General features: G+C 42.9%; 5 protein-coding genes and 2 pseudogenes across 17 annotated transcripts; 4 read left to right on the forward strand and 3 right to left on the reverse strand.

Annotated features, from left to right (window-relative positions):
- The first annotated feature begins 231 nt into the window (after positions 1–231).
- LOC118357466 (APOBEC1 complementation factor-like) lies at positions 232–9,813 on the forward strand. 4 transcript variants are annotated; one of them, XR_008078585.1, is made up of 13 exons: positions 232–390; positions 2,965–3,108; positions 3,625–3,759; positions 3,851–3,981; positions 4,200–4,438; positions 4,677–4,841; positions 4,955–5,052; positions 5,328–5,607; positions 6,335–6,552; positions 6,752–6,888; positions 7,805–7,941; positions 8,033–8,165; positions 8,489–8,635. XR_008078585.1 is itself a non-coding variant. In XM_035734593.2 (12 exons), the coding sequence occupies exons 2-12, from the start codon at positions 3,010–3,012 to the stop codon at positions 8,638–8,640; spliced, it is 1,791 nt and encodes a 596-aa protein (XP_035590486.1). In that variant the 5' UTR covers positions 232–390; positions 2,965–3,009; the 3' UTR covers positions 8,641–9,813. The 4 variants fall into 4 exon arrangements, 3 of the variants coding, with proteins under 3 accessions (XP_035590486.1, XP_035590487.1, XP_035590485.1); XM_035734593.2 differs by lacking the exon at positions 8,033–8,165 and having other exon boundaries at positions 8,489–9,813; XM_035734594.2 differs by lacking the exon at positions 8,033–8,165 and having other exon boundaries at positions 6,359–6,552; positions 8,489–9,813.
- Positions 9,814–10,137: 324 nt separating this feature from the next.
- Positions 10,138–27,569, reverse strand: asah2 (N-acylsphingosine amidohydrolase 2). Its single transcript, XM_035734591.1, has 21 exons — positions 27,416–27,569; positions 26,780–26,921; positions 26,440–26,546; positions 25,973–26,116; positions 25,495–25,671; positions 25,161–25,288; positions 24,941–25,018; positions 24,641–24,761; positions 22,135–22,260; positions 21,859–21,948; positions 21,402–21,506; positions 20,732–20,813; positions 20,121–20,236; positions 19,838–19,932; positions 19,502–19,541; positions 12,287–12,385; positions 12,105–12,200; positions 11,856–12,008; positions 11,678–11,734; positions 11,482–11,570; positions 10,138–10,505 (listed from the first exon to the last, which is right to left on the reverse strand). Exons 2-21 carry the CDS (start codon positions 26,910–26,912, stop codon positions 10,307–10,309), a joined length of 2,235 nt encoding a protein of 744 aa, XP_035590484.1. The 5' UTR covers positions 26,913–26,921; positions 27,416–27,569; the 3' UTR covers positions 10,138–10,306.
- A 205-nt stretch (positions 27,570–27,774) lies between these two features.
- LOC118357467 (phosphatidylcholine:ceramide cholinephosphotransferase 1-like) lies at positions 27,775–34,659 on the reverse strand (annotated as a pseudogene).
- A 19,697-nt stretch (positions 34,660–54,356) lies between these two features.
- Positions 54,357–60,467, forward strand: LOC118357468 (multiple inositol polyphosphate phosphatase 1-like). Its single transcript, XM_035734598.2, has 5 exons — positions 54,357–55,654; positions 58,033–58,227; positions 58,634–58,731; positions 58,853–58,983; positions 59,362–60,467. Exons 1-5 carry the CDS (start codon positions 55,063–55,065, stop codon positions 59,735–59,737), a joined length of 1,392 nt encoding a protein of 463 aa, XP_035590491.1. The 5' UTR covers positions 54,357–55,062; the 3' UTR covers positions 59,738–60,467.
- Positions 60,468–60,609: 142 nt separating this feature from the next.
- LOC118402656 (bifunctional 3'-phosphoadenosine 5'-phosphosulfate synthase 2-like) lies at positions 60,610–71,504 on the forward strand (annotated as a pseudogene).
- A 148-nt stretch (positions 71,505–71,652) lies between these two features.
- LOC118357470 (outer mitochondrial transmembrane helix translocase) lies at positions 71,653–81,847 on the reverse strand. 5 transcript variants are annotated; one of them, XM_035734605.2, is made up of 10 exons: positions 81,729–81,847; positions 77,069–77,254; positions 76,839–76,937; positions 76,144–76,264; positions 75,820–76,020; positions 75,592–75,698; positions 73,884–73,973; positions 73,700–73,750; positions 73,478–73,614; positions 71,653–73,309 (listed from the first exon to the last, which is right to left on the reverse strand). In XM_035734605.2, exons 2-10 carry the CDS (start codon positions 77,240–77,242, stop codon positions 73,189–73,191), a joined length of 1,101 nt encoding a protein of 366 aa, XP_035590498.1. In that variant the 5' UTR covers positions 77,243–77,254; positions 81,729–81,847; the 3' UTR covers positions 71,653–73,188. The 5 variants fall into 5 exon arrangements, with proteins under 5 accessions (XP_035590498.1, XP_035590499.1, XP_052334221.1 ...); XM_035734606.2 differs by lacking the exon at positions 81,729–81,847 and adding an exon at positions 81,697–81,720; XM_052478261.1 differs by lacking the exon at positions 81,729–81,847 and adding an exon at positions 79,257–79,428 and having other exon boundaries at positions 76,839–76,904.
- LOC118357469 (phosphatidylinositol 3,4,5-trisphosphate 3-phosphatase and dual-specificity protein phosphatase PTEN) lies at positions 81,068–99,457 on the forward strand. 6 transcript variants are annotated; one of them, XM_052478258.1, is made up of 10 exons: positions 81,068–81,368; positions 86,409–86,493; positions 89,734–89,778; positions 91,149–91,192; positions 91,323–91,561; positions 91,927–92,068; positions 93,518–93,586; positions 93,993–94,159; positions 94,393–94,617; positions 94,831–99,457. In XM_052478258.1, exons 2-10 carry the CDS (start codon positions 86,432–86,434, stop codon positions 95,014–95,016), a joined length of 1,179 nt encoding a protein of 392 aa, XP_052334218.1. In that variant the 5' UTR covers positions 81,068–81,368; positions 86,409–86,431; the 3' UTR covers positions 95,017–99,457. The 6 variants fall into 6 exon arrangements, with proteins under 6 accessions (XP_052334218.1, XP_035590495.1, XP_035590493.1 ...); XM_035734600.2 differs by lacking the exon at positions 81,068–81,368 and adding an exon at positions 82,890–83,629; XM_035734601.2 differs by lacking the exon at positions 81,068–81,368 and adding an exon at positions 82,893–83,629 and having other exon boundaries at positions 94,393–94,608.
- The last annotated feature ends 44,722 nt before the right edge of the window (positions 99,458–144,179 follow it).

Here is a 144,179-nt window from a genome sequence, read left to right on the forward strand (position 1 = left end):
AAATAAAATAAAACCTTTGAATGAGTAGGCGTGTCCAAACTTTTGACTGCTACTGCATTCTTGAGTCAAAAGTTATGGTTAATACCGTGATTTAATATGACTAAAAATAGTCATGTTGAATTGAGAGTATATAATGTGGTGTTTTAGTTAAGTGAGCAGTGAGTCTGTGTCTGTCCCTGGTCAAAGGGCTCCTCTCTCTGCAGGCAGAGAGGCAGAGAGAGAGATAGGGCTGGTTAAAGTTTAACCCTGCAGGCTCATAAAGCAGCTGGGGGACAGTGAACCTTTGGAGTTTGATATGATGTGATGACAGAATCACCCCAGTGACACGTTGCTAAATTCCCCAGAATGAAGGACTGAGTCTTCCGGGTGTTGATCTCTGGAATTGCTCAGGTAAGCTTAGCTCCCTAACTCTTCCTGATTGTGTGTCTGCTGCTTTGGAGTCTTGTAAAAAAAGAAAAAGCTCCCCTTGGAGATCTGCTCTCTGCACTGAGGATATTGTTCATGTGACAGATCTAACTGATCAACTGTGGTCAAATGTTGTGTTGGGTGACTCGTATGGTTCTGAGGACACGGTCGAGGTAAGAAAGCAGGAGGCAGGCATGGTTAGATGGTTTCATGTAGATGTTTGGAAACAACTTTGATTCAACCAGTGGGGTGTCATTTTCTGTTAATCTTGTTGATGTTGAAGGTGTCACATGTGTGACATGCCTGGCGGGGGAAAGCCACGTTTGAAATAGTCATTTTAATTCAGTCATTTATACTTTTGTAGCCGGTCTACCATTTTTATTTGTCAATTGATTCCAGGACAGTAAGGGCATAGTATACACAGTAGGGCACTTACAGTTTCAGATAAGACAAACAGATTAACAGTAGCTCTTTCAACTGAAATGTAATCCTATTAAATACACCTACCACTTCCTACCACATACATACCGTAAGGTATGGTATGTAGGCCAGATTCCAATGAACATATGGGACCTTAGTCATAGCTCCATTTTAAATTTGACGTCCAGTAGAAACAACACATTAAACAACACATCAACCCAGTAAACATTAAAGGAGACTAATCTCAAAAGGAAAGATAATTCATAAAACGTGTGACTAATGACTCCAAAAGGGAAATGAGTCTGAACTATTTGATATCATTTCTATTATAAATCTTTTTGGACTCATTTCTCCAGCAGCAACAGCGGCCAACCCAGTGGCCTTCAGCCCTGTGTGTATTTAGTCTCAGTCAACAAAGCTACTAAAAGCAGGTACTGATCACTGCCAGATAAGCCTCCGTCTAGTTATCTTGTTTACGCAAACGGTAACCAGGCTATCGTGAAGAGAGCCCCAGACAGAGTGAGAATAAGAGAGAGAGAGAGAGATTGTAATGGAGTTCTGTGGTATTATGTCCACTCAGGCCTTACCCTCATAACAACGCCTTCTCTCCAAGCCACCCAGAACAGAAATAGAACCTAAAGACCGTTTTCCTCCCCAGGTGTTTACCTAGGCTTAAAGTGGCACCCGCGTAACCCAATACCTCATATTTGACAGTAGAGATTCATTGAAGGTGTTTCTTGGTCAGGGAATAGAAGAGTGATGTTGCCATGGCTGGCTGCCTACGCTAATGTTGTGCTAGTGAATGATTAGGCAATAACTCATCTCTCTAGACACCGGCCTGGAGAGTATCATAATGGCAGCTAATACTGAATTCACAGATTCAAATAAATGACCTGGGTCCCAGTATTGTTACTGATGGCAGTGTGAACAAACAATCTGAAATCTGAAATGAGAGAGTGAAACCATATCACCTCTGGCTTGACTGTCGTGAATGACGGTGCTCGACTCAAGAGCAGGTCTACTCCAGTATTTCATATTTTGCCTGGTGTCTTGACATTTACAACAAAGCCTTCCAGACAGCCATTGAGGAGAGTGATGAGGAGTGAACTGTGAAAACAAAGACATCTGTGGGCTTGTGTGTGTTGGCAGAATTCACTTTCTTAAAGGAGAGATTGGCTTGACTGTATTTGGAAACATTTCAAGGTGAAAAAGACAGTGTGTGCATGATATCATAATTTCCATCACGATTGGCACTTGAGAACGTTTGAAGATTGTTTGAGTGGCCGTCACCCCTCACGTACCCTTTGACCCCTTCTGAGTGGAGCCTTGTCGTCACTAGCAGGCCTCTCTTTGATCCATACGTGTAGAAAGAAACAGAGACAATCAGGATGGAAATGATTGCAACACTCAGAGTTGCCTTTTTACTGTATCTTCCTGATGAGTTAATCAACCTCTTACCAACAAAAGGGGATTATCTTGAAGTAGCCTATAGTATGCTAGTGTTGGGCGTCTTGTGTCTTGTGATTGGCCATTGAAAATCAAAAGGCTTGATGAAGGGACCCTTATTCAAAGCTGTTGCATAAATACTTCATGTATGTCTTATGTGTCAGTACATGAGTGTGAGAGAGTGGGGTGGAATAGATTGAGACAAAAGGGGGCTCAGTGGGGGTCTGCTGTTCCTGTGTTTGGCTGAGTTTCGTTAATAATTACATAGCTGTCCTTGACAGGGAACTGAATGAAATAGGCTTCTCTTTACATGTCGTCATGACATGAAGCAATGCCATTAGTGCACAACAGCTGAGTACATGTTGGAGGTGCTATTCGGCCAAAATCAGACTTGATCATTCTGTAAAGGCAATCATTCTGTAAGTGCAATCATTCTGTAAAGGCTAAAGTGTACTTATGAGCAAATGTATCTCACAATACAGAGCACAATTGTCTTGCTATATGTGGAATACATTACCGAAGGTCTGAACCAGTTCAAGAGTTTATGCCTAAAAAGTGAAAATAGTAACAAAAGAAGGCTCAGGCATGGTAACAGTGTGATTTGGTGACCTACTGAGCTCCAGTTCAGTCGGGTAACTGTATGGGTTGTTCAGCGATGTCACTGATGTGTTCTGCATTGTGATTTAATTTCAGTGAGCACCCCTAATTTTGCTGATTTATCGCTGACAATCGCTCTCAATGGAATCTAATCAAAAATCCGGGGATGGACTGACGGGCATGCAGAAAGAGGTGCCGCTGCGTGCACTCATTCAGCGCACGGGATACCAGTTATTGCAGGTAGGAACCAGACCCCAATCATTTAGGGCTTTCACCCAGTATATGACCAATGCACAGTGTTGGATACTATCATATGGCCCCCGCACAAAAGTCATCCTTCTTTATGGAGTTTGTGTGTAATGTGAGGAAGTGGGGCTCTGATCAAATCCGTCGCCTATCCATCAGCTTCAAACCTATTTTCGCTAGGCCTCGGTCATGACAAGTGATAATGGGGCACCACCCTGTGGTGGAAGAGACAAACGACTGGATCCCTTTGGCCGTTATTGCTGCAGTCTGGCCCCTGGCAATTGAATTTGATTGGTGCTTCTACAGCTCATACTTTATTGCTATGTGGATTGTCTGGGCAATTTGTGCACAACTACAAGATCATACCAAATGAAGATATCAGGGAGATTTCTATATGAATGCTCAAATCTCTCATTTGGAATGAAACCTGGTTTACAAAAGGGCTTTGAAGTGGTAGGAAATCCTCACAAACCCTGTGCTATTGGTTACTCATTCCAGTTGTGTCCACAGGAGAATGGTCAGAGGAGGTACGGCGGGCCCCCTCCAGGCTGGGAAGGCCCTCCCCCAGAGAGGGGCAGTGAGATCTTTGTGGGGAAGCTACCCAGGGACCTCTTCGAGGATGAGCTGGTCCCCCTGTGTGAGAAAGTAAGAGATGTTTGCCCACTTAAAACAGTTGCCAAAGTGTAACCTGTTGTATGTCCTTGTTTTAAAAAATAAATCCCCTTTCTATTCACAGTTTGGGAAGATCTATGAGGTTCGGATGATGATGGACTTCAACGGCAATAATAGGGGATATGCATTTGTTACCTTCACCACCAAAAATGAAGCTAAGACCGCCATGAAACAGCTCAATAACTATGAAATCAGGTAAGCAATCACATGACACAAGGAAATTAAATGGAGAAAAAGCCCTGTGTCGCCTAATGGTCAGCTACCAGAAACATATGCCTGAGTCATGGAAAACTCATTGCAGGACTACGAACACTCTCTTCATCAGCATACAGCAACGATATCGGATTTCATTGTGTACATCGTTGACAAACTAAATCAATCTTCACATTTAATTCAATCTGTTTACTCTACAGGAACGGAAGACTCCTAGGAGTGTGTGCCAGTGTGGACAACTGTCGTCTGTTTGTGGGGGGTATCCCCAAATCCAAGAAGAGAGAGGAGATCCTGATGGAGATGAAGAAAGTGACAGATGGGGTGTTGGAGGTGATTGTTTACCCCAGTGCTGCGGACAAGACCAAGAACAGGGGCTTCGCCTTTGTGGAGTATGACAGTCACCGCGCTGCAGCCATGGCCAGAAGAAAACTATTACCAGGTACTGGACCCTTATTTCATACAATTAACAGTCATAGTACTGAGAATCAGTCAGTCAGTCTAATCGGTCAGTCAGTCTAAAAACAGCATCATTGTCACATAATCCTATGGAAGGATATAGTGTATCATATTGGATCATGATAACTTGGAGACTTTTGACTGTGAAAACCAATTTGGGTCTTATGACTCTGGGTGGTCTGATTGGCTGAAATGTTGAACTTCCTGATCTTCTTCCCCAGGGAGGATCCAGCTGTGGGGACACGCCATTGCCGTGGACTGGGCGGAGCCTGAAGTGGAAGTGGACGAGGACACCATGGCAACGGTGAAGATTCTCTATGTGAGGAACTTGATGCTGGCTACTACAGAAGAGACCATTGAGAAGGAGTTCAACAGTATCAAACCAGGCAGGTTCAGTTACAGTACAGCCGGAGAGTGTGTCACGTTCAACAACGAGTTTCTGTATGTGACTGTGTGTTGTAATGGGGTTGATAAGCGGATGCATGTTAACGATCCACAGGTGCTGTAGAGAGAGTGAAGAAGATCAGAGACTACGCCTTTGTCCATTTCACCCAGAGAGAGGACGCGATAAGCGCCATGGACGCAGTGAACGGAAAGGTATAATCTCTCGCACTTTCTCTCTTGCGGGCCTCTCTCTCTCGCACTGGTCCATCCCAGGACATGTAATGTTATAACAACACGTGCTTTTATCTAAAGTGACTCCCAGTTAACCATACGCGCAATATCAATACATGCAACACATGTGGGAATCAAACTCACATCAGAATCAGGCTGCAACCACCAGAACCAAGCAGTATCACACAACAATGCACGATCCAGCCACCAACCATCCTCTACACTGAACAGTTCCTAAATGTCAACTCCTCCTCTAGCTGGTGGATGGCTCACCCGTGGAGGTGACCCTGGCCAAGCCGGTGGATAAGGACAACTACGTGCGCTACACCCGGGGTACAGGTGGCCGCGGTGGGACCCTGCTCCAGGGGGAGTACACCTACACACTTGGCCAGGTGTATGATCCCTCAGCAGCCTACCTGGGTGCCCCAGTGTTCTACGCCCCACAGGCATATGCTGCTATTCCTAATCAGTTCCGCTTCCCCAGTGCCAAGGGGCATGTGGGTGGCCGTGGCCTGGTGCGCACACCCTCGGTTAGAGGTGGGTACCCTCTCTCTGCTTCTTCTCCACAATCAGTGAGACACAAATATATGTGGCAATTTATCTACCAATCTTTGTCTTTGAGTACCTGACTTGATCAATGCTATCTGCTATAATCACTTGAGAGATCCAAATCCAACCAGCCTCGATGGGTAGATTCCAACATCAGCACTTCACTGAAAGATTCAACTGAAATGACTTTGGTCTAAATTGCAATGAATGGTTTTAATCAACAGCATGTTCTAAAATACTTCAGTCAAATGTTAAACAAGGCTGGAGCCAAATACACATTTTGCAATGATACAGTATATTTTCTTTCATTTATGTCTATGTTTGATCTCCTAATAGAGATAAGTTACCCATTTTCATGCATTTAGCACTTTGCTGTACTGCTTTATTTATAGTAGTAAGAGATTTGGGATGTCTGACTGTCATTCAAAATGTGCTCTCCATGGCTGCATATTACAGTCTAGTATGACAAGTGCGATCATTCAATTAAGTTGGATTTGGGGGGAATTGAACATGTTGAAAATGGAATCATTGAAATGAATGACGACCAACCAAAAAAAAAAAATCAAAATAACGCCACAGCTTTAAGCGGTGAAAATGAGAATCGCTGTACTGTGCCGGCCTGGATGACACCATAATCAGTGTTTACATCGTCTTGATGGCCCCCAGGTGATTTCTGGTGATTTTGATTGGATTTAATGCCTTCTTGCATTCCTAGAAATTTACATGAATGTACCTGTAGGGGCAGCAGGGGTGCGCGGAATGGGTGGTCGCGGATACCTTGCCTACGCAGGTGTAGGCCGAGGCTGTGCCACCTACCAACTAAAGACAGACAAGCACCCCGACGACAAGCTCTTTGACCTGCTGCCGGGCATGGAGCTCACGCCCATGAACCCTGTGTCTATGAAGCCTCCCGGTATCAAACATGCGCCACAGGTACACACCTCCCGGACGAGGCAATGAACTGCATGATGAGGAACAACAACAAACACACACAGGCACCCACACACTTACTTATTAGCCCTAAATAAGGTATTCAGAATTCTGCTCACTCAATAATTGAATGTTGCAGAAAAACAATGTCATATCATTGATTGATCTATGGATATGTGTTGATTCGTATACCATCTTCCAGATCTTGGAGGATGTGTGTCAGAAGAACAACTGGGGGCAGCCAGTTTATCAGCTTCACTCTGCCATTGGACTTGATCAAAGGCAACTGTTCCTCTACAAAGTCACCATTCCGGCTCTGGCCACCCAATACCCTAATGTGTAAGAAACACAGCCATACTTTGGAGTCTACTGTACACATCAGTTATGTTTTCAGTAGTGGCTTCCTATATCGAAGGACCCCTTTGGATAACATAACCTTATAAAGAAGTTTAAAAAAAAAACATTTACCAAATCTGTGTTTTGGATGTAAATGGCATGTTACAGAAGTGCCCAAACACTTTCTTTGCGATACCACTTGGTTTTGAGAAACGTAATCCAACAGCAATAAAACTCTTCGTGCTCGTTAAGAAGTTGCAAGGGCACAGATAAAACATGAGCAAAGACTCCAAAAAAAAAAAACGTTGTCATTTTAGAAACGGCAACGCTCTCAGTATAGCGATGCAGGTCTTTAGATGTCGTACACATGAAATTGTGTCATTCCCAACTTTATCCGCAACGGTATATTCCATGTCAGGCATGTGGCGCGTGCGACTCGAGCGATACTTCTTCCGTGTAGCTCGCGCATGAGCACACAGAAAGGTAGGCTCTAGCTCCTGGGAGGGCAACTCCAGTCCTCCAGGGCCTGATTGGTGTCACACTTTTTCTCCATCCCTAGCAAACACAGCTGATTAATCAGATTGCATTCTAAACTGAAGATCATGATTAGGTGATTATTGGAGTCAGGTGTGTTAGCTGGAGCTGGGGTAAAACTGTGACACCATATCAGGCCCTCGAATGACTGGAATTGCCCACCCCTGCTATAGCTCGAGACACACGACATGTAATATAACGTTGAAGATAAAGATTGTAATGACACATCCGCTGAATAAGCATGAGGAAGTCTATTGCTAGTGGGGTCAATTTCTAAAGCCAAGTGAAATCGTAAAAAGAGCAAGTGTCTGGGCTCTTCTATTACATACCATTTACATACATACAACATCAACTTCTTTAACCGTCTCTCCCTTCTTTCATCCAGGCATCCGTTCACCCCAGCCAAGCTGTGTATTGCTGTGGATGAGGCCAAGGTTCATGCTGCGGAGCATGCCCTGCAGACCCTGGGGCTGCAGACAGAGGGCGCTGAGGCCTCATCTGCAGCAGTAGCTGCATTCCCAGGTATGTTGTAATTTAAATGTTTATTTTTGTACCTTTTATTTAACAAGCCAAGTCAGTTAAGAACAAATTCTTATTTACAATGACGGCCTAGGAACAGTGGGATAATTGCCTTGTTCAGGGGCAGAAGGACCAATTTTTACCTTGTCAGCTCGGGGATTCCATCTAGAAACCTTTCGGTTACAGGCCCAACACTCTAACCACTAGGCTACCTGCCTCCCCCAAAGGTCAGTAAGACTAACCATCATCCAACCCTCTCTCTAGAGTAGGTCGCTAGCCTAGAACCACATAATGGTATACACTACAATACATGGTATACACTACAAATACTAACCAAACCAAAAGGCTCTCTGGCCTTCACTGTGGCAACCCGTGGAGACGGTTATGGAGTGTTCTAAGTTCTAGTGCCATCCTGGAACCTCATTAATGGCATATTCTGGCAAGTGCTAGTTTGTGATAGGTTCTAGAAAAAAACGTATCATACAGACACAATAACAGTAAGATATGAGATTAAACCATTTAAATGTACGTCATTTCTCCTGATCTGCAGGTTACACAATAGCGAACACCTCAGCCTCAGTAGCTGCCTCCCAGCTCAAACAGGCTGTCTCCTTGGGCCAGGACCTGACAGCATACGCTACCTACGAGGGCTATCCGGCCTTCGCCGTGGCAACCCGTGGAGATGGTTATGGAGTGTTCTAAATTCTAGGTATATACATTCTCAGTCTGTGTAAAACTTATGTAGTATCCATTATGTCAATTTCATTTGATTGTGTTGATCTATTTAGTGGTAGAGGACCAGAATTAGATGTTGTAGAGTTAGCAAATTGTCAGAAGTAGATTGTTTATGATACATTTGATCATTATTTTGACAGCCAATTATTTTTTTCCCTAATCACCTTTTCTATGACACAGTTGCTGGTTCATAGTGACGGACTAGTGACTTCCTTTGACCCAATAGAGGTTGTAGTGTCCCTTTCAAGTTTGTTCAATTGTCCCTAAAAGTCTTTATAGTTCCTCATAAATTCATTGATAGAAGTAGAGTTTGCAAATGTCAGGAATACCATTTCTGCCATGGTTTCAATGGTGACCTTTACTTTCTACCTAAATCTCCTGCGGGTGCCTTTTGATGTTGTTGCACAGTTGTACATTGTTAGACTGAAAAAACTGGTTCAGCCACTTTTGATGGTGAGATGTGTGAACAAGGGTTTTTTTCTTTCCTGCTATTTGTGTCTCAGTATTTCCAAATGCATACACAGCATGTGTTTCCCTCTCTTTTCCGATGTTATAGTGTGCAGAAAGCGAAAACCATCCACAAGCTGTGAAGCTGAACTGCCTATTTTAATTTTTGAAGGTTGTTGTCTGTGGAAGTCTGTGCAAACGTGTCTGTTTTATCCATGGGATATTTATTGTCAAAATGTCTGATTTTACATTGGAGTGTTAGCTATGGACGATCATCTTGAACAGAGATGGACGTCATTCTGTTTGGCTTATTTCCCTTATTACCTTACACCCGACCTAGGTTTGTGAACATGGACGTTGGGAGTGTTAACACACTTATCAGGGAACGAAACGACACTGATAAATATGATAATGCCGAAGCAGTGACAGTATTAAAGTGTGTATAGCACTTAGAATGTATTTTTATACCAGAAATCCAACACTATTTGTATAGTTATATTGTTTTTGGATATTTCAAAATTCTCTGTGCCTCAATAATTTATCTGAAATCCCATAAAAGCAAATGATAAAGGGTTGAAATGCAAATCTGAAATTTAAGGAGAAATTTTGCGAAACTACATGTGGTACTGCTTGGGTAATTAGAAAGTGTCATGAACTGCAATTGCCCATGATGAATAAACCAACTGCATTTTGCGAACTGCTTTCTTCACTTTACTACAACCTTTTCTCTCTACATATGACTAAGAAATGTGTCACAATACTTCAAATCCTTTCATTCTATTAAAGAATCAGGACTGCACATAATGACATACTAAAAACATGTGAATAAACGGATCATAGACAAATTATTTTAAACTTCCATGGGAGATGAAATATAGACGAGCACTGAAGCTGCTCTCATTCAAAACCACACGTATTTTCCCCTCACACCTTGTAGAGTGTAGTCCCCGTTTGGCACATGGGCTATTTGCACGTCAACCCAAAGGCCGGTTTTGTTTTTGAAGCATGGGTCTCGTGTAATGCTTTAGCATGGGTCTCGTTTAATTAAAGCTTTAGTACTGTACATGCATTGTGTTACATTGAAATAGAGAACATACAATATTTATCATATCAGGGCCACTGGAAGTGTACACTATCGTCTGCCTTATTTCCACTGCTGGTCTAGTCGTATTCAAATGATCAGTGGTTAGTAATTCGACTTTATTTTGGAGACTCTGAAGACATCCGACACACCCTCATAGGCCATGATCACAGTCTCTAGGAATCCCTTCCGCTGTTTGTAGTGTCCAAAGTGTCGAATCCTGTAGGAGCCAGCCTGGGCTGACAGAGGGATGTGCCACTCAATGGTAGCATTGCTCTCCGCTCCATTCTTCACCCAGTGAAACCTATTGGGAAAGGAGACGAGACAATACAAGAACACGGGGGACATGAGTGGTCAGTGTCACCCTCCATTCACACCCTCCATTCGAACCCCCCCCACCCCCCACCTCCACCCCTGATGTCGTCCGGATTATGTTGTCTGAGCTGCTCAAAGAGACTGACCTCGTTACTGTCACACAGATATATATCAGGCTTTAGACTCATGACCACACCATGGAGGTCAGTGGAGCAATGCAGACCCAATTAAACTAGGGTTGAATCTAACCCTAATTGGGCTATACCACCTCTAAAGACCACCCCCAAGCAATCATCCTGCCCAACCTACCAATGCTCCTCTCAAAATACCTGTTATGATTGCAATTAACGTCGCAGCCGAACTCTGCCAACGAACGACCAACTCGGCCATCAACAATCAAAATACACTACATCCTTATGACTTCTTTAGACACATCTTGTGCGTCATTGTGAACCTGGATTTGAGCCTGTGTTTAACGGGATACTGTGAGATTACCCAGAGTCAGATGAACTCTCTGAGTGCAGTATGGAGGAAGATAGTGGTAGTTTTGCGAGACAACTAAGCCAACGCTAACTAGCATTAGCACAATGACTGGAAGTCTACAGGTACAGTAGCAATGCCAGCGTACTAGTAGACTTCCAGTCGTTGCGCTAACACTAGTTCGCATTGGCTCGGAAACTACCGCCAACTTCCTTCATACTGCTCAAGTTCATCTGACTGGGTAAGTAGAATAGCCTGTGTGTTAAGCTGTGGTGATAATCAGATACAAGGTGCTGACTCAGCACACCATTATCAACGAGTGGTCCTTGAAAGATAAGGCCCGATGTGAATAATGCCCAAGACAAAATAATCAAATCGAACAGATAGTTTTCCAGGTGCCGTTAATTATTACAGAGGCCATTAAAAATGGATTGGGTCTGATAGAGTGTTTATGAAATAAGGAATTTTAATGAACAGTGCTCTACCTTGTCTCCCAAGAGGCATCTGTGTGAACGACGTCCCAGTGTGCTGTGCTGTTATGATACTTTTCCACGGTAACAAAAGTCTTATCCCTCTGAAATTACATGGTATCAGTGATGTGCTACATACTATACAACCAAGGTATCTAAAGAAGCATAATGCCATCAATGATACTAGTTAAGTGTAAGATTGCGGCCTCACAATGTCTTCTGAGTGTCTTGGATTCCCTGCAACAAATGTGACAGAAGCAACATCCCCCTACAGGAATACATTAACATCACTTGAACTGGATTCATATGCTGAGGAGATTCAGTATTGATGTTGTAAACACATTTTTTTTAAACATCAGCTCATAGCATTTTGACCAAGTCAGACTTACAACCGTGTACTCTGGGTCCACTCGCTCTAAAACCTCTCCAAACGTGGTGTTGATTGGCTTTTTGTCTACAGCCGCAGCAGGAAGCAAGCTGAACAGCTGACTGTCCTTGAAGAAAGGGGGCTCGGGACCCTTGGGCAGCTCCTGCTCTTTACCCTGTGAGCATAGGAGAAGTTGAAATACAGTAGGCTGGAATAGGACATTCACTGTGACAGGAGCCGGTACATGTATTGTACAGTATGTGGTCCTCACCTCTGCAATGGCCTTGGCCAGGCCCCTAAACTTCTGAATGTATGCAGAAAGTGTATGAGGCCCGTAGATGGTGGAAGCTCCTTCATAACGCTGGATCTGTAGAAAAAAATACTCCTCAGTGTCTATGGGCCCTTTTGTGATCAGTGATTTGATACCGCTCAAAATCGCTTGTTCTCTCGTACCTGGTACTCCTCATAGGTGGTGATGTAATGAGTGTAGATGTTGCACAGGCCAGCGACGACCACCTCAGCGTTACTGAATGTTCCCTGGGCCTCCAATTCCTGATCAACAGACACATACACAAGGATCATGTAGTTCACAACGATGGGGCTGAAGTGGAGTAGGTTGAGAGCTTCAAGTTCCTCGGTGTCCACATCACTAAGGATTTAACATGGTCCAAACACACCAACACAATTGTGACGAGGGTACGACAACGCCTCTCCCCCTCGGGAGGCTGAAAAGATTTGTCAAGGGCCCTCCGATCTTTAGGACCTCTATACCAGGCGGTGTCAGAGTATGGCCCTAAAAATTGTCAAAGACTCCAGCCATCCAAGTCATAGAATGTTCTGTCTGCTATCACATGGCAAGCAGTACCAACAGGACCCTGAACAGCTTCTACCCCCAAGCCATAAGACTGTTAAATAGTCAGTTAAATAGTTAACCAAATAGATACTTGGACTATCTGCATTGATCCTTTTTGCACCAACTTTTTGGACTCATCAGTGTCACATACACTGCTGCTAATGTTTACCAGTGGAGGCTCCTCAGAGGAGCAAGGGGAGGACCATCCTCCTCTGTGATTTTAATACAAATTAAAATGATTAAAAACATTAAAAAAGTGATCATTTTTAGATAAAACTATAGTAAATACATTCATGTCACCAAATAATTTATTAAAACACACTGTTTTGCAATGGCATACAGTAGCCTCAACAGCCCTCTGTAGCGTAGCACCATGGTGTAGCCAGAAGACATCTAGCTTCCGTCCTCCTCTGGCTACATTGGCTTCAATACGAAACCTAGGAGACACATTGTTCTCACCCCATTCCATAGACTTACACAGTAATTTACATTTACATTTTACATTTAAGTCATTTAGCAGACGCTCTTATCCAGAGCGACTTACAAATTGATGCATTCACCTTATGACATCCAGTAGAATAGTCACTTTACAATGGTGCATCTAAATCTTAAAGGGGGGTGAGAAGGATTACTTATCCTATCCTAGGTATGACACGGGTGACATCGGACAGCTAACACGCTCCTCAGGGCGAATGCCTCCACTGGTAATTATGACAACTTCCAGAGGACGTCCTCCAACCTATCAGAGCTCTTGCAGCATGAACTGACATGTTGTCCACCCAATCAAAGTATAAGAAAATTAATCTCGTACAGAAAGAATAAGCTACAGCCAGTAGCTGTAGCTAAAAGCTTATATAAATCATTCTCTCTACTATTATTCTGACATTTGAAGTCGGAAGTTTACATACACCTTAGCCAAGTACATTTAAACTTTTCACAATTCCTGACATTTAATCAGAGTAAAAATTCCCTGTAATAGGTTAGTTAGGATCACCACTTTATTTAAAGAATGTTCAATTTCAGAATAATAGTAGAGAATGATTTATTCAAGCTTTTATTTCTTTCATCACATTCCCAGTGGGTCAGAAGTATACATACATTCAATTAGTATTTGGTAGCATTGCCTTTAAATTGTTTAACTTGGGTCAAACATTGCGGGTAGCCTTCCAAAAGCTTCCCACAATGAGTTGGGTAAATTTTGGCCCATTCCTCCTGACATAGCCGGTGTAACTGAGTCAGGTTGTAGGCCTCCTTGCGCGCACATGCTTTTTCAGTTCTGCCCACACATTTTCTATAGGGTTGAGGTCAGGGCTTTGTGATGGCCACTCCAATACCTTGACTTTGTTGTCCTTAAGCCATTTTGCCACAACTTTGAAAGCTTGCTTGGGGTCATTGTCCATTTGGAAGACCCATTTGTGACCAAGCTTTAACTTCCTGACTGATGTCTTGAGATGTGCTTCAATAATATAATAATAATAATATATGCCATTTAGCAGACGCTTTTATCCAAAGCGACTTACAGTCATGTGTGCATACATTCTACGTATGGGTGGTCCCGGGAAACGAACCCACTACCCTGGCGTTACAAGCGCCATGCTCTACCAACTGAGCTACATCATATATTATTATTATTATTATTATTATTATATCCATATAATTTACTTCCTCATGGAGCCATCTTTGTGAAGTGCACCAGTATCTCCTGCAGCAAAGCAGCCCCACAACATGATGCTGCCAACCCCGTGTGTCACGTTCTGTACATCGTTCTTATGTGTTTTCCTTGTTTTAGTGTTGGTCAGGACGTGAGCTGGGTGGGCATTCTATGTTGTGTGTCTGGTTTGTCTATGTCTATGTTTGGCCTGATATGGTTCTCAATCAGAGGCAGGTGTTAGTCATTGTCTCTGATTGGGAACCATATTTAGGTAGCCTGTTTTGTGTTGGGTTTTGTGGGTGATTGTTCCTGTCTCTGTGTTTTGCACCAGATAGGGCTGTTTTTGGTTTTCCACGTTCACTGTTTTGTAGTGTTCATGTTTATCCGTTTTTGATTAAACATGAGTCAATATAACCACGCTGCGTTTTGGTCCTCCTCTACTTCACCACAGGAAAACCCTTACAGAATCACCCACCACAACAGGACCAAGCGGCGTGGTAACGGGCAACAGCAAAAACAGCAGCAGGAGAAGGAACAGAGGCAGCAGCAGCAGGAACAACAACAGCGAGGTCAGGATTTCGGGACATGGGAGCAGAATCTGGACTACACAACTTGGGAGGAGATAGACAGGTGGGCGGTCGACCCAGGGAGAGTGCCGGAGCCCGCCTGGGATTCGATGGAGCAGTGTGCGGAAGGTTACAGGAGAATGAGGTTGGCGAAGCAAGCACGGCGGCGCGGACGGAAGCCCGAGAGTCAGCCCCAAAAATTTATTGGGAGGGGGCACAGGGAGAGTGTGGCAGAGTCAGGAGTCAGACCTGAGCCAACTCCCCCTGTTTACCGTAAGGAGCCATGGATGGAATTGGAGCTATCGGCGAAGCTGAGTGCTGAGTCTGAGAGTGTTGAGGATGTATTGGACAGAGTAGAGAGAAAGCTGTTGGTTTGGCATAGTATGCACGGCATTCGCCCTGAGGAGCGTGTTAGCTGTCCGATGTCACCCGTGTCAGTTCCTTGTACTCAGCCTGAAACGTGTGTTGGAGTACACCTTCACAACCCAGTGTGTCCTGTTCCTTGCACTCACCCGGAGGTACGTGGCCCGGTACCACCAGTGCCGGCTCCCCGCACCAGGCGGTTTCTCCGTTCCATCAACACAGGTGCTCCCGCCTGTCCGGCGCTGCCAGAGTCTCCCGCCTGTCCGGCGCTGCCAGATCTCCCGCTCCTCAGTCCAGAGGCACCAGCGCTCCTCAGTCCAGAGGCGCCAGAGCTTCTCTGTCCAGCGCGGCCAGAGCCTTCCTCCTCTCCAGCGCAGCCGGAGTCTCCCGTCTGTCCGGCGCTGCCAGAGCTCCCGCCCCTCATTCCAGAGGCGCCAGAGTTCCTCAGTCCAGCACTGCCAGAGCCTTCCTCTCCAGCGCCGCCAGTGCCGCCAGTCTGCCGAGCGCCGCCAGTGCCGCCAGTCTGCCCCGCGCCACCAGTGCCGCCAGTCTGCCCAGCGCCGACAGTCTGCCCAGCGCCGCCAGTCTGCCCAGCGCCGCCAGTCTGTCAGGATCAGTTAGATCCGCCAGTCAGCCAGGATCCACCAGTCAGCCAGGATCCGCCAGTCTGTCAGGATCGGTTAGATCCGCCAGTCAGCCAGGATCCGCCAGTCAGCCAGGATCTGCCAGTCAGCCAGGATTCGCCAGTCTGCCAGGATCAGTTAGATCCGCCATTCAGCCAGGATCCGCCAGTGTGCCAGGATCCGCCAGTGTGCCAGGATCCGCCAGTGTGCCAGGATCCGCCAGTGTGCCAGGACCCGCCAGTCTGCCAGGATCCACCAGTCAGCCAGGGTCCGCCAGCCTGCCAGGATCCGCCAGTCAGCCAGGATCTGCCAGAACTACCAGTCAACCTGGATCCGCCAGAACGGCCAGTCAGCCAGGATCCGCCAGTCAGCCAGGATCCGCCAGATCTGCCAGTCGGCCAGGATCTGCCAGGATCTGCCAGTCGGCCAGGATCTGCCAGTCGGCCAGGATCTGCCAGTCAGCCAGGATCAGTTAGATCCACCATTCAGCCAGGATCCGCCAGAAGTGCCAGTCAGCCAGGATCTGCCAGTCGGCCAGGATCTGCCAGTCGGCCAGGATCTGCCAGTCGGCCAGGATCTGCCAGTCGGCCAGGATCCGCCAGTCGGCCAGGATCCGCCAGTCGGCCAGGATCCGCCAGTCGGCCAGGATCCGCCAGTCGGCCAGGATCTGCCAGTCAGCCAGGATCCGCCAGTCTGCCAGGATCAGTTAGATCCGCCATTCAGCCAGGATCCGCCAGTGTGCCAGGATCCACCAGTCTGCCAGGATCCGCCAGTCTGCCAGGATCCGCCAGTCAGCCAGGATCTGCCAGTCTGCCAGGATCAGTTAGATCCGCCATTCAGCCAGGATCCGCCAGTGTGCCAGGATCCGCCAGTCTGCCAGGATCCGCCAGTCTGCCAGGATCCGCCAGTCTGCCAGGATCTGCCAGTCTGCCAGGATCCACCAGTCAGCCAGGATCCGCCAGAAGTGCCAGTCAGCCAGGATCTGCCGGAACCACCAGCCAGCCAGGATCTGGTAGATCCATCAACCTGCATGAGCTTCCTCTCACTCCTGAGCTTCCTCTCACTCCTGAGCTTCCTCTCACTCCTGAGCTTCCTCTCACTCCTGAGCTTCCCCTCGGTCCCGAGCTTCCCCTCGGTCCCGAGCTTCCCCTCGGTCCCGAGCTACCTCAGTCCAGTGGGGCCCATTGTTAGGTTTCCTAGGCCAAGGTTAGCGGCGAGGGTCGCCACTCAAGGGACACTAAGGAGGTGGACTAAGACAATTATGGAGTGGGGTCCACGTCCAGCGCCAGAGCCGCCACCGCGGAGAGATGCCCACCCAGACCCTCCCCTATAGGTTTAGGTTGTGCGTTCGGAGTCCACACCTTGGGGGGGGTTCTGTCCATCGTTCGTATGTGTTTTCCTTGATTTAGTGTTGGTAAGGACGTGAGCTGGGTGGGCATTCTATGTTGTGTGTCTGGTTTGTCTATTTCTATGTTTGGCCTGATATGGTTCTCAATCAGAGGCAGGTGTTAGTCATTGTCTCTGATTGGGAACCATATTTAGGTAGCCTGTTTTGTGTTGGGTTTTGTGGGTGATTGTTCCTGTCTCTGTGTTTTGCACCAGATAGGGCTGTTTTTGGTTTTCCACGTTCATTGTTTTGTAGTGTTCATGTTTATCCGTTTTTGATTAAACATGAGTCAATATAACCACGCTGCGTTTTGGTCCTCCTCTACTTCACCACAGGAAAACCCTTACACCGTGCTTCACGGTTGGGATGGTGTTCTTCGGCTTGCAAGCCTCCCCCTTTTTCCTCCAAACATAACAATGGTCATTATGACCAAACTGTTCTATTTTTGTTTCATGAGACAGAGGACATTTTCCAAAAAGTACGACCTTTGTCCCCATGTGCAGTTAGTTGCAAACCATAGTCTGGCTTTTTTATGGCGGCTTCTTCCTTGCTGAGAGGCCTTTCAGGTTATGTTGATATAGGACTCGTTTTACTGTGGATATAGATACTTTTGTACCTGTTTCCTCCATCATCTTCACAAGGTCCTTTGCTGTTGTTCTGGGATAAATTTGCACTTTTCGCACAAAAGTACGTTCATCTCTAGGAGACAGAAATACATATCACCTCCAATTGACATGTCAATTAGCCTATCAGAAGCTTCTACAGCCATGACATCATTTTCTGGAATTTTCCAAGCTGTTTAAAGGCACAATCAACTTGGTGTATGTAAACTTCTGACCCATTTTCTTTATTTATTTTACCTTTATTTAACCAGGCAAGTCAGTTAATTACAAATTCTTATTTTCAATGACGGCCTAGGAACAGCGGGTTAACTGCCTGTTCAGGGGCAGAACGACAGATTTGTACCTTGTCAGCTCGGGGGTTTGAACTTGCAACCTTCCGGTTACTAGTCCATCGCTCTAACCACTAGGCTACCCTGCCGCCCCACTGGAATTGTGATACAGTGAATTATAAGTGAAATAATATTTCTGTAAACAATTGTTGGAAAAAGGATGAACAAAGTAGATGTCCTAACCGACTTGCCAAAAGCATAGTTTGTTAACAAGAAATTTGTGGAGTGGTTGAAAAACGAGTTTTAATGACTAAGTGTTTGTAAACTTCCGACTTCAACTGTATGTTGCAAACTTTCATTCATATGCTAGGTTGTAGAAATCTCATGATGGGTATCGGGAACATTAGAGTATCATGTAGTAGCCGAAACCTATCGATGTTACATTGAGCTGGTGAATGGAATATGAATGACAGTCATCCAATATGCTGTAATATAATTTAAAAAATATTGGCCTCCCTAATCTTGAACGGCCCCGTCCACCCATGCTGTTTACCATCCTAGTTATAGTGCATTCTGAAAGTACTTAGACCCCTTGACTTCTTCCACATTCTTACTTATTCTAAAATTGATTAGATTTCCCAACCCCTCATCAATCTACACAAAATACCCCATAATGGCAAAGCAAAAAAATGAAATATAATATTTACATAAGTATTCAGACCCTTTACTCAGTACTTTATTGAAGCACCTTTGGAAGCAATTACAGCCTCGAGTCTTTTCGGGATGATGCTACAAGCTTGGCACACTTGTATTTGGAGAGTTTCTCCCATGCTTTTCTCCAGATCTTCTCAAGCTCTGTCAGGTTGGATGGAGAGTGCCACTGCACAGCTATTTCCAGTGATGTTCAATCGGGTTCAAAAAGTCAAGGGGTCTGAATAATTTCCGAATGCACTGTATATGTACACATCCACCTCAATAACCCCGTACCCCTTCACATGGACCCGGTACTGGTACCCCTTGTATAGCCAAGTTATTGTCACTCAGTGTGTATCTATTATTACATGTTTTACTTTTCTATTATTTCTCTATTTTGTTTCTCTCTGCATTGTTGGGGAGGGCCTTAAGTAAGCAATTCACTGTCAGTCCAAACCTGTTGTATACAAAGCATTTGATTTGATAAAATGTGATTTGTGTGACATACATTCATATTTAAAACATAAAGAATGCTAACAGAATATTTGCCTTAATGAGTGAGTGTGCATGCATGTGGTGTGTGTGCGTGTGCATGTGTGTGTGTGCCTACATTTGTATGTGTGTGATATTTGATTCTCACCTGCTTGACTGCCTCTCTTATCCTCCTTCCTGACATCGTGCTGCAACACAACGGGTCAACAGAATTCAATCAATGTCTTTTAACACGTCAGCTAAACAAACACTGTCTGTTTTGTGTTGTGTGTTCTCTCTAAAGGTTGACTTGCATTGTTCTTTCAATGTGCGCCTGAATGCGTGACCAGCAACCACAGAGTCACAACCTGTTCCATCTCAAGTCCAACTCTAACTCATTGTTGCTTAATCACATTTTCCATGGAAGCATTGTGAGGAGAATCTAATTTGGGTCTATTAGGGTAATAAACATTTTTAAAAACTACAGACTGTAGTGCAAACTCACGTCATTTCTCCAGGGATAGCCACAATGGCCACAGGTCCTATGGTGATGATCTGAACGTCCACAATGCTTGGGTGCCAGGGGAGGGGCCAGGTCATCTAAGGCAGAGAACGACACGGTTACTGTCACATCTCACCGATGGTGACATCATGTACCGTACATTGACACACGGCTCTGGCTATGGAAACCCAATTTCCCTACTGTACCGCCACAGTTCAAGCCCATGGAAAGTCTTTGGCCGCACTTGGACCGCAATGGAAAAAGGCAGAAAGAGAACAGTGCCCACCTCTCCAGTGCTAAAGAGAATAGGTTTGGGTTGGTGGCAGTCCTGCGTCTCATTGGAGGGAGCTCCAAGCAGTGCATCTCTAATTCCGTCCCAAAATGGGTCACCCTCAACAGCCCCTGGATACATACATTTCAGAACAATTCAGTACATTGAGGGGTGAGTATCTCAGTGACAATTATCTTAATATAGTACAATAATATACATTGAGTGTTCAAAACATTAGGAACACCTTCCAAATATTGAGTTGCACCTCAATAACGTGGGGGCATTCCACAGGGATGCTGGCCCATGATGACTCCAATGCCACAGTCGTGTCAAGTTGGCTGGATGTCCTTTGGGTGGTGGACCATTCTTGATACACACGGGAAACTGTTGAGCGTGAAAAACCCAGGAGCGTTGCAGTTCTTGACACTCAAACTACACTTAAATACCAATACCAAATGCCAATACCAAATAGCAATCTACACTGATTGAAATGGATTTAACAAGTGACATCATAGCTTTCACCTGGATTTACCTGGTCAGTCTATTTCATGGGAGGCGCATGTATTACTAATGTTTTGTACACTCAGTGTATAATGGACAATAAAAAGCAGAGAAGGGTTTCTAACCTTGTGTGAAATTGAGGTCGCCTCCTCCGTCTGTAGTCCCTGCGGCGAAGCTGTGGCCCAGGGCTGGTTTACAGGTTCTGCCCTGATTGTGAGAGACAAGCGTGGTCAGAATCACAAAATTCAATACATATTGTATCAAAATGAACTGGGTCAAACTTCTGTAGTTATAATAATTAGAATAATAATAATACGGGTGCTTATATTTATCCTATTTCATACATGTACAAGAGTGTATTAATACGCGTGTGTGAATTGAAAATGTGTTTTTTTGCACATCCCAACTCTTCCTGAGACACCCTTAGAGAGTGGGATCACGTCCAGTGTCTGCCATAATCGACGGCGACCCTGGAGCAATTAGGATTAAGTGTCTTGCTCAAGGGCACATTGGCAGATCTTTCAGTTATATCACACTGCAGTCGACATCAGGGAATTATATTATCCTTGAAAGTACTTCCAGCATTATCTCTGATGTTGATAAAACAAGGCACCATAAAAGTCAATACCTAGAACATCCTCTTAGTGTTTCAAGATAAAGAGTGAGGCAGAGGTGAGAAGTTGAATCGAGGGCATTCTTTGTTACTTGCGACACTCTTTTTGGTTTGGCTCCCTGTGTGCTCTTACAGGTTTAGAGGTTAGGTTTAGAGTTAAGGTTAGGGTTAGGGTTTCTCACTGTGTGTGTAGAGTTTAGCTGGACGGTCACGTCAGTCATATTCACCCACTGATGGGCTGCATGGAGGGGCCCACGAACCTCCTGTCTGGCCTTACCATACAGATCCTTTAGGGGGCAGACAACAATATAACAGGCATTTACAGTTTAGTCATTTAGCAGACACTCTTATCCAGAGCTAATTAATGCTAACTTAATTAGCATTAAGTGCCTTGCTGAAGGGCTGATCGACATGTTTCGCCTAGTCTGCTCGGGGATTCGAACCAGCAACCTTTCGGGTTACTGGCCAACGTTCTTGACCCTTAGATTACCTAGATATGAATCACCAACTCAACTAATCCCTTGATGGAGAAGATAAACATCTATCCATGTAATTGGTTTCTCAGCAAGGCAAAGTTGTTTCACAGATCCTGGATTTAAAATGGGCATATCACTCATAGTGACCTGTAAGATGTCTTACCTTTGCCCTTTTGAAAATGTTCTCTCCTATGATCTTGGTGTTGTTGAACATGTCAGATCCTGCCGGACCCAGTGCAACACACATTTTTAGCTGGGAAAAAATCACACAAGAGGTGGTGTACACAGGTTGGAGCGGTAGTGTTTTTTTTTGCTATGGATTCTATGCGAACATAAACTCTGAATTTGCACTGAACGTAAACATGCTGATGCTGTTCAGTAAACGTCTGATGCAGTATTCCATGGAGTACTCCTATTGTTTTGTGTCTGCCGTACACACCCCTCCGATGGGACAGGAGCTGTTGAGGTAATCACAGGGGAGTCCAGTGTTGGCACAGAATGGCCCTCTGATGTTTGGGCTGGCGTCTCCCAGGTTAGAAGAGGCAAAGGCTGCCACAAACGGCCCCTGGAACAAGACACAGTGTCACACATACAAATGGAGTAAGGCGTCCTTCATATACAGTACCAATCAAAAGTTTGGACACACCTACTCATTCAAGGTTTTTAAATTTGAAAAAAACTATTTTCGACATTGTAGAATATTAGTGAAGACATCAAAACTATGAAATAATCACATATGGAATCCTGTAGTAACCAGAAAAGTGTTAAACAAATCCAAATATATTTTTGATTTTTCAAAGTAGCCACCCTTTGTCTTGATGACAGCTTTGCACACTTTTGACATTCTCTAAATCAGCTTCACCTGAAATGTTTTTCCAACAGTCTTGAAGGAGTTCCCACATACAGTGGGGCAAAAAGGTATTTAGTCAGCCACCAATTGTGCAAGTTCTCCCACTTAAAAATATGAGAGAGGCCTGTAATTATCGTCATAGGTACACTTCAACTATGACAGACAAAATGAGAAGAAAAAAAATCCAGAAAATCACATTGTAGGATTTTTAATGAATTTATTTGCAAATTATGGTGGAAAATAAGTATTTGGTCAATAACTAAAGTTTATCTCAATACTTTGTTATATACCCTTTGTTGGCAATGACAGAGGTCAAATGTTTTCTGTAAGTCTTCACAAGGTTTTCACACACTGTTGCTGGTATCTTGGCCCATTCCTCCATGCAGATCTCCTCTAGAGCAGTGATGTTTTGGGGCTGTTGCTGGGCAACACGGACTTTCAACTCCCTCCAAAGATTTTCTATGGGGTTGAGATCTGGAGACTGGCTAGGCCACTCCAGGACCTTGAAATGCTTCTTACGAAGCCACTCCTTCGTTGACCGGGTGGTGTGTTTGGGATCATTGTCATGCTGAAAGACCCAGCCACGTTTCATCTTCAATGCCCTTGCTGATGGAAGGAGGTTTTCTCATTCATTCTTTCCTTTACATGGATCAGTCGTCCTGGTCCCTTTGCAGAAAAACAGCCCCAAAGCATAATATTTCCACCCCCATGCTTCACAGTAGGTATGGTGTTCTTTGGATGCAACTCAGCATTCTTTGTCCTCCAAACACGACGAGTTGAGTTTTTACCAAAAAGTTATATTTTGGTTTCATCTGACGATATAACATTCTCCCAATCTTCTTCTGGATCATCCAAATGCTCTCTAGCAAACATCAGAGGGGCCTGGACATGTAATGGCTTAAGCAGGGGGACACGTCTGGCACTGCAGGATTTGAGTCCCTGGCGGCGTAGTGTGTTACTAATGGTAGGCTTTGTTACTTTGGTCCCAGCTCTCTGCAGGTCATTCACTAGGTCCCCCCGTGTGGTTCTGAGATTTTTGCTCACCGTTCTTGTGATCATTTTGACCCCACGGGGTGAGATCTTGCGTGGAGCACCAGATCGAGGGAGATTATCAGTGGTCTTGTATGTCTTCCATTTCCTAATAATTGCTCCCACAGTTGATTTCTTCAAACCAAGCTGCTTACCTACTCATTATCTGTATTAATGGCACCTGTTTGAACTTGTTATCAGTGTAAAAGACACCTGTCCACAACCTCAAACAGTCACACTCCAAACTCCACTATGGCCTATCTTGAAGATTCAGTCTTCCCAGCCTGGTGCAGGTCTACAATTTGGTTTCTGGTGTCCTTTGACAGCTCTTTGGTCTTGGTCATAGTGGAGTTTGGAGTGTGACTGTTTGAGGTTGTGGACAGGTGTCTTTTATACTGATAACAAGTTCAAACAGGTGCCATTAATACAGATAACGAATGGAGGACAGAGGAGCCTCTTAAATAAGAAGTTACAGGTCTGTGAGAGCCAGAAATCTTGCTTGTTTGAAGGTGATCAAATACTTATTTTCCACCATAATTAGCAAATACATTCATAAAAAAATCTTACAATGTGATTTTCTGGATTTTTTTCTCTCACTTTGTCTGTCATAGTTGAAGTGTACCTGTGATGAACATTACAGGCCGCTTTCATCTTTTTAAGTGGGAGAACTTGCACAATTGGTGGCTGACTAAATACTTTTTTGCCCCACTGTATGTAAACAGTCTGAAAGTTTTGATTTTGTTAAAGTAAGAAAGAAATCAAAGCTCAGCTCTCGAATGATTGTGGAGAGCTAGGTTTAGTCAACTTGCTTAACGGAGAACTGCATTAACATGATTTAATTACAGAAGTTAAGTTTATTACACATTCAGCCCAAAAGTGCAGAAAAATAACATTTAGATTGTCTCTGTTTATTTGTTCCACACAGGCTCTCAACAGACTCGAGTCACTCTCCCAACACACACATTCAATCATTCTGTAGTTACAATGGGGAAACGGCCAACAGCCACCACGTCTCTATTATACTAAATATGAAAATGTTGACTGGACAAGGATAATGAAACCTCACCTCTCCAGGCAAGAAGCCAATGTTCTTTTCCTGCTCCAGTAGGTAAGAGGCATAGCCCATGTTATCACTGCTGACCATCTGATTGGTGTAGTTCATACTGACGGCATGGACAGCGAACCAGCTGAAAGTGACAGTGCCATATGTCAATGGGTCTGATAAATGTGAACCAGCGGGTCAGAGGGCCTCAAAGACATCTCACTGACATTCTCATAAGTCGTTATAGCCAGATTTTGACCACAACAGGCCACAGGTTGGGTTTGTATGATGCACATAAGAGGTGGAAACATGTTTCTTTTTTACCTGAGCATGCCCATACCATCTCCATCCAGGTCTGTGAACTTCAGAAGTGTGACCTGCTTGTCTGTGTTGGATTTATACCTGTAAAAGGTTGTATGATTGAGAGTCTACAATACAAATCCATTTCTGAAACATTCATTAATATGAACAAGCCTGGTCTACAAGCTATATCCTGTATTTATACTTTGTGAGCTACTGTATGAAAAAAATGGTACAAACATACTTGTTCCTCTCCTCTGCAGGGTTGTTGAGGTAGGAGTGAGGACTTCTGTTTAGGTTGCTCTCCTCAAGCTCTCCTTTGCTCATGTAGATTCTCCCAGGTTTTATACTCCTGTGTGCTATATCAATGCTCTAAGTGGACACAAGGTTTTATTGTCAAACTGCAAACTCCAACAGCATTTTCACTAGTTCATCCATTTTATTGTATTAGATACCGTATATAGTGAAGTAATGCAACTCAAGCACTGTAATGCATAAAACATGATCAATAGTCAACTTGAGGCAGTAAGATAAATGGATTTATATATTGCAGTCAGGAGTGACATAGGGACAGGCACCTTGACAATTCCATTGACGATGGCTTTGATGGAGGGTTTGATGTAACCTTTACTAGTGATCATGAAGAGGGTGTATTGGAAGTACCCACCCAGACCAGAGTGTGTGTGGGTGCCGCTCAGAATCACGTTGTCCTGTCTGTACAGGATACCATATTTCACCTCAAGTTCCTTCAGCACCTAAAACGCATTGCATTGGATGAGACAACACTGACTACTAATTCAAACGTATGCATTTTTTGAGTGTGTTTTATAGTGCATTTGCATTCTCCATTTCCGTCAGCCTCCTCCTTGATTCTGAAAGTTGATAGAGCTTAACGTGTGTGTGTGTGTGTGTGTGTGTGTGTGTGTGTGTGTGTGTGTGTGTGTGTGTGTGTGTGTGTGTGTGTGTGTGTGTGTGTGTGTGTGTGTGTGTGTGTGTGTGTGTGTGTGTGTGTGTGTGTGTGTGTGTGTGTGTGTGGTTCGGTATACTGTAGCTCACCTCCAGCCGTAGCCTCTGAGAGACCATGCCGATGTCAGCTGTCACAAACACCACCCTCTTGCTCCCATTATCCACAATAAAGGCCCTGCTGAAGAGGCGTGTGTGGATACCCGCAGCAGTCTGCTCCAAGTTCGCATAGCCCATCTGGAATGAAGATATACCATTAACTTCCCTGGTTTATGGCATTGTAAGTGCAAACTGTAAACAAATAAAAAATGAGGACTTCTTATCACAGATCTTATCTCGTTTTCTAGTCATAAATGCTATCACAGATTCTTATCAGGTACTTCTCAATGTGGGTGGGTCAATCTCGGGCCACATCTCCATGATTAAAGATTTGTCGCCATACAAGAGACGCCACTAGTGTAATGCAAGAAGCATGCGTGACGTTTTGTGAAATAGTCAAGAAAATACCCAAATAAATAAAACTTCAGTTTCGGAGTCCTGAAAGGACCGCTGCCACTCACCAGGGGGACATCCCCAGGGGGTCCTGTGCAGTCTGCTCTGCCCACCCCTATGAGGTATGGGTTCTCATGTGGTCCTGCAGTAGGATTTACTGTAGGCTCTGGTTCCTCTGTAGTCAAAAAACATTACACATCAGTTTTTCATACCATCAAAAATAAACACGTTTCTGAATTAGACTTTTAGAAATAAAAGGAATTAAGATTTCAATTTTTGACAGTCATGTGGTCAAGGAACGTTTACTCGTATTCGTAAATAAACAACATGATACACCCCTGCTATCTCGCACTGAAATAACAAACTGCCCACATGAGCAAAAGCAGGCAAGCGGACATGAACTCTTACGCAATCGGTCTTCCCAGTGGACGGCCATGACTGAGATGAGCCCCACAGACACTGCGGTCATGACCACAAACAGGACCATGAGGGTGACTTCGAGGGTGCTCAGGCCACAGCACACTGTTTTCCCCCGAGCCATGGCCCAACGCTAAGCATAACAGACATGGTGGTAAGAATGTTAATAGAGGCACTTCTTAAAAATGTGAGAAGTGTTTCATGAAAGAAAGTCATTCAGCTTAAATCTTGATATAAGCACACTAATGATACGAAATGTATTAGAAAATTATTGCAAATAGAAGAACGAAACGGTTATTGAAAAACTGTTTATGCTGCATCGTTTCATTCCGTTTTTTGCATGGATTTATTTTGCAACTGGACAGAAAAGTGTAACCTGTCTAAATTGACTATATTCCACAAGCACTCACAACTGTTGAAGCTCCAATTCTTTCTAATATTGAATGACATTCCAAGATAACAACGGTCAATAGCAGAATAATTTCTAGTTCATTGCAGAACGACACGTCATAGCACACCACGAGAGCATAACGGGTGTTTGTCATGGAGTAGAAAATGCCGTTACCCATACATAAGAATTCCATTTCAACGTAGCAAAGCAACAAGGTAAAAGCATGTCATACTCACGTATTGTTTACACGCTCCTTGAGCGATGGATCAATATCTTCAGGAGAAAAAGACAACACGGATGGAATTGTGTCTAATAGACCGAGAAGGTTATAGTGTACAGTCCTGAAACAGAGGTAATATATGTTTTTTTTTACAGCCTGTATTGAAAACAACCCAACAGTACAATAAAATAAATCTCCGCCTTGTCCAAAGGTGGCTTTTGTTACATAACTATTAGATTTCACATAGTATGTTCACTCCAAAAGGTCATAGATGTGTATGGTTGATTACAGAATGATATAATATTATACACGTGACCAAACTGAGCAGAGAAAGATCACTTCTTCCGTACATAAATACAACAATCACAGATTAAGTCTGCTAAATATGATTTATTTCCTATCGATACATTTTTCCCATGGTTACACCACAATCAGCTCTTCCCATTGGGTGGTTAACAGGACAGTTCTGAGGTCTACATTTCATTTGAGGAGAGGGGCATTTGGATCAGCCTTCATCAGTAAGCAGAGACATTGTCATGACCCCTCAATAAAACCTCACTGTGTTAACCTCTCTCTCCATCATACTGACCGACAATTTGGTCAAGGGACAGCCCACATAATGCAGCTATTTGGCATAATAGGCAAGAAATGACATGACATAGAGTCTAATATTCCCATAACAGAGAAAAACAAGAGCAATAATCAATGTAATAAATAAATCAATAGAAAATAAGAAGTGAGTCAGGATTTATTTTTTCAAACCATGACTGCCTTGGAAAGACACTGACAGGATTCAAATAATTACATGATTCTTTACATTCAGAAACAAGGAGAAAATGTAATGGAGTCATAATTGTAATGGAGTCACCAACTGTCAAAGCAGCTCACAGATTACTGCACCTGAACATAGCCCACCTATAATTTAGCCCAAACAACTACCTCTTTCCCTACTGTATTTAATTAATTTATTTTGCTCCTTTGCACCCCATTATTTTTATTTCTACTTTGCACATTCTTCCACTGCAAATCTAGCATTCCAGTGTTTTACTTGCTATATTTTATTTACTTCGCCACCATGGCCTTTTTTTTGCCTTTACCTCCCTTATCTCACCTCATTTGCTCACATCGTATTTAGACTTGTTTATACTGTATTATTGACTGTATGTTTGTTTTACTCCATGTGTAACTCTGTGTCGTTGTATGTGTCGAACTGCTTTGCTTTATCTTGGCCAGGTCGCAATTGTAAATGAGAACTTGTTCTCAACTTGCCTACCTGGTTAAATAAAGGTGAAATAAAATAAAAAATAAATAATTGTTCAAGTGTGTGTGTGCTATATCGGCGATCAGCGTCAGGATCACTCAAGCATCGTCCTATCTGTTCCAGTCTAAATACTGATGTATAACTTTAAAACGGTCATTCAATTCAACATGAATACATTAGTGAGGACACTGCTACACTTACTATACAATCATAACAAGAAAGGCACTGAGGAACATTGTTACTAATTCTTATCTCATTTTCACTCTCTTGTCTCCCAAATGTAGCAATCTAAAGCATTAATTTGAAAAATAAATCTGTTATATTAGACTAGTCTCATTGGCTAGACGTAACATAGTAAATGTAAATCTGGGACACTGAAATTAGTGGTTGCTGAACATCTAGCATTACGTGTTTTATTTAGTCTCATCACGGACAACTTTAGCATTCTATTTAATTAGCGACTTTGCAAGTACTTACTACTTTTTAGCTACTTTGCATGTTAGCTAACCTTTCCCCTAACCCTTTAACCTAACTCTTAACCCTATCCCAAACCGTAACCTCTAGCTTAGCTAACGTTAGCCAGCTAGCTAACTGTAGCGTTAGCAACCTGGCCACCTAGCTAACGTTATCCACAACTAATTGGAATTCGTAACATATCATATATTTAGCAAATTCGTAACATATTATACGAATTTAAATTCGTAAGATATTGTACGAATTGCAATTTGTAACATATCATACAAATTGTAATTCATAACATAATACGAAATGGATGATGAACATTCACAAAAGAATGCATACCATATGAAATGTAAAATAGCATACGAAATGGAGTGTCTTGGATTTACATACAGAATAATACGAAATGCTCTGAGACCACGTTGTTCATATACTTAGAAAATGATTTGCACTACAAAAAGCGCCTCTTGCTTCATGACCGGTCAGTTCTCAACGCAACAGCGCGTCTTTGAACCAAAACATGAAAGACTAAAAATTTGGGTCAGCCCAAATGCCGTGACAAACATGCTTGTTTCGTTCAATTTCAGCAACAGAGTATCTGTAACAATTACAGAGAGATATATTGGCGTTGACCAACATAGTTACATGTCCTATTGTTAACTGAACTAGATCTGGACCTGCCAGTGAAAATGCTTGCGATCCATTCACTGGAAACCCTTGTGAAATGTTTTGGTGGAAACAATGGTTTGGGGGGGGGGGGGGCAGTTCCTCCTGTCATGGGCACGCAGTGTCGATGCGGCTGTACTTCACTTGACTCCACTGGGCCGGTCGCCATGACAGCGGCATCTGGTAGTTCCGAGGGACGATGCCTGTGACATTCTGTTCAAGGTACTGGAAAAATCGGTACCACCACACCCTTGAGAAAAAGTTGCTCTGCGATGACTCCTTTAGCTTCTGTGAAACAAATAAAAATGTTCATGAATAACACCATTCCATAATTGTTGAACATACAAGTAACATTAGTCCATTATAGGGTAATCACATTGGTTATTCCACTAGTCAGTGTGACCAAATATAGACTTACTTACTTGCTGGTTGGCCATGGTGTGGTACCACCAGAATAGGCCGTGTGGTGATGAAGTAAGCCACCGCCACGTCTATAGAGTAGTGGTCATGAGCCAGGAGAATGCAGAAGAGTCCCACAGCACAGAGCAGCCAGCAGATCCAGTGGTACCACCATAACTTTTTGGGGGAATCTGTGAGAAACAGAAAATACCTTTTATTTCATGCGACCAATCAAACATGTGTTTTTTCAACAGTCAGATATCAGATTGAATCGTTCTTACAATATACCACCAGGTGTCTCTGTTGCTCCAAAATAAACATTATAGACAGGTTTTTACTAAGAGAGGCTATGCAGTAGTTTTGTGTAGCCTACTTACACTCTTTAATGAAGAGATAGATGAGTGTCAGCATGACTGTGTGGCCACTGTAAAGGTAGTCCCCACACATGTGGTGGGAGCCAGTGATGGTCAGGCCTCCTCCTGCAATCATCTTCATCACTCGGCTCATTTGAGATGCCCAGTCACCAAACAGCTACAACAGGAAGGAAACATCACAAAAGTGTGTGAAGTTAGTGTGCTCCAGAAAAGCACAAGCACATAAACTTAGACTTACTCAACAACAATACAGTAACATTTGTATCTGTGTAAGGGGCCAAAGGGGAAGTGTTAGCCTACTATTTAGGAGTGTGAACTGAACTAATTATGTTAAACCTGTTCTGACGATTAGAAGCTGATCATATATGATGAGACTAAGTTAAAAGAAGGCCTCCAGTCAGTGACGCTGGCCCCTAGCCAAACGGTTTCAACAGTATCGCTAATTATAGTTAGATTCACAGGAAATTATAGTTAGACTCACCCCTACGATGTTCACTAGGTTTATACACTATGACTCACACTAACTTTAGGGGGGGAACTCTCACGAGGAACACACTGATTCACCACTGCTTCGTGATATCACTGAACAAACGTGCTAACGGTCAGGAGCATTGAGGTTAGCCACAGTAGGCGAAGTCATCATGTGCAGTCCCCCCAAAAAATTCCAGCCGTTGAGTCTCGAAACCGTTCCAAATATATTGACGTCTTAATGGGAGGGCATACAGTAGATCAGCTTTTACTACAGCATGGCTGAGGCGAAACTGCTGAAGAAATGGGTCTACAGTCATATCGACAAATGCCGTCTACTATCCATTAAAATGTGACCAACGTTGCCAAACAAACAAAAATAAACCCTCCAAAGAGGCATACATAACCTGTTTTTGTTTAATGTGAGAACATATCCAGTTCTTTTTTAACCGACACTAGCTACGTTTCCATTAACTTGTCCAGTGAATTTGTTGTCGTGCCATTTAACTAGCTTTTGTCGATATAAATGGCTAGATGTAACAAAAGAAACAAACAAACGAACCTACAGTGTCTAATACAAAATAAGTGGTTGAAGTGTTTCCATTACCCATTTAGGCAAATTGCGCATTAGGCCTAATAAAAGGGCGACAGCCTCTGAAGCATAATGCCATCCCACCTATCTGGTTCATGTCTCAGATAGCATGTGAAAGCCAGCATGGATAGAATGCAATAATTGACTAATATTTGCCATATTCTAATAATTATCATGTGTCAACATATCGCTACAGTCGTGCCATGGTGAAACTTGCTCTCCTATTGATCTAAAATAATTGGATGGTGAAACTTGACAGCCAATCAGGAAAGCAAGGTGAAGCCATTAAGGCATTATTGAAAGTCAGGACAATCCTTGTCCTACAAAAAAACACACTTTTTTTATAGTTGGAAAAAAACAACATATTTTCCAAGCAGTAGTCACTTAGAATGATTCTATGGTATATTGGCATTCGCACAATTTAGTGTGCCTCCCGCCACCTACTGTGTGGGATGTACAAACCAAAAAATAAATAAATAAACCAAACAACTGTTCCGTTAAAAATCTAAATAGATCTGATCCCTACACAGGCTCAAGAAGAGCCTGGGAGGGCAGGCCATCTTCCGGCGCCAGTACCGCTTGCAAGTCTTCAGATGCAAAATCCTTGAGTCCCCCCAAAAAATTCTGCTGGAGCCACAATAATGTCCAGTTTCTTTGACTTCTTTGAGACGTAAAGTCCACCCTTTTAACACAGAGTATCTTTTGACTGGCAGCAAACATTTACTACAGGCTGTGGTGAATCCACTACTATATCTTAACTAGCATCACTTGTTTTCTCAACTCCTTTAAATCACCTCTGCGGAGGTGATTTGAATGACCAATAACTTTGCTCTAAACTTGTTTCTGATCAATTCACCATGCAGCCAACATGACCGAGTGGCGCAGATTACTGTTCAATTTGAGAAGGGCCGTCCTCCCTCACCTCTTTTTCCACCATTCACGTCACGGCAGAGGTGGAAAAGGTACCCAACTGTCATACTTGAGAAAAAGTAAAGATACCTTAATAGAAAATGACTCAAGTAAAAGTCAACCAGTAAAATTCTACTTAAATTAAAGTCTAAAAGTATTTGGTTTAAAATATACTTAAGTATCAAAAGTATAAATATTGTCTAATTCCTTATATTAAGCAGCATTTTTTTTTTTTTACATTTACGGGAAAGCCAGGGACACACTCCAACACTCAGACATCATTTACAAACAAAGCATTTGAGGTTAGTGAGTCAGCCATATCAGAGGCAGTAGGGATGACCAAGGATGTTCGGTTGATAAGTGCGTGTTTTTGGCTATTTTCCTGTCCTGCTAAGCATTCAAAATGTAACAGGTACTTTTGGGCGTCGAGGAAAATGTATGGAGTAAAAAGTACAATATTTTCTTAAGGAATGGAGTGAAGTAAAAGTAGTCAAAAATATAAATAACAAAGTGAAGTACAGAGACTGAAAAAAAACTACTTGAGTAGTACTTTAAAGTATTTTTTACTTACAGTTGAAGTCGGAAGTTTACATAGACCTTAGCCAAAAATATTTTTCACCATTGCTGACATTTAATCCTAGGAAAAATTCCCTGTCTTAGGTCGGTTAGGATCACCACTTTATTTTAAGAATGTGAAATGTCAGAATAATAGTAGAGAGAATGATTTATTTCAGCTTTTATTTCTTTCAGAAGTTTACATACACTCAGTTAGTATTTGGTAGCATTACCTTTAAATTTTTAACTTGGGTCAAACATTTAGGGGAGCCTTCCAAAAGCATCCCACAATAAGTTGGGTGGATTTTGGCCCATTCCTCCTGACAGAGCTGGTGTAACCGAGTCAGGTTTGTAGGCCTCCTTGCTCGCACACGTTTTTTCAGTTCTGCCCACACATTTTCTATAGGATCCAGGTCAGGGCTTGGTGATTGCCACTCCAATACCTTGACATTGTTGTCCTTAAGCCATTTTGCCACAACTTTGGAAGTATGCTTGGGGTCATTGTCCATTTGGAAGACTCAGTTGTGACCAAGCTTTAACTTCCTGACTGATTTTGATATGTTGCTTCAATATATCCACACAATTTTCCTCCCTCATGATTCCATCTATTTTGTGAAGTACTTCCTCCTGCAGCAAAGCACCCCCACAACATGATGCTGCCACCCCCATGCTTCACATTTGGGATGGTGTTCTTCGGCTTGCAAGCGTCCCCCTTTTCCCTCCAAACATAACGATGGTCATTATATCCAAAGAGTTCTATTTTTGTTTCATCAGACCAGAGGACATTTCTCCAAAAAGTACGATCTTTGTCCCCATGTGCAGTTGCAAACCGTAGTGTGTCTTTTTTTATGGCAGTTTTGGAGCAGTGGCTTCCTCCTTGCAGAGCGGCCTTTCAGGTTATGTCGATAAAGGACTCGTTTTACTGTGGATAGAGATACTTTTGTACCTGTTTCCTCCAGCATCTTCACAAGCTCCTTTGCTGTTGTTCTGGGATTGATTTGCACTTTTCGCACCAAAGTACGTTCATCTCTAGGAGACAGAACGCGTGGTATGACGGCTGCGTGGTCCCATGGTGTTTATACTTGCGTGGTATTGTTTGTAGAGATGAACGTGGTACCTTTAGGCACTTGGGAATTGCTCCCAAGGATGAACCAGACTTGTGGAGGTCTACACAATTTTTTTCTGAGGTCTTGGCTGATTTATTTAGATTTTCCCATGATGTCAAGCAAAGAGGCATTGAGTTTGAAGGGAGACCTTGAAATACATCCACAGGTACACCTCCAATTGACTCAAATGATATCAATTAGTCTATCAGAAGCTTCTAAAGCCATGACAATTTTCTGGAATTTTCCAAGCTATTTAAAGGCACAGTCAACTTAGTGTATGTAAACTTCTGACCCACTGGAATTGTGACACAGTGAATTATAAGTGAAATAATCTGTCTGTAAACATTTTTGGAAAAATGACTTGTGTCATGCACAAAGTAGATGTCCTAACCGACTTGCCAAAACTATAGTTTTTGTGGAGCAGTTGAAAAACGGTATAGTTTGTGTGGAGCGGTTGAAAAACGAGTTTTAATGACTCCAACCTAAGTGTATGTAAATTTCTGACTTCAACCGTAAGTACTTTATGCCACTACATCATGGGCCATAGAACGGTCCCAGCATGATCGAATCCGCCCTCTGAATGGGGCTCCGGTGTATAACGACCAGTGGTGGTGAGTATAACCAGATATTGGAATATAATTACTTAGGTTTTAGAATTAGGTTTCTCCCTACAAAAGGGCTTTATTACAGACAGAAATACTCCTGAGCACCCCAGTCCAACTAGGGCAAAATGAAATAATGGCTGCAGGTATGGTAGTAGCCAACAAATATCTGAGTATGACTAATACAGTGAACTAGAATCAAGAACTGTAATGGCATTGCCAGCCTGAATCTAATCCAATCTGGAGCTACAGTCAGTCTAATGCATCTGTAAAGCATAAAATTAGGGTTTCCATTAGTTACCACAGTTAAAAAGTCAAAAATGTATTTAAACAAAAATGTGCTTTTTGGTCTTAATTTAAGGTTAGGCATAAGATTAGCGGTGTGGTTAGGGTTTATCACATTTTAAGAAGAAACATTTTAGAAATAGGGGGCCTGTATGACTTTGTAGCTTGACCCGAGTTACTTCCTTGATGACACAGACAGCTTCATCAAAGGTAATGAGAGTTCTGTGAAAAGTTTTAAATTAATTTCCCAGCCAAGCAGATACATGTAGTAATCATTTTGGATGTGAATTGGATTATCAAAGAGCTTTGTCCTTTCTTATAACAAAATGCAATTTACCTCATAAGATGAGGAAGTACATTGTTTGTAAGGATTGCCTGCTGTAATTGTTTCGGAGATATCCAGTTTGCAGCCTAACATGCAACATAGAGAAGACCAGCAAGAGGACCCTCAGCATCACGCAGACATGCCCTCTCTGTGAGCATTCCTATAAATGGAACAGGGAGGACACTTGAATCAGGTTGGTGACATTTGACCTCGTCAAAGTTCAAAACAGTTTTGAGTTTTGTCCCAATTCACCTTCATAACGTAGCCTGGTGGAACCAGCCTGATCGACATTCTATTTCACTTCACATATCATGATATCTGAAGTGAAATAAAAAGGTGAATTCAGCGATCAGGTTGGTTCCACCATGCTAATCATAACCACCATTGATAACGTACTCAATGCTGTGTGTGTGTGTGTGACCAACCAGTGTCTTTGATGAGGGGCCAGGAGCTGACCTACGCTGTCATGAGCCTGGAGCTGATCTATACTGTCATGGGCTAGGAGCTGATCTACGCTGTCATGCCCATTAATGGGGCGCCAGAATTAGGTAGGTTTAGTCTGACCTGTTCAAACATAGTATATGTTTGTTTGTCAGATATCACCTATCCTAACTGCCATTGGTTATAGAACAGTGACTATGTGTGTATGTGTTCACAGATGCATCTATGGAGCGGGCACATGGAGACTTGCAAGATGATGTGATCAAGTCCAGACTGACAGAATGGCTTGATACGGATGTCTCTGAATGGAGAGCCCTGGTACTCAGCATACCATTTTACTAGACAACTTTCACTTGTATTGTCTTTTTAATTATTGAATTGATGATATCAGCCAAGATGGGGAAGGAAAAACCTTGAGTATTCTGTACCAGGATCAGGGAACTCCTGTTGTATACGGGACACCACACAGAAAGGTATGACCACTCTGACATGTTTGCCAAGGTAGCTCCATTACCACCAGACAAAATGCCAATAGGCACAGTATCTGTATCAGCTGGGAATGACAATGAAAGGCGCACATTGATATATTATAAAAACACTGCTTCTACGGTATTACTACATTTGAAAGTTATCAAAACACTTAGTTTAGAACATCTACATAAATTCAGCAAGTCACCATACATCTATCTACCTGTAGTTATTGAACTCAAACTGCAGGAGATTAGTTTGTTGTGATTGAGTGGGGGAAAATGGATACGGGCAAGGTTCTGACATATGGGTGTGTCTTGGTGGTGGTAAGCATGTTAGGTTTCCAAACTGCCTCCTCTAATTCACCTTTTTAATCATAACAGCACAATTAATAGGCCTATGCTACAAATTAAACACATTTTTTTTATACATCTGGTTCGTAGGATATATAAATTCAGTTCAATGTCAATAACATAGCCTAATATTTTAAATCTGATTACATTGAAAAAATCCCCAATGCCCTGGACGTTCTGCCTCCCTAGGTGAGACAAAAATAATTACATCTTAGACATCCTTATGAATCTAAGCATGGCACTTTCAAAGGTTACCTTTCCACCCAGACAGAGGCTCTACTGACACAGAAAACTGTAAGCTTCAACTGCTTACTCCGTTGTATAACCCAACAACAGAAGTGCTTCCCTTTATTTAATCTCCTCGAATATTATAGGCTGCAGTTTAGCTTCAGTTTGACATAGAGAGGAATCAATATATCCCCATATGCATCGGAGTCACGTCTTTCGCGGGCATTTTAAAGCTTCTACCATAAGGCATCACTGAGTTGAGCATTGTTATAGAATGCTTGATATAATCTGGATACCTTTTAAATATTTGTAAAAAAAAAAATGTTTTAAAAGGCAAACAATAGATTTCCTTTTCTTTAACTTCTACAGGATCGGTGGGTCCCCTGCAGGACGTTGAGCTAACATATGCTAATCGCATTAGCCTGAGGTTGTAAGTAACAAGAACATTTCCCAGGACATAGACATATCTGATATTGGCAGAAAGCTTAAATTCTTGTTAATCTAACAGCACTGTCCAATTTACAGTAGCTATTACAGTGAAATAATACCATGCTATTGTTGAGGTGAGTGTACAGTTTTGAACATGAAAAGTTATTAATAAACAAATTAGGCACATTTTGGGAGTCTTGATACAACCATTTGAACAGAAATGCAATGGTTCATTGGATCAGTCTAAAACTTTGCACATACACTAAATCTAAATGGACCTGGGCTGGAATAATACATTATGGCATTTCTCTTGCATTTCAAAGATGGTATATAAAAAAAAGTTGGTTTGTTCTTTGTACTATCTTTTATCAGATCTAATGTGTTATATTATCCTACATTCCTTTCACATTTCCACAAACGTCAAAGTGTTTCCTTTGATGGTACCAAGAATATGCAAATCCTTGCTTCAGGGCCTGAGCTATAGGCAGTTAGATTTGGGTATGTCATTTTAGGCGAAAATTTAAAAAAGGGGAGTATCCATAATTTCTGCACTCTGATACATTTCACCAGTGAATTTCTTTGGTTTAGAGATTGTGCCTCTTTTCTCATTGTTTAAAAAAAAATATTTGCTTCCTGATTGTTTCAAATCTAAGAGACAAAAACTATTTGCTACCATGTCTCTATAGATCACTTTTAGTTAAAATGATATCCACTAGTAGTAGCTGGCTAACTTTAACAGGCTAGGTTAGGCTACTGCCTTAATCACTAATCGTTTTCGTCACAAACATTTGTTTTAATCCCATATAATAATAATAATAATCCCATATAAAACACACACATCACCATAGCTACAAATGATAGTGGGAGTGAATTTGGGGAGAAGCGGGAATGGGGTGGGGGCGGGAACTGCAGCAACGCCTTGAGCTGTGGCTGGGGTACCACGGGCGGTATAGTAGCCAATCAGGGGCACCAGCCAATTGTCAAAATGCCGCCCCAAATTCAAGTGCCGCGGCCAAATCTTGCCTAATGGTAGGGCCGACCCTGCTCATGACGGAAGCCTGGAGGTTTTTATTGTAGGCGTGAATATAGTGTATTTCAACGTCATATCTAGATGATAATAGGCTACACTGATAGCTCGTGCTTGGCTGCCAAATGTATAGGTCTCCCCATAATATTTAAATTGATGAAGTGTAAACCTAATCATTATTTTAGCGATCCATCCATGATAGACGTCCTTCCTAATAACAATGCCCCACATCCTGCTGATTTGAGCTGCTTAACCGTATTTGCACTTGACTGTGTTTATGGATGAGAAAGTGAACTTGCCATTTCCAAAACGTTTAGCGGGGATGGTGCTTTGCAATGTATTGTCTAGGACAGGGCTCTCCCTGATTTAGCGCATCTGATTCCATAATTAGCTGGTTGATAAACTGAAACAGGTTAGTTACAACTGGGGTTGGAGTGAAACCCTACTGGAAGGTAGCTCTCTGGGAACAAGGTTGGAGAGCCCTGACCTAGGACATCAACAGCCAGCCAGGGTTTCATTAAATAAGCTATAGACAATATTTTTTTTATTGCACATTTAGTCCTAATTAATCTGATGCATTTGGCAATGTTCAAAGTTAATTCACTGGCACTATGAAGAATAGCTTAGCCATACTCATTGATAGCCTAATATATACTGTCACAAGCCTTTTTATGTCTCTATTTTGGTTTGGTCAGGGTGTGATTTGGGTGGGCATTCTATGTTTTGTTTTCTATGTTTCTTTATTTCTATGTTTTGGCCGGGTATGGTTCTCAATCAGGGACAGCTGTCTATCGTTGTCTCTGATTGGGAATCATACTTATGTAGCCCTTTTCCCTCCTTCAGGGTGAGTAGTTAACTTTGTTAGAGGCATTCATAGCCCTGTTAAGAGTCACGGTCATTTTGTATTGTTTGGTGGTTTTGTTGGCGACATTTCTAATAAAGAGGAATATGTACGCTCACCACGCTGCACCATGGTCCGTTTCTTACGACGCCCGTGACATATACTTTATTATAAACTGGGTGGTTCGAGCCCTAAATGCTGATTGGCTGACAGCTGTGGTATATCAGACTGTATGACAAAACATTTCTTGCATGTAGGACCTGCCTTGTTGATAGTGTTGTTAAGAAGGCAGAGCAGAGCTTTATTATGGACATACTTCTCCCCATCTTAGCTACTGTTGTTTCAATATGTTTTGCCATGACAGTTTACAATCCAGGGCTACTCCAAGCAGTTTAATCATTTCAACTTGCTCAATTTCCACATTATTTATTAGATGATTTGGTTGAGGTTTAGGGTTTAGTGAATGATTTGTCCCAAATACAATGCTTATAGTTTTAGAAATATTTAGGGCTAACTTATTCCTTGCCACCCAACTTGAACCTATCTGCAACTCTTTGTTAAGTGTTGCAGTCATTGCAGTCGCTGTACATCATGTATAGTGTCGAGTCATCCGCATACATAGACACTCTGGCTTTACTCAAAGCCAGTGGCATGTCGTTAGTAAAGATTGAAAAAAGCAAGTGGCCTAAACAGCTACCCTGGGGAATTCCTGATTCTACCTGGATTATGTTTGAGAGGCTTCCATTAAAGAACACCCTCTGTGTTCTGTTACACAAGTAACTCTTTATCCACATTATAGCAGGGTGTGTAAAGCCATAACACATAAGTTTTTCCAGCAGCAGACTATGATCAATAATGTCAAAAGCTGCACTGAAGTCTAACAAGATAGCCCCTACAATCATTTTATCTTCAATTTCTCTCAGCCAATCATTTGTGTAAGGGCTGTCCTTGTTGAGTGTCCTTCCCTATAAGTGTGCTGAAAGTCTGTTTGAAAGTCAATTTGTTTACTGTGAAATAGCATTGTATCTGGTCAAACACAATTTATTCAAGAAGTTTACTAAGGGTTGGTACAGGCTGATTGGTCGGCTATTTGAGCCAGTAAAGGGGACATTACTATGGTTAGGTAGCGGAATTACTTTTGCTTCCCTCCACGCCTAAGGGCACACACTTTCTAGTAGGCTTATATTAAAGATGTGGCAAATAGGAGTAGCAATATCATCTGCTATTATCCTCAGTCATTTTCCATCCAGATTGTCATTGTTGATAGACAACACAATTATTTTGATCTCTTTCACACTAAGTTTTTGGAATTCCAAATTCCAATACTTGTCTTTCATAATTTGGTCTGATATACTTGGATGTGTAGTGTCAGTGTTTGTTGCTTGAATGTCATCCCTAAGTTTGCTCATCTTGCCAATGAAAAAGTCATTGAACTAATTGGCAATATCAGTGGGCTTTGTGATGAATGAGCCATCTGATTCAATGATTGATGGAGCCGAGTTGGACTTTTCCCCCAAAATGTAGTTTAAGTTGTCCCAAAGCTTTTTACTATCATTCATCTTTGTTTCACAGTATAGCTGCTTTTTATTTTTATCTAGTTTAGTTACGATTTCTTAATTTGCAGTACGTTTGCCAATCAGTTGGGCTGCCAGACTTACTTGCCATACCTTTTGTCTCATTCCTCTCAACCATACCGTTTTTCAATTCCTCATCAATCCACAGGGATTTCACAGTTTTTACAGTAATTTCATTAATGGGTGCATGCATATTAATAACTGGAATAAGCAATTTCATAAATGTACCAAGTGCAGCGTATGGTTGCTCCTCATTACACACCAGCAAATATTCTTTACATCAACATATGAATCACTACAAAAAGTATTGTATGACCTCTTATATACTATATTAGGTCAAGTCTTTGGAACTTTGGTTTTCCTAGATATGGCTATTATATTGTGATCACTACATCCTATAGATTTGGATACGGCTTTAAAGCAAATTTCTGCAGCATTGGTAAAGATGTAATCAATACATGTTGATTATTTCATTCCTGTGCTGTTTGTAACTACCCTGGTAGGTTGACTGACAACCTGAACCAGGTTGCAGGCATTGGTTACAGTTTGAAGTTTTTTATTGAGTGGGCAGCTTGATGAGGGCCAGTTAATATTTAAATCGCCCAGAAAAGATACCTCTATTGATATCACATACATTATCAAGCATTTCACACATATTATCCAGATCCTGACACATGGTGGTCTATAGCAGCTTCCCACAAGAATGGGCTTTAGGTGAGGCAGATAAACCTGGAGCCATATTACTTCAACAGTATTTAACATTAGATCATCTCTAAGCTTTACAGGAATATGGTTCTGAATATAGACCGCAATACCGCCCCCGTTGGAATTTCTGTATTTTCGGAAGATGTTATAACCATCTATTGCTACCACTGTATCATCAAAGGTATTATCTAAGTGAGTTTCAGAGATAGTCAGAATATGAATGTCATCTGTTACAAGCAAGTTATTGACTTCATGGACTTTGTTTCTCAGGCTGCATATGTTAATATGAGCTATTTTTTAGCACTTGTATGGGTTGCTTGATTGTTTTTAATGCTTTACTGGGAAGCTTATCAGAAGTAGACTTGCTCATGTGAGTGAGCTGCACAAAGTGTTCTTCCTACTAGGTCACACCGCCTCAGTGCTAACAGTGTAACTCTGTAGGATAAACAGATCTATTCGGTGCAATTAGGGGTACATAAATTAAGTTACTTACATTGTGTTTGCCAATGCCCCTAGGATCATGTACATTTGATGTAGTATTATGACGACTCATTGTCACAATGGTAGGGATTAACTGAGCTGTTCTTGAATCATTGAAAAGTAATTGTTTCAACGTAGCATTGAAATGCGTGGACAAAGTCCAGCAGAGCTAAAGTAATCTTTTAGCCAGATGTGTAATTTCAGCAGTCTTCTGAATCTTTCACACCCACGGCCCAACGATGGTACTGAACCTGAAACAATTGGTGTAACGTCGTTCTTCGTTTGTTGAAAGAGAGTCGGACCGAAACGCAGCTTGGTGGTTACTCATGACTTTAATGAAAAAAGCGACACATGAAATAACAATACAAATACAAAAACAATAAACGGAACGTGAAATCTAATTACAGCCTATCTGGTGAAACTACACAGAGACAGGAACAATCACCCACGAAATACACAGTGAAACCCAGGCGACCTAAATACGGTTCCCCATCAGAGACAACAAGAATCACCTGACTCTGATTGAGAACCGCCTCAGACAGCCAAGCCTATACTAGACACACCCCTAATCAACCACAATCCCAATGCCTACAAAAACCCCAATACGACAATACAATAAACCCCATGTCACACCCTGGCCTGAACAAATAATTAAAGAAAACACAAAATACTTAGACCAAGGCGTGACAATTGGCTGTATTTTTTTGTCTTTTAATGCTAAAATCAGTTCTTTAAAATCCATTTCCAAATGTTCTGAGCTAGCCGTCGTGATGTCATTTGACCCCACAGAGTCAGCTCCCGGCATCTGTCGTAGAACAGTCAGAAGCAGCCTTGTGATGTCATGTACTCGTGCTCCTGGGTAGCACAGGGTTTTTGACTTGAGAATCAAGGTTTTTGCCTTGATGACAGCTGGTGATGTTGAATGGGCCGGTCTCTCAGGCAGCCTTCCGGTCTGATGAGGGTGGGAGCTCCAAGAATTTGAACCCGAGGTAGAATCCACCAGAGAGGACGAAGACGCAGGTACCTCAGGATCCGGAGCTGATCTTGAATGGGAAGCCCTCAAGGAAGAATGCGGCAGAACCTCTGGATCTAGGACGGCAAAGCTGTTTCTGGTCTGTGTCAAATCCGGGCTCAACATCTCCATGGAGACCCCCGTTGCCAGAGGACGCTTTCTTCGACTTAATTCGGCGAGTGACGTGGCTGGTTAGTTGGGTCGAGAACAGCTCTGTTCTCCAGGGAAGGGGAGACCCCTTCAGGGATGGAACCCTGTTGAGCACCGGCCAGTCGGCTGTGGAGAGCTGGCATGCCAGCAAATCTTCCACCAGACCAGAGAGGCGTCCGGCTACTGGGGTGGAAGAAAAAGAAAAAGTAGGCTGGCGTGGATTCCCCAGTAGCTTGTGTTTGCTACTTGCTTGCTAAGAGTAGCTACTTCGCTCCTGTAGCAAGCCATTACTACATTGAAAGTCAGCGCGGTCCACATTGTCCTGGAACAAAGCAAAGTCAACATAGCTCCTGCAGCACTGGAAACGTTCAATAGCGATCTCCATTTGAGACCGCCGAGCCAATAATTTCACAAATGAAAAATTTACATTTACTGTATACACTGTTATAACTGGCTTTATCACAGTTGCAGCCAAAAGCATTTGACAGTTACGACGTGTTTCTGGCGGCCTTCTTCCATTACATATTGGTGTTTGGAGCATGCTAGATAGCTAATTAGCACAGGTGGGTGCCTCGGTTTTCCATCTAACTTTCGTAAACACGCGCTGTAATGAAAGATACCTTACTTATGTTTCCAAAGCCGTACCACAAGCAATGAGTGTTCACGTTCAGACCGACCATCAGAGCTCTTAAAGTTCCCCGGGAAGAAGAGTAGCCAAGAGCATGAATGAAAAAAATGAGTCTAATTTAGAACGTCATTATAAAGCAGAATATAAATTGTGGGCCTATTGTGACCATGACGTGGCCTATTCAAAATTGTACGTGGCACAACGTAGAAGTGCTCTCAAATCAGTGTGAATGACAGAGCCACAGAGAGGAACCGTGGGAAAGAAACCTGAATGCCAAGAGTCCGACTTAGCGATCATTGAAATTAGTAATAACATATAGGCCTACAACAGGGAAAGTAGTTATCTTTTTAAACATTAGGGGTGTCCCAAGTGTCCTGTCATCCATTGACATATTTGAAGTCTTCAACCCTGTAGGTCTCATAGGCCAGTGCATTGGACCGTACAACAAATGAGGATATCAAAGAACGAAGTCACACCCCTTGTTGAATAGTTATGTGAGGCAAGAGTGATTGATTTGGGATATCTAGGAGGCTAATTCTTGCAATTTAGTGATTACAGTATCAGTCTGAGCCACAGTCTATATTGAACATCTAAAGGATTTAACACGGTCAAGCAGTTTCACAACATCATTCAAGATAACAGTCAAAAATCACATGATGAGCACTGATTGTGTCATATGATGAATCAGTCGTTACAGGAAGCCTAAGCCTAATGGTACAGACACACTGAGGAATTTGACTGCCGATAGGTACTTAGCACAGTAAGAAGCCGTTCCTTCTCTTGCTAGCACAAAATACGTCCCTGCTGTGAACCGACCTGGCACCGACAAACCTGCAGTGTCTATTGTAGAATCGCAATGCTCATCAGTGGCCGAGAACTTGACTTTGAGACAATCAGAGTTAGGTTCAGTTTGCTTGCTAGCTATCGTTAGCAAAACGGTTAGCGTCGCCATTTAGGACAACATAGCTACCCACTGGGCACAGATGTCAAGTCAACATCAATTGCACGTTGGTTCAACGTCATTTCATTAAAAACAACATTGATTCAACCAGTGTGTGCCTAGTGGGTAGCTAGCTAATCCACGACTCTTGATAGGTAACATGCAGCTGCTTCGTTCAAAAACAAATCCATTGTGATGTAATTATGTTGCTAGCTACGCTAGTTATCTAGTTGTGGCCATCTGGTTATTATCTAGCTAGCAACAACATTAGCACATCTTCCTAGTTAGCTTACATTAGCTACAGTAGGCACAAGCCAAAAAAATCTACTGCCACCTTGTGGCCTGGAGTATTTAAATGAATCAGATTCTTTGTGAACAACAAAACGTTAACTGCCGACACTGTGCAGAGGTGCAAAGTAGTCCACCTATCGGCAGTCAGATTTCTCAGTGCGTCTGACCCATAAAACTAAAAACTAGCCTCAGAACAAAGTTAAAGTACTACCCCCTACAAACGTCAGTTTATTTCCTACTCAGGTCTCTTCAAACCATAATAGAAACACTGAACGTGTATTGCATACAGAGTATTCTCAGTAACCTCACATGGCCAGACAACTATTGATGAGAGAGTGGAAAATCAGTGAGGAATCCATCCTTCGTACTAAAACAGGTGTGTGTGTGTAATAAAAACACTACTTGTGATATCCAGGGTTTGCTCTCCCTGCCATGGTCTTTGATACCCGTGTAAATCTCACTAGGTTAAGGTAACGTTTGTCAAAATATTTTCAGAAATCCACTCTACAAAAAAATGCCTTTCACTTATATTTAGCCAATATTGATCAGAGTTACCTTGTCCTATGGATATCTACACAGTTATACAATTGGCAAGGTGGTGTAAGCCTACACGAAACACAGACCTTATTTTAAGTGAATCTAAAAATATCCTATGGAATAAATTAATGAAGGAACCGCTTTTCAGATTTTGCTAGGTGTCATGGGAATTATGACTCACACTTTGGTAGTCAATTCTTACCATGTCCATTATTAAAATAGGATTTCCTGCATATAGAAATTACAGTTTTTGTTTTCAACATTCATCACAGGTAACTTAAACTCTATTTTTATTCAAACAGTTGAGAGTATTTGTCTCCTAAGAAGACTCTTCGGTATCATTATCACTTCAGAGCTGTGTGTGTGTTTTACAGATGGCAGAGAAAAGCAGAGCACCAGTGTGGGACTATTACATGGAATTGGCACCAGGGAAAGCAAGGTGTCTTATTTGTGATAAAGATGTAAGCATGGGGTCAGCAACAGCTAAATCACAAAATACCACCAACCTGTGGAATCACCTTAAGAACACCCATCCAAAAGCCCATAATATGTATTATATTAAGTTAAACTAAAAGTGTTCATTCAGTATTGTTGCAATTGTCATTGGCTTTTGGATGGGTGTTCTTAAGGTGATTCCATAGGTTGGTGGTATTTTTATATATATATACACACACACATTTTACAAATCGGCCGATCGGCATTGAAAAATCATAATCGGTCGACCTCTAATTTCAACCCTCCTCTCTATTCACATTCAATGGAAATAGGCCTATGTGCATTCAAAGCATTTGCCTCCAGCCACCTAACAGGTGACATTTACTCACTTGGACCAAATCATTTTTGGAGGAAAATGTCAGACTACAGAGTCCACAGAGAGACAGCACGTCATTTTCTCCTCAAAATGTGATGCGAAGTTTCCACTGTGGTGTCTATTGGAGCAGCACATTCTATTTCACGGCAGCTTCTGGTGATTCAACTCAATCTAGCTATTCTAAAATCATTGAGGCAGGAGCGTTAGACCATTTTGTGCCAATTCAAAAACTCAGCTTTTCATCAAGAAACTGCCCTCTTCAACTACCCTACTGGTGACCTCTTTTACTCACGAAAGACAACGTGGGCCAATCCTCTAAATTTGGCCACGGCATCACCTCATTGCTGTCAGACAGCCACACGATTCGGCTTTAGTAAAGCCACGTCAAAGGAGAAGCGGCGGGAGAGGATTAGAACAGGGGACATGGGGTTGTACGGTCTAGGTCTGGTGACCAGCTGGCATCATTTATCGCTTGATGATAACTTCCTTCCCCACTGATCTGATAACACCACCGCAACCAAGCTGGAGCGAGTAGAACCGTAGCTCAGGCCAAAAGGTTGTTGACTGGTTTGGACCATTCAGCAGTGGCGCTGGTGCACAAAAACACGGGCTTTAAAAAACTTGAATATGAGACATCCCCTTAAAAGTATGAGACATATGTAGAGGATCTACACCTCTACATACTTCGGAACAGATCGGCTAATACCTAGAAATAATTATTGACAACGTTCTTCGCAGAGAAGATATTTTTGCGGGAGCAGCCGTAAAAATCATTATGCAACTTCACAAGGTCTACAAATGATCTGCTCTCTATGATACAGTACATTACTAACGTTGGGATTGGGAATGAAGTATGCTGTGAGATAAAAAGTTGCCCATCTCTGCAGTGGCCTTGCCAGTTGAACGGTGGAGGACCATTGCACACTTTTCAGACAGTATGGAAAGCTGCCCGTGCACTTCACACGGGTATTTATTTGTAAGCGAACAACTGAACGTTTGACTTCAGGACACACTTTTTTTTTTTTACCACATTTTTGTTTGTTTTGTTATTTTTTTTGTTGGGAGGGGGGGATTATCCATTTCAAATGATACGTTTATAAAAAATGTACCAGTAGGCTGCCACTCAAAATAAATTAAAAACAGTTAGAAACAGTTTAATTGGTAGTAAATTCAATATATAAAAAAAAGAAATGGGCCTCAACCTCCCATCCCATTCCCCCAACCCCACCCAGCCAAAATGTATTTTCTCCAGAAAACCTCCCTGGTCTTTGTGGTTGAATCTATGTTTGAAATTCACTGCTCGACTGAGGGACCTGAGAGATAATTGTATGCGTGGGGTACAGAGATGAGATAGTCTTTCAAATATCACGTTAAACACTATTATTGCACACAGAGTGAGTCCATGCAACTTATTATATGACTTGTTAAGCACATTTTTACTCCTGAAGTTATTTTGCCTTGCCATAAGAAAGGGGTTGAATACTTATTGACTCAAGACACTTCAGCTTTTAATTTTTTAATTAATGTCTAAAAATGTCAAAAAACATAATTCCACTGACATTATGGGGTATTGTGTGTAGGCCAGTGACACAAATCTAAACTTCATCCATTTTAAATTCAGTCGGTAACACAATAAAAAGTGGGAAAAGGGGTGTGAATACTTTCTGAAGGCACTGTGAAGTACATATACTGTATATTGTTTATTTGTATGTGTTGGGCTTAACTGATATGCTTTACGGAGTTAAGTATATTTGTCAAATTGTTGGAAAACTCTAATGTTAAAACATTTAATAGTAACTGTATCCACTGGCGAATTGGGAGAGTGAGATGATTGCTATCTAAGAGACATCACTTTTTTTGCTGCAGTGCTGCCTGCCAGTAATAGTCTGATTCAGAGAGTCAAGGATTCTAGAGCTACAGTGGGGCAAAAAAGTATTTAGTCAGCCACCAATTGTGCAAGTTCTCCCACTTATAAAGATGAGAGAGGCCTGTAATTTTCATCATAGGTACACTTCAACTATGACAGACAAAATGAGGGAAAGAAAATCCAGAAAATCACATTGTAGGATTTTTAATTCATTTATTTGGTTTCAGGCCACAAATAAGTCATGACATTATTGCAATACAAATTGGTGAATTAAACCTTTTCTTACATTTCTTCAACAAACCGTGGTGGTTTAGGCACTACTGTTGCACAGATGGAAATGAAAACAATGACTCAACTGGACCAAGATCAACTTATTTCCATCCACTTTACAAATATATTTGTTTCGTGTGTCAAACAGGACAGATCCTGCTAGTGTGATTCATAGGGATAACTACCAACAGACACGAACTGTGTGTTTCAGGAATTCTCTCAGTCCATTCCCCCTATTTGCACTAACCAGTGCTTCATCAGCAACAAAAGCAGTTAAATATCAGCTAGATGAGCCAGGACAAAACTTAACGATTGGAGACATTGTAAGAGCCTGAAAAGTGCAAAATCTAAAGCCCAAAAGTGCGACCTCTATTTTAAAACAGCCAAGCTAATTTATCAGTGCTCATTTGGTCATGAAAAAAACATCTTGATGCCTACAACACAGCAGTGTGTGCTTTGGCCTTTGACGGACTGTGAAAAACCACATCCATCTGAAAGGCAAACCAGCCTGTGGTGGATGAGAAAGTTGAGGAAATTAAACATTATATCAAGCTTGTTTGGTTAAATTTACAGTAGGCTAAATTGTGAAAAAGATCGGGCCATTTTCAGCCAATGGAAGGTATTAAGACCATATTACTGATACCAGGGAAAGCCACGCACAGCTACAATCAAATCCAACCCTCATCACTGTGTATACATTTCAAAGCATATTAGCCTACCTACCAAACAAAGACATTGCCTTTCAGCCAGTCTCTTAGTAGGCATTATCATTGAGAAAAACTAATTGCAGAACAGCCACAGGTAATGAGAAACTCCTTCGCCCATGAGTGCAGTCTACTCAACCCAACACAGGGATAAATTACCACAATTTATAACCGCTCTCTCGCTCTCAAAAGTGGCACTGAGGTTTTCCTAACGAGGCCCCCGAATAATTCAGGAACACAACGGGAACTTCTGCCAGACAGACACCACCTCTATTTACAGATAGTCTGTATCCAACCAGGAACATCGAGTTCAACCTTCACTGTCATGCAGGTCTTGTGTTTATCCATCAGTCAAGCCTAAGAGACCCAATGGTACGTGTTATTGGCACAATAGAAATACAATAGGCCGTTTACGTATGCAGGTATCATTTACCCATTCAAACTGGGATTAACCACCAAGAGAAAGAAAAAAATATATATATGGTTAGGCCTAAACCTACCAAGTACCTACCAATTGTGTAGTCTAGAGCGATTTTCTAGGTTAGCTAGCCAGCTATTGTCGTTCTTTTAACGCAACGTAACGTAAACAACACTGCTAGCTAGCCAGCTAGCCCCCGAATAGCAGCACTGCAGAAACTATTACACTCAACGGAACGACTTGATTAGTGTAGTGTCAACAACGCAGCCACTGCCAGCTAGCCTACTTCAGCAGTACTGTATCATTTTAATCATTTTAGTCAATAAGATTCTTGCTACGTAAGCTTAACTTTCTGAACATTCGAGACGTGTAGTCCACTTGTCATTCAATCTCCTTTGCATTAGCGTAGCCTCTTCTGTAGCCTGTCAACTATGTGTCTGTCTATCCCTGTTCTCTCCTCTCTGCACAGACCATACAAATGCTCCACACCGCGTGGCCGCGGCCACCTAATCTGGTGGTCCCAGCGCGCACGACCCACGTGGAGTTCCAGGTCTCCGGTAGCCTCTGGAACTGCCGATCTGCGGCCAACAAGGCAGAGTTCATCTCAGCCTATGCCTCCCTCCAGTCCCTCGACTTCTTGGCACTGACGGAAACATGGATCACCACAGACAACACTGCTACTCCTACTGCTCTCTCTTCGTCCGCCCACGTGTTCTCGCACACCCCGAGAGCTTCTGGTCAGCGGGGATGGTGGCACCGGGATCCTCATCTCTCCTAAGTGGTCATTCTCTCTTTCTCCCCTTACCCATCTGTCTATCGCCTCCTTTGAATTCCATGCTGTCACAGTTACCAGCCCTTTCAAGCTTAACATCCTTATCATTTATCGCCCTCCAGGTTCCCTCGGAGAGTTCATCAATGAGCTTGATACCTTGATAAGCTCCTTTCCTGAGGACGGCTCACCTCTCACAGTGCTGGGCGACTTTAACCTCCCCACGTCTACCTTTGACTCATTCCTCTCTGCCTCCTTCTTTCCACTCCTCTCCTCTTTTGACCTCACCCTCTCACCTTCCCCCCCTACTCACAAGGCAGGCAATACGCTCGACCTCATCTTTACTAGATGCTGTTCTTCCACTAACCTCATTGCAACTCCCCTCCAAGTCTCCGACCACTACCTTGTATCCTTTTCCCTCTCCCTCTCGCTCTCATCCAACACCTCCCACACTGCCCCTACTCGGATGGTATCGCACCGTCCCAACCTTCGCTCTCTCTCCCCCGCTACTCTCTCCTCTTCCATCCTATCATCTCTTCCCTCTGCTCAAACCTTCTCCAACCTATCTCCTGATTCTGCCTCCTCAACCCTCCTCTCCTCCCTTTCTGCATCCTTTGACTCTCTATGTCCCCTATCCTCCAGGCCGGCTCGGTCCTCCCCTCCCGCCCCGTGGCTCGACGACTCATTGCGAGCTCACAGAACAGGGCTCCGGGCAGCTGAGCGGAAATGGAGGAAAACTCGCCTCCCTGCGGACCTGGCATCCTTTCACTCCCTCCTCTCTACATTTTCCTCCTCTGTCTCTGCTGCTAAAGCCATTTTCTACCACTCTAAATTCCAAGCATCTGCCTCTAACCCTAGGAAGCTCTTTGCCACCTTCTCCTCCCTCCTGAATCCTCCTCCCCCTCCCCCCTCCTCCCTCTCTGCAGATGACTTCGTCAACCATTTTGAAAAGAAGGTCGACGACATCCGATCCTCGTTTGCTAAGTCAAACGGCACCGCTGGTTCTGCTCACACTGCCCTACCCTGTGCTCTGACCTCTTTCTCCCCTCTCTCTCCAGATGAAATCTCGCGTCTTGTGACGGCCGGCCGCCCAACAACCTGCCCGCTTGACCCTATCCCCTCCTCTCTTCTCCAGACCATTTCCGGAGACCTTCTCCCTTACCTCACCTCGCTCATCAACTCATCCCTGACCGCTGGCTACGATCCTTCCGTCTTCAAGAGAGCGAGTGTTGCACCCCTTCTGAAAAAACCTACACTCGATCCCTCCGATGTCAACAACTACAGACCAGTATCCCTTCTTTCGTTTCTCTCCAAAACTCTTGAACGTGCCGTCCTTGGCCAGCTCTCCCGCTATCTCTCTCTGAATGACCTTCTTGATCCAAATCAGTCAGGTTTCAAGACTAGTCATTCAACTGAGACTGCTCTTCTCTGTATCACGGAGGCGCTCCGCACTGCTAAAGCTAACTCTCTCTCCTCTGCTCTCATCCTTCTAGACCTATCGGCTGCCTTCGATACTGTGAACCATCAGATCCTCCTCTCCACCCTCTCCGAGTTGGGCATCTCCGGCGCGGCCCACGCTTGGATTGCGTCCTACCTGACAGGTCGCTCCTACCAGGTGGTGTGGCGAGAATCTGTCTCCTCACCACGCGCTCTCACCACTGGTGTCCCCCAGGGCTCTGTTCTAGGCCCTCTCCTATTCTCGCTATACACCAAGTCACTTGGCTCTGTCATAACCTCACATGGTCTCTCCTATCATTGCTATGCAGACGACACACAATTAATCTTCTCCTTTCCCCCTTCTGATGACCAGGTGGCGAATCGCATCTCTGCATGTCTGGCAGACATATCAGTGTGGATGACGGATCACCACCTCAAGCTGAACCTCGGCAAGACGGAGCTGCTCTTCCTCCCGGGGAAGGACTGCCTGTTCCATGATCTCGCCATCACGGTTGACAACTCCATTGTGTCCTCCTCCCAGAGCGCTAAGAACCTTGGCGTGATCCTGGACAACACCCTGTCGTTCTCAACTAACATCAAGGCGGTGGCCCGTTCCTGTAGGTTCATGCTCTACAACATCCGCAGAGTACGATCCTGCCTCACACAGGAAGCGGCGCAGGTCCTAATCCAGGCACTTGTCATCTCCCGTCTGGATTACTGCAACTCGCTGTTGGCTGGGCTCCCTGCCTGTGCCATTAAACCCCTACAACTCATCCAGAACGCCGCAGCCAGTCTGGTGTTCAACCTTCCCAAGTTCTCTCACGTCACCCCGCTCCTCCGCTCTCTCCACTGGCTTCCAGTTGAAGCTCGCATCCGCTACAAGACCATGGTGCTTGCCTACGGAGCTGTGAGGGGAACGGCACCTCAGTACCTCCAGGCTCTGATCAGGCCCTACACCCAAACAAGGGCACTGCGTTCATCCACCTCTGGCCTGCTCGCCTCCCTACCACTGAGGAAGTACAGTTCCCGCTCAGCCCAGTCAAAACTGTTCGCTGCTCTGGCCCCCCAATGGTGGAACAAACTCCCTCACGACGCCAGGACAGCGGAGTCAATCACCACCTTCCGGAGACACCTGAAACCCCACCTCTTTAAGGAATACCTAGGATAGGATAAGTAATCCTTCTCACCCCCCCCCTTTAAGATTTAGATGCACTATTGTAAAGTGACTGTTCTATATATAATAATAATAATATATGCCATTTAGCAGACGCTTTTATCCAAAGCGACTTACAGTCATGTGTGCATACATTCTACGTATGGGTGGTCCCGGGAATCGAACCCACTACCCAGGCGTTACAAGCGCAATGCTCTACCGACTGAGCTACAGAAGGACCGGATGTCAGTGTGGATGACGGATCACCACCTCAAGCTGAACCTCGGCAAGACGGAGCTGCTCTTCCTCCCGGGGAAGGACTGCCTGTTCCATGATCTCGCCATCACGGTTGACAACTCCATTGTGTCCTCCTCCCAGAGCGCTAAGAACCTTGGCGTGATCCTGGACAACACCCTGTCGTTCTCAACTAACATCAAGGCGGTGGCCCGTTCCTGTAGGTTCATGCTCTACAACATCCGCAGAGTACGATCCTGCCTCACACAGGAAGCGGCGCAGGTCCTAATCCAGGCACTTGTCATCTCCCGTCTGGATTACTGCAACTCGCTGTTGGCTGGGCTCCCTGCCTGTGCCATTAAACCCCTACAACTCATCCAGAACGCCGCAGCCCGTCTGGTGTTCAACCTTCCCAAGTTCTCTCACGTCACCCCGCTCCTCCGCTCTCTCCACTGGCTTCCAGTTGAAGCTCGCATCCGCGAGCTTATGACTGGATGTCATAAGGTGAATGCACCAATTTGTAAGTCGCTCTGGATAAGAGCGTCTGCTAAATGACTTAAATGTAAATGTAAAACAGCCTTCCTGGCCTACCGAAGCGGTGTCCTTTTGAACAACGTCCAAGGTCAAATTTTCCATCCAAGATGTCAAACTCTGGTGGCTTGTCATTGTTGACAGACAACAAAAAATGTTTCACGTCTTCCACACTAACTTTAAGATGTAAAATTACATAAAAAGGACTTAAATCATGGACATTAATTGTTCACCAATTCCCATACGCCATAGATTAGGCCATAAATAGCTTTTTCTTAAAAACAAGTTTTGAATTGTAAAGAATTTGAAAGGTAATGCAAGTAATGTATATCTAGGGTTACACTATACACCTTTACTATTAAATCATATATATATAACGTGATATGCATATCATTGCATGATTCATTCTTTATAAAACAAGAACAATATAGAAGTGCAAGCTTCCATTAGAATTTTTCACTGCACCTGTGCCATTTATCTCTGGAGATGGACACAGCTGCACCAGGATTTTTTTTGCCTAAAAAAATGAAGGTAAGGAGTGGTTGATGAAAGGTGTCCCTATTAAGTACACCTGGGAGATTTCTAATGAGCTATGGATAGCCACAGGCTCCTGCATAATGATAGCGTATTCAAACAGACAGTAAATGTACTTAAACATTACACCATCTATTAACGAAGCCGTCTGCACGCAACACAGATTTGGAATTTAGCTTGCACTGAGCAGTCAAACAGACCAAGAAATCGCGTGTGTGGCGTCCGATAGGGAAGTCTTTGCCTCCGAAAGATGGAATGTGCACGGCACCTGAAATTCTTTCAGCAATTTCACTAATGCAAAGTCCATTTCTCATTTTCTTACTGCTCTGCTGATGAATAGCTACGGAACTATTACAATCCTGGCATTTCGCAAATCTCGGGAAATAAGAGAAAATATGTGTCTCGTGCTCAGGCACATAAACAGCACTGTGATAAACCTTTTATTGTATAGCAGTCGCCCTCTGGTGGGAAGAAGTGGTATTTTTCTGATAGAAACCAAATGATGTTGAATCCACTGGGTCGAGCTGCGTTTGGGATATTTGATTGATTTTGATATCCCACAGTCCTGAACACTGTTTGTTTTATTATCTTGATTTATGTCCAATTTCTACACCGATTATAACTAAGTCATGCAGTTTAGTGTGGGTCCCTTGCCACACGAAAACGCAGGGATTTAATACGGTTGGCCGGCTTGTGGAGCTCCATTTTTTTGTTGTTGCCAAGTTCAAAGTTCGCAGCGAAACAACAACAAAGCAGACAGCAATGTACTAGCTAACTTAGTTTAGTAGTTTGTAAGTATCAATTGCTTCTACCTCAACTAATTTGACGAAATGACATCAGCGTTATCTAAACACACGTTGTTGTTCACGACATTTAGTCTAGCTTTGACCCGGGTTTCATACTGCTCAGTTGCAAATGCTAACGTTAATTCAAGCATACCTGCGATTGCAAATTATTTCGGAACGAAAGGCAGATATGAGGAAGTAAACCCCTATCTCATTAATGACATCCTCTCGGTAAACAAATCCCATTTAAAACCGGGATGTACCGATTGCACTGCTGTTCATGTGACCGCCATAATTCGGCACGGAACACGATATCCAACGATCAAAAATATCAAAAGGATGCAACGGCTTTACGACCTTGTTCTAAACGACGCAATGAACACCGATAAATGGCTGACTGACATAAAAACCAAGTGGGAAATGTGGTACACTGAAGACATGGATGGCAAGCTTGTGGAAAAGGGGCGAGATGACCATAGGCATCTGGCTGTCAGGTTGGCAACATTCTTTCCATCTTTGATGTCAGAGGAAAACCTCAGGAGCCATCGTATCCGTTTCATCACTAGTTCCAAACACAGATGCGTGGACAGCATTGTCGCTTTCCAAGAAGGCCTACTCAACCTTTGGAACGTAACAGGTGAGTTTGTAGAGTAGTATTTTTCCTATTATCTGAATTATAAATAGGCCTGGGGGTATCACACTCAGTCACAAACACGGATCACCAGTGATTATTTTCCCTCCCGCTCCCAGAAAGACGTTAATGTAAAAGCGCGGTGATCCTTCAGCGTATTTATCCTATCCTGCCACACTGATTGTAAATCAAATTTTATTGGTCACGTACACATATTTAGCAGACGTAATTTCGCATGCTTGTGATAAATAATCCACACAAAAAAACAAATACTTAAAATGTTGCTTATGAGCTAGAAGCAGGGCTGCCATGTCTGTCGGCGCCATAAACCTGAGCTGTGTTCGAAAACGACCATTTGTGATGTACATTTAGTATGTAGCATGCTTATTGGTCATTTAAGTAATAATGCCCGAGAAGCTGGTGTTTGGTGGATATATTGGCAAAGGTGTTGTTAGGCCCCTGTAAATGTTAGTCTAAAAGAAATGTGAGAATGTCTAGATGTTTTTTATTGTTACGTTTATAAATTGCCTGGCTGGGCAGATGGAACAGAGTAAATAGGCATTTTTGTCATAGCAGGTGGTAACTTGTGGAATAGACACTGTCTGGAATGCAGTTTTAACCAATCAGCATTCAGGATTATACCCAGCCATTGTATAAAGTTAGTATGCCAAAAGCTCCAGGATGTCTTACTACAGTCGCCAAAACTCGAAGTATACAACAGTGGACACTTTCTGTGCTTTTAGGGCCCATAATGCAATTCTTCAGAAATTAGCGTGGCTTCACAACATTTTCAGATTTTAAGAAAATGGTGGAAAATATGCAGCCGAAGTCTGACGAGAGCAGATACAAATGTAAGTACAAAAAGTTCATAAATTAAATTAGTTAACTATAATTATGATAAATGTTGAGCAATGTAATACATTTTTTAAATAACTTTTCAAATAAGTTACCTTACAATTGTTGGCTGACAATTTGTTTTGCTACGCTAGCCTTACGAACCGCATAGCATATCATTACAGCAGTTGCTTGTATGTACCGGTATGTTAGCTAGCTACCTAATGTTACTTGGCTACTAATAAATCAACAGTTTATTGACGGTTTATTAATTATATGCTATCTAACTAACTACCCAACGTTTATTGAAGTGATTATTCACGTCATGCTTAGCTAAGTGGTATCGTCGTCGTTGTTCGTTCTTAATGGACATTGTTAATGAAGTCGTAAGATGTCTAGCTAGTAATTTGTTATGCTAACATGGTGGCAGGAAGTTGCATAGCAACAGCATCAACTTCCGGTAGACAGGCGGAGCATAAGTACACTTAACTGAAAGGATGCCGTAAGTTTACAGTATACTAAAATTAACTTATATACTACAAACTATGTTAGTATGGGTATTCAAACACAGCTCTGCTCTCTTATTTGTACATAGGTTATGGGGAGGGCCGGTAGGGTAAGTAACTGATCTTGACACAGATCTTGGTAGTGGTTGTCAGCTAGTGAAGAGTTCCCTACGTAATTACATCACATAGCCAAGGCTAGTCATCTCCCTACTGAATTTGAAACGTGGGAAAGGCAAAGCATTTTTTTTAAAATGGATAAGTAAAGTCAAATCGAGTTTGAGGACATTTTTCAAGTCCAGAAATCTAGAGAAAGATGGTGAATGGAACCCAGAACCAGCCAGAGGACTATCAGTGTCAGAGGAGAGGAGTGAGGGGCAAACTGTTCTCGATGGCGATGCCTTAGCTAGCAGCACTGCTAATCCTGCAGTGCATCCACTGACAAAGTGCTCGGAGCAGGTGCAATTTGGAGTTCAAGAACACGCAAACGTATAACCTGCTGTAGCCTACATTGATTTATTTTATTTGAAGTTATATTCCGATATTTGATCTACTGCTACATTGATGTCTTGAAAATTGTATGAAATTGGGGTCTTGCAAGCCCCACAGCTGAGTATGTGTGCTCATGCATATGGCAGGTGTTCTACAGTGACGTCAAAAATGTTGCTGTACATTGTCTACAAAATTAGGCTATAAGAAATTCGGACTTGTAGAAACCCGCAGCTTTACTCAAGTATGTGGCCATAAAATGCGTTGAATTAATCAGCACCTTGGAGAGTGCTGTCCATTTCACCACCATGTAACAGTAGCCTGCTATATGTTTGATCTGTCTGCTGCGCTGCTACATTGTGTTTGAAACTTTTTCTCTCAATGTAATCCGGTACCTCAGAGCCCCCCACATAACTCCCCCTCTCTCACACTCCGGGACCTATCGATTTACAAATGAAGCACTGCTGATCACCATTAGTACAGTCTGGTGGGGCTGAGATCAGCAACAATAATACACAACGTTTGGACTTATTGTATTCTCTTTTTGTCTTGTTACAGAAGTTGGACCCAGCCACGAAATCAATGATGAGTTGATGAGATTCTTTGACCAGTGCAAAAAATTTGTTGACGATGTGGAGAACAACAAAACTGCCCTCGAAGAGGTCCACCTCTTCAAGGCCTCAGCAGAGATGAAAATAGTGCAGATGAAGATGGCTGCCCAACTGCAAGTTCCATACAGTCACATCACACCAGGTTTTTATTTTTTATTTTACCTTTATTTCACCAGGTAGGCCAGTTGAGAACAAGTTCTCATTTACAACTGGGAACTGGCCAAGATAAAGCAAAGCAGTGCGACACAAACAACAACAGAGTTACACAAGGAATAAACAAACGTACAGTCAATAACACAATAGAAAAGGTCTATACAGTGTGTGCAAATGGCATAAGGAGGTAAGGCAGTAAATAGGCCAATAGTAGCGAAATAATTACAATTGAGCAAATTAACACTGGAGTGATAGATGTGCAACTGGACTTGTTGCTTGGTTCCAAATCGTAGCCACTTTGTGTAGTTTAGGGAGTTCATAATGTTACAGTTGAAACTTGCAATCCTCTTATGCCAGTTGAATTTATTCAATAATTCTCCCCTCTTTCTCATCAGATCTGGTGGAGGCTGCATTCTTCCTGTGCTCATACGAGTTTGCCATCAAATCTTTGAACTCCCCCTGGTGCAACCTGTTTGATGAGACTGACGCCCAAGTATGTACACAGGGGGAGAGCCATTTCCTCTGCCTCATAAACAAGGAAGAACCCAGTTCAGTCATACAGTTCAAACCGGTCTTTCCCATTTTCATTAACACAATCACCTGGGCCTTTTCAGGTGCTGGAGTACAAAAATGACCTGAAACAGTACTGGAAGAGGGGCTATGGTCATGACATCAACCGCAAGTCCAGTTGCGCTCTTTTTCATGACCTGTTCAATCGCCTTGATAAGGTTGCTCATGAGATCAGGTGAGTTGGTTGTAAAGTTAGTCCACAGTCATTTTGACTACCATGATCGTATAATTTAAACACAAGTGCTTAAATAGGCCAATCATTGTTATCAAGCCACTCTCCTTGCTTGTTATTGAAAAACTATTGGGTCCCTGAGGGTATCCATCACCTCCTCTCCCATTAATTGTTACACCTGTTTTAAAAATGGGCTCTCTACAATGGGGAAAGTCATTGATCAATTGCCATGTAGCAGTTTACGTCTTTTCTCCTTTGTTTTGCCCTCGGATGCATTTCACCTCACTTCCCTTAGTAGTTATAACATTGTAATAGTAAGTGTGGCTGGTTATCATCATGATTTTTGAATGGTGGATTACGTCACCTTTTTTTTCTGTTCAGGTTTGGGCATGTATCTGAGGCTGTGACCATTCAGGTGGGCCATGCCGAGACCCTCCTGCCCCTGTTGGCCCTCATGGGCTTTTTCAGAGACGAGACGCCCCTGACCGCCGACAACTTTGACCTGCAACATGGCCGCACCTTCCGCACCAGCCGCATCGTGCCTTACGCAGCCAACTTGGTCTTTGTGCTGTATGACTGCAGTGAAGGCCTCAGGCTGCAGTTCCTACTCAACGAGACACCTCTGAAATTCCCCAATATAAACCACCAGGCTCCTCTGTACAATACGGTCAGAGAGACCTACAGAGAGTTGCTGCACGGCTGCAATTTCGAGAAGGAGTGCGAGCCGTCCAGACCCAACAGAAACTGTGAGCTGTGAGCTTGGGGCATGTGAAGGTGGAGGGCTCTTTCTATACATGGGTTTGCAGACTCCAATGTCTGTGTCATGCAAGAGAGGGTGTTTTAAAGGTTTTGTCTGAACCAGTTCCTTTTTTTTTCTGGTATCTTTTTTAGAAGTAACAGGTTTCACAGATAGCTTTTACTGGGCCCCCTTTTTTTTCCCCCTGGTGTCACTTTAGCACAAGTTATCATGATGCTTGCTTTCTTTTCTAGGGTCATCCAGGGTCTTAATTGAATTCACTCTTTTTAGAGGAGGGAGAGCTTTATATTTATGCTATTTCACGGTTTCATATTGATTTATATTATATTGCAGATTTCAGGTGCCTTTTTGTGTTTTCATACAGTATGCTTTTTCCAAACGCAGAAAGAAACAATGAGTAGAATATAACGTCTGCCACTGGATAGATGCAGTGGGTTTGGTTTACTTGCTGAGAAACTCTTTGAAATTGTTTGTTTGTTACATTTTTTTTTGCTCTGTAATGAGTCATTTTGTTTGGGCTGATCTTTATATTTGCACTCATTTTCAGAAACATTTACTCCAAAGTTTGCCTTTTTTAAATATGGACTCAAACATCATTGGACTGCATTGTGAACAAAATATACATTTTGAACAATAAGCTTTTAATTTGGGGTTACCTTAGCTTTATTTATTTTCTACATTGTCATTTGATTTGTTTGTGAAATATTTCAGATTAAAGTAAATGCCTTGAGATTTTGACATTTGCTTTTGTATCAAATGCAAATTGAGCAACCCATTTCAAAATCAGTCAATTATGTCATATGGTTCAAATGTTCCATGAGTGGTTATTTGTAAATGGCATCAAATGCCATTCATGGGTTCTCTTGATTACATGGTTTTCTTTCGATTTTGCAACGGATCAGCAAATTACCTATATGGGAACTCCTTCCCCTTCACGCGATGCGATTGAGATGAATATTAAATATGTTTACTGTTACGCCACACCCTTACTGAACCCACGTGATACGTCAATGCAAAAGGCAGTGTGACGTGACCTACAGCGTTTTCTTCACTTGTACGTTTGTGTTTTACATTACGAGACTGCTATTAATAGTCTTTAGATTACCTTTCTACAGAATTACGGATTTTTCAACGACTCGGAGGTGCTGAAGTAGTTTATTTATTAATCTAATCTACAATCTCCCCACGTCTTGTTATTGTGCCTGCCCATACTAGCTAAATATTTTTGCTTTTTGTCAAGCATTTCCATCCTTGTGTGTTGGCTTGCTAGTTAGCTTTGAGTCTATCCTATTACCTCAGAAGTTTGCTCGTAGCTAGCTAAGTTAGCCATACATAGCAACCATATCTAGTTTGCTTGTTGTACCTGTTGTTGGCGCTTGTTGACCCGCGGTGTCGTGCCAGTCCCCGCTTGACTGCCATACCAGCCTGTTGATCCAGCGTTACCACTCCCTCGCTTGGAGTATTTCTGTGATCAAGGAGCTCAGCAGTATGTAGGCTACCGTTCCTTGCTTGACTGTGCCAGTCAGGTGGCTTCATATAAGTGGGAGTTTAGAACCCGGACCTTGATACATATTTAGGCGGGAGTTTCGATCCCAAAGCACGACTAGTCGGAGCCAACGGTAAATCTAACTTTCTCTCAAAGTGTCTGAAGCCGATACCGAGAGCAATCGAAGCATACACCAGAACAAAAATATATATTTTTGTAGTTTTTTTCATGGAACAGACTTATTTTATGTGAATCTATTTGTTGCACACTGATTCAGTGCTGTACACAGGCTGATGTTTCACAAATGTCAACAGCGTGAAAAACAACTCCCAGCATCAGATGAGCACACACTTTGCATTCTTCGCTTGGGAAATGAACATGCTCAAATGGCTGCACAGGGTAGCAGCTCTTTGACTCACTGTCAGAAATTCTAACCAAGAGCATTGAGTTCTTGACTTGTGAGCTTTAGGGGTGGTGCCTCTGGATTCTCATCAGATGAGTCTGCCAGACAGGTCAATGATCATTCCAAACGCTCCAAGTCTAGTTGGTCTGACACAGCTTTGGTTTGTAGTGACGCTGCAGTGCCTTAGACCGCTGCGCCACTTGGGAGGCCCTTCTCTGAAATCTTTGCAATGGCATGCAGGAACCTCAACGGGGAACATGCACCTACTGCCATGGTGTCCACATCCAAGTTTGATTAAGTTCTTCAAAGACTGAGACATCTATCCCGTTGTTCAAAGACTTTTGTGTGTTGTAGTATAGTATACCATCCTATAGCTCCTCCCACCAGCCTCCTCTGATTCCAAGGCAGGAAAAATGACAGCACTGATTCAGCCGCCAGGATTAGGTTAGAAATTCAGCAGTGATACTATCAGAAAGAGCTGCAGGAAAGCCTCTCCGCAAACTCCAATGCTGATACCATAAAATAACTGTTTTTAGTTACAGATGTGCTCATCCAATGCCTTCAGGGCAATACTCAGATGGTCGGGATGGAGACCTGCTCATCCAATGCCTTCAGGGCAATACTCAGATGGTCGGGATGGAGACCTGCTCATCCAATGCCTTCAGGGCAATACTCAGATGGTCGGGATGGAGACCTGCTCATCCAATGCCTTCAAGGCAATACTCAGATGGTTGGGAAATCTTTAGCAACACTGTGTTGCATGGCGCCACCTATGGTTAGCGCAGTCCAAGCTCCCTAACAAAGCGTAGGTTCCACTCCGAGGTGTACCCATATCACCTGGCCAGACATTTGGCCCAACAGTGGCCCACCTCTAAGTGTCTAAAGAAGACCGAGAAGCACAGATGGAGCTTCAGCTCCTCATTCCAAAGTCTGGAATGCATCAGCCAGCAAACTATTACTCCCATCCCAGAGTCCCAACTGGGAAGCCAAGAAACCAGGCTCAGACTCACGCTGTACTAGGGCCTTCCGAGTGGAGCAGTTAAGGCACTGAGTCGCAGTGTTAGCTGTGCCACTAGAGATTCTGGGTTCGAGTCCAGGCTCTGTCGCAGCCGGCCGCGACCAGGAGACCCATGGGGCGACTCACAATTGGCCCAAGCGTCGTCCGGCAGGGATGTCCTTGTCCCATCGCGCACTAGTGACTCCTGTGGCGGGCTGGGCTCAGTGCACGCTGACACGGTCGCCAGGTGTACAGGGTTTCTTCTGACACGTTGGTGCACCTGGCTTCCGGGTTAAGTGGGCATTGTGTCAAGAAGCAGTGCGGCTTGGTTGTGTTGTGTTTCGGAGGACGCATGGCTCTCGACCTTTGCCTCTCCTGAGTCCATACGGGAGTTGCAGCGATGAGACAAAACTGTAACTTACAAATTGGATACCACGAAATTGGGGAGAAAAAGGGGTAAAGACTCACACTGTACCTGCTCAGGAATGGTGGAACAGACACTCATGGCCTTACCAAAGAGGTGGAGCGCAGACTCCCCAAAGAGGCAGAGGTGCACCATATGCAGACCGCGTCCCCTATGCACCACCTCGCGCAGAGGGCCTCTGTCCTGATGGGACTAACTCGCTAGCACAAGACTGTTTCCTCGAGCACCACCTTTCCAACTAGAAAAAGGTCAACGGCCAACAAATGGGTGTCACGCACTCTTAACACAAGGCTACGCACCACAATTTTAGTGCGCTTCAGGGATGTCTTGAAAGCAACGGCTCGCAACCCTACTAAAAAGCAAAAGCTCTGCTCAGAAGTCTACTTGCTCCTGGGAAGACTCATACTTCCATATCCCCATTCTGCCAGCACTCTGTAAATACCTGAGATTTGCCTCCGAACAACGTGTTATTCAGTTTGAGCCAGTGCCTTCCTGAAGTATTCAGACCCCTAGACCATTTTGTCAAGTTACAGCCTTATTCCAAGTATTAAATCGTTTTTTTCCTCCTCAAATCTACACACAATACCCCATAATGACAAAGCAAAAACAGGTTTTTATAAATTTTTGTGAATGTATTAAAAAAAATCATATTTGCATGAGTATTCAGACCCTTTACTCAGTACTTTGTTGAAGCACCTTTGGCAGCGACGACAACTTCAAGTCTTCTTGGGTATGACGCTACAATACATGTATTTTCATTTACTTCCCTATTGGACCCACCGCTATGCCAGTTCTATTGGTGTGTCATTCTGTCTTACTTTTTAAGATTCAGCCTAATTATTTCATTTGGATCTCTGTGGCGGTTGGGGCAGACATTCTCCTGCTCCACTGTATCAAAACATGTAGGCTTCGTTTGTCAATCACAGAAAGAGATACTTTGGAGTCGATTCTGGCGTTGCTTCTTGTCACAGCTGTTTGACATTTTTTATAATAGAAGAAGAATTCTTACCTGCGTTTCTGAGATTTTAGTTACAGTAGCCTACACAAGAAAGTGACCCAGTTTCTGCCACAAATCAGCGTTGGGCGGTTCAGTAGACCTGTGGATTGACTCAACACTTGCCTGTCTGGAAATCACTGCCATGCAAACTGATTCTTGGCATTCATTTTGAATAACGACAAGAATATTAAACATCCACATGAAATAATATGCCACCTGTGTTATACACTGGGTGTACAAAACATTAAGAAGATCTGTGCTTTCTATGACATGAAAACTATGATCCCATATTGTTGTCACTTCTTAAATCCACTTCAAACAGTGGATTGAAGGGGAGGAGACGGGTTTAAGAAGGATTTTTAAGCCTTGAGACAATTGAGACGTGGATTGTGTATGTGTGCCATTCAGAGGGTGAAAAGGCAAGACAAAAGATTTAAGTGGCTTTGAATGGGGTATGGTAGTAAGTGCCAGGAGCACCAGTTTGTGTCAAGAACTACAATGCTGCTGTGTTTTTCACATTCAACAGTTTCCTGTGTGTATCAAGAATGGTCCATCACCCAAAAGACATTCAGTCAGCTTGACACAACTGTGGGAAGCATTTGGAGTCAACATGGGCCAGCATCACTGTGGAACGCTTTCGACACCTTGCAGAGTCCACTCTCTGACGAATTGAGACTGTTCTGTATAATATCAACATAATGAAGGTTATTGTACAGAATGTATTATGGTTTACTATATGATATGATAGTGTATGATGTGTTTAACTGTTTTAAATAGCTGAGATGTGTGCTATTACAGGTTGTGGAATATTTAGTGACAGGTATCTAGGCTACACACCTGGATCTGGGTTATGGCTGCTAAACAGTGCACGAAGTTGTGCCAGTTGGACCAATTCTGATTAAGCTTATCCATGTCCCTAACAAGGGCTCATTGAGAAGTTGTGTCTAACGGTATCAGTAAGCCGCTATGTACTACGGGAGTCACTGAGCCCATGGGCCAAATGAATGAAGCTCATTCTGGGCAGACCTGGGAGAGGCACAGCCAGGCCTGTGTGTGAGGGGTTGCAGGAATGTATGAATGAATAGGCCTTTTTGTTTTCCCCCTGTCTCTCTGCTGGAGCGACATTAGTGTACCTTGTTATTTCCAGATCTGAAGGACTTCCATTCTATCCAATTAAAGCTTCCCTGGGTTTGGGTTATCTATGTCATTCTAGTCTCTGCCTGGTGGTCAGTAGTCGGATCCCTTTTTTAAAAACTTCTAACAAGGACCCAATGAGCTGTAAACTCTGTACAGGAGAGCTGTACAGGAGAGTCCAGAGTAGTGCAGCTCACTGTGCATGGCTCCTTTCAGCTATTTCACGTACATAAAGCTTATAGATGGATCATAAGACATTTATCAGATGTCACTCGCCACTTGCATTCTCCCACCACCTTCTCATTTATGCACAGGGCCCTTTCCAAAGGAACAATCAATTGCTGTTCTCTAGTTTCTCTTATCAAAGCTAGACAAAGACGGACATATTGCTCTGCTTGGAGATTAAACGTATGTGAAGGTATACTTGTCTTGGGAATGACTTGATGCACAGGTAAGCAAAGAAAACCCTCTCTCCAATACTACACTACAGAGTTTCACATAAGCCTTGTTGGATAATGGATGAGTTGTCAATATTGACTTTGTCACTATGTAAGGGTTTGTCAGGTGCTGGAAAGAAAACCGTTGGCGTTGCCCTGGACGAGTACTTGGCATTCCCTGCTACTCCTTGGACGGGGATAACATCCGACAGGCACTGGATAGTAACGTAGGCTTCACCTCTGTGGACAGGGAGAACATCGGGCGCATTGCTGAGGTGGCCAAGCTGTTTGCAGACGCAGGATTGATCCTGCGTCACCAGCTTCATTACTCCATTCACTAAGGTGAGTGAGTGAAACGGATAAACAGACTGACTGTTCAATTCGCACTTGATATGAGATACTTAGTTGGAAACTTATCAAAGGGCCATCTCTAAATCATCCACTGTGATGGATCTGAGCTCTGGCTTGTATAGCTGCTATACTGTGTCTCTGCATTCACTTCTGTTACTATCTGGTTTTGAAAACCGTTTTTTGTTATAGAAGTAAAATCAAGATACCAATCCTGTTGATTTTTGCTACCCAATCTCTTCCTCCTGTGCGTAGGACTGAGATGAAGCCAGGAAGATCCATGGTTGCTCTGGGCTGTCGTTCTTCGAGGTGTGCATTGCTAGAAAGATGTTGGCATCGAGTAATTGTCTCTGGCCCCCTCCAGGTTAGGGGAAGTGATGAGCTCTACAGCAGTCTCACAACAATCACTGGTAGAAAAATGTTTTCTGCCCCTCACAAAATATAGAATTTGTAGATAATTGGCCCTCTTTCTGGGACTCGCCCACAAACAGGACCAAGCATGGCCTGCTGAGGAGTGACGGACTCCATCCTAGCTGGAGGGGTGCTCTCATCTTAACTATGAACATAGACAGGGCTCTAACTCCTCTAGCTCCACAATGAGATAGGGTGGAGGCCAGGCTACAGGCTGTTAGCCAGCCTTGCCAGCTTGTTGGAGTCTGCCACTATAGCACAGCCAGTGTAGTCAGCTCAGCTATCCCCGTTGAGACCGTGTCTGTGCCTCGATCTAGGTTGGGCAAAACTAAACATGGCGGTGTTCGAATTAGCAATCTCACTGGAATAAAGACCTCCTCCATCCCTGTCATTATTGAAATAGATTGTGATATCGCCCATCTGAAAATAGGGCTACTTAATGTTAGATCCCTCACTTCCAAGGCAGTATAGACAATGAGCTAATCACTGATCATCATCTTGATGTGATTGGCCTCGACTGAAACATCGCTGTAAATGAGGAATGGCGTCATTTACTGTGTTATGAGGCCTCACCTCCTGGTTACACTAGTGACCATATCCCCCGCGCATCCCACAAAGGGGGAGGTGTTGCTAACATTTACAATAGCAAATTTCAATCAAATGTAAAAAATTACTGCGTTTTAGTTTTTTAAGCTTCTAAGGCATGAAATATATGCAGCCTACTCAATCACTTTTTATAGCTCCTGTTTACAGGCCTCTTGGGTCATATACAGCATTCCTCATTGAGTTCCCTGAACTCCTATAGGACCTTGTAGTCATGGCAGATAATATTCACACATTTGGTGACTTTAACATTCACATGGAAAAGTCCAGAGACCCACTCCAAAAGGCTTTCGGAGCCATTATTGACTCAGTGGGTTTTTTTCCCCAGTCATACTCTGGACCTAATTTTGACCCGTGGAATAAATATTGTGGATCTTAATGTTTTTCCTCATAATCCTGGACTATCGGACCAGAAATTTATTAAGTTTGCAATTGCAACAAATAATCTCCTTAGACCCAAACCAAGGATCCTCAAAAGCCGTACTATAAATTCCCGGACAACCCAAAGATTCCTAGACTCCCTCCACCTACCCAAGGATGTCGGAGTACAAAAGTCAGTTAACCACCTAACCGAGGAACTAAATATAACCTTGCGTAATACCCTAGATGCAGTCGCACCCCAAAAAAACGAAAAACATTTGTCATAAGAAACTAGCTCCCTGGTATACAGAAAATACCTGAGCCCTGAAGCAAGCCTCCAGAAAATTGGAACGGAAATGGCTCTCTACCAAACTGGAAACTCTTCCGACAAGCTTGGAAAGACAGTATCATGCAGTATCGAAGAGCCCTCACTGCTGCTCGATCATCCTATTTTTCCAACATGATTGAGAAGAATTAGAATAATCCAAAATGTATTTTTGATACTGTCACAACGCTAACTAAAATGCATTCCCCAAGAGAGGATGGCTTTCACTTCAGCAGTGATAAATTCATTAACTTCTTTGATATAAAGATCATGATCATTAGAAAGCAAATTGCGGACTCCTCTTTAGATCTGCGTATTTCTCCAAAGCTCAGTTGTCCTGAGTCTGCACAACACTGCCAGGACCTAGGATGAAGGGAGACACTCAAGGTTTTTAATACTATATCTCTTGACACATTCATGAAAATAGTAATGGCCTCTAAACCTTCAAGCTGCATACTGGACCCTATTCCAACTAAACTACTGAAAGAGCTGCTTCCTGTGCTTGGCCCTCCTATGTTGAACATAATAAATAAACTACAGTTAGTGCTAAACATGGCTGCTAGACTCTTGACTAGAACCAACAAAAATGTAATCATATTACTCCAGTGCTAGCCTCCCTACACTAGCTTCCTGTTAAGGCTATGGCTGATTTCAAGGTTTTACTGCTAACCTACAAAACATTACATGGACTGGCTCCTACCTATCTCTCCGATTTGGTCCTGCCGTAAATACCTACACGTACGCTACGGTCACCAGACGCAGGCCTTACTTATTGTCCCTAGAATTTCTAAGCAAACAGCTGGAGGCAGAGCTTTCTCCTACAGTAGGTCCTATGATTGGGTGTAGTCTGGCCCAGAGGTGTGAAGGTGAACGGAAAGACGCTGGTGCAACGAACCGCCCTTGCTGTCTCTGCCTGACCGGTTCCCCTCTCTCAGCCGGGATTTACTGGTGCTCTTCCATCTCTAGGAGGGGTACGTCACTTGAGTGGGTTGAGTCACTGACGTGATCTTCCTGTCTGGGTTTGGCGCCCCCCTCGGGTACGTGCCGTGGGGGAGATATTCGTGGGCTATACTCAGCCTTGTCTCAGGGTAGTAAGTTGGTGGTTGAAGATATCCCTCTAGTGGTATGGGGGCCATGCTTTGGCAAAGTGGGTGGGGTTATCCTGCCTGGTTGGCACTGTTCAGGGGTATTGTCGGACAGGGCCACAGTGTCTCCCGACCCCTCCTGTCTCAGCCTCCAGTATTTATGCTGCAATAGTTTGTGTCGGGGGGCTAGGGTCAAGTCTGTTATGTCTAGAGTATTTCTCCTGTCTTATCCGGGGGTCCTGTGTGCATTTAAGAATGCTCCCTCTAATTCTCTCTCTCCCTTTCCCTCCCCACCCAGAGGACCTGAGCCCTTGGACCATACCTCAGGACTACCTGGCCTGATGACTCCTTGCTGTCCCCAGTCCACCTGGTCAAGCTGCTGCTGCTATGGAACTTGACTTGTTCACTGGATATGCTACCTGCTGTTTTCCACTCTCTCTCTACCGCACCTGCTGTCTTTAACTTTGAATGCTCGGCTATGAAAAGCCAACTGACATTTACTCCTGAGTTGCTGATCTATTGCACCCTCTACAACCACTGTGATTATTATTATTATAATTTGACCCTGCTGGTCATCTATGAACGTTTGAAGATCTTGGCCATGTACTGTTATAATCTCAAACCGGCACAGCCAGAAGAGGACTGGCCAACCCTCAGAGCCTGCTTCCTCTCTAGGTTTCTTCCTAGATTCCTGATTTTCTAGGGAGTTTTTCTAGCCACAGTGTTTCTACATCTGCATTGCTTGCTGTTTGGGGTCTTAGGCTGGGTTTCTGTGTAGCACTTTGTGACATCGGCTGATGTAAATAGGGCTTTATAAATAAATGTGATTGATTGATTGACTGACTCTGCCCTCTAGTGTTCCAGTTCTCTTTTACATTACATTACAGAGCTACATTTAACAGTAAAGATCATATGGCTTTAAAGTCTACCACTTTACATGCTATGCTATTAAACAAGCAAAGAGAGTGGGTCATAGAATGTACAGCTACAGCACTAAAGAGGTGTCGATTATTGACAAGGTCCTGAACAGGTATCCTAATCCTCTCCCCTTAGGCTTTAAGGGCATCGATTCACCCTTGGAGAAGCCTGAGTTACCTGAGCTTGTGCTGAAGACCGGAGAGATCTCAGCGATTGAGTGCATCCAGCAGGTGGTCGAGCTGCTGAAGTAATAGGACTGTCTATCTATGGTCCCTGAGACCTTGTTGGGCCTCGTCTGTCTGTGGTGTAGCTAATTCAGTATTTTCCAATTACTGGTACTGCCCTATCTCTACCATGACGAAAATGCCCTAGTCATTGGACAAAATGATTGAAATTAGTATTTTCAGGCTCCTTTGAACAGTGTGAACTTGTTAATGTACTAGCATATTGATCCCTTTGTTTTGTATTGTGCCAACTAGTGTGACAGAGGAAGTTAATGAGCTCTTTGTGCCAGAGAACAAGCTTGACTTGGCACTGAGTGACGCCAAGATGCCGCCCACCGTCAGCATTACCAAGGTAACAAATCCTTCTCGTATACATGTTTTTGGGGTTTGATACGTACAATCTTGAGGAGACTTAACTGCTGACCCTTCATGTTGAGTAGTTAACACCTGATTTGACCTCACCCTCATGGCAGTTTTTCTTCTTCTTCTGTATGTCCTGTAGCTGCACCTCCAGTGGGTGCAGGTGCTGCTGGCCCTCAAGGGCTTCTGGAGGGAGTGGGAGTTCCTGCAGGTTCTGCACATCAACACTCTTCTGGATGGTAATACTGCCTGTACTGGTCCTTATTCCCCTCCCCCATGATGTACGCCGGACCCACTGAGGTAGAGTAATGGTTTCCACCTGCACTACATCTTAAATATATTTGAACTTACTTGTACATAGTGGACACTTATCTCTGAAGTATTTCTAAGTATTGTTCTATTCAGTAGAATCAGGTCACATCAGTTGAGCCACACTGCAGGGCACGGATGATAGCTGGTGCCAACTTCTACATCGTGGGTCGTGCCCCTGCGCTAATGCCTCACCCAGAAACCAAACAGGACCTGTATGAGCTCCCATGGCCCCTGGCCTCACCTCTGCCTACAAGACTTAAAGAGCTGTGGACTTCTATGATAAGAAGAGGTTCATAGACATAGAAATTTTCCGGACTACTGTATGTGGGCTGACCAGGAAAATCTCTGGGATGTAGTTGTAAGCAATAACTAGGGCTCAAGAAAAACGTTTCTATCCCTGAGAGTCAAGCTGCTTCACTTTTTTTTCTCTTACCTTCCTTTCCAGACACCAGGAATTTGAGTTAATCTCAGTGACCAAGAATTGGATTGGGGAAGCGCAGTGGGGAAAACCCTCTGGGTGACCAATAAGGCCTGGAAGGTCCTCACAGAGTACAAGAGCTCCCTGCAGAATGCCAAATGAACACCTACACATCCTGGTTTGAACAGACGGATCACTCCTTCCTATTTTATATTCTAATTTTCAAACAAGTACTGTAGAAATCTAGGCATAAATGGAATACATGCCTGATAGCTTTAAAAACATTTTTATAACTGTATATCGTTTAGTTTTATGAGTGGGTCAAAGGGAATCTGTAAGCACCTAAGTTGAAGTCAATATGAATATTTTATTAACAGATCACTTTTGTTACCCATCTATGCATCTGAACAGCCAAGGTAGTAACTTAAAGCATTTATGATAATGTTTTTTAAGCTGTGAGAAGACAAATGATGTAATTCCATTGATGAGTGACCAAGAAGTTTGTGGTATGTGAGTGGAAGGGGTTTTAACTACCTTTGTATAATGGAATGAACCTATATCAAGTGATGCCATATTAACTCATGTTCTTCGACTGTATTTACCTTTTTATATTTCAGAATACTTTTCAGAGTATAGGAAATGTCAAGCAAATAAATTACATGACATCAAAAGATGTATTTGTGTAATATCTTTTAGCAGACACCAGAATGCAGGGTAATACAAACAAAGCACATTGGCCGATTTGTTAACTGAAAAAACATTATTCAATTAACATATTAGTCACAATCAGGAGCTTATCAACAATACCATTATTTAAAAGAAAAAAGCAAGCATATTTTATCGAAAAAAAAGTTTAAAAAATAAACACCAATCCCCAAAACTATATGTCCACAGAACTTGTCATTCAAGTAAACTATGAATTGGCAATCACACATTCAACAGATTTACAATTTCCAATGGCTGTTGCTTGTGGGAGATACTAGAAGTTTGTCATGAATAAATAATCAATCACCCAACAATTAAGCATCCTGGTCATCATAAGAGATAAACAAAAACTATAATGCTGTGTTCACATACTAGTCAGACACTAGTTGACATTTCCGACTTGCTAACTGGTTGAAGGCGGCACGTATATAACTACAACCAGTTAGCAAGTCTGACATTTCCGAGTTTCTTAGTTCCGACTAGCACATGAATGCAGCATAAGAGACAAACGGCACAGGAAGTATTCAAACAGTTTCTATATTCTACTGTTAATGAAACCTGGACTGAAAAGGGGACATACAAAGGACCTGAAAGCACAACAGACACACAACCTGTCACACAGGTTTCCTGATCTATTGAAGTTTTAAAAACAAAATGAAACTTGAATAATAAATGAATAAATACCTTAACATTAGCAGCTCACGATATTACAGCTCTAACCTACACCTATGTATTTAAAAGAAGGAAATGGAAGGCCATGACACTGTAATCTTTACCCCAAGCATCGTTGCATCGTGTTCTCTTCACAACATCCACAGCGATAATTCACTTTCGGTGAAAAGTTGAATTGCTCTTTCTGATATAGAAACTTTTATCATGCATGATAAAATGTAAGATCTAACGCATATAATTCAGACATCCGAGAACCACTCATTGTATAACATTTAGCTAATAGTCAAAGGATGACAGTGCCTACTAAAAGTAGCACATTTTATTACAGATGTTATACGAGCTAGTTTGATTAACAGCTTTCCTGAAAAAAGAATAATAATTCTAAATATACAGTACCAAAAGAAACATTTCATGTTCAGATAAAAATGCAAGGTGAAAGGCCCAAGGCTAAGTCAATATTGCTGTGTGTGTAATAAGGACGAGCATGTGTATTGTCAAACCTGAACGGATCCAAAGCTGTGCTCATATTTTGCAGTCTGAGAGCATGCTTCGGTGAGACCTCGGTTGAGCAGATATGGATAAGAAACTAACACCAACACAAGTATCATGTAACTCCTAACTTCCAAGATAATAAATTGCATTTTGACCAAAATATTTAATATAAATGCAATGAACCAAATGTTCTAAATTAATTGTTGAAGTAAAAATGTTACAAAGTGATACTATGATTGACATTACATTGTGTGCATCTCTTCATGGTTTCAATCAATACTCTTTATAAATAAGGAAAACATTTCCAGAGGCTTAATAGTTCTCTTTTGCACATCGAGTCTCAATCCATAGCAGCATGCATCAGTACGCTCTGTCCCCCTGCAGACTTGGACTTCCTCATCTTCTGGATGGCCCTCTGCATGTCTTGTTGCTGGATGGACCGGATGCAGTCCTCTTCTAGACTGGAGGAGGGAGCCAGGAGACAAAGAAAAGGTCAGTATATTGCTGGTAACTGCAGAAGGCACTGTAATTGTGTGACATCTCTAATCACCACGAATGCTCATATATAAGCGCCAATGTAAGACAGTGGTAATGGTCCTCGAGGAAGGGCTCAAAAAGGGGTGTGGTACCTGTCATTGGCATGGGTGTTATGGACAAAGTCCCGCACGCAGAGCAGAGCAGCGTCCCTACACAACTCTCGGAGGTCACTCCCTGAGAATCCATCAGTCTCCTTCGCTATCTCAACAAAGTCAACAGTGGGTTCAACCTGGGAAATGCATGGGGAAGTTTAGTGAAAACACACACTGCCAAAAAGCATAACTTAATTACCATGACTAAGACGTAGAACTTACATTTTCATTGTCCAATATGAGTTTCAAGATTTCTTCCCTCTGCCTGACATTCTGCAAGAAAACAATACTTTTTTAGCAGGAATTAAATACATTTTTAGGTAATCTCATATAGTACTGCATAATCATATCATAGAACATATTCATAGTACTGATAAACATGTGTACAGTTTGTGAATATACTCACAGGCTGATTAATGTGAAATCTTGTGGGCATTCTCCTCAGAATGGCAGAGTCGAGATCCTGTGGACGGTTAGTGGCCCCCATAATGATGACCTGCATGTGGAAAAGGTGAGAGGCAAGTGAGAAACAGATTTAACCAGACAGGTGTCACGTGATCCTTGTACAGTGGGGCAGAAAAGTATTTAGTCAGCCACCAATTGTGCAAGTTCTCCCACTTAAAAAGATGAGAGGCCTGTAATTTTCATCATAGGTACACTTCAACTATGACAGACAAAATGAGAAAAAAAATCCAGAAAATTACATTGTAGGATTTTTAATGAATTTATTTGCAAATTATGGTGGAAAATAAGTGTTTGGTCAACTACAATCAAGCAAGATTTGTCTCTCACAGACCTATAACAACTTCTTTAAGAGGCTCCTCTGTCCTCCACTCGTTACCTGTATTAATGGCACCCTTTGAACTTGTTATCAGTATAAAAGACACCTGTCCACAACGTCACACTCCAAACTCCACTATGGCCAAGACCAAAGAGCTGTCAAAGGACACCAGAAACCAAATTGTAGACCTGCACCAGGCTGGGAAGACTGAATCTGCAATAGGTAAGCAGCTTGGTTTGAAGAAATCAACTGTGGGAGCAATTATTAGGAAATGGAAGACATACAAGACCACTGATAATCTCCCTCGATCTGGGGCTCCACGCAAGATCTCACCCCGTGGGGTCAAAATGATCACAAGAACGGTGAGCAAAAATCCCAGAAACACATGGGGGGACCTAGTGAATGACCTGCAGAGAACTGGGACCAAAGTAACAAAGCCTACCATCAGTAACACACTACGCCGCCAGGGACTCAAATCCTGCAGTGCCAGACGTGTCCCCCTGCTTAAGCCAGTACATGTCCAGGCCCATCTGAAGTTTGCTAGAGAGAATTTGGATGATCCAGAAGAAGATTGGGAGAATGTCATATGGTCAGATGAAACCAAAATATAACTTTTTGGTAAAAACTCAACTCGTCGTGTTTGGAGGACAAAGAATGCTGAGTTGCATCCTGGTCCCTTTGTTTTTCTGCAAAGGGACCAGGACGACTGATCCGTGTAAAGGAAAGAATGAATGAGGCCATGTATCGTGAGATTTTGAGTGAAAACCTCCTTCCATTAGCAAGGGCATTGAAGATGAAACGTGGCTGGGTCTTTCAGCATGACAATGATCCCAAACACACTGCCCGGGCAACGAAGGAGTGGCTTCGTAAGAAGCATTTCAAGGTCCTGGAGTGGCCTAGCCAGTCTCCAGATCTCAACCCCATAGAAAATCTTTGGAGGGAGTTGAAAGTCTGTGTTGCCCAGCAACAGCCCCAAAACATCACTGCTCTAGAGGACATCTGCATGGAGGAATGGGCCAAGATACCAGCAACAGTATGTGAAAACCTTGTGAAGACTTACAGAAAACGTTTGACCTCTGTCATTGCCAACAAAGGGTATATAACAAAGTATTGAGATAAACTTTTGTTATTGACCAAATACTTATTTTCCACCATAATTTGCAATTAATTCATTAAAAATCCTACAATGTGATTTTCTGGATTTTCCCCCCTCATTTTGTCTGTCATAGTTGAAGTTGAAGTGGCCTCATCTTTTTAAGTGGGAGAACTTGCACAATTGGTGGCTAACTAAATACTTTTTTGCCCCACTGTATTTCATTCATGATGGACCCACCTGGCAGTTGTAATCAGTTTCCAGGCCATCCCACAAGCTCATGAACTGAGCCTTCATCATGGCTGTGGCCTCGTGGTCAGAGCTGGAACGGCTTCTCAGGAAAGAATCTGGAACAGAAAATTACAGGACCAACAGGAGGTGGTTATGATCACTACATAAACTGGCTTAACTGAAGTACCCAGACAAGATTTCAAAGTACTGTATACCAACGGTAAAATGAGCATTTACCAATTTCATCGATGAAGATGATTGAGGGCTGGAGCTTAATGGCTAAAGAGAAGACGGCAGCAGCCAGTTTCTGGGACTCTCCATACCACTTGTCTGTGAGGGTGGAAGGTTGCAGGTTGATGAAGCGGAAGCCAGCTTCCTTGGCAGTTGCTTTGGCAATCAGCGTCTTTCCACAGCCAGGTGGTCCATACAGCAGCACACCTGTTATCATAATGAATAGGTACGAGAAGTGTTAAAGACTGACGGTCTGTTGAACCTTCATATGCATTGTGTCTATCACTACCGGTCTCAATAAGCTAATATTTTATGAAACAAGAGACTCACCTTTTGGTGGCTGAAGCAGTCTGGATCCCTCAAACAAGTGTCTCTTCTGGATGGGAAGTATGACAGTGTCTTTCAGCTCAGTGATGACCTCATCTAGGCCAGCAATATCACTCCATGTGATCTATAGAGAGAGCATCACATTGGTTAGTTGTGAGGCATAAACATACACAGTGTACAAAACATTAAGAACACCTGTTCATTCCATGACAGACTGACCAGGTGAATCCAGGTGAAAGCTATGATCACTTATTGATGTCACCTGTTAAATCCTCCTTAATCAGTGTAGATAAAGGGGACGAAACAGCTTAAAGAAAGATTTTTATGCCTTGTGACATGGATTGTGTATGTGTGCCATTCAGAAGGTGAACGGGCAAGGCAAAAGATTTAAGTGCCTTTGAACGGGGTATGGTAGCAGGTGCCAGGTGCAACACTGCTGGGTTTTTCACACTCAACAGTTTCCCATGTGTATCAAGGATAGTCCACCACCCAAAGGACATCCAGCCAACTTGACACAACTGTGGGAAACATTGGAGTCAACATGGGCCAGCATCCCTGTGGAACACTTTTTTTCATGCATCAACGAATTGCGGGGGTACTCAAAATTAGGAAGGTGTTCTTAATGTTTTGTATACTCTGTAGAAAATTTTCATGAGGTTTTGGGTTCAAGAAATTGTGTATTGATGCAGCTCTCTTACCTGCATGGTCAGTGGGTCCACCAGATGTGCTGCGATGCTCATCTCATACTCTGAGAGCTTGACATTCTGCACACCAATCTGCTTCATGAGTTTCTCTGCCTAAAAACCCCAACTGTAAATAGCCATCTACCTTTGCACATTACAATACAGTCCCAACAAACATGATACATAATCCACAGAAGATGCTCAGAATTAAACAGGTCAAACTTGTCTATATTTGAAAACTTCACCTGTTTCTGTGCTTCCATTTTCTGTTTCCTTGTGGGATCAATGGCGTCAACCATCCACTTTATGGTGAAGTAGGTGACTGCACCAAATATAGTCAGTCGGAAGAGTAAACCAATAACTTCATTCCGGCCCAAGGGCCGGGCAACACTTTCAGTTGGAATCTCCTTCAACACCATCTTCTTAGATGTCTGCAGGATGGGGGAAACATTTTTTATTATCCCAACTTGATCACAGTTGAAATTGAACAATAAAGCTTGGCTAGTAGCTACTATGGCCAAAACTCCATCCAACCAAAACACTAAAAGGGCATTAGCATCATTTTCACAATTTCACAGAATTAGTAGTGTAGATGAAGGGGAGGAGACCGGTTTAAGGAGATTTTTAAGCCTAAAGACAAGTGAGACATGGATTGTGTATGTATGCCATTCAGAGGGTAAATGGGCAAGACAAAATATTTAAGTGTCTTTGAACAGGTTATGGTAGTAGGCGCCTGGCGCACCGGTATGAGTGTGTCATGAACTGCAACGCTGCTGGGTTTTTCACGCTAAACAGTTTCCCGTGTGTATCAAGAATGGTCCACCACCCAAAGGACATCAAGCCAATTTGGCACAACTGTGGGAAGCATTGGAGTCAACATAGGCCAGCATCCTTGTGGAAAGCTTTCGACACCTTGTAGAGTAAACTTTGTAGGGAGGGGATGGGTGCAACTCAACATTAGGAAGATGTTCCTAATGTTTGGTATACTCAGTGTATATATACTGAACAAAAATATAAATGCAACAATGTCAAAGATTTTGCTGAGTTACAGTTCATATGGGGAAATCAGTCAATTGAAATAAATTCATTAGGGCCTAATATTTGGATTTCACGACTGGGAATACAGATATGCATTTGTTGGTCACAGATAGCTTAAAGAAATGTAAAAAAATTGGCCTCAGGATATCGTCATGGTATTTCTATGCATTTAAATTGCCAACGATAAAATGCAAATGCCTTCGTTGTCCGTAACTTATGCTTACCCAAACCATAACCCCACCATGGGGCACTCTGTTCACAACATTGACATCAGAAAACCCCTCACCCACACGACGCCAGACATGTGGTCTGCAGTTGTGAGGCTGTACTGCAAAATTCACGAAAAAGAAGTTGGCAGCAGCTTATGGTAGAGAAATGAACATTCAATTCTCTGAAAACAGCTTTAGTGGACATTCCAGCAGTCAGCATGCCAATTGCACGCTCCCTCAAAACTTAATACATCTGTGGTATTGTGTTGTGTAACAAAACTGCACATTTGAGTGGCCTTTTTTTGACCGCACCACAAGGTGCACCTGTGAAATGATGCTGTTTAATCAGCTTCTTGATATGCCACACCTGTCAGGTGGATGGATTATCTTGGCAAAGGAGAAATGCTTACTAACAGGAATGTAAACAAATGTTTACACATAATTTGAGAAAAATAAGCTTTCTGTGCGTATGGAACATTTCTGGGATGTTTTATTTCAGATCATGAAACATGGGACCAACACTTTACATGTTGCGTTTAGATTGTTGTTCAGAGGAAAATCAATATTGACTGCTCTGGGCCATTTAAAAGTCTACCCCAAAAATATTTTACAATACAGACTATTGACAATAACTGAAACTGTGAAAAGAAGACTTGCTAGCTAGCTGTTTCACTTTGCGTGTTACAAAATCGAAAGCTTGACCTAACTCATTCATAGACGCCAACTACCTTTTTGCCTACTGATGATAGTATCTTCTGACCGCGGGTGTTTTGTTAAGATCTCAACGCCTGTTCTGAACATTAAAACGCTTGCGGTACGGCTTTGGAAACAACGTTTTTTATTTATGTACAACATAAATGTACACGTTATATATACAGTTGGGTCAGTTAAACTCGTTTTTCAACCACTCCATAAATTTCTTGTTGAACTAGGTTTGGCAAGTCGGTTAGGACAACTACTTTGTGCATGACACAAGTAATTTTTCCAACAGTTGTTTAACAGACAGATTATTTCACTGTATCACAATTCCAGTGGGTCACAGTTTACATACATTAAGTTGGCTGTGCCTTTAAACAGCTTGGAAAATTCCAGAAAATGATGTCATGGCTTTAGAAGCTTCCGATAGGCTAATTGACATCATTTGAGTCAATTGAAGGTGTACCTGTCGATGTATTTCAAGGCCTACCTTCAAACACAGTGCCTCTTTGCTTGACATCATGGGAAAATCAAAAGAAATCAGCCAAGACCTCAGAAAAAGAATTGTAGACCTCCACAAGTCTGGTTCATCCTTGGGAGCAATTTCCAAATGCCTGAAGTTATCACGTTCATCTGTACAAACAATAGCACGCAAGTATAAATACCATGGGACCACGCAGATGTCATACAGCTCAGGAAGGAGACGCGTTCTGTCTCCTAGAGATGAACATACTTTGGTGCGAAAAGTGAAAATCAATCCCAGAACAACAGCAAAGGACCTTGTGAAGATGCTGGAGGAAACAGGTACAAAAGTATTTGTATCCACAGTAAAACGAGTCCTATATCGACATAACCTGAAAAGTCGCTCAGCAAGGAAGAAGCCACTGCTCCAAAACCACCATAAAAATGCCAGGCTACGGTTTGCAACTGCACCTGGGGACAAAGATCGTACTTTTTGGAGAAATGTCCTCTGGTCTGATGAAACAAAAATAGAACTGTTTGGCCATAAAAACCATAGTTATGTTTGGAGGGAAAAGGGGGGATGCTTGCAAGCCGAAGAACATCATCCCAGCCGTGAAGCACGGGGGTGGCAGCATCATGTTGTGGGGGTGCTTTGCTGCAGGAGAGACTGGTGTACTTCACAAAATAGATGGCATCATGAGGAAGGAAAATTATGTGGATATATTTAAGCAACATCTCGACATCAGTCGGCCCTTGAGTTTGTTCTTAACCGACTTGCCTAATTAAATAAAAGGTTAAAAATATCAACAAAAACAAAAAATAAGTAAATACAATTTATCAAATCTCTATATAAATTTTTTTTAAAAACTAAATTATCTAGGCAAGTCAGTTAAGAACAAATTCTTATTTACAATGATGGCCTACACCGGCCAAACCCAGACGACGCTGGGTCAATTGTACGCCGCCCTATGGGACTCCTATTCACGGCCGGTTGTGAGAGTCTAGATTCGAACCAGGGTGTCTATAGAGATGCAGTGCCTTAGACCACTGTGCAAATCAGGAGCCTAAATATATATAAATAAATATATACAAATAAATATATACATACACACACAAACTTTAAAATACAAAAACACAGTCATGGCATAAAACATCACAAATCACCCAGAAAAAAAATACACTCCCCACAAATAAGTCCCCAATTAATACTTAAAAAACGAAAAGTTAAATTACTACACATTTATCAGGTTAGTGTTCCCACAAGGCCATATCTCCATGTTACAGCGCTTGTTTACACAAGACAAGAGGCGACCAGCTGTGCTAATTAGCTACCGTAGCATGCTCTGAACACCTGTGTATAAGCGTAACTCTGGAACTGTAGCGGAAGTGTAGTTTTGTCGGATCCATTGCTTTATGGATTTATGCAAAACTGCTACAGTAAGTTTATATGTTTTTTTATTTGAAGGATTCTTTCTCGCTGATGAAAGATAAGGGCCATGTGTTTTGAAAGCAATGATTATTGAAGTATCGGATTGTAGTTCACAAGAGGTAGAAGTGGGCGAAGCTAATGGCTGAAAACTAAGGCAGAATGCTTCAGTTTGAAAGCTAGGTTAGGGTTATACTGCGTTTAGACGAGGGACGTAAAAACCATCATACCTGTTGGCATAACGGATCAAGCATGTAAGAAAGGGGGTGACAGCAAAGCCAAGCCAACACACGGTATGTATGTGTTGTTATAGTGATTTCAGTAAACAATCAGTACAAATCAACATCGGTAGAAAACAATGCTACAACTGACGGCAGAAGATAAATATTTGAACTTTGGCGGCAAGTCCAGTCTACCGTGGCGGCTGACGGGATTCACAGCCGGCATTTACAGCCGGCATTTACAGTCGTGCTCTCATTGAAAACAATGACATCCGGTTTGCCATCTACCTCCTACTACCATGTAAACACGGCATTAGTATTCCCTCAAGGCCATATGTCATATCTTCACGTTACATCGCTTGTTTAAGGAAGACATAGGCGGCCACCTGTGCTAATTAGCCATCTACCGTGATCTGAACACCTTTGTTTATACCCAAGTTAGTTCGTCAACTGGAGGCACACACAGCTTGTGGCTCTGTGCAAAACTGCTACAGTAAGTATATTTTGTGATTCTGTCTTGCTGATATGAAAGAAGTCAATCTACTGATATGCCCCCTTTTCTAAACTACAGCGTCGGAATTGTAGTTCACATGGAGCCAAATGTGGGCGAATGTAACCGCTGAAAACCCTACAAATGGAGAACGGTTTTCGAGAGCTAGCTTTGACCTTCCAGTTAGCATGCAGCCTCTTGCCAAAATTAGTCGTTACTTTGTAGGGGGAAAAATCCTGCTAGCCCGGACACCTTGTGAAATGTGTTGGATTAATCCATCTATTTCTAATAAGAACATTTAACATATGTAGAAAAACAAATAACCCATCACCGTTTGCTCATGTGGACTGGTGTGACACTCACCTCGCGCTTCCGACTCTTACTCTTGTTCGGGAGTTGTCAGCATGAGGCTCGGCGTGATAGGTGCCCCCTACTGTTTTGGAATAGACACTAAAATAATTTCCTCAATATTTCTGTGGCATGGGACTGATGGAAAAAAACTACTCAATAAGTGTATGAATTGGACCATTTCCCTGTCAAACTGTAACGAGTCATTTTGGGTACCAGGGAAAATGTATGGAGTAAAAAGTACATTGTTTTCTTTAGGAATGTAGTAATGTAAAAGTTGGCAAAAATATAAATAGTAAAGTACAGACCGATGCAATTCAAGGTAAATAACAACACAAGTTAAACTAGATTTAATGAGGTGGCTACAACCCATATTGTGCAAAAGAAGGTACTCCCCTCTCATAAAACGTCATTTTTTTTATTGTTACTTAATGTGTATATAGGTACTTCACATCATGTTCCATGCAAATCTGACAGGAGGCGCCCTAACACAGCAAGTCCAGTGACCACAACTAGTACCTTGTCATCTACACTGGCTTACAAACTCCAGTCCGGGTAGAGAACTAGGAAAAGTCAAGATACTCACAATGCAACAACTGTGTTTATTTAGGTTTCCTAGTCTGTAATGCATTGTGAAAAAGGTGCATAATGTGCAACAACTCTGAAGTTGTCAAGTATCAAAACATTGAAATGGTGAGAGCAATGCATTGTGAGTGACATGTACTGTTTATTTTTGTTTCCTAGTCTATGCATAGTGAAAAGACAACAGACAATGTATTTATTCCTCATCAAATACACCTGCAATTTGCTCCATAGACATCTATTTTATACAATGCCATGACACAATGAAATGTACTTATTTAAAAAGGCTACATCAAATGCATCCAGCACATCGAGTATATAGTTGCACAACGCAAAGTCTCTGATTTGATTGTATACATATCAATGTCATGAATCATACATTAAATATTGGTAACTTCCCCAATTACAGTACCCATGTCCTTCCAACACCGATTAAAATAATTCATTCTAAATTAAATTATTCAATTAAAGAGACATTTAATGATAGCTTTGTCAATGTATTCTACACTATTTTACAATTTGTCGGAGAGACTTCTTTGATGAACTATTTTACACTGCGGCATAACGTTCTGTCCAATCGTAGCCCTTTTCAATTGGAACGGAACTTACGGAAGCCATGATGGAAGTTCGCGAGTGCAGCCTGGGGCTGGGAGAAACGAGTCAGTACTGGGAAAGGGACGTTTCAGGGAAGAACGACAGGCGTGTTGTAAAAAAAATAAAAATCGAACACATTGGTAGTCTTTGAACTGGAGGCTGTCAATTTTCCCTCAAAAAAAATTGTCGGATGACTGCTTTTTTTTTCTTTTTTAAAAGAATTGACATGCTATGCGCTAGCCATATCTAGCTACGTGTGTGCCGAGATCGAGTGTGTCAGTCACTTTTCTGGGCAAGGAACATCGGGGAGATTTCTCTCCACTTTTCTGGCATAATCACGGCGCTTTTGGCGAAATCAGATACTTGGTATTCTCTTGAAATACAACGCTCCGGGGGCTGGATAATTAATCACCTATTCATCTGGGGGGTTTTATGTGAAATTGCGGGACCTGTGAAGCCGGGCCTGTGGTGGAACGGAGTGAGGCCCTCCTTTATGACCTATCGGCAGCAAAAACTATTCTAGCTAGCACGGCTAGCTTAGCTAGCTGTCAACGTTTGACACCAACGGGATTGAGAGGAAGAAAAAGTATTGGCAACATTTCATACAAAGGCAACGATACTTTCTCTTAATTTAAAAACGTTAAAGACTCCTGCCACAGATATGGCTGCAATCATAAAGGAAATTGTCAGCCGAAACAAAAGGAGATACCAGGAAGATGGGTTTGACTTGGACTTGACTTGTATCCTTTTTGTTCAATGTCTGCAATATTAGCTAGCTACAGTAATGTGTATGTTCATCATTGTCTATATTAAATTGTTAGCTACTGTATCCAGTTAGCTAGCTACTGTAGCTAACACCTGGATGCCTATATTGATAATTTAACCTTTATCCATAAGATGATTAGCTAGCTAACGTAGTCGGTGAACATTACTTCGAATATATACATATCTCGTTAGCTAGTTAACGCTTTTAAATATATCGTGAAATAATAACTAACGTTAGGGAGCTAATGACACTAACCTACTCTTTGCTAAATTGCTATTTGATAAAGGTGTCTGTCCTGTTCAATTAAATGCAGTCTTGATGGCTAAATATATCCCATAACGTTAGCTAGCTAGCTAGTAGTTTGCACATCATCATGATTGAATGAGAGATTCAACATCATAACATAAGGAAAATGTATCTAGGCTAGCTAATGTTCTGTAGTTAATTGATGTTGATTATGTGAAGTCTTGATTCATTATTTGGTTGTCAACTGTAAATTGGTCAATTGGTTAGTTAGCTAATATAGCCAGCTAACTCCTGGATGGGGAACAAAGAGATCAACCTTTTGCGACGCATTGTTGCAGTTCTCTGGCCTACAAAATTATCTAGCAAGCTATAGCTAATGGATTAACGTTATATTCACAATCAGTGTTGCTGCTGCGAGCCACACAAAGACCAAAAGCATCGAATCATTATCAGCGTGAGGGGAAATGGTAATATTACTTGCTCATTAGTGGGATGTACCAATTTCATGGTGCTAGAATGAACGTAATCAGTAGACCTTTGGTTTGCTTGTCTTGATGTCTTAATGAGGTCAGCTTGTTTGTATTGATTTGAGCAGTGTCAGGGATAAAATGTTTAGTTATGAATGACCGAAGAAGAGCATTCTTTAAAAGACAAGTGTTCAGATGCTAGATTTGTCTGAAATGGGTCACCTAACCAAGGTATGCAATCAAATTGTGAAAGTATAGGTGCATGTAGAATGCACAAATTAAAGCCAGGTAAAGGTTATGAGCGATTGGAGGAAGTGCCGGGTACTATTGGCATGTTCAGTTGTCATGTCTTCTTGTCTTGCACTTGAAATGGTCAAAGCTATTTTTTTGTGCCTGTGGTCCCTTGGATCAGTGGTCTCAGAAAGCTCTGTGCATAAACTGGAATAGGGTTAGGGCAGGGGTTCCCATATATTTTCTGCACACGAATGCAAATTGATGTAAGAAAATGCAGGGGACCCCATTTGGAAACATTATATTCCCTAGTAAACGCCCTGTGTTCATATTCACAAAATTGTTGTTCCTGTAGGCTGTCCCAACATATTGTATAATGCCATTGGTTGACACTAAAAGGTTGTATTCTATACTCATTTTGAAGAGAAAGTTATTAATTTGTTTGATAAGAGTACAGATTTCTTAAGTGTACCACATTTACATTTTCCCAACCCCACATTTTGGAACCAAGGGGTTAGGATTTTCCTAACTAAGCAACTGTGATAATGTGTGAGTTAGATATTGTATGAGTGAAACGTGGTATTATAGCTAAATCACTTTGTTTTGTTTTGATATATCTATAGTGCTAGGCATTGTTGGTCAGTGTTTGGGAAGGCAATGTAGCCATGGTTGTTATGTAATGAATTCAGTTATAGGAATTGGCCTTAAAATTGTGATGAGATTTCCCATCAGCAGCAAGCCTTTCCCTCCACACTAGTAGCAGAGGTTTAGGCCTTAACTGACATTTGCCATTTGAAACTCCTCGTCTTCATTGGACTAGAAGAGGTTTTTGTAATAATATGTTAGGTTTTTAAAAAATATTTTATTATAGGCCTACGTCTGTGCTATTTAAGAATATGAAAATTCTACATTAATTTCCTAAATGGTGTTGCTGGAAAATGGCAGTAGGCCTTTAGACTACCTATGTTCTGGAACAATTTAATTGATTCCATTCAGCCCATTGACTATTTATTTGATAGGAACAGTTAAATGTGAGGCTCATGCTGACGTTGCGTTTGTCATTGCAGTAGTCTCGGGTACTTTTTGAGCATGATGTCATTGTGATGTTATGCCAGTTCAAATGTAAAGTACGCTATCGGAGGAGTTGAGCGTGTGACGAGACGGCTCGCGTCTCAGTAAATTAACAGTAATAGAATAATAATTTAGAGATCACGTTTTGTATTTCATATTAGCCTATTTCTGATGAATTATTTGACAAAATAGGTCATTTTCTTTGTATGATGAAATCAATTATTTTGTGCTTGGATATATTTCCCAAGTGACATGAGGAAATTAGACCGACGTGTGCGTTTATATTATACATATATCTAAGTGATGTAATGCTCTTTCGGAGAGATGATGGGAAGGGCGGGGGCAGTTGGCTGTGGCACAATGTGATTTATTTGGTGCCCTTGTGGGGCCTGGTAGGTTAGATGTCCGTCACTGGGTCTCGTAGAGAGAGCACCATCTGTTCCATATTACACATGCTCTGTCCTGGTCTCCATACAGCTCTGTCATGATTGGTCTGGCATAATAAGCAATGCATGTACAGTATGGTGTAAGATGTGATATACGATATCTATGTTTGGGCAAATCAAGGAGTTGTTTGTGTGTGCGACGGTTGTCGAGATGTGTGAATTGAATGACGATTGCTAGACAATCATAATTGTATGTGTATGTTGGTGATTAATATTGGCCTAGGTGTGATTCTTCCCTTTAGTCTCTGACCTCAGCAACCAAACTGCTGGTTTCTTTGATTCCTGCGTTCAGATATTTATCCAAACATAATTGCTATGGGCTTTCCTGCTGAAAGACTTGAGGGTGTCTACAGAAACAACATCGATGACGTAGTACGGTAAGTACTTAAAAAAACAAATGTGGATGTCAAAATAATGAAGGGGTTTCATAGAATGTAAATGACTGAAAAGGGTTACATGTAAATGAAAACAGCAGGTAGTTAACATGTCCTAACTACCTTAACCAAACCCATTCCATAACAGAATTTGCACAAACTTTGGTAAACTAGGCCTATCTTTGGTCTCATCTTGTTTCTCACGGATTATCATTATATGGGCAACAGTGGTAAGAATAGGATGTTTGAAATGCATTCTGTCATCCCAGCTGCAGAGGCTTACCTAATTAGTCAACTGAAACCAAAGGAGTGACCTGCAAGTCACCTGTGAACTTAACCTGACCCTGGTTGTTGTATTGTCCAAACAATTTCCTTCGATTTACGCAGGCTGTAGTAGACACAAAAAGTTGCTGGCTTTTTGAAATGTGAACAGAAAAAGCAGCCTTCGTCATTTCCCCGACACTGTAGTTTTTAGATGTGTTAACCAATCTGTTGAATAAATAAACCGACATAACGAACATGCCCTACTGATAGCAGTGTTCAATACTGCGACCAAAACAGTCGCATTTGTAACCGTTTGACTTGGCCGAGCGACACACATTTTTAATTGGTCACAAGGGTGCCAGTATTTATTATTATTTTTTTTTACCTGGTCACGTTTAGTCTTTGGTTCACAATTAGCTTTTATTTATCATGATTTATTCAAACAGTAATGTTCAGTTGACCAACAATAAACCAACAACGGCACGGGAATGCCCCTGGGCTCAACATACAGGGGCGATTTTGGAAACCCTACGGGCCAGTCGATCATCCCCGTCAGAGGCCCGCTTGGGCCAGTGAGAAAAATATTGTAATAATGCAATTTTTATTCTAGGCTATAATTGCTAAGAAAACAGATGGATTCCCGAAGTGTTCGTTAGGTCTGTTTATTTATCACACGCTTGCTGCGCACACACAGCCTATAGATAATCTGTCAGGCAAAGAGAGCGCGCAGCTCTCCCAACAGCTGGTTGTTGCGTGGAGCAAAGACCAACAGCGGTAATGGTAGGAAAGATGCTCCAAGAATGGGTATTTAAAAAGTTTGAAGTCTTGGTAGAATATTTGCCAAGTACAATTAGGTCATCATAGAAGAGCCCACCTTCAAAATAAGACATTTCCTCTGGGCTCTTTTGTCCTTGAAAAGTAATTTATGGTAGCTGATTTTAGAAGTTCTATTGCCACAATTAACTTATTTTGTGGTTTTATTTCTAATCAGTTTTTCTGAGGGTAGTAGGCACTTTCATTTGTTTCACGCCGTTTCAATTGAAGGGTGTTGCACTAGTCCGTTGTGGTAAATCCATGTGCCGTTATTATGAGCATCACAATATCAAATGTTGGCTTCAACTTAATTTTCCATACAAAGTGTTCCATTACAAAGGATACCCAGATTTTTTGTGTGTTGCCTTCTCATTTTAAAACATGATACAGTAACCCCTCAACTCTTAAACATCTGAAATGGCGAGACTGACTAGCTCGGACAGATAAAATTAGTGTGATGGGAGCATGCTGCCTATTTTGTCAGGCAATGCCCACATTATTCTGACATATTTTAGAATGTAAAAATGGCAATGCATAATGCCATTGGATAGGCCTATTTAAAAATGCATTATTCTTAGTGGTAATGCATACTTATTTTTTGTTGCATACATTGGAGGGAGCTTTTTTCTTTAGGCTATTACAGCAATGACATATAAAATGTAGGTCGTTGACGATTTCAATTAAGTGCTTGGAAAAGTCCTTGAAAATCCTTGAATTTGACATGCCAATTTCTGTTTGAACCCTGTATAGGCTACTTTCTCAGCCCGCAAGTGAAATATGAAAATCACCTGCTTTTGAAATTATGCACACATCATTCGCTTTCCTGTCAGGTCTCGACCCGGGCTAAAGCTACCCTGTAGCTTTAAGTTGACACTGGCAAATTTACCTGAATGTCAAGCCCTGCTGTGTGTGGTGCATGTTGGGCCTATACATTACCACTTTGTGTAGCCGTTAGCGATACTAATGATGGCCTAACTGTTTTCAGATAGATGAAAAGGCAATTAAAATGTAACTATAAAATAGCCTTTATGCCTACCTGGCAGAATCATGATTATGTGCTACATAAATGGATACTGGATTGATGCGCAAGTGCGCTATAAGAAATACTGCTAGCCCAACACAGGTACTCACGCTATAAGAAATACTGCTAGCCCAACACTGGTGCTCACGTTATAAGAAATACTGCTAGCCAAACACTGGTGCTCACGCTATAAGGAATACTGCTAGCCCAACACTGGTGCTCACGCTATAAGGAATACTGCTAGCTCAACACTGTTGCTCACGCTATAAGAAATACTGCTAGCCCAACACTGGTGCTCACGCTATAAGAAATACTGCTAGCCCAACACTGGTGCTCACGCTATAAGAAATACTGCTAGCCCAACACTGGTGCTCACGCTATAAGAAATACTGCTAGCCAAACACTGGTGCTCACGCTATAAGAAATACTGCTAGCCCAACATTGGTGCTCACGCTATAAGAAATACTGCTAGCCCAACACTGGTGCTCACGCTATAAGAAATACTGCTAGCCCAACACTGGTGCTCACGCTATAAGAAATACTGCTAGCCCAACGCTGGTGCTCACGCTATAACAAATACTGCTAGCCAAACACTGGTGCCCCCCCCAGCCTTATTTTTGCAGTCATTAAGTATCATTTTGTCAAATTCTGCTCTCTAGAGGATTTTGCAGAAAAAAAACACATGGTACTTTGAAATCTTCAATAAATAAATGTTGCACTTTATTTGAAGTCTCTTTTTTGCTGTTACAGTAAATCTATCCAAATCAATGTAAGAACACAAGGGCTACGTTAAAAGATGGCTACTCATTGTTAGCCAGGTTCTGGAAGGAATGCAGACACATTATGGGGGACAGGCCAGGCCTTTATCAAATCTAAAATAAAATCTGGTGCGACCAAATCATGCGCTAGTGCCACCAGCTGAAAAAGTTGGTAGCACCAGTGTCGCCATTGGGGAAAAAGTAGAACCCTGGATAGTCAATGTTGTCACACTATTATTGTGCTTGTCTGAGAGCCTGTCAGTCTGCCCCTATGACATGCTGTCATTACACTCTGCAAGTTAGTGTTGAAAGGTTTAGATCGGATCCGAATCTGTGAAAAAAATTGTGCCGGATGGAAAAGTAATTCTCCTCCCTTTCTCTCCTCAGGTTTCTGGACTCTAAACACAAAAATCATTACAAGATATATAATCTGTGAGTACCCTGGTGTCTGACTATTTTGCTTGTGCATATGCAGTATGGTCAGTGGCGGTTGCTCTGCTGCAAAGTTATGTCTGATGCATGCAGAAAATGTCTGTGGAGTATAGGTCCGGAGGAAGAAAAGTCCTCATGTTTTTGAGAATGCAAACCGCAGTAGCCACTTATTTGCCTTTAGTCATCAGTGGTTCTTGATGGATAGGCCTAGGCATTGTGATGAAGGGGTAGAACAATCATATCATGGTAACCTTTGGCATAATTTTACCCTGGAAAGGGAATTTACGACAATGTCTTCCTCACTCAGTATGAAGTCGTTTAGTTAGTAGACTGGCATTAACCGAATGACTCACTGCGTGCTACAAAGATACTAAAGACCACAGGTTTCTCATTAACCAGGTTTCCATCCAACTTTTTTTTTAAATGTGAGTAGTAAAGTATATGCCGGATAAAATGTCACGAAACAGCAAGTCTATCGGTGAACTTTCCAAATGTCGACAAAACAAAATACGCTAGAAAAGGTGGGATTTTTTTAAATGCACAAATATTGATAAAATAACCATATTGAAGTAAACTTGGGAGTCATACAATGATATATTGTGTGGTCCTCCCACTACAAGCTTGCAGCTTATTATGCTACAGATAAGTTAAGATGAACTTCACAGGGTGGTGAAAGTGAACGTTGATGAGATTTGATGCTCCTTTCCAATAAATATAGAAGGTCTTATTCTGGTGACATCATTATCAATTCAGGGCTGCTTTTTGACAAATAAACATCTTGCTATTTTTGTCTATAATAATATCATCTTGTATGCTATATTCACACTATCTGTGAGCTGTTGGCTATAATGTGTGTGCCAAGACCATATTCTTTTTTTGTGTGTGTGACAAAAGCATCAGTATTGTTAAAAATACGATTTGAAACCCATTTAACTTGTATTTTTTGTTTGGTACATGGGAATTTAAGTTATTTTACGTGCATTACATCATCATGCACAGCCTTTTATCCGCAACCATTTAAATTCTGGTGGGAAAATTCTCGTTGTTTTTATGCAGATTTAAAAAGTAAAATAATAATAATATTCTCCTGAAAATCTGTTGGCAATTGGATGGAAACATATCTACTGGTTAACAACATTTCTCTTATTAGTGGTCATTAGAATCAGAGGGGAAGTAGACACAATATACAATTAACAGTTTTTCATGAATCTGTGTGGAAGTTGAGGTTGCAGTTGCTGTAACACTCTAGCACACATCAGAGGGATCTTACATCAACATGTAATACGCTGACAGGTTGTACAAAAGAAAGAAGGCGGCTGTTTGAATCCCAGTATTATAACAACGTATTTTGTTTGTCCCTTTTTTTATAGGTGCGCTGAGCGACATTATGACGCAACCAAATTCAATTGCAGAGGTTAGATATTACATCAGAGTGAAACCATTATCACTGTCTTTCAGGCAGTCGGTGAATGAATCAATCTTTCACTAAAAACCCACGTGTGACGATAACTAACTGAGCCCGGTCTCTGTCTGTCTCTCTCCAGTTGCACAATATCCGTTTGAGGATCACAATCCGCCCCAGCTGGAGCTGATCAAACCGTTCTGCGAAGATCTTGACCTTTGGTTAAGTGAAGACGACAATCATGTGGCGGCGATTCACTGTAAAGCTGGAAAGGGACGTACGGGTGTCATGATCTGTGCTTACCTATTACACCGGGGGAAGTTCCTCAAAGCACAAGAAGCTCTCGACTTCTACGGCGAAGTCAGGACCAGAGATAAGAAGGTACATTTTTTTTTTATTGTTCCAATCTGGCCGCCCTACTGTTATGGAAACTGATCCATCACCATTTTCTAGTTGGCTCATTCAACCCCTTTGATCTCCACTCAAACTCGTGCCCAGGTCATTTTCAACTTACCTTGCTGGTAAGATAAGGGTTAAACAGATAAAATGATGATAATGTCAACACCATAGACCTGTTCATCATGGGTGTTGCTAGTATCGCTAATCTTTGTTTTAATTGTAGGCTACATGATGAATAGTTGCAGGCTTTAACATTTTTTAGGATCATATAAAGGCTTGTCGTCATCCCCTTTACTGCCAGTGAAAATCTTCAGTTTCACTAAGTGTTTCTCTTTCCCATTCCACAGGGAGTAACGATCCCCAGTCAGAGGCGGTATGTCTACTACTACAGCCACCTTCTGAAGAACCAGCTGGAGTACAAACCAGTGGCTCTGCTGTTCCACAAGATGGTGTTCGAGACGGTGCCCATGTTCAGTGGCGGAACGTGTAGTAAGTGCTTTCCCCTTGTCATTGGTCTCAATCCTATTTCTTTCCTGTATCCTGTCTTACCTTGGGCTTGTGTGCTACTGGCTTTCACACACTTTCACAATGTGATCTTCAGTTGATTGTCCTGCCCCTATCCTCTGTTTTGCTCTGCACAGCTTTGGTTCTCGATGTTGCATGTTTTCTTTTGTTTGTTTTTTTCCGATTTTTCTCCATGCAACACTGACATTAATCACAGTGGAGTGTATCGTTTTGCAATTATGGTTATGCTAGTCAAAACAACATGGTGTATTGTCACTGGTATTATTTGCTTGGCTCACTGGTCATTTGACTTGGCTGCATGCATCATCAGATAAGGGAGTTTATACCTTGCTGGATAGCCAGAAGATGACTACAGGCCTATAAGGACCTATGATATAACAACCCCCTTTGCTTGAGTCTGTCGTCAGTGGCTGCTCTTGTCAGCTGTGTCTGGCATTTCACCTCTTCACTTCCTTTGTCCACATTTTTCTGACACTTCCACTGCCCCTTTAGCGGGCCCTACAGGGATGACCTATTGCCTGGGGGAAGTGAACTGAGCAGTTGCTCTGAGGTTGCACCTTTGGGCAGGTGATATTTAAAAAAAAAAATAGAGAAAACGACTAAGCAACAAAGAATTCCAGTAGCCAAAAACTGATCTTTCTGGTTCCTCCCCATTGTTTAAGCGAAAGACGAACAACTTACGGCAGGCAGTCTGGCAAGTTGAGCCTGCTCTGAGATTCATTTGACTGATAACAACCAAAATACAAAGAATTCCAGTTATCATATTTCTGATTCATCCCCACTGTGTGTGGGGAATAGGCAAGCAATATATGACACTTCTTCCTGTAAAAAATGAATTGACATTTTCGGGCAAATCAAAACATACTCCTGACTGCTCGATTTGGCAAGTGCCTTTCAGACTTTGTCAATCTCTGGCCTAATTATGAACACACAAACACACAGCATGATGTGACCCCCCACCCTATGTGGTCAGTTCCCATGACACAACACACAACATTTGAAGTGGTTTAATTTAATCAACACCCAAGCACCCGTCCCTCTCCTTTTTATAAAATCTTAGTGAGTAGCAGCAATGTAAAGATTGTGTTTTCTGTCAGTTTCTTAGAAAAATGTCAGCTGCTGCTTATTTAGGCCTATATGTTAGGAGATGCATTAACATGAATAATAGGATTGATTTTAAGGGCCATTATGTAATTGTTATTATACTGGTTAAGCTCCTAATAACTTGACAACAGGAAGTTGCTGTTCGCATGTGGAAATGGTGAGTAAGGATCGGTTTATGGGTGGTTGTAAGCCTGTATACAGTATGTTTGTACATAGCCCTGGTGATAACGCACCCACCCACTCCCTCCCCAAGCCCAGGCAGGGCAGCAGAACTCTGTGTTAATCTCTTTTTTTTTCTCTCTCTCTAAGGGGACACTTCCGTTAAAAACAAGAGTGAGCAGATTCCACATGGTTTCAGAAAAGGGAATTGGCACTGGGGTAATAATAAGCAGCTTTCATCCAATGTTTACATGTTGACTAGGAGGTTGTTGTAGATTTAGAAGTCCGTGTTTGTTGGAGTCGGTAGAACTTAATATGGTAACAATCAACTCTGCATCCCGCACAACCCAGTGGACTGATTCTAGACTAGAAGTGCTCCCTTAAATGAGCTTGGCTTTGGTCAACTCTTCTCTTCTTAGGGCCCTTATCGCATGTTACTGTAACAGTCTTTTCTATATTTAATATTCCTGGCAGTGGTACTATGTAATTCTGTCCCTTTCTCTGCTGTCCTCTTTTCATAATTTGCCTAGATGTAAATAATAGATACCCGGTTGTAGTTGCTGTGCTGTGGTCTCTCCACCCTCCAGGAGAGTGACTGGCGTTAACTTGTTGTGCCCCCCCACAGATCCTCAGTTTGTGGTGTACCAGCTGAAGGTAAAGATCCACACGTCCAACCCGGTGAACACACGTCGGGAGGAGAAATACGTGTTCTTTGAGTTCCCCCAGCCGCTGCCTGTGTGTGGAGACATCAAGGTGGAGTTCTTCCACAAACAGAACAAAATGATGAAGAAGGTGTGGTTCCTGATTTATATGATTTAGATTTTTATGTGCATATTAAATGAGGTGTTTTTAGCAGCCTATTCCGATTCATTATGAGGAATGTCAGGATTTAACTGAAAAACACGTTCTGATTTTAGATTGGAGTATAGCCTACATTTGTTTTGCGGTTGAGATGATGTAACTGCTTTTTGGAGTCATGTCTTGCCTTTATTCACCCCTCCCTCCCCCATGTATTTTTCCATCAGGACAAGATGTTTCACTTCTGGGTGAACACCTTCTTTATCCCTGGACCAGACGAGAAGGTGGAGAACGGGACATTACCGAAGGAGCAGGAAGGAATCCCAACCACAGGAGGAACGGGAGACAACGACAAGGAATGCCTGATCCTCTCACTGACGAAGAACGACCTGGACAAGGCCAACAAGGATAAAGCAAACAGATACTTCTCCCCCAACTTCAAGGTCAGTCAGGTGATTGAGACTTAATTTCATTGGGGGGGGGTACCCTTTTGATTAGTAATTGGGAAATAATTTGACTGTGCCAACGTAATTGCTCTCATGAACTTTTGCCGCAGTTCAGAAGAGCAAATCATTGTAATTAGATTCAAATGTTTCCGCTTGGTATAGCTCTTGTTACCATGTTTCAGAATGTGGATAATGATGTTGTTTTCTCTGGTATTACAGGTGAAGCTGTACTTTACCAAGACTGTGGAGGACCCCTTCAACTCCGAGGCCAGCACTTCCACCTCGGTAACGCCAGACGTTAGTGACAACGAGCCTGACCATTACCGATACTCTGACACCACAGACTCTGACCCAGAGAATGAACCGTTCGACGAAGAGCAACTCACACAAATAACAAAAGTGTGAGAGATTTCTATGGGATGTGAAAAAGAAAGAGGAAAAAAATACTGCTTTCAGGGGGAAAAAAGGAGAACTTGAATATAAACTGAAAAGCAAGTACTTTTTTCCTCACCAACCTATGGCAGCAAGACATTTGCGTCATGGAAAATGCCACCAATTTAAGAACAATAATGCTGACCAATTTTATTTTATTTTTTAAAAACTTTTTTGCCCCGCCCCCACTCTTTCATCCGAAAAGTATTGACACCGTTGTTGAGTGGAAAAAGGTTCAGTAGCTGTAATGTAATATACCTTTTTGGTTGTTGTCAAAAACTAGAGAAGATTTCCACGATCAGGAGATGGGAGATCTGGTATTGGAGAGGCTTATTGGAAATCTACATTTGGCTGCTCCATCTCCTTGTGGAAACCAAGGCCAGTGCTTCTGTCACTTTCTCCCCCTTCATCCATTGTCCTCCACCACGCCCTTACCCCCCCCTTTCATCCTACCTACTGTGAATGCTCCTTGTGCTTTTTGCAGGCTGTCTCACATGAGTTTGTGCAGTATAAACTGCATGTTAGAATTTCTCCAGTTTAATTTTGATTATTGTTATTGTCATTATTATTAAGCTACATGACATCTAACCAATGTCCATTCCTTCTACCATTTCTGTTCAAGGTATGCAGAAAAGCAGTATCCCGTGTATTGTTGATGTTTTTATGTTAAGATAAATAATATAACAGAGAACTGCAGGGAAGCCAGTGTTGCAATAACGTTAACACTATAGTTAAACGACAAACAGTGTGCATGTTATTGGAATCGATGTCCATCTTGTTTAATAAATTGTATACAATGTTTTTCAACAACAAAAAACTAAGATTTCTAAAGTCATTTAAGATCTGATTGTATTTAGCCAGGAGGTCAAAAATGACATACTTTATTCTCATGGTATCTGCAGGCATGATTTCAGTCTTTTGGCAAGCCATTTAGAATGGCCTTGTGTTTTTATGATACAGTACATGGCGTTTCCCCTCGTTTTAATGGTAACCAGATAGTTTTGGGGATCATCACAGAAGACAATAGTACAGAGTGCTGACTGACTTGATGGTTCATGTTTTGAATTAGTGACTACTTCAGTGTGTCATGTGCTTATAGAGGGGTAAGCTGTTCCAAATGTGTACCTTTTAACATGCCGTACTAGAACATGTATCAAAACCTGCATTAGTGATTTTGTCGGTTTCTCCTCAGTCTCTAGAAAATGTTGTTTTTGTTGTTGTTGACAAACTGCACTTTTGACATCTTAGTATGTGTCTGGACCCACCAGAAGTGGTGGTGATGGTGACCTACTCTTAGTTCAGTAAGGCCCATAGGCTTAGAGCTGATGCTTGGTCAGAGACCGTGGGAGCAGAGGTATTGAATGTAAAGCGTTGTCTCTGAACCGATCCAAGGGTGTTAATGCAGGTGTTGATCAACCCAGGAGTGGATAATATGTGAACTTAGGCGCTCTAGGTATCTTTCTCTTGTGAAATCAGATCTTTGGCTCCTTGACTGACTTGTTTGCAGCCTTATCGTACTTGGTCCAATGAGATCCGGATCACTTGTTGGCAATTCCACGGAAACCGAGTGATGCTGAGACTCAAATTGTTCACTTTATATGTCAAACAAAAACCAAATGATTGGAAAGTTCAACAAACCATACAACTCTATGCACAAGGACTACTTAACGATTTCCACAGAAAAAGTTACAAAAACACATTTACTTGAAGGACAAGTGCAGATGTAAAGTTTGGTAACAGAATGATTGCACCAACATCACAAATCATTCTGTTACCAAGCTTTTTCTTCAAGTAAATGTGTTTTTGTCAAATTCAGTGGAAATGAAGTAGTCCTTGTCTATAGACTTGTATTGTTTGTTTAACTTTGCAATCATTGGTTTTTGTTTGACATTCTAAGTGAAAACTCTTAAGACTCTGCATCACTCTGTTACCGTGGAGTTGCACTTGTATATCCAACAAAAGGTGCTTACAAACTGCCAAACTGCATACTTAAGATCAATAATAACAACAGAGCCAAGAATCTGTTCCAATCATATGGTGCAAGTAATTTCAGTGGCACACACTACTTCTGTGTGTGAGAACTGTTAACGTGCACGCCCACGTGCATACTTCTGCAGTCGCTGTCCCTTACTGGCTGGGGTTCTTTTTCAGTTTTTTTGTTCTGTTCTTTTCCTTTTTACAAACAGGTTTCATTTCGTGGAGGAATGAGAATAGTGCAGCTACAGATTTTACAGAAAGTCTTGTGCTTGCTTCAGAAATATATACAAATCCCTAAACTATATGAGCATATTTAATTATGCATAATTTCTTTTAAGCATGCCAAAAGAAAAAGTAACACCTGACCTGTGGCATGCTACGGGCCAGACCAAAAATCTTCAGTCTCTTGGGCAGGAATCTTCAGTGGGTAGTGATGTAAGCTGCCTTTTCTTGTACTTTTGACATTAAGGCTTCCCTCTTTTCACAACCCCATCACACATTGTTTTATCTCGACTTGTTTTTTTTTAGAATGAATACTTTCCCTAGGTGTTGAAAGGAGACACTTCTTCATTGCAAAATGTACACTAGCTAACCCAGGAACACTCAATCTAGATGTTATATTTTTGTTTACATTTTATTACTTCACTGAAAACCTGCCAAAAGTAAGCTTATTTTATTCAACATTTTCTTTGTTCTTGGAGGCGGGGCCTATGGAGGTATTCTTTGCCTTACTTGAAGTTGACAATGCTTACTCTGCTACTGCTTTGAAATCTACCATTCTGCCCAAGCACTGACTTGATAGTTCAAGTACTTATTTAAAGCTACTATTAATAGAGCAACATATTGTACTAGACTTTTGCACTGTTACAGGTTTTTGCAGGGTTTCAGTCAGTGGTCCACAGTATTCCCCCCCCTCCGTTGTTCCCCTCAGTAAAACAAATGCCTTGCAATCAGTGAAAGAAGGTGGAATAACATGGCTAGTTGTACCTTAATCTTGTATCCATGCATCCCCCCCATAGAAACCAAAAGGTGTTTGAATGAAAAATGTCCTGACCCTTTTATTATATAAAAATAAACTCTGGAGGAAAAAAATGAATAAACTATTTATGACAGTATTCTGTTAAATACACTCTGCAGGTAGTATTTATTTTTAGCCCGATTAGTAGATCTGGATCATATGCTTACTATTTTGGATGTTCAGCAGCTTAAATGTATGAATCTATTCAAGGGCATCTCTGTTAACGAGCTTATTTTAAAGTAACTGTCCAGTGAAATTCAAACTTTTTCAAAAGTTAACTCCTATCCATATAATGTTGACTCGTCTTATACTCATTTGTGGCAAAAGCATACATTGGAAGAAAAAAATACTCAACACCTAAAAGTTGTCTGCCTGTTTAAAACAATGCTTGCCATTTCCTTATAGAGAATGTCATCCTGCCTTATTGGCTGAGCTGTCCAATCAGCTGTCTACTTGCATTTGATATTTTTAATGACCGGTATATGCCCACACCATTCTGTTGGGGTACGCCCACACCATTCCAACACAGAGAAGCTACTTTTTAACATGCTTAATTACCCTTTTTTTTTTTCAAGGAAAAGTACATCATTTGTAGAAATCTGGAAACACTGGACAGTTACTTCGAGTTAAGGCCATAAGCCATCCCCTAGACATCTGTAGCCCCACTTGAAAAACATTTTGCCACAGTACCTTAACATAAAGTACAAATATAGTAAAGGGGAAACCTACGGGAACCATTTTTATATGGCACGGGCTAAGACCTGTGGAGTTCACGGGCAGCATCAAAAATAATTAAGTTTCAGCTCTAAAAAAAAAAAATTAAAATCATCTTAAAAGGTGCCAGTGTGTAAGATTCATGTCACTCATTTTTAGCTGATTTGTGCAATATGTTATGATGCCTGTCTGTGGTTGCCACAAAGTGCCTCTTGTTTACTATTTGAGAAAAATAAATAAAAAAAACGTTTTTTAAAAAAGTGCTTGTTAAATACTGTTGTAGGACATGTCATGCATGCAGATGGAAGGGGTGCAATAAATCAAAATAGGCTTTACCTGCAAAAGTGGGCAGGGCTAGCTGCCTGGTTCCTGCCACTCGCCATTTTTAGGATTTTTTTTCTCCCTGGGTTTAATTTTGTGCAAAGGTATGTTAACTCACTCTATTTTCAGTCTTTAAAAAACAAAAAACAAAAAAAACAGCCTTATTCCATTTCAGCCTGTTTGGATACTATTGTGCTGTGCAACAGTTGCTCTGTGTGTAATGCTATGCACTGAGAATACACAACCAACAATGTACGGAAAGACTTGTACAGGTTATAATTATGCTCATACAAATCAGATGTCTGTTTGTTATTGTATGTGTAAACTGCCCATTATCTTAGTGTTATAAACTTCACGTAAGTCCAATAAAGTCTCATTCTTGTCTGTTTGTGTGAGATACCTGATTTGTGATCCACCGTTATCTTATGCTGACCAGTAAGATGAGAATTATTCATCTCCATTATTAAAAGGTGCTGCGTGGTCAATCCGACATCTGCATTGACAGTGTTTACGGTGATACGGCCTCAGCAGATAGCCGGGCATTCATGCTTCGTGGCGTTGAGCAGAGCTGTTGTCAAGGAAGGGAGTTTGTGTTTATACAGGACTTCCCACCCCCTACCTACAATAAACCAATCATGTCAATGCGGAGCTATACGTAGCCTTCTGCATTGTTGGAAAATTTGGGAGGCGCACGGCGACGCGGTACAGAGCTCAATTTGGCCTCTGCATGGCAACGGAGGAGGTCCGTGCAATTGCATCACACCCTCCATACGGAGACTCCGGACAGATTTTCGTATCAAGCATAAATTTGCTTTTAGATGAAAGGTGTTAATTAGAGAAGTATCCTATTATGGTCCTTGACACATCAAATGATCATTAAGTATGTTGATGCATTCTGATTCAAGTAGAACTGGATAATGAACAGTACTACTAGCTATGGAGAAGAGGGTTGTAGCTTCCGGCGCCGACAGAGATGGCCGCCTCGCTTCGCGTTCCTAGGAAACTATGCAGTTTTTAGTTTTTTTACGTGTTATTTCTTACATTAGTACCCCAGGTCATCTTAGGTTTCATTACATACAGTCGAGAAGAACTACTGAATATAAGATCAGCGTCAACTCACCATCAGTACGACCAAGAATATGTTTTCCGCGACCCCGATCCTGTGTTCTGCCTTACAAACAGGTCAACGGAATGGATCGCATGCAAGCGACCCCCAAAAAAAACGACTTCGTAAAAGAGGGAAACGTAGCGGTCTTCTGGTCAGACTCAGGACACGGGCACATCGCGCACCACTACCTAGCATTCTTCTTGCCAATGTCCAGTCTCTTGACAACAAGGTTGATGAAATCCGAGCAAGGGTAGCATTCCAGAGGGACATCAGAGACTGTAACGTCCTCTGCTTCACGGAAACATGGCTCACTGGAAAGACGCTATCCGGGGCGGTGCAGCCAACGGGTTTCTCCATGCATCGAGCCGACAGAAACAAACATCTTTCTGGTAAGAAGAGTGGCGGGGGCGTATGCCTCATGACTAACGAGACATGGTGTGATGAAAGAAACATACAGGAACTCAAATCCTTTTGTTCACCTGATTTAGAATTCCTCACAATCAAATGTAGACCGCATTATCTACCAAGAGAATTCTCTTCAATTATAATCACAGCCGTATATATCCCCCCCCAAGCAGACACATCGATGGCTCTGAACTAACTTTATTTAACTCTTTGCAAACTGGAAACCATTTATCCGGAGGCTGCATTCATTGTAGCTGGGGATTTTAACAAAGCTAATCTGAAAACAAGACTCCCTAAATTTTATCAGCATATCGATTGCGCAACCAGGGGTGGTAAAACCTTGGATCATTGTTACTCTAACTTCCGCGACGCATATAAGGCCCTGCCCCGCCCCCTTTCGGAAAAGCTGACCACGACTCCATTTTGTTGATCCCTGCCTACAGACAGAAACTTAAACAAGAGGCTCCCACGCTGAGGTCTGTCCAACGCTGGTCCGACCAAGCTGACTCCACACTCCAAGACTGCTTCCATCACGTGGACTGGGACATGTTTCGTATTGCGTCAGATAAAAATATTGACGAATACGCTGATTCGGTGTGCGAGTTCATTAGAACGTGCGTTGAAGATGTCGTTCCCATAGCAACGATAAAAACATTCCCTAACCAGAAACCGTGGATTGATGGCAGCATTCGCGTGAAACTGAAAGCGCGAACCACTGCTTTTAATCAGGGCAAGGTGTCTGGTAACATGACCGAATATAAACAATGCAGCTATTCCCTCCGCAAGGCTATTAAACAAGCTAAGCGTCAGTACAGAGACAAAGTAGAATCTCAATTCAACGGCTCAGACACAAGAGGCATGTGGCAGGATCTACAGTCAATCATGGACTACAAGAAGAAACCCAGCCCAGTCACGGACCAGGATGTCTTGCTCCCAGGCAGACGAAATAACTTTTTTGCCCGCTTTGAGGACAATACAGTGCCACTGACACGGCCTGCAACGAAAACATGCGGTCTCTCCTTCACTGCAGCCGAGGTGAGTAAGACATTTAAACGTGTTAACCCTCGCAAGGCTGCAGGCCCAGACAGCATCCCCAGCCACGCCCTCAGAGCATGCGCAGACCAGCTGGCCGGTGTGTTTACGGACATATTCAATCAATCCCTATACCAGTCTGCTGTTCCCACATGCTTCAAGAGGGGCACCATTGTTCCTGTTCCCAAGAAAGCTAAGGTAACTGAGCTAAACGACTACCGCCCCGTAGCACTCACTTCCGTCATCATGAAGTGCTTTGAGAGACTAGTCAAGGACCATATCACCTCCACCCTACCTGACACCCTAGACCCACTCCAATTTGCTTACCGCCCAAATAGGTCCACAGACGACGCAATCTCAACCACACTGCACACTGCCCTAACCCACCTGGACAAGAGGAATACCTATGTGAGAATGCTGTTCATCGACTACAGCTCGGCATTCAACACCATAGTATCCTCCAAGCTCGTCATCAAGCTCGAGACCCTGGGTCTCGACCCCGCCCTGTGCAACTGGGTATTGGACTTCCTGACGGGCCGCCCCCAGGTGGTGAGGGTAGGCAACAACATCTCCTCCCCGCTGATCCTCAACACGGGGCCCCACAAGGGTGCGTTCTGAGCCCTCTCCTGTACTCCCTGTTCACCCACGACTGCGTGGCCACGCACGCCTCCAACTCAATCATCAAGTTTGCGGACGACACAACAGTGGTAGGCTTGATTACCAACAACGACGAGACGGCCTACAGGGAGGAGGTGAGGGCCCTCGGAGTGTGGTGTCAGGAAAATAACCTCACACTCAACGTCAACAAAACTAAGGAGATGATTGTGGACTTCAGGAAACAGCAGAGGGAACACCCCCCTATCCACATCGATGGAACAGTAGTGGAGAGGGTAGCAAGTTTTAAGTTCCTCGGCATACACATCACAGACAAACTGAATTGGTCCACTCACACTGACAGCGTCGTGAAGAAGGCGCAGCAGCGCCTCTTCAACCTCAGGAGGCTGAAGAAATTCGGCTTGTCACCAAAAGCACTCACAAACTTCTACAGATGAACAATCGAGAGCATCCTGGCGGGCTGTATCACCGCCTGGTATGGCAACTGCTCCGCCCTCAACCGTAAGGCTCTCCAGAGGGTAGTGAGGTCTGCACAACGCATCACCGGGGGCAAACGACCTGCCCTCCAGGACACCTACACCACCCAATGTTACAGGAAGGCCATAAAGATCATCAAGGACATCAACCACCTGAGCCACTGCCTGTTCACCCCGCTATCATCCAGAAGACGAGGTCAGTACAGGTGCATCAAAGCTGGGACCGAGAGACTGAAAAACAGCTTCTATCTCAAGGCCATCAGACTGTTAAACAGCCACCACTAACATTGAGTGGCTGCTGCCAACACACTGGCATTGACACTGACCCAACTCCAGCCACTTTAATAATGGGAATTGATGGGAAATGATGTAAATATATCACTAGCCACTTTAAACAATGCTACCTTATATAATGTTACTTACCCTACATTATTCATCTCATATGCATACGTATATACTGTACTCTATATCATCGACTGCATCCTTTTGTAATACATGTATCACTAGCCACTTTAACTATGCCACTTTGTTTACTTTGTCTACATACTCATCTCATATGTATATACTGTACTCGATACCATCTACTGTATGCTGCCCTGTACCATCACTCATTCATATATCCTTATGTACATATTCTTTATCCCCTTACACTGTGTATAAGACAGTAGTTTTGGAATTGTTAGTTAGATTACTTGTTGGTTATCACTGCATTGTCGGAACTAGAAGCACAAGCATTTCGCTACACTCGCATTAACATCTGCTAACCATGTGTATGTGACAAATAAAATTTGATTTGATTTGAGGATGACCATGAGTGTGAGCTTGTGTGCAAAGCCTCTAGGTCCCAGGGCTGGGACAGACATGGTCATTGTGGCGTCACATTCTCTCAAGGCTGGGAAATGTTTACTGCTGTGTGTAAATAGCTTGCTTTTAAGATGCCAGGAGTTTGTGAGAAGTCATGTCGATGGTCTCGCTTAGTCAATCTATGAGTGGGATAATGAAGTCGTTGTATACTCTGACTGCAAGCCCTGTAAATCTGAACGACCTCTGTTTTGGAACCATTAAGCCTCTTTATCCAAAAAATAATGGTGCCATCACCGTACTTTTAAGTATGATCTGATAATAGAATACAGATGACATTTCATGATACCTTCAAGGACAGTGCTGTGATATTGAGCACATTCATTGCTTGGTAATGCATGCATCAAATGTCCTTCAATGATTCTTTAACACAGGAAACTGTGTTCTCTTTTTGTTTGCTAATATCCTCGATGGTTCCTATTGTCAGTGTGAAGGATTCACCATTTTTGTATTTGTTCTATGATGTGGCAGAAATTGTACTATGTTTTTCCCACAAATGACAGCGAATTGTGTGGCCTGATCTTTTGAAATGATAGGAAAGACAGACATCTCTTATGGAATTGTAATTTGTGACATTTCCGTACAAACATGATTTGTGAATACCAAGTAGTGGTGAAGTGCGTGCTGCCTGCTAGTGTATATGTGAACAGAACCCCCAATGATGTTAGTGACATTGATACAGACAGTCAGTAGATGAATGTTCCCCTCCTGTATAACTGACTGCTCTGCGTCCGTTTGTCGTTAGCAAACACCACCACAGCCCCGGTGGAAGCTGATATTTTCAGCAGTATGAAAAAGAAGAAGTGAGATTTGAGCATTGTGGTGTGCCTCTCATTAACGAACGAGACTATCTCTCTCTCTAGCCTGTTGATAATCAAATTCCCCATGCAGCTCCCCTCAACTCAACTGCACTAGTTCAGCTCAAGTCAGTTCCCCTTTCCTTGTTACCTTTCTTCCCAATGCAGTTTTTTCAACTGATCCATGTTGGCAGCAACCAAGGATTGCTCATCATCTGTGGTTATCTTCTAGCATCAGATACGATTGAAGTCGGAAGCTTAAATACACCTTAGCCAAATCCATTTAAACTCAGTTTTTCACAATTCCTGACATTAAATCCTAGTAAAAATTCCCTGTCTTAGGTCAGTTAGGATCACCAATTTATTTTAAGAATGTGAAATGTCAAAATAATAGTAGAGTGATTTATTTCAGCTTTTATTTCTTTCATTACATTCCCAGTGGGTCAGCAGTTTTATACACTCAATTAGTATTTGGTAGCAATGCCTTTTAAATTGTTCAACTTGGGTCAAATGTTTCGGGTATCCTTCCACAAGCTTCCCATAATAAATTGGGTGAATTTTGGCCCATTCATCCTGACAGAGTTAGTGTAAATGAGTTAGGTTTGTAGGCCTCCTTGCTCGCACACGCCTTTTCAGTTCTTCCCACAAATTTTCTATGGGATTGAGGACAGGGCTCTGTGATGGCCACTCCAATACCTTGACTTTGTTGTCCTTGAGCCATTTTGCCACAACTTTGGAAGTATGCTTGGGGTAATTGTCCATTTGGAAGACCCATTTGCAATTATTTTGTGAAGTGCACCAGTCCCTCCTGCAGCAAAGCACCCCCAAAACATGATGCTGCCACCCCCATGCTTCACGGTTGGGATGGTGTTCTTCGGCTTGCGAGCGCCCCCCTTTTCCTCCAAACATAACGATGGTCATTATGACCAAACAGTTCTATTTTTGTTTCATCAGACCAGAGGACATTTCTCCAAAAAGTACGATCTTTGTCTCCATGTGCAGTTGCAAACCATAGTCTGGATTTCTATGTCGGTTTTGGAGCAGTGGCTTCTTCCTTGCTGAGCGACCTTTCAGCTTATGTCGATATAGGACTCGTTTTACTGTGGACATAGATACTTTTGTACCTGTTTCCTCCAGCATCTTCACAAGGTTCTTTGCTTTTGTTCTGGGATTGATTTGCACTTTTTGCACTAAAGTACATTCATCTCTAGGAGACAGAATGTGTCTCCTTCCTGAGCGGTATGACGGCTGCGTGGTCCCATGGGGTTTATACTTCATTACTATTGTTTGTACAGATGAATGTGGTACCTTCAGGCATTTGGAAATTGCTCCCAAGGATGAACCAGACTTGTGGAAGTCTACAATTTTTTTTCTGACGTCTTGGCTGATTTCTTTGGATTTTCCCATGATGTCAAGCAAAGAGGCACAGAGTTTGAAGGTAAGCCTTGAAATACAATCCACAGGTCTACCTCCAATTGACTCAAATTATGTAAATTAGCCTATCAGAAGCTTCTAAAGTCATGGAATAATTTTCTGGAATTTTCCAAGCTGTTTAAAAGCTCAGTCAACTTAGTGTATGTTAACTTCTGATCCACTGGAATTGTGATACAGTGAATTATAAGTAAAATAATCTGTCTGTAAACAATTGTTAGAAAAATTACTTGTCATGCACAAAGTAGATGTCCTAACCGACTTGCCAAAACTAAAATTTGTTAACAAGAAATTTGTGGTAGTTGAAAAACAAGTTTTAATGACTCCAACCTAAGTGTATGTAAACTCCTGAGTTCAACTGTACAGACGTGGCCAAAAGTTTTGAGAATGACACAAATATTAATTTCCACAAAGTTTGCTGCTTCAGTGTCTTTAGATATTTTTGTCAGATGTTACTATGGAATACTGAAGTATAATTACAATCATTTCATAAGTGTCAAAGGCTTTTATTGACAATTACATGAAGTTGATGAAAATAATCAATATTTGCAGTGTTGACCCTTCTTTTTCAAGACCTCTGCAATCTGCCCTGGCATGCTGTCAATTAACTTCTAGGCAACATCCTGACTGACGGCATAATCAATGCTTGGAGTTTGTCAGAATTTGTGGGTTTTTGTTTGTCCACCAGCCTCTTGAGGATTGACCATAGGGGCGGCAGGGTAGCCTTGTGTTGAGAGTGTTAGACTAGTAGACGGAAGGTTGCAAGCTCAAACCCCCGAGCTGACATAGTACAAATCTGTTGTTCTGCCCCTGAACAGGCAGTTAACCCACTGTTCCTAGGCCGTCATTGAGGTTTTAAAAAATAATTTTAAGTTCTCAATGGGATTAAGATCTGCGGAGATTCCTCGCCATGGACCCCCAAAATATCAATGTTTTGTTCCCCGAGCCACTTAGTTATCACTTTTGCCTTGTGGCAAGGTGCTCCATCATGCTGGAAAAGGCATTGTTAGTCACCAAACTGTTCCTGGATGGTTGGGAGAAGTTCTCTCGGAGGATGTGTTGGTACCATTCTTTATTCATGGCTGTGTTCTTAGGCAAAATTGTGAGTGAGCCCACTCCCTTGGCTGAGAAGCAACCCCACACGAATGGTCTCAGGATGCTTTACTGTTAGCATGACATAGGACTGATGGTAGCGCTCACCTTGTCTTCTCAGGACAAGCTTTTTTCCGGATGCCCCAAACAATCGGAAAGGGGATTCATCAGAGAAAATGACTTTACCCCAGGCCTCAGCAGTCCAATCCTTGTACCTTTTGCAGAATAACAGTCTGTCCCTGATGTTTTTCCTGGAGAGACGTGGCTTCTTTGCTGCCCTTCTTGACACCAGGCCATCCTCCAAAAGTCTTCGCCTCACTGTGCGTGCAGATGCACTCACACCTGCCTGCTGCCATTCCTGAGCAAGCTTTGTATTGGTGGTGCCCTGATCCCGCAGCTGAATCAACTTTGGGAGACGGTCCTGGCGCTTGCTGGACTTTCTTGGGCGCCCTGAAGCCTTCTTCACAACAATTGAACCGCTCTCCTTGAAATTCTTGATGATCCGATAAATGGTTGATTTAGGTGCAATCTTACTGGCAGCAATATCCTTGCATGTGAAGCCCTTTTTGTGCAAAGCAATGATGACGGCACATGTTTCCATGCAGGTAACCATGGTTGACTGATGAAGAACAATGATTCCAAGCACCACCCTCCTTTTGAAGCTTCCAGTCTGTTATTTGAACTCAATCAGCATGACAGAGTGATCTCCAGCCTTGTCCTCGTCAGCACTCACACCTGTGTTAACGAGAGAATCCCTGACATGATGTCAGCTGGTCCTTTTGTGGCAGGGCTGAAATGCGGTGGAAATGTTTTTGGGGGATTCAGTTCATTTGCATGGCATAGAGGGACTTTGCAATTATTTGGAATTCATCTGATCACTCTTCATAACATTCTGGAGTATATGAAAATTGCCATCATCAAAACTTTTGGCCACGACTGTGTCTTTACAATCCATATGGACAGAATGTAAATTAAATATTGTCCGAAGACTGTTTATTGATGTCTGTTGGAGCTCGTAAAAAGTTTCCAGGGTGACGTTTTGTAGCTGCAACGCTTCCAAAGTCTCAGCAGAAGTCAGACAGTGCCTGTCTGAATGGTGTCTGAGTTTCAGGCGAATGCCCAAATCACCCTCATGTTGCCACCCAACCTTACCTGCCACCCTAGACCCACTTCAATTTGCTTACCGCCCCAATAGATCCACAGATGATGCAATCACCATCACTCTACACACTGCCCTATCCCATCTGGAGAAGATGAATATCTATGTAAGAATGCTGTTTATTGACTATAGCTCAGCATTCAAAACCATAGTACCCTCCAAGCTCATCATTAAGCTCGAGGCCCTGGGTCTGAATCCCACCCTGTGCAACTGGGTCCTGGACTTCCTGACGGGCCGCCCCCACGTGGTGAAGGTAGGAAACATCACCTCCACTCCGCTGATCCTCAACACTGGGGCAACACAAGGGTGTGTGCTCAGCCCCCTCCTGTACTCCCTGTTCACACATGACTGCATTGCCAAGCACGCCTCCAACTCAATCATCCAGTTTGCAGACGACACAACAGTAGTGGGCTTGATTACCATAGATGATGAGACAGCCTACAACAAAGAGGTGAGGGCTCTGGGAGTGTGCAGCCTGGAAAACAACCTCTCACTTAACAAAACAAAGGAGATGATCGTGGACTTCAGGAAACAGCAGAGGATGCACCCCTCATCTACATTGACGGGACCACAGTGGAGAAGGTGGAAAGCTTCAAGTTCCTTGGCGTACACATCACTGACAAACTGAAATGGACCACCCACACAGACAGTGTGGTGAAGAAGGCGCAAGAGAGCCTCTTCAACCTCAGGAGGCAAAAGAGATTTGGCTTGTCACCTAAAACCCTCACAAACTTTTACAGATGCACAATTAAAAGCATCCTGTCGGGCTGTATCACCGCCTGGTAAGGCAACTGCACAGCCCACAACCGCAAGGCTCTCCAGAGGGTGGTGCGGTCTGCCCAACGCATTACCGGGGGCAAACTACCCGTCCTCCAGGACACCTACAAAACCCGATGTCACAGGAAGGCCAAAAAGACCATCAAGGACAACAACCACCAGAACCACTGCCTGTTCACCCCGCTATCATCCAGAAGGCGAGGTCAGTACAGGTGCATCAAAGCTGGGACCGAGAGACTGAAAAACAGCTTCTATCTCAAGGCCTTCAGACTGTTAAACACCCATCACTAACACAGAGGCTGCTGCCTATAGGCATAGACTAGAAATCCCTGTCCACTTTAAGGAATGGAATACTATTCACTTGAATAATGTTTACATATCTAGCATTACTCATCTCATATGTATATACTGTATTCTATACTATTCTACGGTATCTTAGTCACTTAATGTTTACATATCTGGCATTACTCATTTCATATGTATATACAGTATATACTGTTTTCTATACTATTCTACTGTATCTTAGTCTGTTCTGCTCTGACTGCTCATTCATATGTATATAGTCTAAATTCATTCCTACTAGATTTGTGTGTACTGGGTATATGTTGTGTAATTTGTTAGATATTACTTGTTAGATATTACTGCACTGTCAGAGCTAGAAGCACAAGTATTTCGCTACACCCGCAATAACATCTGCTAATCACGTGTATGTGACCAATAACATTTGATTGAAAGGATGAAAGGTAATGACAATGGAAGCAACTGGTACACAGGGATACAACAGAAGTCCCCATGTCATAGCACATTAGCTTTCAATTAACCAAACCCTCCATGAAATCTGGCTGGTAATGTTGTCTCCCTCCTCTATTTCTATGGTTTCCTACCAAGTTCAAAACAGAGCAGGGTGTCTTCGGTATATGCTGCTTTGCAGCCTCAGAATAAAATGTGGCCTGGTTGCCTGCTGATGCAGTCAGGCATGTTTGGTTTGAGAGGTGACTGAGTTTGGTTAGGTAACTCAGCCTAGCCTAACACAGCAGCCAGGCCCGGTTCTAGCCTTTTGGGGGCCCTAGGTGAGATTTGGTTGGGGGGGCAGCTCACATGCAAAACATTTTAGTGGCCAACCTCTTGACGGCAGAGAGAAAATGTTTACGTTTTAAATTGAGTTTCCTGCAATTCTACACATTATGCCATGGGGCGTAGAGAAATTGTTGAAGTTCTACAGCTAATTTCCCCCAAATTTGACACATTTTGCCATGACATCTGCCATGTTAATATGATATCTGATTGAGAGTGACCAACAAAATCAATCGTGGCCTGCTGGAGGTCAGGGCCCCTGGGCACATGTCCTTCGTTCCCGGTTGGTCATTTGGCCATGATTACTACAAGTTTAGATAGCTGACTAGACTAACTACCAATCAAAAATGTGTTAGCTGACATGACTAATTGAGTGACTGACATAATAAGAGGAAAAACAAGAGAAAAACTGCTGATACACAACCAAATTTCGAAATTGCACTTTGTGTATGCTATTCTAATTCTCAATAGTCTATGTTGCTTATCCCCAGGGCCAGCCCTGAAAGCAGCAGCAGCATAACTAAGTAAACTCCCAGAGAGGCCTGTGGCATAACTGACTCCCACACGCCTAGCTCGATCCAGCATCCACAGGCTCAGAGAGAGAGTGGGAGAGATACAGAGCTAGATGTATGCAGAGAGAAAAAGAGGGGAGAGATAAATAGAGAGTGGGGGAGGGGAAGGGAGAACATGCAGAAGAAGCCTAGATCCAGAGAGCCTGCTAAAGCCATCTGCTGCGTGTGGACCTGATTTTCCAAGCATCTGCTGAGGTCCATTCCAGCAACTGTCAATGAAACGTGTAGCCTACTGTATGTACAGTATGGGCTCCCTTTAAGAATGAAGATTCATTTATGGGCAATGTTGTCTTTCTTTTTCTTAATGATGCTCCTCCCGTGGTGTTAGGGGTTAAACCTCTCTCTCTGTGTGTGTGTGTGTGTCCATGCACATATGTGACTGGGTGTGTTTTTAGACAGTGTGTCATTGCTCACCCATGTATTTAAAGTAAACCATTTTACCTGCACCTTGGTGTTTTTGTCAACACCCCTGCATCCCCTAGCATGGTTGGCCAGGATTAATGGTGTGTGTTATGGCACAGTAGAAGAACTTGGCAGAGGGGCGGGTCAGGTGCCCGCCAGACCACACACAGGTAGGTCACAGTCCCTCTCTGTTCCCCTATCCTGCTGTCGAAAGAACATTGCCGAGTCATCAGAGTTCCCGGCTGCCAGCATGGCGGAAGTCTGGGAGGGAGCCCGGCGTCTGTGCCGCTCTATACACACTGCTAACTGCTCACAGGGGCCTTGGCAACACACACATAGAAACAGACACACACACACACAGCTGTTCTACACATACTGCTCACAGGGGCTCTGGCAACGCGCACACAGAAACAGACACACAGGTTGGTGAACAGTCTAGCACTGGGCCTCTGGTACTATACTTCATTAGACAGGAGACAGTCACTATGTACCGGCTCTCCAATGTCTGTTTTCTTCAGTCATCTCACACTGTAGCATTTACAAAACAACATTTCTATCTCATACTGAGATGAAACACTTTAGATGTGCTGTATGCTGAGCCTGACGATTGAGTATGAGTTCACAAATCAGGTTAAGATCACTTTGTACGCCCGCCTGCGCGTCCTAGTGAGATCAATTCTTGCTGGCAGCTTTGTTGAGAAGCCTGCCATGCTCGGGTATGGATTGTGGAAGGCGTGTGCCCCTGGGCGCTATTGACTGTCCTGACTGGCCCAATCGTTGCACCTCATGAGCAGAGGGGAGCTCGATGCACGAAATTGACAGACGAGCAACGTCAAAGTCAATCCTGATCATTACCCTGCCTCAATGAATCTCATTTACTGCACAATAAGAGCGCAGGCAGGGCAACGCTGTTGTGACTGACTGCTGAAGTTCACCACGTCTGTTTATCGACAATTCTTCATCAGGCACAATGGCCATTTGATTATTGCACATTGATTGCGCAATAATCTCTCCTGATCTGCTTTCTCCGGGTGTTTGTGCAGCAACTTTTTGTAATTACATGTAAAGGAATCCGTTAACTAGTTTTGATGTTCTTTCTGTTCTCTGTGACGCCTTGAGACTCCCTGTTAGATGGTGCTATGGTTACAGAAAGCAGCCTACAACACTGACTTGTTAGGATAATGCCACATGTTCTATGCATTCCCCCAACAAACGGCTGGAGCCATATGGTTGCATTCTGTGTTTCTGCCTGTTTATGATCCTCTACAGGTTCTCACCACAGCTACTTACTTGGCAAATCCTTGTTAGAATTTTTTTGGGGAAATGTTATCTTTATTTAACCAGGAGACCAAGAGAATTGTGATTGATCATAAGGACCATGAAGACCATGCAGACCTCTAGTGGCCCAGGAGCTGTGAGCTCAGGAGTCTCTGTCCATAACAGGAACATCTGCTGTAGGCCCAGTGGGCTGGATTCCTCTGTAGGCCATATATCAGTGTGATGGGACCCTGAGGTCTGGGGAGGCCCCTTAGTGCTGCCCCTGAGAGATAGTCCTGTCTGGCCAAAACTCTACCAGGTCCTGCCCCAGCCCTAGCAGCCCCAGTAACCTGAGGAAGAGGCTGAAGAGGGTAATGGGTACGGCTGCAGCCAATGGAGGGCAGGAGGATCCTAGACTTTCCACAGAAGCTTCCCTCTGGGGAGTCCTACAGCAGTCCTTTTAACTTCTCGGCAAGAGACCATTTATCTTGGTTTGTTTCTATGAAGGCATGCTATGAATAGAAAACATGAATAGGGAAAAGGGGGAAACTTGTGTGGCAGTGTTTTTCTCATTCCCCCCCTCTCCCCACGCTCTCTATCGTTATTTTTCTACATGCGTATGACCTTGGCAGTGCAGTGGATCAAAAGCTCTGTGAGAGACGGAGCAGATAGGAACAGACAGGAGGCTCGTATTTCAAGCAGAAATGTGTTAGTCGCTGAATTTTTCAATGAGTCAATTGTTCTCCCTGCCTTTAAGACCTTATCATTTTTTTAAACGTTTTTTTATGTCCCTGGTAATATCATTTCCCTCTACTGGTTTCTGTGTCATTGGCTGAGAATTCCCTGCGAGAACATTGACTTTAACAGGGAAACAGTCACAGCATGGAGAAGGTTTTGTATCATTCTCAACCAATTGAATTGGTTTGTGTCAAGATCATCTATCCACTCAAACGAATAAAACATTGTCTCAAAATATAGATAAGTCTATGTGAAATGAGACAATATCAGTTCACCCCTACATTGCGAAACGGCAGAAAACATCTAAAATATAAATACTGTATTGCATTTAGATCACAAAATGATTTAACATCAGTGTCCCCTAAATCTTTAAGACCACTGTAGCCCAGATGGACCCCTCAGACTCCAGTGAAAAAGCCTTGTGGGCTATTCAGCCAGCCTACATATGGTGACTGAGCAGTACAAAACCCTTGGGCCCTTAGCTCTAACCTGGTGAGTGTTTGCGGCAGGGCCTGTATCAGTAGCATGGCGTGCACGATTCTCTAGCACTCGCACTGTGAGTGCTGCTCTTCTCACTACGACTCCCTGGTTCCCACAATCTGTTAAAGCAGTTGAAGCGTGCTCCTCAGCCCAGCGTCCCCCATGACGGCCCTCCTCGCCCCCTCTTCCCTCCTCTCTCCCTTCCCCTACCCTCCCGCCTCACTGCACAGCTGTCTTGCGTTTGGATTAAGCCAAGAATAAAGCAGGAAGTGGAAATTAAACAAGGGGCTGAAAAAACAGGTCCTGTAAGTTATCAAATATGTAGGAACCTGTCTTCTGACAGCTCGTGGAAAATACTATTTTCACGGGGCCAAAACACTGTCAAAAAAAGAAATACAGAGAAGAGAGAGAGAGCAATCAAGCAGTCGTACCGTAGCCTCAGCCAGTGTACATTAATTTCCATTATTTATTTATCTGGGGGAGTGTACCAGGATGATTGTGTAGCCTGGAAAAGCAGCCATGTCATTTGTTTAAAGCCCGGGAGAGCTATGCATCATAACCAGGCAGATTAAAGAACAATTACAGGCTCGGAACAGCTGTCAGATATTTCTGGCCCCTGTTCCTCTAGGCATTACCATCATCTCAGCACTCTGAAAATTGGTTAACAGCACAGGTACAGTGCATTCGGAAACTATTCAGACACCTTGACTTTTTCCAAATTTTGTTACGTTACAGCCTTATTCTAAAATGGATTAAATAGTTTTTTTCCTCATCAATCTACACACAATACCCCATAATGAGAAACAAAAACATGTTTGTAAATTATTTTGCAAATGTATTAAAAATGTAAAAACAAATATCACATTTACCTAGGTATTCAGACACTTTACTCAGTACATTGTTGAAGCATGTTTGGCAGCGATTACAGCCTTGAGTCTTCTTGGGTATGATGCTACAAGCTTGGCACACCTGTATTTGGGGAGTTTCTCCCATTCTTCTCTGCAGATCCTCTCAAGCTCTGTCAGGTTGGATGGGGAGTATCGCTGCACAGCTATTTTCAGATCTCTCCAGAGAGGTTCTAGCTGAGCTACTCAAGGACATTCAAAGACTTGTCCCGAAGCAACTGCTGCGTTGTCTTGGTTGTGTGCTTAGGGTTGTTGTCCTGTTGGAAGGTGAACCTTCGCCCCAGTCGAAGTCCTGAGCACTCTGGAGCAGATATCATCAAGGATCTCTCTGTTCTTTGCTCCGACCATCTTTCCCTCAATCCTGACTAATCTCCCAGTCCCTGCTACTGAAAAACATCCCCACAGTATGACGCTGCCACGATGGTGACAGGTTTCCTCCAGACATGACGCTTGGCATTCAGGCCAAAGAGTTGAATCTTGGTTTCATCAGACCTGAGAATCATGTTTTTCATGGTCAGAGTCCTTTAGGTATATCTGGGCAAACTCCAATCGGGCTCTCATATGCCTATTATTGAGGAGTGCCTTCCGTCTGGCCACTCTACCATAAAGGCCTGATTGGTGCAGAGATGGTTATCCTTCTGGAAGGTTCTCCCATCTCCACAGAGGAACTCTGCTTTGTCAGAGTGACCATCATCGGGTTCTTGGTCACCTTCCTGACCAAGGCCCTTCTACCCCGATTGCTCAGTCTGGCTGGGCGGCCAGCTCGAGGAAGAGTCTTGGTGGTTTCAAACCTCTTCCATTTAAGAATGATGGTGGCCACTGTTTTTTGGGGGACCTTCCCCATATCTGTACCTTGACACAATCCTGTCTCGGAGCTCTAAGGACAATTCTTTCAACCTCATGGCTTAGTTTTTGCTCTGACATGCACTATCGACTGTGGGACCTTATATAGACAGATGTGTGGCTTTCCAAATAATTTCCAATCAGTTGAATTTACCACAGGTGGACTCCAGTCAAGTTGTAGAAACATCTCAAGGATGATCAATGGAATAGGATGCACCTGAGCTCAATTTCAAGTCTCATAGCAAAGGGTCTGAATACTTATGTAAATAAGGTATTTCAGACTTTATAAATTAGCATATTCTACAAACCTGTTTTCACTATGTCATTATGGGGTATTGTATGTAGATTGATGAGGAAAAACAATAATTTAATCAATTTTAGAATAAGGCTGCAACATAACAAAATGTATAAAAAGTCAAGGGGTCTGAATACTTTCAGAATACACTGTATTTGGGCCAAGTTCGGCTCATTGTTCAACCGTGTCCCAGGTTGACACAAAATGGACACGTCTGCTTCATGTACTGTTTTGTGTATCATCAGGCCTCACTGCTGTGAGATGGTTTTGTTTTATCACTGGCACATTGGAAACTGACTAGGCATCTGCCCCAAAATGGCTTCCCACTCTCTACTGGAGCTCCTGATCCAAACCAGAAGGATTGTGAGAAAGGAGATCAGAGGAGGGGGGTTGCACTCCATGTGTTGACACTGCACTACTACAACCTCTGCAAATGTGCATATTACAGCACCCTGTGTGATGCTAAATGTTAATACCCCTTAAGCTACTTCCCGCTCCTGCATTTCCCTGCTTTGTGTCCTGTTTATGTAGTTACTACACTACATGGTTAAGCACTTTGACATTAATCCTATAGGGTCAGAGGGAGATTGAAATGATGCCGAGCTGCCAAATGAGTTATTCTGGATTAGAGGCTAGCGCTCTGTGCCGCTGACATATGTGGGAGTGAGGAGGACATGATGTTCCAATGGAAGATGGGATGGCAGCCATAAAACAAACTCTCTCCCAATATCTCATTGGAAATAATGTGCCTTTTATCAGTACAAGTGGGGATTACACATCTAAGAGTCAGTGTGTTGTCATCCTCAATTTAAAAGAGAGACCAGTGATAACTCTCTCCGCATAAGAGAAATATCAAACATTCAATGTACAGTAAAGGAGGTAGGTTTTTCCTAACATTAAATTATGCCAGTGAGAATTACGAGACACATGACAGTGATTTCTACTGTAGATCCTTCATTGTAGACATGTATGTTGTAGCTACCGTGAACACATAGGCCAAACGTGATTAATCAGACAAACAGATTAGCCAATAGAGGTCTTCACTTATTAGATAATGAGATGATATCATCAAGAGGCATGGAATAAGATGGCCTCTGTCTCCTTGTGGCTTCCTATCCTCTGCTCTATCATACAGAGCTCTGTCTATTGTTCTTATCCTATTCACTTCAGTCAGTCATTTCAGCAGTCAAGAAAAGCAAGTATTTTCTTCTGTCAGGCAGGTCAGTTGCAGGTCGGCGTGGGCCAGCAACATTGCTCCTCTAGCTCGTTGTGTATGTCTGTGTTACTCAGTGTCCAGAGGAGACACACATGGAGTCCATTTGGCAATTCACTGTTGCCACTGACCCTCTTCGCGGGGGATGATGCAAGTATAAATATGGGCAGAAGGGGCGAGTGTGTGTTGCTGTGTTTTGAACATGACGGCTAATCAAAAGCATGCAGTTTCAATAGCATGTGGACATACACAAGATAAACCTGGATGGTTGTGCTCTGGTTTTTCAGATAGGGGCTGAGGTCACTCGAGCCTGGATGTTTCACTCTTCTTCACCAAGATGTCAGTCCAGACCAGACAACCCCTCTCTTAGCGGGTAATATACCTTGTATCTACTGAAATACTACCTGTGACTTTTGAGCTTTGTGGGTCACCATTGGTGTTTGGGTATGAAAGGCTGGGTGTTAGAGAGAGCTCGATAAATCATAAGCCTGGGGCTGAGTGTCTCAGACAATCAGCTAGTTCTTAGGCGTGCAAGATGGCACCGACAGAGGTGGTCGCCATGCTTCGAGTCCTTAGGAAACTATGCAGTATTTCGTTTTTTTATGTATTTTTTCTTACATTGTTGCCCCAGGAAATCTTAATTCTTATTTACAAACAGCCAGGAAGAACTATTGGATATAAGAGCGACGTCAACTTACCAACATTACGACCATGAATACGACTTTCCCGAAGGGGATCCTCTGTTTGGACCTCCACACAGGACAATGGATCTAATCCCAGAAGCTGACTCAAAACAACGGCGCCGCAGAAGGGGCAGTTGGAGCGGCCTCTTGGTCAGGCTCCGTAGATGTGCACATAGCCCACCGCTCCCGAGTATACTACTCGCCAATGTCCAGTCTCTTGACAACAAGGTAGATGAAATTCGAGCAAGTGTTGCCTTCGAGAGAGACATCGAAGATTGTAACATTCTCTGTTTCATGGAAACATGGCTCTCTCGGGATACGTTGTCGGAATCGGTTCAGCCACCGGGCTTCTCCATTTATCGCGCCGACAGAGATAAAAACCTATCTGGGAAGAGGAAGGGCGGGGGTGTATGCTTCATGAATAACGACTCATGGTGTAATCATAACAACATACAGGAACTCAAGTCCTTCTGCTCACCCGACATAGAACAAACAAATGCCGGCCATATTACCTCCCAAGATAATTCTCGTCAGTTTTTGTCACAGCTGTGTGCATTCCACCTCAAGCAGACACTAAGATGGCCCTCAAGGAACTTCACTGGATTCTATGTAAACTGTAAACCATATATCCTGAGGCTGCAATTATTGTAGCTGGGGATTTTAAGCAGATTTGAGAACAAGGCTACCTAAATTCTACCAGAATATTGATTGCACTACGCGCGGGGGTAATACACTCGATCACTGCTACTCTTACTTCCGCAATGTATACAAACCCTCCTGCGCCCTCCCTTCGGCAAATCCAACCACAACGCCATCTTGCTCCTACCGTCTTATCGGCAGAAACTCAAACAGGATGTGACTAGAACCATTCACAACTGGTCTGACCAATTGGAATCCATGCTTGAAGATTGTTTTGATCACACAGACTGGGATATGTTCCTGTCAACCTCAGAAAACAACATTGATCTATACACTGACTTGGTGAGTGAGTTTATAAAGAAGTTCATTGGAGATTTTGTACCCACTGTGACTATTAAAACCTACCCTAACCAGAAACGGTGGATGGATGGTGGCATTCGCGCAAAACTGAAAGCGCGAACCACCGCTTGTAACCATGGAAAGAGGTCTGGGAATATGGCTGAATATAAACAGTGTAGTTATTCCGTTTGCAAGTCAATCAAACAAGCGAAATGCCGGTACAGGGACAAAGCGGAGTCACAATTCAACGGCACAGACACGAGACGTATGTGGCAGGGTCTACAGGAAATCAAGGACTACAAAAAGAAAACCAGCCACGTCACGGATACCGACGTCATGCTTCCAGACAAACTAAACACCTTCTTTGCCCTCTGAGGATAATACAGTAGCACCATCGCGGCCCGCTAACAAGGACTGCGCCCCCCCCCTCCTTCTCTATGGCCGACGTGAAGAAAAACATTTAAACATGTTAGCCCTCGCAAGGCTGCTGGCCCAGACGGCATCCCTAGCCGCGTCCTCAGAGCATGCGCAGACCAGCTGGTTGGTGTGTTTACGGACATATTCAATCGCTCCCTATCACAGTTTGCTATCACCACCATTGTTCCTGTATCCAAGAAGGCAAAGATAACTGAACTAAATGACTACCGCCCCATAGCACTCACTTCTGTCATCATGAAGTGCTTTGAGAGACTAGTCAAGGATCATATCACCTCCACTTTACCGGCCACCCTAGACCCACTTCAGTTTGCATACTGCCCTATCCCATCTGGACAAGAGGAATACCTATGTAAGGATGCTGTACATTGACTACAGCTCAGCATTCAACACCATATTACCCTCCAAGCTCATCATCTAGCTGGAGGCCCTAGGTCTCAACCCAGCCCCGTGCAATTGGATCCTGGACTTTGACGGGCTGCCCCCAGGTGGTGAAGGTAGGAAACAACATCTCCACTTCGCTGACCCTCAACACTGGGGCTCCACAGGGGTGCATGCTCAGACCCCTCCTGTACTCCCTGTTCACCCAAGACTGCATGGCAATGCACGCATCCAACTCAATCATCAAGTTTGCAGACGACACAACAGTAGTGTGCTTGATTACCAACAGCGACGAGACAGCCTACAGAGAGGAGGTGAGGGCACTGGGAGTGTGGTGTCAGGAAAAAGAAACGCTCACTCAACATCACCAAAACAAAGAAGATGATCGTGGACTTCAAGAAACAGCAGAGGGAGCACCCCCCTATCCACATCGAAGGGACAGCAGTGGAGAGGGTGGAACGTTTTAAGTTCCTCTGCGTACACATCACAGACAAACAGAAAAGGTCCACCCATACAGATAGTGTGGTGAAGAAGGTGCAACAGTGCCTCTCAGGGTTTTGGCTTGTCACCCAAAACGCTGACAAACTTTTACAGATGCACAATCGAGAGCATCCTCTCGGGCAGTATCACAGCATGGTATGGCAACTGCACCGCCCGCATCCGCAAGGCTCTCCAGAGGGTGGTACGGTTTGCCCATCGCATTACCGGGGGCAAACTAACCGCCCTCCATGACACCTACAGCAGCCGATGTCACAGGAAGGCCAAAAAGATCATCAAGGACAACAGCCAATCCGAGCCACAGCCTGTTCACATTGCTTACCATCCAGAAGGCGAGGTCAGTACAGGTGAATCAAAGCTCGATCGAGAGACTGAAAAACAGCTTCTATCTCAAGGCCATCAGACTGATAAACAGCAATCACTAACTCAAAGAGGCTTCTGCCTACATTGAGACCCAATCACTGGCCACTTTAATAAATGGATCACTAGTCACTTTAAACAATGCCACTTTAAATAATGCCACTTCAATAATGTTTACATATCTTACATTACTCATATCATATGTATTAACTGTATTTTATACCATCTATTGCACCTTGCCTATGCCACTTGGCCATCGCTCATGCCTATATTTATATGTACATATTCTCATTCACCCCTTTAGATTTGTGTGTATTAGGTAGTTGGGAAATTGTTAAGATTACTTGTTAGATATTACTGCACTGTCGGAAAACAAGAAGCATAAGCATTTCGCTACACTCGCATTAACATCTGCTAACCATGTGTATGTGACCAATAACATTTGATTTGATTTTGGTTTGATGAGCAAAACTCAGTAACACAAGATGCCCTTTCGACCGTGGCTGAACTGAGTGAACTCCAAACCCAGTGAACTTCCAACCCAGCACCCCTCTGGGAATACCACCCATCTCCCTCCTCCAGATGTGGGGCTCAAAGTTCAGAAACCACACCACAGTTTAGAAAAACTGTTTGTGTGTGTGTTGCAATTTTGCGACTAAGTGTGCAACAGAGACCATTCACAAAACAAGACCAACAGGATTCTTAAAGAAACCTCTTGAGGTTTTCCTCAAAACAACCTCATTGTCTTAAGTTCTTATGAGGGAGAGCCAAAAATGTCCCTCGGAAGATCTAAGATCTGCAGCTGTCCATTTTACAGCTTTTTTACACATCTTCGAGTGAACCACCCTAAGTGATGAAGTAAAAAAAGGCCCATCGCATCAAGGGCAAGACTGTCGAGAGGTCATGCGTTTGACATATCTACCTAATAATAGTTAACGTTCCAAGAATGTCAAGGACTCAAGGTTCACATACTCCTAATGAAAATGGACATTTATGGACCTCTATTTGACTCTGGGTCATCATCTGATCACTCAGCACACCCAAATAAAAGCCTTCTATATATGACTGCCCAATGGTGCACTCAGGCAGGCCCCTGGCCCTGAACAGACATACATAGATGAGAGCCATCCACCCAGAAGAGTGCACACAACACCTTCACCAATAAACCTGTGAACCCACACAGAAGCCCCATACATATGAGATAGCCTGCCCTATGTCAGCACTCATCACGGATTTAAAAGCTGTTCATTTATTTTAAGTTGGTAAAAAACAAAGTAATAATCATATCCGTGAATGTCTTTGGTGGCCCACTTCATTATAATAGATTATAAGGTAACAAACAAATGCCACTTTCCTTTGAGGTTAACATTCTATTTAGTTACAGCTAAAGGACTGAGACTAGAGAATCAAGACAAGTTGCCTCAGAAGACGACGGGCTGGCCATTTTAACAATGAATATGTGTCTGGGTGTGAGGCCAGGCCAGAATAATCTGCCTCGTGGTCAAGAGTCAAGGTCCCTTACCCGGTCTTCTCCCCTCTTTCCCTTAAGTCCCCAGTCCATCAGTACTGCCTCCCCTCATTATTCGTCACAAGGTCACAGCAGTGCCACAGGGCCTGCTATATATTGGCCCCTATTCTCTTTTGACAAACCCATATGTGTTACAGCGGGGCCAGCATTTTCATTCTGCCATAGAATTCCCTTTCACTATGTCCTGATTACTCGGGCTTTCTGACATAACACAACTAAGTGCATGGTATTACATATCTGGATTGATCACTCAGGACTCTATAGCCAAATCTCACTGGGAACAGATGTAATTTCAATGTGAGGTTTTGATTTCAATTTGGTTGAGTTGTCAACTAACGTGAATTCAACGTGAAATCAACAAAAATGTGACCATGTCAAGTTGGGCGAAAAAAAATACAATGTCCTTACGTTGATGACAAATCCAATCAGTTGTCCACGTTGATCCAACGTCAACATGTAGAATGTTTTGGGTTGAAATGACGGGTAAACAATGTTAATTAAACCATATTTTATACAGTGGGATATGTACATGTAGGTCTATATAGGGATGGGTTTCTGGAGCAGAATTAAATGCATGAGGACTAAGCACAGGAGATATAACTATGTACAGTGCCTTCAGAAAGTATTCACACCCCCTATTCCAAATGTTGTTGTGTTCCAGCCTGAATTCAAAATATATTTTTTCTTACCCATCTACACAAAATACCCCATAATGACAGTGAAAACATGTTTTTTTATAAATAGTGACAAATGTATTGAAAAATAAATACAGAAAGATCAAATATATATACAGTGAACAAAAATATAAACGCAACATGTAGAGTGCTGGTCCCATGTTTCATGAGCTGAAATAAAAGATCAAACATTTTCCATACTCACAAAAAGCTTATTTCTCTCAGATGTTGCGCACAAATTTGTTTACATCCCAGTTAGTGAGCATTTTATGCTTGTCAATATAATCCATCCACCTGACAGGTGTGGCATTTCAAGAAGCTGATTAAACAGCATGCACCTTGTACTGGGGACAATAAAAGACAACTCTAAAATGTGCAGTTTTGTCACACAACACAATGCCACAGATGTCTCAAGTTTTGAGGGAGTGTACAATTAGCATGCTGACTGTAGGAATGTCCACCAGAGCTGTTTTCAGAGAATTGAATGTTCATTTCTCTAACATAAGCCGTTTCCATTGTCGTTTTAGAGAACTTGGCAGTACGTCCAACCGGCCTCACAACTGCAGACCACGTGTAACCACGCAACCACATCCGGCTTCTTCACCTGCAGGAAATCGATTGATTTCCTTATAGAACAGTAACTCAGCAAAATATTTGAAATTGTTGCATGTTGCATTTATATTTTTGTTCAGTATGTATATCTATTCACACCCCTGAGTCAATACTTTGCACCTTTGGCAGCATTTACAGGTGTGAGTCTTTGTGGGTAAGTCTCTAAGAGCTTTCCACGCCTGGATTGTGCAATATTTGCCCATTATTATTTTCAAAATTCTTCAAGCTCTGTCAAGTTGGTTGTTGATCATTGCCAGACAACAATTTCCAGGTCTTGCCATAGATTTTCATGTAGATTTAAGTCAGAACTGTAACTCGGACACTCAGGAACATTCATTGTCTCTTGGTAAGCAACTCCAGTGTATATTTGGCCTTGTGATTTAGATAATTGTCCTACTGAAAGGTGAATTAATCTCTCAGTGTCTGGTGGACAGCAGACTGAACCAGGTTGTATTGGATTTGCCCCAAACATAACACTTTGTATTCAGGACAAAAGTGAATTGCTTTGCCACATTTTGATCAGTATTACTTTAGTGCCTTGTTGCTATAAGTACGCATGTTCTGGAATATTTTTATTCTGTACAGGCTTCCTATGTCAATTATGTTAGTATTATGGAATAACTACAATGTTGTTGATCCATCCTCAGTTTTTTTCCTATCACATCCATTAAACTCTAACTGTTTTAAAGTCACCATTGGCCTCATGGTGAAATCCCTGAGTGGTTTTCTTCCTCTCCAGCAACTAAGTTAGGAAGAAAGCCTGTATCTTTGTAAGTGACTGGGTGTATTGATACACCATCCAAACTGTAATTAATAACTTCACCATGCTCAGAGGAATATTCAATATTTGCTTTTTTCCCCCTTTTTCCCATCTACCATTTAGGTGCCCTTCTTTATGAGGCATTGGAAAACCTCCCTGGTCTTTGGGTACATACAGATAATCATAAAAAAATCATGTTAAACACTATTATTGCTACGTATTATGTTACTTATTAAAGCTAATTTGTACTCTTGAAATGATTTAAAACACTTCAGCTTTTCATTTTTAATTAATTTGTAAAAAAAAAAAAAAAACATAAATGTTGAGATTATGGGATATTGTGCGTAGGCCAGTGACACAAAAATCGACATTTAATCAGTTTTAAATTCAGGCTGTAACACAACAAAATTTGGAAATATTCAAGGGGTGTGAATACTTTCTGAAGGCACTGTATGTCCTGAGTTAAGGTTAACCCTAACCACACATTGGTTTTACTAACCTTGTGGAGACCAAACCACTGATTCCCATTCAAACTCCTAGTTTCCCTAACCCTAGCCCTAACCTTAACTCATAAGCCTAAAATGGTATTTTTCCCCTGTGGTGAAAAACACACACACACACACACACACACACACACACACACACACACACACACACACACACACACACACACACACACACACACACACACACACACACACACACACACACACACTCATAAAAAGCAATCACATGGATGTTGCAGTCCCATATCTTAAATCACATTGACAAGTCTGGTTGGTTAATAATGAAAGAGCTGGTTTGGACTCAGTGAGAACGAAAATAGTTAAAAGGTTTTCATCAGAGATGCCAAACCCCAGCTTAAACTGTCTTTAGCACAATAAACCGGATTGAGATCAGATAACCCACAGCGGTGGAGATAAAGCATTTTAGCCCAACAACTGAGTAATAAGTATCTTTACAACCAGCCTATTAAATTGCATCTGGTCTTCTGGTGTGAGTTGACCACGGTCGCCTGCCCTGGTTGAAGGCACCATGTCATTTCAGACTAGTGTATGTAGAGGTCCTGTGTTCCAGTTCCACACTGTGGCCAACTGTTACATAAAACAACGACAGAGTGCTCTGGGCATGTTTAGAGGTTTCTCCAAACTTGACATTTCTTGGAGTTCCCTCTCTGTTATGTTAAAGCATACCACTGATAATCAAGTCACTTAGGGAAAAGGATGTCTTTATATGGTCACAAAGAGAAGTCCCAGTCAGACTAGAAGTCACTCCACTCCATTACTGCAGGTCTGTGAACAGACGGCCAGCTCAGGCCCGGGGACGAGTGGGGAACAATGTATGCATTTAGCCCTCTGCCCTCTTATGTGAACCACTCTCTACTCTCGGCTGTTGAGTTAGCCCTGAGAGGTTACAGGAGGATAAACAATCCTAGTAGTGACATTGTGGGGACGCCACTAACCCCAATCCCCTCGACAAGAGAATGGGTAAGGGAAATGAGGGTGCATGGGGGCTTGGGGTGTGTAGAGTCACGTGACCGGTGGTCCCAATCCAGGAGTCCCGAGGGAAGGACTCCTCCCTACTGTTGAGTTACAGAGAGAATCTCAAAGAAGAGCCCCAATCCGCCTCAACCCAATGTCTCCTCGTACAAACCACAAATAAGTGTAGCATTGTTCTGAAACAAAAAGATGGAGATCAGTCTAAATTACGAAAATAATCACCGTATCAAGCTTTCAGAGTAAGCTAAACATGTATATGTGTGTGGACGACCTCTCCCCATGCTGCCTGGCAGGCTGCAGCTGATGAGATCTCTTAAGGGTTAACCCACTCATTGCGGCTGCCCCCCCCTCTGCAGTTTAACTTCCCTAATCCATGTCTGCATCACTCCCACTGCAGCCATCTCCCCTCCTCCACCCGTCCCCCAGAAATCAACTCTTGTCTTCAGGTTTCTCTCACTCCTCCATCAGGTGTTGTGGATATTGGAGAGGACACTTGGATGAACTGCTGGGGGTGGAGGGGAGGGATAGCATTTGGTTGCAGTGGAGATGAGGATGGGGAACATCTGTGGAACAGATAAAGGAGATGCTTTGCTCATTTTCTCACGAGCCCTGGGTAGAACAAGGCCAAGCACAGTTCATCTCTCCATCTCAGCTCTCTCTCCTCAATGGCTGGTGTTTGCCTAAAGCCTTCAGGGGCTTCGGACCAGCCCCCAGCAGCCCCCACCAGCCCCCGACACACAGGACAAGAGCACAAGGAGGAAGTCAGCCCAGAGGTCTCGTGTGTGATCAAAGTTAGCCCTTATAAGCCTCATATTTGTACCAAACCCCAGTTATTTTCAAATGGCTTTCATTTCAGCTAGGTAAACAATATCCAGGCGTTCTCCTTTTTCAACCTCCCTCTCCAACCCCCTCACACTTTCCCCTATTACATGGATGGAGGGAAAGAGAAAGTTGAGAATCTAGATTCCTCCACAGGATAATTAATTTTCTGGGTATTAATGCTGATTTCAAAGGAGTGTGTTAGGAGAGTGTCCCCTCGGGGGACCTCACATCAAAACCTTGAATACTTTACGATGACAAGAAAGTCAGCCATATGGAGTGAGGGAGCTCTGCTCTTTGATTCTCTCTCCTTCCATGTTACAGTCCATCAACCACATTGTTATTCCGGACTTGTCTCATTGCTAATGAGATTTCCAGTCTGCTAAAAAGCCATGTTTTTCTTTTCCTGTCTTATGAAACCCAACACCTTTTCCCTTTTCGCTAAGAAGGCCGTGAGATCAAGTGACCAAGAGTCCTTCTTTATCTCATCATTACGACGCCGACACCATCAGAGGGAAACAGTAGAGGCTTTACTCATACAAAATATATATGATATATTTTTGTTACAACCACAAAGAATGTATTAACACCCCTTGACTTTTTCCACATTTTGTTGTGTTTAGAATAGATGCAATTGAGATATTTTGTCACTGGCCCCATTATCTTGAAGTGGAATTGTGTTTTTCAAAAATGTTACAAATTAATACAATATTAAAGCTGAAATGTCTCGAGTCAGTAAGTATCCAAAGCCTTTGTTATGGGAAGCCTAAATACGTTCAGGAATAAAGATGTGCTTAACAAGCCACATAATAAGTTGCATGGACTCACTCTGTGGGCAATAATAGTGTTTAACATGATTTTTCAATGACTGCCTCATCTACTGTATGTACCTCACACATACAATTATCTGTAAGGTCCCTTAGTTGAGCAGTGAATTTAAAACACAGATTCAACCCCAAAGACCAGGGAGGCTTTCCAATGCCTTGCAAAGAAGGGCACCGATTGGTGGATGGGTATAAATACAAAAGCAGACAGTGAATATCCCTTTGAGCATGGTGAAGTTATTAATTACACTTTGGATGGTGTATCAATACACCTAGTCACTACAACGATACGTGTCCTCAGGGACTTCGCCATGATGCCAATGGTGACAGTTACAGAGTTTAATGGCAGTGATAGGAGAAAACTGAGGATGGATCAACAAAATTGTAGTTACTCCACAATTTTTATTTTTTTATTTCACCTTTATTTAAACAGGTAGGCTAGTTGAGAACAAGTTCTCATTTGCAACTGCGACCTGGCCAAGATAAAGCATAGCAGTGTGAACAGACAACACAGAGTTACACATGGAGTAAACAATTAACAAGTCAATAACACAGTAGAAAAAAAGGGGAGTCTATATACATTGTGTGCAAAAGGCATGAGGAGGTAGGCGAATAATTACAATATTGCAGATTAACACTGGAGTGATAAATTATCAGATGATCATGTACAGGTAGAGATATTAGTGTGCAAAAGAGCAGAAAAGTAAATAAATAAAAACTGTGGGGATGAGGTAGGTGAAAATGGGTGGGCTATTTAACAATAGATTATGTACAGCTGCAGCAATCGGTTAGCTGCTCAGACAGCTGATGTTTGAAGTTGGTGAGGGAGATAAAAGTCTCCAACTTCAGCGATTTTTGCAATTCGTTCCAGTCACAGGCAGCAGAGTACTGGAACGAAAGGCGGCCGAATGAGGTGTTGGCTTTAGGGATGATCAGTGAGATACACCTGCTGGAGCGCGTGCTACGGATGGGTGTTGCCATTGTGACCAGTGAACTGAGATAAGGCGGAGCTTTACCTAGCATGGCCTTGTAGATGACCTGGAGCCAGTGGGTCTGGCGACGAATATGTAGCAAGGGCCAGCCGACTAGAGCATACAAGTCGCAGTGGTGGGTAGTATAAGGTGCTTTAGTGACAAAACGGATGGCACTGTGATAAACTGCATCCAGTTTGCTGAGTAGAGTGTTGGAAGCGATTTTGTAGATGACATCGCCGAAGTCGAGGATCGGTAGGATAGTCAGTTTTACTAGGGTAAGCTTGGCAGCGTGAGTGAAGGAGGCTTTGTTGCGGAATAGAAAGCCGACTCTTGATTTGATTTTCGATTGGAGATGTTTGATATGGGTCTGGAAGGAGAGTTTGCAGTCTAGCCAGACACCTAGGTACTTATAGGTGTCCACATATTCAAGGTCGGAACCATCCAGTGTGGTGATGCTAGTCGGGCATGCGGGTGCAGGCAGCGATCGGTTGAAAAGCATGCATTTGGTTTTACTAGCGTTTAAGAGCAGTTGGAGGCCACGGAAGGAGTGTTGTATGGCATTGAAGCTCGTTTGGAGGTTAGATAGCACAGTGGCCAATGACGGGCTGAAAGTATATAGAATGGTGTCATCTGCGTAGAGGTGGATCAGGGAATCGCCCGCAGCAAGACCAACATCATTGATATATACAGAGAAAAGAGTCGGCCCGAGAATTGAACCCTGTGGCACCCCAATAGAGACTGCCAGAGGACCGGACAGCATGCCCTCCGATTTGACACACTGAACTCTGTCAATACTAACCCAATTGACAGAGTGAAAAGAAGGAAGTGCTAAGCTTGGTGCAAATCCAATACAACACATTACCGAGTACCACTCTCCATATTTTCAAGCACAGTGGTGGCTGCATCATGATATGGGTTTGCTTTTAATTGTTAAGGAAAACCCCAGAATGGAGCTAAGCACACAACCTTGTTCAGTCTCCTTTCCACCAGACACTGGGAGATGAATTCACCTTTCAGTAAGACGATAACTTAAAACACAAGGCCAAATCTACAGTGCATGTCAGAGCAAAAACCAAGCCATGAGGTCGAAGGAATTGTCCGTAGATCTCCGAGACAGGATTGTGTCAAGGCACAGATCTGGGGAAGGGTACCAAAACATGTCTGCAGCATTGAAGGTCCCCAAGAACACAGTGGCCTCCATCATTCTTAAATGGAAGAAGGTTGGAACCACCAAAACTCTTCCTAGAGCTGGTCGGCCGCCCGACCAAACTGAGCAATCGGGGTAAGAGTCCCTCTGTTGAGATGGGAGAACCTTTCAGAAGAACAACCATCTCTGTAGCTCTCCACCAATCAGGCCTTTATGGTAGTGGGCAGACAGAAGGTACTCCTCAGTAAATGGCACATGACAGCCCACTTAGAGTTTGCTAAAAGGCACCTAAAGTCTCTTAAACCATGAGAACCAAGATTCTCTTGTATGATGAAACCAAGATTGAACTCTTTGGCCTAAATGCCAAGTATCACATCTGGGGGAAACCTGGCACCATCCCTACGATGAAGCATGGTGGTGGCAGCATCATGCTGTGGGAATGTTTTTCAGTGGCAGGGACTGGGAGACAAGTCAGGATCGAGGCAAAGATGAACAGAGCAAAGTACAGAGAGATCCTTGATGAAAACCTGCTGCAGAGCACTCAGTACCTCAGACTGGGTTCACCTTCCAACAGGACAACAACCCTAAGCACACAGCCAAAACAAAGCAGGAGTGGCTTTGGGACAAGTCTCTGAATGTCCTTGAGTGGCCCAGCCAGATGCCGGACTTGAACCCGATCGAACATCTCTGGACAGCCCTGAAAATAGCTGTGTAGCAACACACGCCATCCAACCTGACAGAGCTCGAGAGGATCTGTAGAGAGGAATGAGAGAAACTCCCCAAATACAGGTGTGCCAAGCTTGTAGCGTCATACCCAAGAAGCCTTGAGGCTGTAATCGCTACGCAAGGTGCTTCAATAAAGTACTGAGTAAAGGGTCTGAATACATATGTAAATGTAATTTTTCCATTTTTTATTTTTTATTAATTAGCAAACATTTCTAAAAACCTGTTTTTGCTTTGTCATTATGCGGTATTGTGTGTAGATTTATAAGGGAAAAAGCTATTTAATCAATTTTAGAATAAGGTTGTAACGTAACAAAATGTGGAAAAATACTTTCCGAATGCACCGTATTTTTCACATTTTTTTTTATATATATATTTTTTTACAAATGTTAGAATTGTTTTATTTCCACTTTGACATTAAACTATTTTGTGTAGATCATTATAATTGAATTGAAATTACAATTCAATCAATTTTGATCACACTTTGTAACACAACAAATTGCGGGAAATGTCAAGCGGTATGAAAACTTTCTGAAGGCACTGTATGTGTCCATTATCCTATATGGAGGCAGTGATAGAGCAATCATGGGATCTGGCTCTTCATATAATCCTACACGCCCCCATCTCTCCTCCAGCTCTGACAGAGATGTTTGGGAGATAATCTGGGTAAGAATGGAGATTGCATGTTCTCCCTGGACCACAGAGGAGCCACACACTGGCGCCGGAGGGGATGGCTACTCCCAACCAACTGTGCTATTTTGTTCTTTTTTTCACATTGTTTGTAACTCATTTTGTACATAATGTTGCTGCAACCGTTTCTTATGACAGAACATAGCTTCTAGACATCAGAACAGCAATTACTCACCTCGAACGGGACAAATATTTTTTATTTAATGAGTCCGACACGAATGATATACTGCTTTGTCAAGACAAGGCCCAAATCTCCGTCATCAGCGTGAAGAAAAGACAGCATTATTGGCCAACGTGCAATCAAAACAGGAAACCAAACTGGACGATCTATGATTATACTACCAATGGGACATTGGCTGAACGACAACACAGATAATATAAAACTGCCTGGCTTCTCCGTGCATCGGCAGGACAGAGCAGCTACGTCTAGTAAGACGAGGGGCGGGGGTGTGTCTATTTGTCAATAACTGCTGGTGCGCAATGTCTAATACTAAAGAAGTCTAGAGGTATGATAAGCTGTAGACCACACTATTTTCCAAGATAATTCTCATCTATATTATTCAAAGCCATCTATTTATCACCACAAAACGATGCAGGCACTAAGACTGCACTCAACGAGCTGTATAAGGCCATAAACAAACAAGAAAATGCTCATCCAGAAGCGGTGCTCCTGGTGGCCGGGGACTTTAATAATGCAGGCAAACTTAAATCCAGTTGACCTAATTTCTACCAAAATGTCACATGTGCAACCAGAGGGAAAAAAAACTCAACACCACCTTTACTCCACACACAGAGACGGATACAAAGCTTTCCCTCGCCTTCCATTTGGCAAATCAGACCATAATTCTACCCTTCTGATTCCTGCTTACAAGCAAAAACTAAAGCAGGAAGTACCAGTGACTCGTTCAATACTGTAGTGGTCAGATGATGCAGATGCTACGCTACAGGACTGTTTTGCAAGCACAGACTGAAATATGTTCCGGGATTCATCCAATGGCATTGAGGAGTATACCACCTAAGTCACCGGCTTCATCAATAAGTGCAACGACGACGTCGTAATCATCAGTCACGAATTAGAGTCAACAACCGCACCGAGCTAAAGGCTAGAGCTGCCGCTTTCAAGGAGCGGGACACTAATCCGGACACTTATAAGAAATCCCTCTATGCCCTCAGATGAACCAACCATCAAACAGGCAAAGCATCAATAGAGGACTACGGTTGAATCCTACTACGTCGGCTCCTACAACATTTTATGCTCGCTTCAAGGCAAGTAACACTGAAGCATGTATGAGAGCAACAGCTGTTCCAGACTGTGTGATTACGCTCTACGTAGCCGATGTGAGCAAGACCTTTAAACAGGTCAACATTCGCAAAGCCGAAGGGGCCAGACGGATTACCAAGACGTGTACTCAAAGCATGCACGGACCAACTGGTAAGTGTCTTCACTGACCAAGTCTGTAATACCTACATGTTTCAAACAGACCACCATAGTCCCTGTGCCCAAGAAAGCAAAGGTAACCTGCCTATATGATTACCGCTCCGTAGCACTCACATAGGTAACCATGAAGTGCTTTGAAAGGCTGGTCATGGCTCACATCAACACCATCATGCCAGAAAATCTAGACCCACTCCAATTTGCATACCACCCCAACAGATCCAAAGATTATGAGATTTCAATCACACTCCACACTGCCATTTCCCACTTGGACAAAAGGAACACCTACGTGAGAATGCTGCTCATTGACTACAGCTCAGCATTAGACAATAGAGCCCACAAAGCTCATCACTAAGCTAAGGACCCTGGGACTAAACACCTCCCTCTGCAACTGGATCCTCAACTTCCTGACGGGCCACCCCCAGGTGGTAAGGGTAGGCAACAACACATCTTCCACGCTGATCGTCAACACTGGGGCCCCCACAGGGGTGCGTGCTTAGTCCCCTCCTGTACTCCCTGTTCACCCACAACTGCATGGCCAATCACGACTCCAACACCATCATTAAGTTTGCTGACGACACAAGTGGTAGGCCTGATCACAGACAACGATGAGACCCTCTGTTGCGATGAGACCCTTCTTGGGATAAATGTTCCACGTGTAAGATGTTTTTCATGGTGTTTAAAACTGTGTGATATATTGAATGCAAATTGAAAAGTGCAACATTTGTTCATATGTATGTATTTTTTTGTTACAGGGAGGAGGTCAGAGACCTGGATCGTGAACTATAGGAAAAAGAGGGCTGAACAGGCCCCCATTAACATCAAAAGGCCTGAAGTGGAGCGGATCGAGAGTTAAGTTCCTTGGTTTCCACATAACCAACAAACTGTCATGGTCCAAACTAAAGGTTGACCAATTATGATTTTTCAACGCCGATACTGATTATTTGAGGACCATAAAAGCCGATACCGATTAATCGGCCAATGTATTTATTTATAATAATGACAATTACAACAATAATGAATGAACACTTGTTTTACCTTATAATATTGATGTAATATAATACATCAATAAAATCAATTTAGCCTTAAGTAAATAATGAAACATGTTCAATTTGGTTTAAATAATGCAAAAACAAAGTGTTGGAGAAGAATGTATGCACACATGACTGTAAGTCGCTTTGGATAAAAGCGTCCGCTAAATGGCATATATTTATTATATTATTTATATTAAGAAAGTAAAAGTGCAATATGTGCTATGTAAGAAAGCTAACGTTTCAGTTCCTTGCTCAGAACATGAGAACATATGAAAGCTGGTGGTTCCCAGGTAAGAAGTTTTAGGTTGCAGTTATTATAGGAATATTTCCCTCTATACCATTTGCATTTCATTAACCTTTGACTATTGGATGTTCTTATAGGCACTTTGGTATTGCCAGTGTAACAGTATAGCTTCCGTCCCTCTCCTCGCTCCTCCCTGGGCTCGAACCAGGAACACATAGACAATTAGCACGCGCTAACTAGCTAGCCATTTCACTTCGGTTTACATGAGCCTCATCGCGGGAGTTGATAGGCTTGAAGTCATAAACAGCGCAATTTTTTATTTTTACCTTTATTTAACTAGGTAAGTCAGTTAAGAACAAATTCTTATTTTCAATGACGGCCTAGGAACAGTGGGTTAACTGCCTGTTCAGGGGCAGAACGACAGATTTGTACCTTGTCAGCTCGGGGATTTGAACTTGCAACCTTTCGGTTACTAGTTCAACACTCTAACCACTAGGCTACCCTGCCGATGCTTGACGCACAACGAAGAGCTGCTGGCAAAACGCACCAAAGTGCTGTTTGAATTAATGTTTACGCGCCTGCTTCTGCTTACCACCGCTCAGTCAGATACTTTTATGCTCAGTCAGATTATATGCAACGCAGGACACGCTAGATAATATCTAGTAATATCATCAACCATGTGTAGTTATCTAGTGATTATGATTGATTGTTTTTTATAAGATAAGTTTAATGCTAGCTAACAACTTACCTTGGCTTACTGCATTCGCATAACTCCTTGTGGAGTGCAACGAGAGAGAGGCAGGTCGTTATTGCGTTGGACTAGTTAAGGTTGCAAGATTGGTTCCCCCTAGCTGACAAGGTGAAAATCTGTCGTTCTGCCCCTGAACAAGGCAGTTAACCCACTGTTCCTAGGCCGTCATTGAAATTAAGAATGTGTTCTTAACTGACTTGCCTAGTTAAATAAAGATTAAATAAAAGTGTAAAAAAAAAAATCGGTGCCCAAAAATACAGATTTCCGATTGTTATGAAAACTTGAAATTGGCCATAATTAATCGGCCGTTCCGATTAATCGGTCGACCTCTAGTCAAAACACATCAAGACAGTTGTGAAGAGTGCACAACAACACATTTTCCCCTTCAGGGAAAAGATTTGGCATGGGTCTCCAGATCCCAAAAGTTCTACAGCTGCACCATCGAGAGCATCCTGACCGGTTGCATCCCCACATGGTATGGCAACTGCTCGGCATCTGACCGCAAGGCACAAAAGAGGGTAGTGAGTACGGCCAAGTACATCACTGGGGCCAAGCTTCCTCACATTCAGGTCCTACCGTTAAAGTCGGAAGTTTACATACACTTAGGATGGAGTCAATAAAACTTGTTTTTTCAACCACTCCACAAATGTCTTGTTAACAAACTATAGCTTTGGCAAGTCGGATAAGACATCTACGTTGTGCATGACACAAGTCATTTTTCCAACAATTGTTTACAGACAGATTATTTCACTTATAACTCACTGTATCACAAAACCAGTGGGTCAGAAGTTTACATACACTAAGTTGACTGTGCCTTTAAACAGCTTGGAAAATTCCAGAAAATGATGTCATGGCTTTAGAAGCTTCTGATAGGGTAATTGACATCATTTGAGTCAATTGGAGGTGTACCCGTGGATGTATTTCAAGACCTACCTTCAAACTCAGTAGCCCTTCGCTTGATATCATGGGTAAATCAAAAGAAATCAGCCAAGATGTCAGAAAAAAATTGTAGACCTCTACAAGTCTGGTTCATACATGGGAGCAATTTCCAAATGCCTGAAGGTACCACGTTCAAGCCACTGCTCCAAAACCGCCCTAAAAAATCCAGACTATGGTTTGCAACTGCACATGGGTACAAAGATCATACCTTTTGGAGAAATGTCCTCTGGTCTGATGAAACAAAAATAGAACTGTTTGGCCATAATGACCATCGTTATGTTTGGAGGAAAAAGGGGAGGCTTGCAAGTTGAAGAACACCACCCCAACCGTGAAGCACGGGGGTGGCATCATCATGTTATGGGGGTGCTTTGCTGCAGGAGGGACTGGTGCACTTATTGGTGCACAAAATAGATGGCATCACGAGGGATGAAAATTATGTGGATATTTTGAAGTCTCAAGACACAAAGTAAAGCTTGGTCGCAAATGGGTCTTCCAAATAGACAATGACCCCAAGCATACTTCCAAAGTTCTGGCAAAATGTCTTAAAGACAACAAAGTCAAGGTATTGGAGTGGCCATCACAAAACCCTGACCTCAATCCTACAGAAAATGTGTGGGTAGAACTAAAAAAACGTGTGAGAGCAAGGAGGCCGACAAACCTGACTCAGTTACACCAGCTCTGTCAGGAGGAATGAGCCAAAATTCACCCAACTTATTGGGGAAAGCTTGTGGAAGGCTACCCGAAACATTTGACCTAAGTTAAACTATTTAAAGGCAATGCTACCAAATACTAATTGAGTGTATGTAAACTTCTGACGCACTGAGAATGTGATAAGAGAAATAAAAGCTGAAATATATCACTCTCTACTATTATTCTGACATTTCACATTCTTAAAATAAAGTGGTGATCCTAACTGACCTAAAACAGGGAATTTGTACTCGGATTAAATGTCAGGAATTGTGAAAAACTGAGTTTAAATGTATTTGGCTAAGGTGTATGTAAACTTCCTATTTCAACTGTATATACTAGGCGGTGTCCAAGGAAGGGCCAAAAAAAGAATCCAGTCACCCAAGTCATAGACTGTTCTCTCTGTTACCACATGGTAAGGAGCACCAGAGCGTCAAGTCTAGGACCATAAGGCTCCTTAACAGCTTTTACCCCCAATCCATAAGACTGCTGCTACACACTGTTTATTATCTATGCATAGTCACTTTACAAATGACCTTGACTAACCTGTACCCCCGCATATTGACTAGGTATCAGTACACCCTGTATATAGCCTCGTTACTGTTATGTCACTTTCTTGTGTTGCTCTTTATTCTGTTTATTTCTTACTTTAGTTTATTTAGTAAATATTTTCTTAACTCTACTTCTTGAACTGCATTGTTGGTTAAGAGTTTGTAAGTAGGCATTTAACGGTAAGGTCTGTTGTATTCGATGCGTGTGACAAATAACATTTGATTTGATTTGAACATAACAGTCAACAAGGCAAGGCTGAAAAAAATTATATGCTGAAATCTGTTTTAGAAAAACTGGTCGGTCTGACGACATTTGTGTGACCTCCTGGCCTTTCCCACAGATATAAAACCCCTAGAGTCTGAAGGCTGGAGAGGGCCACTGTGGTGGGCAGACATACTGCTCTACCTCCTCTCTCCATCCATCACTATATTATACTCTGTCTCTCTCTTGTAGGCTCCAATGGTAAAGTACAGTACCAAAGTGCCTGATTGGTAGTGAGTGGCAAGATGTGTCTCTCACCTGGTGCTGGGAACACCAGGGTGGATAATTCATCCAGTTTACTGTTTCAGACATCACATTGAGCTAGGCCAGCTTACCACAAAACACTTGTTATCAGCAAGGCATAAGTCAGATGATACAGGGCGCAAAAAACAAGACATTTGTAGAGAATTTATTTTTGAAAGATGAGAGGCAGAAGGGAGGCAGAAGAAGGCTTTTGCAAGATCATGAAGTTTAGAATGATTCTTTTTTAGAGATGAGAGTTCCGCAGTGAGCTTTACTGTAACCTGAGCTGTTTCACATACAGTCTTTAAGGGTTAATCTCTTCACAGGTTCGCCTCTTATCTTCTCACCTCAGAACAGAGATTGTGGTCGAACAAGAACACATGCCAGATGACAGAAAGAGTTTCCTGTCTTTAAGAGAAGGTGGCAAGTGAGTGTGTGTACGTGCATGTGTGTGTGTGCATGCCTACGTGCATTTCTTAACGTGGGTGTGTGCAAGAGAGAAAGAGAGGGGAATACTGTATAGTCAGTGGACTAAATCATTCTTCATAGCCGTGAAAGATGCTCATTCTCTTGGACTCAGACTTGAGGGAGTTGATAAATAACCCGTTTGAAACCGTCCGGAACTGTTTCAACCCATATTTGAGCGATCACATTTCCCACTTTTTTTTCCCATTGGTGTCACAATTTAATAAGAGGAAGGTTGAAAATGTACTTTCAATAGATGTTAAAATTACTTAGACCTATTCAGTTTTATATAGAAAGTATAGCTTGCATGCTGTGTTGAGATGAGCAAAATGGTGAGCAAAATGTCTCATTACACATTCAGTTTGTGAATCAACAACCCTGCTTCATTTGCAAAGATTAAAATGATTAAAAACCATCTTTGTCACTTTTCAACCACAATGACCAGATTGTAAATTGATGTGATGATGCCAACTCGAGCAACTAGCACTGCCAAAAGTGCACAACAACAAACTCATGATCACGAACTGAATTTACAAGCAAACAAGTCTGTAAAAAAAAAAGTATGATCTTACTAGTACAACCAACATATGGAATCTTGAATCCCTTAATGAGTTGAGATTAAATTAAACGTGAAATAAGGATAAATTGTTAATGTATTAAATACATTAATTATGAAGAAGGAATATTAATGCAGCAATAAAAAAGTCACAATCATTTAAAAAAACTGTCCCAGTCAGAAGTATGAGTGATTAGACTGGACTGTGTAGCTATCGGCTCTATCCCCTCCCCCACTCCTTATCTCCCTCTCTAATCGAATATCAATGCAGGGCAGCTTTCACAGATTTTGTCCCCTTTTTTTTCTCTCTCCCAAAGTCTAAAGTCTAAAGCTGTTACAGATGTACAACCCAGGGAAGGCTGTTGTGGGTGTATTATACGGCGTGCGAGTTTAATCTGTGCTGAAAGGCTTAGTATCACAGCAGACTACTCTGGCCTGCGAGTGGCTGGGCTTGACCAGTGTGTGTGTGTGTGTGTGTGTGTGTGTGTGTGTGTGTGTGTGTGTGTGTGTGTGTGTGTAGGGAGCTGTCGAGTCAGAGGCTGCATTTATCAAGTCCCTTGATTAATTATCTGACCCACTCTATTGGCACAGCTGAGGGAGATCCAATAACAATGTACGGTTAAGAGCATTTTCTTCACAAGCAGTCAGACAGTGAGGGAATACTGCTACAATACACTATAATACTACAGTACACTATAATACACTATAATAATACACTATAATACTACACTATAGTGCACTATAATACTACAGTACACTATGATACGACACAATAGTACACTATAATACTACAGTACAGTATAAGACTACACAGTACAATACAAGACTACAGTACACTATAACACTACAGCCCACTACAGCCCACTACAATAGTGCACTATAATACTACAGTACACTATACTACTACAGTACACTATAATACTACACTATAATACAATACTAAACTATAATACTACACAATAGTACACTATACTACTACAGTACACTATGATACGACACAATAGTACACTATAATACTACAGTACAGTATAAGACTACACAGTACAATACAAGACTACAGTACACTATAACACTACAGCCCACTACAATTCTACAGAACACTGTAGTACTGCAATACACTATAACACTACAGTAAACTATAACACTATGTTGATCTGAGACTGGGCAGAAATAACATTGGCAGTCCCAAAGATATGCCACAAAAATATTTAAAAATCTAAATAAAACAGTGAAATACAGTACTACAACAGCCAAGACTGTAACAAATACAGTATAACTTTGTAATAATTGAAGACTATTGTTAACAGCGTGTGTGGTGTGTGTGTGTATTGTGTTCATGGAGGTCTATGAGTACAATATGGCTATTTTGGGAGTAGGTAGAGGTGATACCTAACCCCTGGCATAGGTTCACCCCTCTAGTCAACTTCTAGATTGAAAGTGTTCTTACATTCAACATTGCCTTCTGGTTTGGGCACCTCTCAGTCAAGAGCAGAGATGTTTTTGAATTGTGATATTCTACTCTCTTTTGATTGGTGTCAGATTTCTATTTAGCTACGGTATTCAAATTCAATTTTGAATTAACGATAATTCGCTACTTACTAAAACGCCTATAGGGAACACGAGGATAATGCGATAGATAAAAATTATTTTTATAACACATTCAAATGCCACAAAAGCTAATGCAAAAAAACAACAAATGCAACAGCATGCAATGAAAGGTTAGTTGAGATCAGTTGACATCAACAGTTTCTATCTCTTTTCGATTTTTAATTTGTTTATACCTTCCGGTAACCTGCCTCACCCAATGTGATACGGAATCGCTATTATTTTACATTTTTAGAACACACTCAAGAACCTCCAGAAGCTAACCAGCTAACTAGCTACAAGCTATTTAGTCATTGTTAGTTTTTTTTAACCTGGATAACACTCGCCAGTCCAGCTTCCCTGCCACATTCACCGCTGCCCCCCGGACACTGATCACTTGGCTACATAGCTGATGCACGCTGGACTGTCCATTAATCACGGTACTCCATTCTGCTTGTTTATGTTTTATCTGTCGGCCCCGTTGCCTAGTCAACGCCATTTTACCTGCTGTTGTTGTGCTAGCTGATTAGCTGTTGTTGTCTCACCTACTGTTTTAGCTAGCTCTCCCAATTCAACACCTGTGATTACTGTATGCCTCGCTGTATGTCTCTCTCAAATGTCAATATGCCTTGTATACTGTTGTTCAGGTTAGTCATCATTGTTTTAGTTCACAATGGAGCCCCTAGTTACACTCTTCATACCCCTGATACCTCCTTTGTCCCACCTCCCACACATGCGGTAACGTCACCCATTACAACCAGCATGTCCAGAGATACAACCTCTCTCATCATCACCCAGTGCCTGGGCTTACCTCCGCTGTACCCGCACCCCACCATACCCCTGTCTGCGCATTATGCCCTGAATATATTCTACCATGCCCAGAAACCTGCTCCTCTTAATTCTCTGTCCCCAACGCTCTAGGCGACCAGTTTTGATAGCCTTTAGCCGCACCCTCATACTACCCCTTCTCTGTTCCGTGGGTGATGTGGAGGTAAACCCAGGCCCTGCATGTCCTCAGGCACCCTCATTTGTTGACTTCTGTGATCGAAAAAGCCTTGGTTTCATGCATGTCAACATCAGAAGCCTCCTCCCTAAGTTTGTTTTACTCACTGCTTTAGCACACTCTGCTAACCCTGATGTCCTTGCCGTGTCTGAATCCTGGCTCAGGAAGGCCACCAAAAATTCTGAGATTTCCATACCCAACTATAACATCTTCCGTCAAGATAGAACTGCCAAAGGGGGAGGAGTTGCAGTCTACTGCAGAGATAGCCTGCAAAGTAATGTCATACTTTCCAGGTCCATACCCAAACAGTTCGAACTACTAATTTTGAAAATTACTCTCTCCAGAAATAAGTCTCTCACTGTTGCCGCCTGCTACCGACCCCCCTCAGCTCCCAGCTGTGCCCTGGACACCATTTGTGAATTGATCGCCCCCCATCTAGCTTCAGAGTTTGTTCTGTTAGGTGACCTAAACTGGGATATGCTTAACACCCCGGCAGTCCTACAATCTAAGCTAGATGCCCTCAATCTCACACAAATCATCAAGGAACCCACCAGGTACCACCCTAACTCTGTAAACAAGGGCACCCTCATAGACGTCATCCTGACCAACTGGCCCTCCAAATACACCTCCGCTGTCTTCAACCAGGATCTCAGTGATCACTGCCTCATTGCCTGTATCCGCTACGGAGCCGCAGTCAAACGACCACCCCTCATCACTGTCAAACGCTCCATAAAACACTTCTGTGAGCAGGCCTTTCTAATCGACCTGGCCCGGGTATCCTGGAAGGACATTGACCTCATCCCGTCAGTTGAGGATGCCTGGTCATTCTTTAAAAGTAACTTCCTCACCATTTTAGATAAGCATGCTCCGTTCAAAAAATGCAGAACTAAGAACAGATACAGCCCATGGTTCACTCCAGACCTGACTGCCCTCGACCAGCACAAAAACATCCTGTGGCGGACTGCAATAGCATCGAATAGTCCCCTCGATATGCAACTGTTCAGGGAAGTCAGGAACCAATACACGCAGTCAGTCAGGAAAGCTAAGGCCAGCTTCTTCAGGCAGAAGTTTGCATCCTGTAGCTCCAACTCCAAAAAGTTCTGGGACACTGTGAAGTCCATGGAGAACAAGAGCACCTCCTCCCAGCTGCCCACTGCACTGAGGCTAGGTAACACGGTCACCACCGATAAATCCATGATTATCGAAAACTTCAACAAGCATTTCTCAACGGCGGGCCATGCCTTCCGCCTGGCTACTCCAACCTCGGCCAACAGCTCCGCCCCCCCCGCAGCTCCTCGCCCAAGCCTCTCCAGGTTCTCCTTTATCCAAATCCAGATAGCAGATGTTCTGAAAGAGCTGCAAAACCTGGACCCGTACAAATCAGCTGGGCTTGACAATCTGGACCCTCTATTTCTGAAACTATCCGCCGTCATTGTCGCAACCCCTATTACCAGCCTGTTCAACCTCTCTTTCATATCGTCTGAGATCCCCAAGGATTGGAAAGCTGCCGCAGTCATCCCCCTCTTCAAAGGGGGAGACACCCTGGACCCAAACTGTTACAGACCTATATCCATCCTGCCCTGCCTATCTAAGGTCTTCGAAAGCCAAGTCAACAAACAGGTCACTGACCATCTCGAATCCCACCGTACCTTCTCCGCTGTGCAATCTGGTTTCCGGGCCGGTCACGGTTGCACCTCAGCCACACTCAAGGTACTAAACGATATCATAACCGCCATCGATAAAAGACAGTACTGTGCAGCCGTCTTCATCGACCTTGCCAAGGCTTTCGACTCTGTCAATCACCATATTCTTATCGGCAGACTCAGTAGCCTCGGTTTTTCGGATGACTGCCTTGCCTGGTTCACCAATTACTTTGCAGACAGAGTTCAGTGTGTCAAATCGGAGGGCATGCTGTCCGGTCCTCTGGCAGTCTCTATGGGGGTGCCACAGGGTTCAATTCTCGGGCCGACTCTTTTCTCTGTATATATCAATGATGTTGCTCTTGCTGCGGGCGATTCCCTGATCCACCTCTACGCAGACGACACCATTCTATATACTTCCGGCCCGTCCTCGGACACTGTGCTATCTAACCTCCAAACGAGCTTCAATGCCATACAACACTCTTTCCGTGGCCTCCAACTGCTCTTAAACGCTAGTAAAACCAAATGCATGCTTTTCAACCGATCGCTGCCTGCACCCGCATGCCCGACTATCATCACCACCCTGGATGGTTCCGACCTTGAATATGTGGACATCTATAAGTACCTAGGTGTCTGGCTAGACTGTAAACTCTCCTTCCAGACTCATATCAAACATCTCCAATCGAAAATCAAATCAAGAGTCAGCTTTCTATTCCGCAACAAAGCCTCCTTCACTCATGCCGCCAAACTTACCCTAGTAAAACTGACTATCCTACCGATCCTCGACTTCGACGATGTCATCTACAAAATTGCTTCCAACACTCTACTCAGCAAACTGGATGCAGTTTATCACAGTGCCATCCGTTTTGTCACTAAAGCACCTTATACCACCCACCACTGCGACTTGTATGCTCTATATGCTCTAGTCGGCTGGCCCTCGCTACATATTCGTCGCCAGACCCACTGGCTCCAGGTCATCTACAAGTCCATGCTAGGTAAAGCTCCGCCTTATCTCAGTTCACTGGTCACGATGGCAACACCAATCCGTAGCACGCGCTCCAGCAGGTGTATCTCACTGATCATCCCTAAAGCCAACACCTCATTTGGCCGCCTTTCGTTCCAGTACTCTGCTGCCTGTGACTGGAACGAATTGCAAAAATCGCTGAAGTTGGAGACTTTTATCTCCCTCACCAACTTCAAACATCTGCTATCTGAGCAGCTAACCGATCGCTGCAGCTGTACATAGTCTATTGGTAAATAGCCACCCATTTTCACCTACCTCATCCCCATACTGTTTTTATTTATTTACTTTTCTGCTCTTTTGCACACCAATATCTCTACCTGTACATGACCATCTGATCATTTATCACTCCAGTGTTAATCTGCAAAATTGTAATTATTCGCCTACCTCCTCATGCATTTTGCACACAATGTATATAGACTCCCCTTTTTTTCTACTGTGTTATTGACTTGTTAATTGTTTACTCCATGTGTAACTCTGTGTTGTCTGTTCACACTGCTATGCTTTATCTTCGCCAGGTCGCAGTTGCAAATGAGAACTTGTTCTCAACTAGCCTACCTGGTTAAATAAAGGTGAAATAAAAATAAAATAAAAAGTCGATGATCAGACCCTCTGTCTCTTCTGATTGGTTCCTTCAGACTCTGAACTTCCTGGTCAAACGGCTGATTCCAGTGTCCTCTTCCGGGTGACCCTGGTCACACTTGAGGCGATCACACTGTCACTGACCTTATCTGACCTAATAATACAAATATAAATAAACATTTTAATTTTAAGCACTTTCCAAGTCACCCAAGTACACTTGTACATATGGGGGAGATAACACAAAAGCAAGAAAATTTCAAGATAAAAAAATAAAACACAACACCTTTTTGGCACTGGCTCATTCTCTTACAGGGAACCCATGGTGGCGTCATAGGGACGAGAAAACTGTCACAGTCCTCCAATCTTCTCTTCTTCTTGGAGAGCTGGCCCTCTGGCTGAAAGTCTCCTGGGTGACTAATGGCTGATTCTTGAAACCATAGAGGTGTTCTCCTTTGGTGAGTGGCTGGGGACTGCCTGGTCGGGTTGCGGCTGTGGCTGACTCCACATATGGTGGCACCACCACAGGGACAACAAGGACGTAGTCAGGCCCCATCTCAAGGCTGGAGCTCTGGGGGTTCTCATGTTGCTCTCCCACTACGACCTCCAGGCCCAAAGGGGCCGTAACTTCAGCCACTGCCTGTTCCAGCTCACCCCGGCTCAGGGCATCATACCTGGCCACTGAGGCTTCATGATCCTGGTCTTGGCCAGAGGGACCAAGCAGATGATGGCTGGGATGGTGTGGGTTGGTATAGGGATGTTGGTCCATACGGACATGATGGCATCACGCAGTTGCTGCAGATTGGACAGCGGTACATTCATGCTGCGAACAGCCCATTCCATCGCATCCCAAAGATGCTCTATTGGGTTGAGGTCTGGGTCCTGCGCAGGCCACTCAAGTAAACTGTACTCGCTGTCATGTTCCACGCAATTTCATGTTCCACTTCTCAATTGTCCAGTGTTCATAATTGTGTGCCCACTGGAGCTGCTTCTTC

The sequence above is a fragment of the Oncorhynchus keta genome, chromosome 24 (genome assembly GCF_023373465.1).
Source record: "Oncorhynchus keta strain PuntledgeMale-10-30-2019 chromosome 24, Oket_V2, whole genome shotgun sequence".
Taxonomy (NCBI): domain Eukaryota; kingdom Metazoa; phylum Chordata; class Actinopteri; order Salmoniformes; family Salmonidae; genus Oncorhynchus; species Oncorhynchus keta.

Bases quoted from the DNA above. Each gene is read 5' to 3' on its own strand.
- LOC118357466 (XM_035734593.2), top strand. From the start codon at position 3,010: ATGGAATCTAATCAAAAATCCGGGGATGGACTGACGGGCATGCAGAAA. The intron at 3,760-3,850 runs GTAAGAGATGTT...TTCTATTCACAG, and splicing joins TGGTCCCCCTGTGTGAGAAA to TTTGGGAAGATCTATGAGGT. The intron at 5,053-5,327 runs GTATAATCTCTC...CTCCTCCTCTAG, and splicing joins TGGACGCAGTGAACGGAAAG to CTGGTGGATGGCTCACCCGT.
- asah2 (XM_035734591.1), bottom strand. From the start codon at position 26,912: ATGGCTCGGGGGAAAACAGTGTGCTGTGGCCTGAGCACCCTCGAAGTC. The intron at 12,201-12,286 runs GTACGAGAGAAC...TTTTTTCTACAG, and splicing joins CCACCTATGAGGAGTACCAG to ATCCAGCGTTATGAAGGAGC. The intron at 11,735-11,855 runs GTAAGTCTGACT...GTATTCCTGTAG, and splicing joins TGGACCCAGAGTACACGGTT to GGGGATGTTGCTTCTGTCAC.
- LOC118357468 (XM_035734598.2), top strand. From the start codon at position 55,063: ATGACATCAGCGTTATCTAAACACACGTTGTTGTTCACGACATTTAGT. The intron at 55,655-58,032 runs GTGAGTTTGTAG...GTCTTGTTACAG, and splicing joins CAACCTTTGGAACGTAACAG to AAGTTGGACCCAGCCACGAA. The intron at 58,228-58,633 runs GTTTTTATTTTT...CTTTCTCATCAG, and splicing joins ATACAGTCACATCACACCAG to ATCTGGTGGAGGCTGCATTC.
- LOC118357470 (XM_052478259.1), bottom strand. From the start codon at position 79,289: ATGATGTCAAGCAAAGAGGCACTGTGTTTGAAG. The intron at 77,255-79,256 runs GTAGGCCTTGAA...CCCATCCTGCAG, and splicing joins AAGAGGCACTGTGTTTGAAG to ACATCTAAGAAGATGGTGTT. The intron at 73,615-73,699 runs GTAAGTTCTACG...TGCATTTCCCAG, and splicing joins TCATATTGGACAATGAAAAT to GTTGAACCCACTGTTGACTT.
- LOC118357469 (XM_035734600.2), top strand. From the start codon at position 83,551: ATGGCTGCAATCATAAAGGAAATTGTCAGCCGAAACAAAAGGAGATAC. The intron at 91,562-91,926 runs GTACATTTTTTT...CCCATTCCACAG, and splicing joins TCAGGACCAGAGATAAGAAG to GGAGTAACGATCCCCAGTCA. The intron at 94,160-94,392 runs GTGTGGTTCCTG...TTTTTCCATCAG, and splicing joins AGAACAAAATGATGAAGAAG to GACAAGATGTTTCACTTCTG.